Here is a 144,179-nt window from a genome sequence, read left to right on the forward strand (position 1 = left end):
TCCCACAGAACATGAAGTACTGGAAGGGCACTCTTCGACGTCACGCCGTCACCAGATAAGCCTCTGCCCACATGATTACAATATTATACATACTTGTACCAAGTTTGATTTAGATTCCTGAACCCAGATTCAAAATATTAAATAATTCTGGCTGCCAGACCACGTGTCCGATCAGGTTGAAATTTAAAACACATATTACCTATCATTACTAGATCACAACTGTGATGTTTAACATCAATTGATGAAGCGGTTGATGAGAAATAATTTTTTTAAGATTTTCGTTCAATCCAATATGGCCGTCAGACTATGCGACCAATAATTATTCGTGAACACCCTGGTGGCCCCAAGGATTGGGGAACATGTCGGTGAAGTTTCCCCTCGATCTGTCAAGCCATTCTGGAGAAGATGATTTAAAAGTTTTTTGAGTAAATCCAATGTGACTGCCAAACCATGTCATATGACGTAATAGGTGGAGAATTTTTTTTCTCCTCATGGATAGGCAATTATACCTGTAAAGTTTCGCTTTGATCTATTTCGCCTTTTTTAGTGTTAAAAACATAATTTTAAAAATGTTTTTATGAACATTTTTATGTTAAAAACAATATGGCTTCCGAACCACATGACCGATGACATCAATTCCTCCCCCCCCCCCCATACAATTTAGCCCTAGATGACGCTCAGAAATTTTCATACTGATTGGATAAATTGTTCAACGTATGCAATTATGATCAAAAAAACCACACGTTTCCCATGAGGAGTTAGTCCTTCACACGTGCCAAGTTTCAATTTTCTCCCATGGAGCGGTTTTGGAGATACAGAGGACTAGTTTTTCCTTTTTTTTTAAAACATGGCTGCCACACCACGTGACCGAAGACATTATAATTATGATTAAAACATTAAACATGAGTAGTCGCTCCTATAAGAATGAAAACAGGGTGTTTGGGTTAATTAAAACACCCCTTTTGAAGATAATTAATGGCCTTATTTAATTATATCCTTCATCAGGCGATCCCAGGCAACCTCGCTGTCTGGGTTCTTGAGGCATTTCCTGGGTAACCTTGCTTGGGTCTGAAGCCGCCATGTTTTATGGCCTGCTCAACCTTACCTTACCTCACCTTGACTTGGAACAAGCTGCAACGATTTATTAACGATAAAGTATATTTTTCACTTTCCTCACTCACATTGAATGCCTGTTCATCATAGCCACAAATCGTTGTGTACATCGCTTTTGCAAGTACGATAAAGTTTTCAAATTAGGAGCTTGGAGCGATTTCATGCATTATATATGATTTTCCACAATCTACTCTCACGGACTAATTAAAGTATATCATCGAAATATTATTTCGCTTTTTTGGATCGGATATCGTCCGGACTAAATAAGTGTCTAAATCTGTTGTGAAATCTGATCATTTAAAGAAATAACGAGTCTTATAACTAAGCCGATATACCTATTGATGGGTTTTATACCTATTTACCTTAAGCAAGCAAGGCTATGTTCCCTCCTCCATATAGACACAAGAAAATGTGTAACTTCCAAAGCATTAAACTTATCTTTTTAAACAGTTTGGATAATTATATTGATCGAACAAAATATTGAGGAATGTAACAAAATTAACCAGTTTCATTCAGCTGTACGATTTAACGCTTTCACTGGCTGACCTCATACCCTGTATCCCAGAGGGACTGCCTATCCATGGCATCTGCCAGATCTGTGTCTATATTTTCGGAGGTTTTGCGAGGTGCTCTTTAGGGAATCAAAGTAAATCTGGTAAAAAAAAAAAAACCGACATAAAAAAAAGTCAGGCCTCTCCAGGAGGTGTATGTTTAATATACGGCTAATCGTGTTTAATGTGTGGCGAAGCCACTTGGTGAGCGCTCTCCAAGCTGCTTGGTTGTTCGTTTCGGGAAAAGTACCCATGCTCTCAATGAAACATTGATTAGACAGATGTACGTTTTCGCCTGTGTTGGGCCCTGCAGTACTGTGCGGTGTCTCATTTGCTGAAAACGTGCAATTTTATTTTTACAGGACATCGTTTTGTTTTACCTTTTGTGCGATCTCCATTTAATATAATCCACCCTTCACTTTGACATCGATATACATGGATAAAAACAATAAGGTCCATCTGACCAGGTGTTTGCCATGATCTAGCTGTGAAGGCATAGAGCAGCGTTTCTCAACCTTTTTACCCTTGTGGAACCCTTGAAATAGTTTTCATGTCTCAGGGAACCCCTGCATAAAAATTATTATGTACAATTATTAATATCTAGCTCTTTTATATTTTTATCGTAGTTCACGTGGTAAATATAATATTTTTTTTTTTTCGGATACCTGGTTTAAGGAAAAAATGACCCCCTTTTTGTCAAATTTATTGGCAATGAAAAAGAAACATACTGCTCATTTATGAGACCTCACACCGAAGTTTTAATTCACACAAAAAAAAAAAATCTTTTTCAAATCAAAATAAAAAAAACTCACCACATGTAACTTGATCAACAAAACTTAAACAACTAAAGCTGAAGCAATAAAGGTAAACAGAAGAACAGACAGAGAGACACTTCGCACGAGGAAGCACAGAGAAGATAGATGGACACCATGCATGCGTCCCGTAATCGAGTCAGTCACTCAATGATAAACGAATCCACTGCGTACAGGACGTCCACTAACCAGTGAGGGCAGTTTCACACTGGCGCCATATAAACATCGTTAAATACATTCTCTATGGTTGTTATAATTGTAAATAATATAAGAGGTTGAAGCTTCTATTATAATAACCAAGGAGTTTCCAACAATATGCAGTACGTGTATAGTAAAATTACGAATATTAAATCAAACAAAAACTATTCAAAAATACATTAGCCTATTTATTACTGTTTCTCGCAGAACCCCTAGCGACCTCTTGTAGAACCCTAGGGTTCCGCGGAACCCCGGTTGAGAAACACTGGCATAGAGCATAGATCAACATTTTGTGTTCTGTGCCTTGATATGTTTTTCAGTTTAATTTCGCTAATTTCCCACTTGAATTCCTTTCAAAGAACTCAGTTTCAAGGTAAATCTGTGTCCGTATATAACTGTATTACCAGAATGGAACTTGGTGTCTGTGTGTGTGTGTGTGTGTGTGTGTGTGTGTGTGTGTGTGTGTGTGTGTGTGTGTGTGTGTGTGTGTGTGTGTGTGTGTGTTTGATTGGTATCTCCATATGTGGGTTTCATTTCGGTAACAGGTAACAATTAATGGACCAAGCTGTGAAGTTTTCTGTTTTCAAGGTTTTGTGCCGAGGGCTCTCTTCTGGATTGTTACTGAGCCCAGAACAGCTTCCAACTGGAGTTCATTTGTAGTGATATTCCCAGTACAGGGATGGTTTTTAATATCTCTGTGAGGTTCTTCTTCATCATTCCCGTGAGATTATTCGTCATCACTGGTACAACTTTGGCATTCTTCAGCTTCCAGGATATTTTCACTTCATGATTGAGGTCTTGGTATTTGGTCATTTTCTTGATTTTTGCATCGTAAGTCCAAAATCACTGGTATTAACACCTCAATTTGCAATGCCTTCTCTTTTTTTCACCTTTCATCGAAATTGTGTGTGTGGTTTCGGAGAAGAAAGCAAATACATATTTTGGGGGGCAACCTCCCCCAAAGACCCCCCTCAGACCCTGATCTTTCTAATGTCATGAACAAACTTTGGTACATCATGGGTGATGAAGGTTGTGGTCAAGTTTCATCAAAATTATGTATGTAGTTTCAGAGAAGAAAACAAATGCATATTTTGGGAAGCAACCCATGGTACACCCTCTTAGACCCAGACTTTTTAATGCTGTAAACAATCTTTGGCACATCATGGGTGATGAAGGTTGTCATCAAGTTTCTTCGGAATTGTGTGCGTAGGTTCTGAGAATAAAGCAAATTCCTATTTTGGGGGGCAACTGCCCCCCCTCCCCATAGACTCCCTTAGACCTCGGCTTTTTAATGGCATGAACAAACTTTGGTACATCACGGGTGTTGAAGGTTGTGGTCAATTTTCATCAAAATTGTGTGTGTAGCTTCGGAGAAGAAAGCAATGACATATTTTGGAGGGCAACCCCCTCCCCCCTTAGACCCTAATTTTTTTCATGTCATGAAAAAACTTTGGTTCATCATGGGTGATGAAGGTTCTGGTCAAGTTTCATCGGAATTGTGTGTGACATTTCTGAGCAGAAAGCAAATACCTCTTTAAGTGGGGGGCAGTGCCCCCATAAACTCCCTCCGTAGACACTCTCAGACCCCAATTTTGTTAATGCCATGAACAAACTTTGGTACCTCACGGGTGATGAAGGTTGTGGTAAAGTTTCATCAAAATCATATATGTAGTTTCAGAGAAGTTGTAAGTATTTGTGGACGGACGGACGACCCGCCATCCCACAAGCTCCCCGGAACTATGTTCCAGGTGAGCTAAAAAGGTGCAAAAACGGATCCCCTGAACTACAGACCTATCAGCTTATTTTCAATTACAAGCTGTCATGTGCAGCCTGTGGCTGCAGGTTGCATCATTTTCTGAGGGGCACAACTGTGCTGTAGATGCAGTGCCCTCTATTACCAATACACTGTACTCATTTTGGCAACCTCAGAAGTTTGATGGGCTGAGTCAACCCCACTTGGTGTTAATTCAACGGCTGACAGGGGCTCAAAACTCAAGACTCTAGTATATTAAACCAGCCATCTTAACTATTAAGCTCACACCAGGCTGACTTATTTCCAATCATCACAGAGTTGATATTAAATCCTTCCTTTTCCATAACAAACTCATCTCATGTCACCAATTTGGTTTCAGACCAGGTCACTCCACCTTGGACATGCTGCTTCTACTCACCTAGATGAACTTGTATTACCAGAATGGAACTTGGTGTGTGTGTGTGTGTGTGTGTGTGTGTGTGTGTGTGTGTGTGTGTGTGTGTGTGTGTGTGTGTGTGTGTGTGTGTGTGTGTGTGTGTGTGTGTGTGTGTGTACCCATCTTGTCCAACCCATCCTGCCCCTCATTCCTCCCCACACCCAGTGTTTGTCCAAGTCTGCCTCTTTCTTGGCCTTCAATTCTGGTGTTGGCGTTCCCCCCCCCCTCGCTCCCCACTGTTCCTTTTGTACTGTTGTGTCCTGATCCATTCAGTGTAAAAGTAGTTGCTCTTCCACGAGCCTCGACTATGTATACAATAAATAAATAAAAATACATGGGACGTGTTCCGTTGTCAACTTGAATGATGATGAAGCGTGTGTGAATTTGTTCTCAAAGTGATGTAGAAACCACACTTTGACGAGATTATTTTAATTCCTTATTTCCAAAACAATTCTACAGCTTGGCCTTTAACGTATTTTCACGCAAATAAGCCGTAGATTATACGTAAAGGAATTCCAAAAATTCCAACTGCGGGCTATACCATAAATTATCAAGGAGATACAAAGAGGCATTTCATGAAACTTGACCACAACCTTCATCACCCATGACATACCAAAGTTGGGGTCTGTGGAGGAAGGAAGTTTACGGGGAGGGGGGGGATCATATTTTGTGGATCATTCATGCCGACCAGTGGTTCCCTGGTTATCTTATCCAGCCGCTACCAGGTGAGTGCCATGGGGTATTTCCCCTATGTTTTAGCAAGGGCTGGCAGGATGATCTAGACCTAAAGTTATGCACACTCACCTCTAAGTTGTCTCGCCGGGGTTCGAATCCTGACCCAGCTATAAACTGTTTCACAGGCAGGGTGATTCATCAATGTGCGTGTGTGCCGTCCCCCGATGGACATTAAACTGGGCGTTCCATCTTCTGGCATTAGTTGGTGGATGCTAAATTTCCCAGTTTCCTTTTTGTGAAGACTAGGTGGAGCTATCGCCGGTACCATGAACAAATTATAAATTCCTCAACTAAAGGCCCAGTCACACCTTGACGTTTTAGCCAGCAATGGCAACGTATTAAAATGTATGTAAAACACTGGCTTACGTTGAAGTTTTGATGTTTTTTTTAAAGATTCGGACGTATTCATAACGAGTTGGTCGTATGCATAACATATTAGTAACGGACACAGAACGTTTCGTTGTGTTATAGCTAACTTATACCAACGAATGCTGAGCCTGTTGTCGGCCTTCCCAACCTATGCCCAATGATAGTCTAACTTATGCATAGCGCGCTGCACGCATCGCCGACGATGACGTGACGTAGCTTATTAAAAGGCTGCCGCACAACGATTCAAATCATAACCGCCGCAGAAATGGAAGTGTCAACATCGCAGTCACACCTTGGCGATCTTGCCAGCGTATGCTGACCTCTGAAAAATGCGTCTAAAACGCTGGCGCAAGTCGAATACGGTATGGGTAAGTTTGGTATGTGTGAATAAAATGCTAAAGTACGCTATCATACGTCGTATTAAGTGGAGTACGTCTTGTAATTATAAACATGTTAAACATTTTACGACGTACTTGCTGTATGACACACGTTCCGCATGCGATGGGAATAAGTTGTACGTACGATATGCGAACGTTGACAAAAGTTACTTGTAAGGTGCTCATAAGTCAAAACACTCAAGGTAATGGTTAGCGTCAGTGTTCCAGACTCCCTGTTTTTTTATTTTTTTTTCTTCAGTATGACGGTGATGTCGACACTTCGATTTCTAGTGCGGTTATGATTTAAATCGTTGAGTGGCAGCCTTTTAATTATACTATATTATAACCGCACTAGAAATCGAAGTGTCGACATCACCGTCATACCGAAGAAGAAGAAAAAAAAACCCCAGGGAGTCTGGAACACTGACGCTAACCATTACCTTGACGTGTTTTGACTTATGAGCACCTTACAAGTAACGTGTGTCGACGTGTGTCAACGATCACGTAACATGCCTACAACACGTTACTCATAGTTTAGAAATAAGTTTTGGGTACGCTAAACATTACCTCGACGTGTTTCGACTTATGAGTAACTTACAAGTAACGTGTGTCGACGTGTGTCAACGATCGCGTAACATGGCTACAACTTATGGCCAGCGTTATGCGGAACGTGTGAGTCATACGCTGGCATAAGTCTTAAAATTTCAAGCATGGAAAATTTGAGGACAACCGAAAAGTACAACGTTTAAAGCCAGCGTACAAAGACGTATGGCAGTGTTTTTCAGCGTGCTCTCAATGTTATCAAAACTCCCCATAACGTATTCGACGTGTACCAGCGTTTTACACAAATTTTCCAAAAATCGGCATAAGCTGGCTAAAACGTCAAGGTGTGACTGGGCCTTAACCTAAAGGAGGCGCAGCTTAAGCGGCACATTCATGCCCTCAGCCAATTACCCCACAGCATTGTACTGCTTACAATAATTATTTAACATATAATTAACAGTTATGAGGTATTTCCCAAGAACTGCAGCCTGATACCAATGAGTAGTCCTCGCACGATAACAAAGCGGTGCAGGTAACTGTTTTGGGAGGGAAAAAAAATCAGAATCAAAAGCAAGAGCAATATGGGAACATTTATTTGCACCATTTCACAAGCATTTGAAACATTCCTATCACAACGAACAAAAATCCTGCTTGTGAGCCAAAATGTTTGTATGTATATATATATATATATATATATATATATATATATATATATATATATATATATATATATATATATATATATATATATATATATATATATATATATATATATATATACATAAATGGGAAACAAGGGTGAAATCAAAGCGTTTTTTCTCCATTTTCACAAGGTTTAAGATCCAAAAACACGTCTTCTCCAAAAGCACCAGAAAACGTACTCACCGTCATGACTGGCCGGAGACTACAAAGAAAAGGACTAACATCTGTGCTGCGCCAAGGTTCACCGGTACATGACCATTCCTTCATGGATGGAGAAAATAACCTTTTCACTCCCACTCATACAATCCAACTGGAAGAGAAAAAGCAAGTGAAGTATTTGGAAGAGGAATAATAAAATGCTCTGCATTCCAATCTGGAACCTCTGGTTTCCGGATAAAAAGTAATGTGGAAGTCGAGCGAGGTTTTGGGTTTACCTCAAACTCAGCACTTAAGATGAAGTAACCAAAAGGGCACATATTGACAATTTTCAATGATGTTTTCATGTCATAAAAGTACATCTCTTCCACATATTATTTCACCATCATTGTGGTCCATCTTTCAGCTCGTCTCTCCCTCTCACTTTCTACTTGGCATTTGCCTTACTGCCCCCACCTCAGGCAGTCTCTGCCTCAGCATCAGTCCAGTACAAAGCAAAGCAGCAACACCGAGGCTTAGGCGTACAGTGGCCGCTGGTAATGCGGATAGACGCCCGGATCTCCAACATCTTTCCAGTCGGAACGCCAATGGTAATGTGGCCAGAGGTAGGGCGAGCGTACCCGCCACACTTCCGGCAGCCCAGGCAAAGCCCAGGTAAGGGGAGAAAAGAAGAAAACAGTACAAGAAGTAACTTCCTGTCTTACCAAGTAATATGGCAACTGTCAAACCTCCAGCCTGGGAGAAGGGAAGGAAATGTTGAGGAAAAAAAGTTTTTTGTTTTTTTTTGCTTTAAAGGACCTTTTAGAAACAGCAGTCATTGATACAGGATTGTAATTGGGAAAGCAAATGCAAATAACCTTTTTGTCCGACTCTGCATCCCTAGCGTTGTTGGCATGTAGAGCAGCCTGGGTATGCAAAGCCAGAGGAGCAGCGTAAAGAAGTGGCCACGTGGTCAAATGACCAGTTTGAACAGAAAATGAGAACAGCACAGCAAGTGGTCCAAAAAGTAGCAGGATCAACAGATCACCAAGAGCGACATACTTCAGACCTGGACCTGGTTGATAAGTGAATAAAAGAGAGGGTAAGTGTTAAAGGGCAAAGGCAGATAGTAAAAAAAAAAAAACTAAAATGTAAGGGAAGGTGAAAATTATCACGTGATCACAGGACTGTTCGACATCCTCAGCTACCAAAACTCACCACCAGTGTACAGAAAGGAGCCTGAGAGGCCTCCAAAGTAAAGGAGGGCAAGGTGCTCCAGAGGAAGTGGAGACAGGAAGGCCAGCAAGAGAGCGGTGAGGCATCCAAAGGAGTACAGAACTGCCCCCAATCGGATAATGTCCGCTGGCTGCAACAGCTCATCCACCTAGCCAAACCAGTCTGTTAGAGATCAAGGAATACAAGAAAATCTAGACAGAAGCTGACAGGATGGCTGAGACGTATGCATAATCACCTCCAAGCTGTCTCGCCTGGGTTTTAAACCCGATCCAGCTATAAACTGTCATCCTGGTGTTTCACAGGCAGGGCGATTCATCAATGTGTGTGCCTTCCCTTGGATGGACGTTAAACTGGTGTCCCATCTGCATTAGTCCCGGCATTATTTGGGATCCAGACACAGATGATTAATGATTTCATGGTGTCCTTTGTAAAGAGGAGGCGAACTCTCGCCGGCACAACAAACAAATTCCAAATTCCTACCCAAACTACTTCGTTGAGTGTTAGGCTTTGGTCAGCTGGTTTATCAAAAAAAAAAAAAAAAAACTCCCCCAGGCCAATCCCACAAGGAAATGGGAATAATTGTGGCCATTACAGAAGAAGACAAGAAAATCCACACAGAGAGAAATTTGCCCTGTCTTGCATGTATAGCTCCTAAGCATGTGAAGTCATTCAGTCATGTGACTGCTGTCTTAACAGTTTTATACTCGTGACAAAGTGTCTTGAGAGTAGACTTCAGATTTCTACGTTTCAATTGGCATTATTCTTCAGGATAAAGAGTCCCTATGCCCGAGGGTTGCACTGAAAGATTTGAGAGATTCCAGGATACAGTAAATAATACAAAAACGAAATGCACCGACACGAAGAGTGAAAAGGAAAATATGGAATTCTTCATTGCATGATCGGGTGTGTCGTTGGCATGTTGGAGTTGGTAGTAGTAGGTACATTTAAACGTATTTATTTAACCCTGGTAATGGGTTCATTTGGGGTAGAAGAGATCATGAGTATTGAGGGGAATGACTGGAGCTAGTGGTGAACAGCTGTCTTAAAGCTCTGGGGTGGGACTGAACAGACTGGGGAAGCACAATGAAGCACAAGTGTTTGAAGAGCAAAAGCAATGACATGTCAGGGTTGGGAGCATTTATAGAATGAATCAGGGGAACTCAACCTCAACAATGGTGAACCAGGTTAGGTGCACATGCAATGTGCATAAAAACAGGACCTCAAACATCAGGTTGAGCTGCCGCTAAAGGGAACACCAGAATGTCACCGCTTCTCTTCAGCAATCCCATACTTACACCACCGACTACCGCTAATAGCGATGGCAACTTGAGAAAGGGGGAAATGGCAAGCGTGCCGATTGGTTAGCCTACATTTAGTCGAGCAAGCTTACAACTTTCACACTTTCCCAGATCAAAACTAGAAGGGCACTCTGTAGAGCGCGTACCTCCACCGTGTAATGCCTGATCCACGAGAACATATCGGGCCCAACAAGTTTTTGAAATATCATGCTATGTAATCGTTCTTGAGCACCATCTCTCAATGGTGAAGAATCAAAAATTAAATACTTCTCGTATCCAGATTCGGACCTTCACCAAAAATCGAAACAATTCGTCATGGTCACACACCCAACCTGTCCACAACTTTTTGAGATATCATGCTATATATCAGTTTCGCCCCATCTTTCAATGGTAAAGAATCACTTAAAAAAATTCAAGTAGTCGGATCCGGATCGTCACCAAAATCTAATCAGTTCGTTCTAGTCACATACCCAACATGTCCACAAAATTTGATTTGGCTCCGTACACAACTTTTTGAGATATCCTGCACACATAGACAGACAAACAGACAGAGAGGGGTGAAAACATAACTTCCTTCACCTTTAGTGGTGGAGGGAACAAATGGTTCCTGAACCACGTCCTGTACATTCATCTCACCAGTGTCCGGTCGTCGCTCTTTTTGTTGTCGTAGCCGCGGATGTAGTCATAGTAGGTGTTTACTACATTCCCAGCTCCATGCACGGCCAGCACGGTGAGCAGCGTTGCTCCACAGATAGCCAGGTCCAGCTGCAGTTTTCCATCCTGTATCACATATTAACAGTTTGATTATTAAAAACAATAAAGCAATCACTCAATCCCTTCACCAATTCTCCATGGATGCCCATATCAATCAATCTGGAAGGGCACTCGGTAGAGCGCATACCTCTGCCATGTAATGCCCGATCCAAGAGAACATATCGGGCCCAATAACTTTGTAAAATATCATGCTATATAATCGTTTCTGAGACCTATCTCTCAATGATGAAGAATCACTTAAAAAAAATTAAACAATTCTCATTTCCAGATCCAGATCTTTACCAAAATTGAATCAATTTGTCATGGTCACACACCCAACCTGTCCACCAAGTTTCATCCAAATCCATCCACAACTTTTTTTTAGATATCCTGCACACAGATATTTTAGATATCAGTGGTGGAGGTAATAAAGAAACAACATTGGCAAGATTGCATAAAACAAAATACCGGTAGTTGTAAAATTTTAAAAGTTGATTCAAAACGAGTGTAAAAATGTATGTTGCTGTACACCTGCATCCATTACGATCTCTTCAGGTGCTCATATGTGTGGGGATATCAATTTATATGAGAGGAACCAAGCTTCGAACGAGTATTTGTCGATTTGCCAACCCTCGGATGGACCGAGGATTTGCCAACCTTGGATGTCAGTTTGTCAGTTAGGTGTCTCGTCCACTTGACTTAACTGGTGAATGCTAAAGATCCCATGGTGGCTTCCATGAAGAGGTGAGTTATCATCGGCACCCTGAGCATACAGTATTACAAATTCCTTCTTTGAAAGACATGGGCCAAAAACCTTCTCTGGACGACCCCACAGAACAAGCAGTATAGTTTTGCAGTTTACTTGTAAAAGGCACACAGCAACTAGACCAAAAAAAAATTTAACAAAATCCCAAAGCGATGTAGGTTTGTGAGCTACATTTCAGGGAATACAATATGCAGAGTTCGGTGGAAAAAAGGGTGTTTGTCAGTATTGATTAATGTGTGCCTCAACATCTAATATGTATTAAAGCCAGTTCATTTTGGACTACTAGAAACACCTGGGATGTGTGGGGGTGGTGCTGAGGGAATGGGGATGGTGGCGGGGTGGGGGTGGAGGGAGGAAGTTGGTAGGACACCATCAGGAAGTTGGTAGGACACCATCAGGAAGTTGGTAGGACACCATCAGGAAGTTGGTAGGACACCATCAGGAAGTTGGTAGGACACCATCAGGAAGTGGTAGGACACCATCAGGAAGTTGGAAGGACACCATCAGGAAGTTGGAAGGACACCATCAGGAAGTTGGAAGGACAAAATCAGGAAGTTGGTAGGACAAAATCAGGAAGTTGGTATGACAAAATCAGGAAGTTGGTTGGACACCATCAGGAAGTTGGTAGGACACCATCAGGAAGTTGGAAGGACAAAATCAGGAAGTTGGAAGGACACCATCAGGAAGTTGGAAGGACACCATCAGGAAGTTGGTAGGACACCATCAGGAAGTTGGAAGGACAAAATCAGGAAGTTGGTAGGACAAAATCAGGAAGTTGGTATGACAAAATCAGGAAGTTGGTTGGACACCATCAGGAAGTTGGTAGGACACCATCAGGAAGTTGGAAGGACACCATCAGGAAGTTGGAAGGACACCATCAGGAAGTTGGAAGGACACCATCAGGAAGTTGGAAGGACACCATCAGGAAGTTGGTAGGACAAAATCAGGAAGTTGGAAGGACAAAATCAGGAAGTTGGTAGGACAAAATCAGGAAGTTGGTATGACAAAATCAGGAAGTTGGTTGGACTTCCTATGTTGGGATGGTACGAATACAAATACTAAAAAAAAAAAAATTCCAAGATACAAACTCGTAAAACCAGTTGTCTGTGGAGGATTTCACATCAAAGAACACTTACTAAAGTTTTAGCTTATCTGGAATTTAAATTCCAGATAAGGTATGGTCATCGTGCACTGTCCGTCCATCTCCTATTTTGCCCTCTCCGGCCAAACCGCTGGGCCGATCCGGCTGAAATTTGGTACCAACGTTCCACTCCTGACTGGTAACAGGGGTTGCAAAGCTCGTTCCGGTAACGTCACTTTAAATAGGTCAAAATGGCGGTCTTAGTAAGTTCCTTCAAAAATCTTCTTCTCCAGACCCACCAGTCAGAATGCTACCAAATTTGGGTTGCAACATTAGGATAGGGCCCTGAGGTTAAATTGCGGAGGTCATGCCGATCACATGACCGGAAGTGTGTCAAAATGGCAGTCACACAAATTCTTTCCAAAATCTTCCTCTCGAGACCCACCAGTCAGAATGCTACCAAATTTCCGTTACAACATTAAGTCAGGGCCCAGAGAAGCTACAGGTCCAGCAGTCCTATTTTAGATAGTATCGCTGAGCTACAAAACTGACTGACAGTCCCAAAATAGCCTCTTTGTAATGCTCATTCATATTCTTATTCTTTTCAGACAGCCTAACTCAAAATTGGTTTAAGCTTAGTACTTGGTTTAAACATGAATCGACTGCATTTTATAGTGGGAAGGTCAAGGACAACACTAAATTTTCATGGCTTGAAAGGATTCCACAAAGTAAGCAGAACTGTTATCCTACACATGGTATAAATGCTGTTACGGGTTTTCCGGCCAGGTCACGAATGGTCTCTCGGACCCGCTGCCAGACCTTTGATCTTGAAGCCGATGAGCCACAGATAACTCCGCGGCACGACGGGTTACTGAGTGACCATGAACGCCATCTGACACGATGAGCTTAGGTAGGGTCTGAGCGTCCAATTCCAGCGTTACCATTCTGGAAAACTAATGCTTTGTGGAGGAAATTGTGAATGCGTATCAATACCCATGCTCTGAACAAGTCCAGGGAAAATCATTGATGGCTCTTTGTGCGTTCTAAATGAATGGTTAGAATTTGGGAAAGCAAGAGAAAGATTGTGTGAATCAGTGTGTAATAGCCGGTCCATCCAAAGAATAGAGCTCCGCAGCTTGTTAGCGTCCCTTCCGTGGCTCGCTTGTTTGCTTTACAGCAGATGCTCGCGTTCACCCGGCTTGCTCTTCGATGACGACTTCTCTGGCTCTTGAGATCCGCTGGACCCAACACAGCCGCGAGCTCTGGAATGCCCTGACTAACAAAGCTCTTGCCAGAGGTGTGGTCTGGGGAAGGGCAGCCCTCGTGCAGCCTCCTGGTTGGCGAGGTGATGTTGCCAGGCAACTCCCATTGGCTGCGCTCCTGGCTCTGTGTCGGAGTTGACGGTAAACCTGCACATCTGTGGTGCTTTGTTCAGACACTTTCTCTCGTTGAAGAGGTTCGCACCCCTTTGTCCACACCACTTTATTCCGATGGCCATTAGACTTGTAATGAAATGTGATCGTTATGCAATTTTGGTTTTGTAAAGCATGTTGTTTGTGCATATGGATGCACTGTGAAGAGGTACGGGGAAGGAGATAGATAAGGAGGGATATATTGTTGTGGGGCCGGGTCTCGGTGGCGACCGCTTGGTGGAGCAGTAGAGTCGGCTCCACCGAACACACCGGAATTTAGGTCCTGACCCTCGGATAAGTCCGAAGGTATGGGTCCCTTGCAGGACCATGAATCGCCAATAATTTGACCGCGTGGAGTAGGGTTTATTGCCAATTTCACATGTGTGTGAGAGTGAGTGAGTGAGTGAGTGAGTGATGGTGTGTGTGTGTGTGTGTGTGTGTGTGTGTGTGTGTGTGTGTGTGTGTGTGTGTGTGTGTGTGTGAGTGAGGGAGTGATGGTGTGTGTGAGTAACGGTGTGTGTGTGTGAGTAAGTGATGGTGTGTGTTTTAACTGTTGAATATTTCACTGATTAAATACAGGCATGAAACAATCAACATACACCATTATCATTGTAAACGGATGCAAGGATTGTCAGGGAACAAACCTTAAGGCCCTGTCACACCTTGACGATTTAGCGAGCGAATGAAAATTTTTTTCTAAAACGCTGGCACACGTCGAATACGTATGGGTAAGTTTTGTATACGTTAAGAGCACGCTGGCATACGTCATAGTACGCCGAGCTGTTAGACAAATTTTCAATGCTTGAAATTTTTCGACGTATTCCAGCGTATGACTCACACGTTCTGCATACGCTGGCCATAAGTTGTAGGCACGTTACGCGATCGTTGACACACGTTACTTGTAAGATAGGTCAAAATGGCGGTCTTAGTAAGTTCCTTCAAAAATCTTCTTCTCCAGACCCACCAGTCAGAATGCTACCAAATTTGGGTTGCAACATTAGGATAGGGCCCTGAGGTTAAATTGCGGAGGTCATGCCGATCACATGACCGGAAGTGTGTCAAAATGGCAGTCACACAAATTCTTTCCAAAATCTTCCTCTCGAGACCCACCAGTCAGAATGCTACCAAATTTCCGTTACAACATTAAGTCAGGGCCCAGAGAAGCTACAGGTCCAGCAGTCCTATTTTAGATAGTATCGCTGAGCTACAAAACTGACTGACAGTCCCAAAATAGCCTCTTTGTAATGCTCATTCATATTCTTATTCTTTTCAGACAGCCTAACTCAAAATTGGTTTAAGCTTAGTACTTGGTTTAAACATGAATCGACTGCATTTTATAGTGGGAAGGTCAAGGACAACACTAAATTTTCATGGCTTGAAAGGATAAGTCGAAGCACGTCGAGGTAATGGTTAGCGTCAGTGTTTCAGACTCCCTGTTTTTTGTTTTTTTTTTTCTTCGGTATGACGGTGATGTTGACACTTCGATTTCTAGTGCGGTTATAATATAATATAATTAATAGGTTGCCGCTCAACATCACAGTCATGACGAAGAAAAAAAAAACACAACCAGGGAGCATGGAACACTGACGCTAACCATTACCTCGACGTGTTTCGACTTATGAGAAACTTACAAGTAACGTGTGTTGACGTGTGTCAACGATTGCGTAACGTACCTCCAACTTATGGCCAGCGTATGCGGAACGTGTGTCATACGCCGAGTACGTCGAGAAATTTTAACATGCTGAAAATTTGTCGACGTACTACGACGTATGCCAGTGTGCTCTTAACGTATACAAAACTTACCCATAACGTATTCGACGTGTGCCAGCGTATTTGGCAAATTTTTCATACGTCGGCATACGCTGGCTAAAACGTCAAGGTGTGACAGCGGCTTCACACTTCGATGTCCTGTGTGGTTATGAGTTGAATCGTCGAGCCGCAGCCTATTAATAGCCTACGCCACGTGATCGTCGGCGATACGCTGCCGCGCTATGCATAAGTTAGACTATCGTTGGGCATAGGTTGTGAACGCAGACAACACGCTAAGCATTCGTTGATACAAGTTATCTATATGTTATCGAAACGTTCTGTGTACGTTACTAATAAGTTATGCATACGTCCAACTTGTTATGAATACGTCTAAAAATGAAAAAAAAAAACATCAATAGTTCAGCGTACGCCAGCGTTTTACATACATTTTGATACCTTGCCATACGCTGGCTAAAACGTCAAGGTGTGACAGGGCCTTTATCTCAAGAGAAATGTAGGAATGGTTCGACATGCTCGTTTGTTACCATCCGCACCTTCTTTACACACCATCCCTACCTTCTTTACACACCATCCCGACCTTGTTTACACACCATCCCTACCTTGTTTACACACCATCCCTACCTTGTTTACACACCATCCCTACTTTGTTTACACACCATCCCTACCTTGTTTACACACCATCCCTACCTTGTTTACACACCATCCCTACCTTGTTTACACACCATCCCTACCTTGTTTACACACCATCCCTACCTTGTTCACACACCATCCCTACCTTGTTCACACACCATCCCTACCTTGTTTACACACCATCCCTACCTTGTTTACACACCATCCCTACCTTGTTCACACACCATCCCTACCTTGTTCACACACCATCCCTACCTTGTTTACACACCATCCCTACCTTGTTTACACACCATCCCTACCTTGTTCACACACCATCCCTACCTTGTTCACACACCCTCCCTACCTTGTTTACACACCCTCCCTACCTTGTTTACACACCCTCCCTACCTTGTTCACACACCATCACTACCTTGTTCACACACCATCCCTACCTTGTTTACACACCATCCCTACCTTGTTTACACACCATCCCTACCTTGTTCACACACCATCCCTACCTTGTTCACACACCATCCCTACCTTGTTTACACACCATCCCTACCTTGTTTACACACCATCCCTATCTTGTTCACACACCCTCCCTACCTTGTTCACACACCCTCCCTACCTTGTTTACACACCCTCCCTACCTTGTTCACACACCCTCCCTACCTTGTTCACACACCATCCCTACCTTGTTTACACACCATCCCTACCTTTTTCACACACCATCCCTACCTTGTTCACACACCATCCCTACCTTGTTTACACACCATCCCTACCTTGTTCACACACCATCCCTACCTTGTTCACACACCCTCCCTACCTTGTTCACACACCATCCCTACCTTGTTCACACACCCTCCCTACCTTGTTCACACACCATCCCTACCTTGTTTACACACCATCCCTACCTTGTTTACACACCATCCCTACCTTGTTCACACACCATCCCTACCTTGTTCACACACCATCCCTACCTTGTTCACACACCATCCCTACCTTGTTCACACACCATCCCTACCTTGTTCACACACCCTCCCTACCTTGTTCACACACCATCCCTACCTTGTTCACACACCATCCCTACCTTGTTCACACACCATCCCTACCTTGTTTACACACCATCCCTACCTTGTTCACACACCATCCCTACCTTGTTCACACACCATCCCTACCTTGTTTACACACCATCCCTACCTTGTTCACACACCATCCCTACCTTGTTCACACACCATCCCTACCTTGTTCACACACCATCCCTACCTTGTTCACACACCATCCCTACCTTGTTCACACACCATCCCTACCTTGTTCACACACCCTCCCTACCTTGTTCACACACCATCCCTACCTTGTTCACACACCCTCCCTACCTTGTTCACACACCATCCCGACATCCTTTCACATGAGAAATGTTTGTTTTATTACATGTACATCTATGGTTTGACCAGATACCTGGACGGCGAGGGTCGATCCCAAAGCCACGGGTCCGATGGACGCCGAAAAGCTCCAAGGTCGCAACGCCAGGGCGTAGCGGCGCAAACGGCTTGGAAGCGGCGACAACCCGAATCCCGGACTCGAACCAACCAAAGGTCGACGTGATGCCAAGTCCGAGGCACGAGTACATTCCGGCCCATCATGGACGCGTTCCGGGACGTCGGGCCCGACGTCCGGCTCCAGAGAGCCACGAGAGAATGACGTCCCTTGCCGGTTTTGTGATCCATTGTGTCCGGATGGTCCTTCTGCCACGAGCAGAGAGACGTCATTCATCGAGCCGCTCTGTTGGGTTGAAGACATGCTCGTTACCTCAGGCCGGGCCGTCCCTCACACAGATGTACTCTCCTTTAATACCCGCACGACGAACAGCACCATCTCCACCTCGTGGTTTCACCGCACGAAACAGAAACCGCGGCAACTCGCAAAAACACACGGAATCTCCGATTTCCCTTCGCTCGGATCGTTGGTCGGATGTGACGTTTGATTCATCTCGTACTGTAATTGATGATTGAAAACAAATTCCGCCATTCTAACTGCTGCAATTTCTTCGAAATCATCTCGAAATGTTTGTTTAACGCCGGAGGACAAAAAAAAAAGACCATAAAAGAAGAAAGACGTGTACGATATACACTTTCAACGAAACCACCGCAGCTACACCGCCGTAAGAATAATTTCACAATTGATTCAACATAAAGCCAAACGAAACGACAATTAACGCAAGACCAAAAGAAAAGGAAACATATACTGAAAACAAAACATTACAGAAAATAAAGGAATACATCACAGGATTTTTTTTTCTTTTTCCTCAGTATTATGAAGCCCTGAACCGACGCACCCTGTTCGTTTCGCGCCTAATTTTTTTTTTTTTTAAATCGTGGATTAGAATTTTTGTGGTTGCGGAAATGACGTCATAGCGCGGGGAATTCGCCGCGTCCAGTCAGGGAAAAGAAGCGGGTTATCCCTCAGGAATGTTGTAACACTGCAATGAGACGGACAAACGAAGAAATTGTGACCTCTTCCAGCCTTGATAGATAACATGCCTGCTCGAGAGTTTGTGGTAAGTCTTGATTTCATCGAGTATAAAGGAAGCATTCGTTAATTGGACATTTGCGACATTTATACACCCTTCACAGGTTAATGCATATCGGCAATGACGAAGTATTTAATTTATTTCTCGAAATTGTATAATATTTTGACGACGACGACACACACACACACACACACACACACACACACACACACACACACACACACACACACACACACACACACACACACACACACCGTCACACACACACACACACACCGTCACACACACACCGTCACACACACACCGTCACACACACACCGTCACACACACACCGTCACACACACACCGTCACACACACACCGTCACACACACACACACCGTCACACACACACACACACCGTCACACACACATACACACACACACACCGTCACACACACACACACCGTCACACACACACCGTCACACACACCGTCACACACACCGTCACACACACACACCGTCACACACACCGTCACACACACCGTCACACACACACACACACACACCGTCACACACACCGTCACACACACACCGTCACACACACACCGTCACACACACACCGTCACACACACACCGTCACACACACACCGTCACACACACACCGTCACACACACACCGTCACTCACACACCGTCACTCACACACACACACACACACACACCGACACTCACACCGACACTCACACACACACTCACACACACACACACACACACCGTCACTCACACACCATCACATACACACACACCGTCACTCACACACCGTCACTCACACACACACACACACACACACACACCGTCACTCACACACCGTCACTCACACACACACACCCACACACACACACCGTCACTCACACACACACACACCATCACACACACACCATCACTCACACACACACACACACCATCACTCACACACACACGCCATCACTCACACACACACACACACACACACACACACACACTCACACCGTCACTCACACACACACACCGTCACACACACACACACACACACACACACACACACACACACACACACACACACACCGTAATGTACTGAAATGGAAGATGCTTAGCAGGCAGACACGATGCGGAGGAACAGTCGAGCCGGGCTGTAGTGCACAAGCACAAGCACGAGCGCGAGCGCACTCTGCCCGTGGCTCTCCTTTATTGCGTAATAGCACACTCACGAGCCGGACGGCTCCAGCATTACTACGACGCCTCAGGCGGCGCGCACACCTTATATCCCTTGCAGATACGATGACCACCACGACCACTCCCTCCATCATCACGCCCATCATGCATCATCATCACGCCCCTCCCCGTAGGCCCGCAGACTACACCACACTCCTCCCTGCTAAAAGTATGATTATTAAATGATCACCAGCATCATAAGCATAAACATAAACCTCGACATAAACAAGGCACCAAAAATGAAAACAGCGAAGTACAACAGCACACCACATCATATAATGTGTCGATGCGAGCGAGTGGAGCAGCAAAGGCCAGGTTCCAAAGACGGAGGTGCACAAAGCACCCACTAAACTCTGACCGCGTTACCGATATGAAGCAGCAAAATGAGAAGCACAGCAGCACTACACAGCAAAAACGCCCCCAGGCGGCCCATGCTGACATGGGCCTCGCCGAGGTCGTGGCGACCTTTCGAGCCAACCTCCCCCGGCACCATCAAACGCCTCCGGCCCACTCCCCCCAGGCAGACCCGACGTAGATAAACATTCCGAGGTCGGAAGCCCGCTGTCTGGAAGCCGTGGCGCCAGCCTTGATCGACCTTGGCCGGGGGCGCTGAACAGCGCCGCTGGCTGTACGCATTTAATGCTCCAAAACAACCCACGCACTACAATCAGTTGAGACGCCAACGCCCGTCCAAACGGCCTTGAGCGAACACAGAGAGCTGCGCTCTCAAGCAGAGGTGGGGGTAACGCCGACCAGGGCACCAGTCTTGGTTCCGAGTCGACCTCTGAGACCCACACGGCAGCTAGACGGGAGCAACTCCATTTAAACCACACTGCAATCATAGGCTCGTTATATATCACTACGAACATCACTCGAAGCATCGCAAACTCACTTTTCCGTACAGCGCGGTTTTTTGACAAACCCCCAGCACATGACAAAGCAACTACCTGCGGCCTGGGGCAACTGGAGGCCAATAAACCTTCTTTATTCGCCCCCACATCACATTGATCATAATACCAACTCCATTGACTGATCTCCGCCAAATCCACTTTCACACGAGAACTGCTGGCATTTATCTCAACAACGTTAAACTGCATCACTAGAGCAAGGAAAAACACATATGCCATGAACAACAACCCACAACCCACATCACGAGTCCGTTTCTTGGTTGTCGACTCGATGTTGTGACTCGCGACTCCCTTTAACGCCACAGGCTCACCGCCACCTGTTGAAGCTGCCTGAACAACACCGACGCGCATTGCCTCACGAACACTGCCGAAGCGCGGGAATTCATCGCGAGCGAAGCGCGGGAACTCATCGCGAGAGCTGATACGGCTCTCGCCGCTCCCGAACCGCACATCACTGCCACCGGCAGCAACGAACGGTCGCTCCCGCTGCATCGACGCGGCCTCCGCCGCCAGAGCCTCGCCCTCGGTACTCGACGAAGGCCTCGAAGAGAGCACTGGCACATCTGGAGGTACGAACCGGAGATCCAGTCCGAGGTGCGCCAGCCAGTCCCGACCCAAAAGGGGGGGCCCCTCCCCTCGTACAACGAACACCGAGAGCCGGGCGCGTCGATCTCGGTAGCGCACTGAGACGTCGGCCCTCGCAAGCGGTGCAATCGCTTCACCGGTGTACGTGTATAACGACAAGGCCGTCTTGACCAGTCGAATACCGCGAAGACCACGAGCCGCCTGCTCATCCATGACCGACACTGCAGCCCCGGTATCCACGCAAAAACACAGTCGGTTGGCCATTCACTTCGACCTCAACCGTGAAAGGCGTCGTCATCTCCGAACCAACGGAAAACAGACTCAACCGTGGTTGCATCTCCTGCTCCGGCTCGCCGGCATCGACATGCCCCGGTTGCAGGCCGATCTCCAGGTCACTGGGGTCCTCCCGCACCTCGTCATCCAAGACCCCAACGGAGGCCCCCGCCATCCGACACACACGCTTCAAATGTCCCACCTTGTGACAATGCAAACACGGTGTTCTTATACGGGCACATTTGTCGCAGGTGCGGACCCCCACACCCCCAGCAGCCGCGGAAAGCCCCTTCGCTCCAGGTGCGACCGTGCTGCAGTGCCCCTTCGCTCCCGGTGCGACCGTGCTGCGGTGCCCCTTCGCTCCCGGTGTGACCGTGCTGCGGTGCCCCTTCGCTCCCGGTGCGACCGTGCTGCGGTGCGCGCCCTCGTCCCTGCGGCACTTGAGCCATCGCGCGGACTCCGGGCTGCGCGACCTGCAGCACTGGTGCGGTCACCGCGTGGACCTCGGGATCAGCCGCCATGCCCCAGCTGGAGCTACTCATTACGTCCTGGCCAGCAATGGCGCGGACATCCGTGAGTGTCTGCTCGACAGACGAAGCAGTCGCGACCGCCGAGTCGAATGTGATGTCGGTCAACCGCAGGACGGCTGCTACCATCTTTGCGTTTCGCAGACCAGAAATAAAACGATCTCTGAGCCGTGCCGGACGCTCCTCTGTCGTGAATTTGCACGGCACAGCCGAATGCTTTACTCGTGCTACGAAGTCCGCAACGCGCTCCTCGCCACCCTTAGCGAGATGATCGAACTGGAACTGCGCGAGATGTAACGACTTCTCTGGCGCCAAGTGGGTCTTCATTTTCGCCACGATGTCCTGAAAGGATAGGACGTCATCACTGGGCCTATTTGGAGCCACCAAATCACTCAGCAGCCGGTAGTGCTCCGTCGATAGCGAGGCGAGCAAGATCGCCTTGCGTTTCTCTTCATCCTCTACATCATTCGCCCGAAAGTAGCAACCTAACTGTTCAGAAAACAACTCGAACTCATCTCCCCCGAACACGGGTACGCGTCCGTGTGCCGTGCCCCGACCTTCTGCCATGCTCGTGCTGGTGAGACCCTTGGCTCCGTAGCTTGGAACCGCCCGGGTTACTTGCCGCCCTGCACACGCCGATCCGAAGATCCTCGTTCGCCAACGATGCTTAGCAGGCAGACACGATGCGGAGGAACAGTCGAGCCGGGCTGTGGTGCACAAGCACGAGCGCGAGCGCACTCTGCCCGTGGCTCTCCTTTATTGCGTAATAGCACACTCACGAGCCGGACGACTCCAGCATTACTACGACGCCTCAGGCGGCGCGCACACCTTATATCCCTTGCAGATACGATGACCACCACGACCACTCCCCCCATCATCATGCCCATCATGCATCATCATCACGCCCCTCCCCGTAGGCCCGCAGACTACACCACAACACACACACACACACACCGTCACACACACACACACACCGTCACACACACCGTCACTCACACACACACACCGTCACACACACCGTCACTCACACACACACACACCGTCACTCACACACATCGTCACACACACTCACACCGTCACTCACACACTCATACACCGTCACTCACACACACATACACCGTCACTCACATACACATACACCGTCACTCACACACACATACACCGTCACTCACACACACATACACCGTCACTCACACACATCGTCACACACACACACCGTCACTCACACACACATACACCGTCACTCACACACACATACACCGTCACTCACACACACATACACCGTCACTCACACACACATACACCGTCGCTCACATACACGTTCACCGCCACGCACACACACATGCTCCGTCACTCGCACACACATACGCCGTCACTCACACACACATACACCGTCACTCACACACATCGGCACACACACACACCGTCACTCACATACACATACACAGTCACTCACACACACACACACCGTCACTCACATACACATACACCGTCACTCACACACACATACACCGTCACTCGCACACACACACACACCGTCACTCACACACACACACACCGTCACTCACACACATCGTCACACACACACACCGTCACTCACACACACATACACCGTCACTCACACACACATACACCGTCACTCACACACACATACACCGTCACTCACACACACATACACCGTCACTCACACACACATACACCGTCACTCACACACACATACACCGTCACTCACACACACATACACCGTCACTCACACACACATATACCGTCACTCACACTCACATACTCCGTCTCTCACACACACATACACCTTCACTCACACACACATACAACGTCACTCACACACACATACACCGTCACTCACACACACACACACCGTCACTCACACACACACACCGTCACTCACACACACACACTGTCACTCACACACACACCGTCACTCACACACACACACACACCCACACACACACCCCGTCCCTCACACACACACACACCGCCACACACACACACACACACACACCGTCACACACACCGTCACACACACCCTCCCTCACACACACACACACACACCGTCACCCACCCACACACACACACACACACACACACCGTCACTCACACACACACACACCGTCACTCACACACACCGTCACTCACACACACACCGTCACTCACACACACACCGTCACTCACACACACACCGTCACTCACACACACACCGTCACTCACACACACACACCGTCACACACACACACACACACCGTCACTCACACACACACACCGTCACTCACACACACACACAGTCACTCACACACACCTCGTCACACACACCTCGTCACACACACCCCGTCACACACACCCCGTCACACACACCCCGTCACACCCTGGTCCGTGAATTATAGTAAGGATTTGGCCTCCTCTAGAGCGTATAGCATATAGGATAGGGGGAGGCTTATTACCTGTTGTAGGGTTTGTTTTGACACTTAGTGCCCCAATCTTTAATGGTATCACAGAGTTTCTGAGACCACTAGGAGTACTAAACCACCATTTCGGTTTTCTTTTCTTCCTTTTTTTCTGCCGATGTTCAAGCTGTATCTCAGAACTGGCTTGGACTTTTGGAATAAAATTTTGCATCAATAATTGTGTTTAAAAAGTATGCGGGGTGACATTTTTTTGACCTTGACAATTTAACATTTTTTTATCATAACTCAACTGAGGTTTGTCCGATCAGAACGAAATTGCCCTCACTAGATAGCCGAGAGCAAAGCGCATTTACACTTAAGTTACAACATACCCCTCAGGGTTAAAGGTCAAGGTCAAATGGTGCTCTGAAAAAACAAACAAACATGTTTTTTGCAATCGCTCAATTTATGCGAATCTAGAATCTCAAAGTCCGCTTCACCTTCCAATATGTTCTTGCATTATAATAGTGTACCTATATTTAAGTTGTGCACTGGATATTTGCTTGGAGTCCTTGACCTACGTTTTTTGGAATTCGTCTTCTTAGTCTTCTTACAAGTCAACGGGGTTGCTGGCGGAACGTTTGAGGCTATATTAAAGGTTTTTCCTCAGTTATTGACCTTTGGCCTTTGACCTATTGACTTGTATTGACCTCAAAAATAATTGGCAGTTGAATTCAGTGAACTGATTTATAAATCCTCTTCAAATTTAAAGTCAATCGGATGAAAATTGAGGATTTTAGAAATACGATAAAGTTGTTGACCTTTGGCCTATGTTGACCTTTCGACATCAAAATCAATAGGTTTCTTGCTTATGACCAACTCTACCAGGTGGTACAATTTCGTGAAGATCGACTTAAAATTGTGACCTGCAGGTGATTGACAAAGAAACAGACAAACATACAGACAGAATAACACACGTGACCAACCAATATACTTGAAAAATTTTCGATTTTGCAAGTAACAAACAGAAAAATAAGCAGTCATAAACTGGTACTTACGAAATCGTCAACTTGACCTCTGACCTTGTCTAATAAAAGCTGTCTCGAGAAAAGGTAGCGATGCAAACTAGAAGTTTCTACGATGATTCTGTACCAAACCATCAAAAATCGAATGTTTGACCTCACTGTAACCTAGACCTTTGACCGATTTTGACCAAAATCTAATCAGCGCTAGCCATCACCCTCCTGAATCACGTGGTGTAATTTGACATTGGTAGCTTCTTCCGTTCTCGAGTTATCGTGCCTACAAACAAACAAACAAGCAGTCATAGACTGGTACTTACGAAATCGTCAACTTGACCTCTGACCTTGTCTAATAAAAGCTGTCTCTCGAGAAGGTAGCGACGCAAACCAGAAGTTTCTACGATAATTCTGTATCAAACCATCAAAAATCGTAATGTCGACCAAAGCAAAAATCTCCATTTCTCCACGCAATTATACCTTAACGTAACTCAACGACGCGTCTGCTCGAGCGCACTGCATCAAGGGATGGCCCGTGACGCGTCGAGTGAAATATTTTTTATACAATCTTAAAACGTCTCCAAAACATCCGATTTTTACCAGAATTTCTACAACTGAGTTTTAAGCGTCCTAAGCGATCGCAAAAACCGAAGACAAAATTAAAATCGAAGTTAAAATGAACTCGTAATGTCGAGCAAAACAAAAATACTCAATTTCTCCACGTGAATTTACAGAATTATGGTTGACCTCACTGTGACCTTGACCTTTGACCGATTTTGACCAAAATCTAATCAGCACTAGCCATCACCCTCCTGAATCACGTGGTGTAATTTGACATTGGTAGCTTCTTCCGTTCTCGAGTTATCTGTACCAAACCATCAAAAATCAAATATTTGACCTAACTGTGACCTTGACCTTTGACCGATTTCGACCAAAATCTAATCAGCACTTGCCATCACCCTCCTGAATCACGTGGTCTAATTTGACATTGGTAGCTTCTTCCGTTCTTGAGTTATCATGCCTACAAACAAACAAACATACAAACAAACAAACAAACAGAAACGGATGTCATCAATATACTTACAAAATCTTTAGATTTCGTAAGTAACAAGCAGTCATAGACTGGTACTTACAAAATCGTCAACTTGACCTCTGACCTTGTCTAATAAAAGCTGTCTCTAGGGAAGATAGCGACGCAAACCAGATGTTTCTACGATGATTCTGTACCAAACCATCAAAAATCGAATATTTGACCTCGCTGTGACCTTGACCTTTGACTGATTTTGACCAAAATCTAATCAGCGCTAGCCATCACCCTCCTGAATCACGGGGTGTAATTTGACATTGGTAGCTTCTTCCGTTCTCGAGTTATCGTGCCGACAAACAAACACACAAACAGAGGACGGAAGTGATCAATATACTTACGAAATCTTTAGATTTCGTAAGTAACAAACACACAAACAGATGATGGAAGTCATCAATATACTTACAAAATCTAAAGATTTCGTAAGTAACAAGCCAGTAGGCGACATGGCTGCTCGCTCTCGATGGAAAGCTGGCCGACGCGACTTGCCGATATTCATGTTCCTGCTATCAATCAATTTAGCACAATAAATATGATTATCACAGCCCTCTCAGTTTGCGCCCAGAAATCCGCCTTGTGAAATTTCAGGCATGTTTCCAAAGAGACTCTAACAAATGGCAGCCCTGGTAATTCCATTTCTCTCTTCGCTAAATATTTTATTTTTTTATATGATGCTGTAAGACATTCTCCTTGGGCACAAAAATAACAGGTCCCTCGGAGGTCCAGTTTCGGAGGAATTGATTTTTTTTGTACAGTCCACAATAAGTGTATGATGTACGATAAAGTATTTTAGCTGTTGCTAAGCAACGGTGGTGTGCATAGCAACCATTCATTTTTGTGTACATGCTCGCCACATTGTACAAATTTCACCCAAGTTTCATCAAAATCAAACTCTTTCTCTTCGAGATATTCGCAATTAACCGTTTCTGAAATGTTCGACATGTACTCGCCCAAAACCTATCTCCTCCTACAAATATTTTTTGTTAGGGCTGCAAATTGGCATGAAGGGGGCTAGATAGATTGCGCACACAACTCTAAGCTTCGATTTTTCGATTTTGATTTTGATTTTTTTCGATTTTTTGACCACTTTAAAGGGCCGTTGCTATGTCATTGCTAGGGCCCGGGGTCCCATATTCGAAAGCACACGATTCCCAGAAATATTGGTCCTACCTACCAAATTTCATTGGAATCGGTTGAGTGGTTTAGCCCCTATGCTTGACCAAAGCTTCGTGGACAGACAGACGTATGGAAATGTCCAGAATAAGGGTGCTCTTAGAGCAGCCAACAGAATACTTATAATATATTTGCAGCATCCTTTCCCTAAATATTATGTTTGTGGGGTCGACGGAGGAATTTTATCGGAAAGATAACATCGTATAGAGTTGCTTGGACTGTCGACCAGAAGGAGACATCTCAATGTAATTAAGTAGGGTAGCTGTGAGCTTAAGTGTTGCTTGTCACCAAACAGGGATGGTGCGGTACTAATTATATAGGGATTAAGGATAATTCCCCTCTGTGCCCCCTCTGTAATTAAGTAGGGAACCTGTAATCACCCCTCTGTGACTTTTCTCAATGTTTTTGTATTGCCAACCAGCAATGATAGAATTACGTTTTTGTAACGGTAACGGCCATTGTAGCCAAGCTGCATGACCATGTGGGGAGAAGGTCAGGACAGGTTTGGGAGCATGTGCCAGAGCAGCGCGTCGCTGCATCCACATTCTGCCGCTACTCCAGGGGCCTCCATATGGCCATCCCCCAGACATATGCCTGGCCCATCCCCATCTCCTTGAGATGCTGATCAACCTGCTGCAACAACGAGGCACATGGTCGGCCCGTTGGCCTCCTCCACTCATGAGGCTCCCTCGCTGAGAGAATCTGGTGACCAGGACCAGCATCAGAAAAACGAGCCACATGTCCATAGCTGACGCTCACAAACTATGCAGGTAACAAATCTCATTTGAGTCTCTCAGCAATCGCTCATTGGACACAAACTCCGATCAGCGATAGCCAAGTATTTTCCGAAGAGACCTGATACCAAAGGAATTAATTCTCCATCTCAGATGGCTGGTCAGAGTCGAAGTCTCACATCTGTAGAGCAAGAATGGAAGCACCAAGGATCAGAAGATTTGGACTTTTGTCCACCTGCACAGTATCGACAGCGCCACACCCCATGATTCAGCGAATCCATGCCTCCCCAGGCCTGACCCAGATGTCTGTTGACCTCTGGCTCACAGTCAGCAGAGACATGAATATCACTGTCAAGGTAAGTGAATCTCTCTGTGACTTCAACATCCTCACCACAAACAGGTACAGACAAGATAGCAGCATCCACGATGTCATTGAAAGCTTGTATATTCGTTTTGACCCAAGAAACCCGTAATCCCAGTGGCTCGGACTCCTCATTCAGCACCTTCAGGGCTCCCAAAAGGATATCTAGAGTCTCCGCAAAGATGACTGCATCATCTGCGAAATCAAGGTCAGAGATCTTGACATTCCCAAACGATGCACCGCAGCTTGATTTCTCCGACATCCTCCCCATAATCCAGTCCATACATTCGCTGAAAGGTGTGGGCGCCAGTACACACCCCTGACGAACTCCAGTACAACTGGAAATAAGTCATAGATGGTATTACCACATCTCACAGCACTCTCAGTTCCAGAGTATAGTTTAGACATCAGATCGATCAGTTTTGGTGGCACCCCACGAAGACCAAGAATCCTCAAGAGGGCATCCCAATTCACTGAATCAAACGCTTTGCCGAGATCAACAAAGGCTGCGAGCAGCCCCTGCCGAAACTCTCATCTGCATTTGGTGAGGACCCAAAGAGCAAGGATACAGTCAATCATTGACCTCTCTGGTGTAAATTCTGACTGCTTTGGACGCTGGTGTTCAAGCAGGTTGTGGCGAACCCTATCAATAATTACCCGAGCAAAGACCTTGCCCGGCACTGAAAGCAGTGTCACCCCTCAGTCCTCGATAGTTGTTCCAGTCTTGGCGATCACCCTTCCCTTTCCAGAGAGGGACAACAAGTTGGGATGATTTCCTCTTCCAGTCAGTTGGGATGATGCCTGTGTTCCAGGCAGAGCACAGAACTGCATGCAACAACACGAGTACAGCATTTCCACTAGCCTTGAGACCTTCAGCATGGATGCCACTGATCCCAGGAGCTTTTCCCCATTTCTGTGTTTCCACAAACGACAGTGGATCACAGTTGATTGGAGAATAAGCAAAAGGGTTAATAACACCACCGACATCCAACTCGACAGCTGGTGGATCAGCCTGGGACAGCCTCTCAAAGTAACCGCCCCATCGGGCCTTCACTTCGGACTCCTCTGTCAAGAGCCCACCACCCTCCGCTCTAACTGCAGGACACCAAGGGATGGGCTTGGAGGAACGCAATGTGCGAATTCACTTGAAAGCAGGATGAGAATCACTTGACCACAGGTGTTGCTCTACCCCCTCACAGATTCCTCGAACATAGGCCTCCTTGTCCACCCTGAGCATACGTGCAGTTTTACACCTCAGCTCCCTGAACAGCTCAGCTCTGCCATTCAGCCTGGCCCTGCGACTCTGGTCAATGGTATCCAGTGTCCCTTGTGAGACAAAATTCTTTTTCGCCATACGGTGAGTTCCAAGACATCCACCGGCAACATCAAGGATGGTGGTCTCGAAGGCACACAACAACTCTTCAGGATTTCCCAAAGCACCCAGATCCCCCAAATCTCCACTCAGCCTGTTCGCAACCTCCTCAGCTACCCTCTCATCCTTGAGCTTGTCAACATCCAGCCGAGGCTGGGATGGTACCATTCTCCCGGATTTAAGCTGAAACATAAGAGTTACTGCAATAAGCCTGTGGTCGGTATTGAGGAACTGAGCACTCCTCACTTCCTCAAGGAAGGGTGGGTAGGTCAGAGACCACGACACTGCAATTCTGGATCGTACTCCAGTGATCATCAACAAGCATATGGTCAATCTCCTTTGCCACACAACCAGCGTTGGAATACCAAGTACAGCGATGATCCTGTGTGTGCTGAAACCATGAACCAGCCACCCTAAGTCCATGACTTCTTGCAAAGTCAAAGAACTTAGTGCTATTCTGGTTCACAGTTCCAGACCCATGGGGACCAACACATGTCTCATAACCATCCCTGTCAATGCTAGTCAATGCATTGAAATCCCCCAAGACTTGAAGAGTATCTCTTCTGGGGCACTGATGAACCACAGATTCTAGGTGTCATGGAATGCATCCTTCACTGAGAGATCACTCTCTTCAGTCGGAGCGTATTCAGAGACCAGGGAAATGACACCTAAAGAGTGACGAATCCTTAGTCTCATAATACGCTCGTTGACCGGTGTTACCTCAATTATCATTGGTGTCAGCTTATTGGACACAGCTACAACAACAAAGGTGACCATCAGAGCGACTAGACCAATAGTAGGTGTAACCACCTGCCATGATCTCGCCACTATCCGGTCTCCGAACCTCAGAGAGTGCTGCAATACCGATGTTCAAACACTTGAGTTCAGATGATAACAGAGACAGGTGATCATCCTCTCTTAGAGATAGGATATTCCAAGCACCCACCCAAAGGCACCGCCTCAGGTTAACCAAAGGAGTCCACTGTCTGGTGGACGATGAGCCTCAGTGATGTTTTTGTATTGCCAACCAGCAATGATAGAATTGCATTTTCGTAATGGCAATAGCCATTGCAGCCGAGCTGCATGACCAGGTCGGGAGAAGCCCCGCCTCCAAGGGTGAGGTGGGCGAAGTCTCCCTGATGATTTATGGGGTGACGTGACATGGGAGAAGAGGAAGGGTGGGTAGGAGGGAGCAGATCGGAGAGGACATGGGGGAAGAAGCTCATAGCGAGAAAGGAATGGACGAGTGCGGAGCGAGGGTTGAACGAGTAGTCGAGGGAGGAACGTGGCTACACACAGGATCTCGCTTTGCTCTCCTCTCGGCACGACGAAGGTTGCGTGATTCTCGTACTTGTGCTGTGTGAATTTGCGGCGTGCTGGACAAGGCGCTAGCCATTGACTGATTGGCTGAGCCGTGAAGAGTGTGTGTTTCTGAGTAGGGAAGAAGAGTGTGCCTCGTGGCCTGATCACGGAGACTCAGAAATCGTCTCGTCGTGTGGGCCATCGTTGTGAACAGACCGGGTGCGGGAGAAGAACGGTCGGCATATTCGCTCTTGAGAATAAGCTACACCGCTGTCCGTGAGCCCTGACCTCGAATGCTGACTCTGACTTGCATCCTGTATGTCTTCCCACACAGAGAGCGACTGAGCACCATTTTGAGTGCATTTTCCTACGCATTGACGAAGCAGTTTGATGACCTTCAAGCTTGAGAAGCCCATCCCTGGGCACACAGCTCAGTGCCGGGATAAAGGAGGGCTTTTTCTTTTACTACTCTGTTCCCTTGTCTGTATTTAAGTATGCGTGGAGGTGCCTCAATTAGATTTAGATTTAGTTGATTTCACGTTTTTCTTTCATTCTTATAATATGAATTAATGTCATTCTACATATTTGATTACTGTTATTAAATTATTCTTTGTTGTATTTCATTTGCTTGTGTCTGTGTATCTGTTGTGGGTCGACTTCAAACCGTGTGCCTCTGTCCTTTACTGCCATTTCTTTCCCGCGCGCGCATTAATCTCTGAGTGTCCCGGCTGTCAGCCTCCAAGGGAGAACTGTTTGGCCATCCGTCCAGGTGGGGGTTAAACCTCCCCTGGACACTACAATATTTTGACCTTGTGACTGGCAGAATGCAATCTACCATTGTTGATCAACGTATTTGTAGCTGCAGCTTCAGATGAATCTCCTTATCGTACGAGTTTGTGACTGATTTTATTTGGCATGACTGTGTATTACAGGTGTTGTACACCCACCAAATACGTAGACGAAAGACTCGTGTGTGGCAGGATGGTTTTCTACGCCTCAGCAGTGTTGGAACGAAGGTAAGACGTGCTTTTATGCTGGTTTGGTGTGAGAATTTCCTTGATGGCTTTTACTGTATCAGGTTATTGGCTTTTTCTCCAAAACTCCCTCTCTCCATGGCTATTCTCTCTTCCGTTTTGACATTTTCTTCCCCTGCCCAGAGCTTCTGTTGCTGTCTCTGTCATTAACTCCATTGCTTACTGTCCCATGTCCACAATGACCTATACTCGCGCAGTGGATACATCTGGCTGCATATCCCTCTCTGCAACCTCCTAATGTTTTGTCTGTGTGATGTACCATCCATTCTGTGTCGTGTACCATCCACCCATTGTTGATGACTTCATATCTGTCTCAAATTCAGCAAATGTGGAGCAACTCATAACCATCCATCCTAACTCTCTGTTCCTCATGGTCTATCGTGACTTCAACTGCCATCAGGCTCGCTGATGGAGTGTCAGGTCTGCACCAAACAGTTATGGCTTTGCAGCAAAGGACTTTTACAAATTTGTTCTTTGCAGCAAACTTACCAAACCCAGATTTTTACGACTGGTTTATCCTCCCTGCTGGACCGAGTAATGGCTAACTTTCCATCCAATCTCTCTCGTTCCTCTTCTGCTGCTATTGGCTCTTCTGATCACTTTTTTGTCAAGACCCATATCTCTCTGGCTATTGTAAGGGAGCAACCTCAATGACGCAGAAGATGGCCGCTCGCACAAGCCAACCGGCAGGCATTAAAATGTGCCCTCTCACAAAAGGATTGCACCATCATCTCCACAACACCTGATATTGATTCCGTGTGGCAACATATTTTCACAAAAGTGTACTTTCTCTCATGCACCAGTTTATCTATCATATCTGTGACTATCCTATCAATCCTCTCAACCCTGATACACTTGTGGTGATGCAGTTACCATCAAGTAACTGGCTTTCTCACCATGAAAGGCTTGAGGTCACTCTTTAGGGCATGCAACAGGTGTGTGTCCATCCTGAGGCATGCCAGGAAATACCATCTTACAAACCTTTTGGCTAAACTCCCCAACTAATCTCCTTCCCCCAAGTTATGGTGATGCCTTGTCAAGTCCTTCACTGGTGAATTTGCTCCCCCTCCACCCCTCCCTCACCACAAAAGCCATCAAAGCACACTCTGCTTGAGATAAGGCAGAATATAATGTCTATGGCTTACCCAGTCATTCCCACAGTCCACTGGACTCTCACCCATGAAGGTACAGAATGATCTATCCTTGCCCACTTGCCCAAATGGACGGGGCCCACATGGCATCAGTACCCTTGTTCTCAAATCGTGCTCTGCTATTATTGCTCCCCCTCTATCTGCTTCAAAGAGTTGTTCCTGTTTTTCCTGTTTTCAAACAAAGTTTTCAAAGTGTTTGCTGTTTTCAAACTGTCTGATCTTTAAATATCAGTTTTGATTCTTTCACGGGCACTCAACCCTGGACGTGCTGCTACTCTCAGCAATCTAAATCAAGAGGTCAGGGTTGCTTGAATGGTGTATAATTTGCGTGTTCATTTTGTACTCTTAATGCCACTACCTTCATAAAATCAGTGCATCATGCTCTTTAGTGGGGCAGATAACAGCAATTTTTGAGAGGAATCGTGCAAATGATGATACAAGCATCAAATTTGGCACATTTGTTCTCCAGGGGATTCTAATCAAATCTGCCCGATTGGCCATTTGAAAATCCAAATTTTGAAAACTTTGCAAACAAAAAAAAACTTCAAAAAAGTCAAGATCACGAATCAATGTTGGATGCTGGCTGAGATTGGTGAATGTTTCAGAAACATCATCAAAGACGTTCCAAGTCTGCCATGCAGTTTTCTTCCCTTTATCGCGGAAGGCAGACACGACGTCCCATCCATTGAACACATGGAAGTATGGGATCCCTGTAGCTTTCTCAGGCCCTATTGCAGAAACTACCTCATGGACTGGAATCCATCACGCCTTGGCTCCTTGGCCAAAGGCAATCCACATTGTTCTCAAGACCGAGTTCCTGCAAGGATGGCAGTACAGATATTGCTATGACTAGTACGTCCGTGTCATTAGCCTTAATGATAATGGACTTGCTACCATCCGTCGTTGCATCCCTGGCGTGTACAAATATTCGAGTGTCAGCTTCTTCATGACAACATGGAGACACAGCATCCAGTGACTTCTTTGTGTTGCTAATGGCATCTTCTCCTTTTGTGACAATGACTGTGCTTGTCATCTGTGCTTCACACATCTTTTCCGCAAGGAAGTGAAACAGCTCAGTCTTGTTGCTGTCATCTCGAAGAAAGCTTCTCCAGTTACTTTGGGTCTTACTGGTTCCTGTCACTCTTCTTCTGATTCCTTGCCCCCTTTTCGACCTTGCCTTGGACTTCAGACTTGACTTCTTGTACACATCAAATACTACGTCCACCCTCTCGTACCTGGCACCATAGGATTCCACCTTTGGGATGATGTCTTCTTTAGCATAGTCATCAAATATCTTTGAAGTGCATGGAGGTAGGGCATTGATAAGTGCTGAGCCATCAATGATGACTGCATCTCCCCTTGGTTCTCTGTCTGGGATGTTCACTTGTGCTTCAAGAATTTCAGCCAGTTGTGACTTCAAATTTTTTGAAGTTTTTTTTTTTTCAAAATTTGGATTTTCAAATGGCCAATCGGGCAGATTTGATCAGAAAGCCCTGCAGAACAGAAATGCCAAATTTGATGCTTGTATCATAATTTGCACGATTTTTCTATCTACTACACTGCTTGTGTTTCTCACATAATGACATGAGCATCTCTTAACCACGTACCCTCATCTGTGATCCATATTCTCCTATTGAATAACGAAGGAAGACGGTATGGATATTTCTGAGATCGACAATGTGGTATAAATTGGGAAGAGATAATGATATCGTATTCCTTTTTGTGGACCAGGCTGTCCTCCTTGATTCCAGAAGCTGTCAACTTGATACACTCCATGTCAAACCCTCTCAGGTATCTTATTTGAATTTTTTTTGATTGTTCTGATGTATGCTTGCTGCTTATGGCTTCGAATTTGATCAGTGGGCTTGCTCTGTTTGTATGATTTCTAGCCTACATTCCCGCTCCAGCCACATTTTCTCATATTCACCTTGCACGTGCGAAACGAAAAGCGGGGTTAAGCAATTGGTTCACTTTGTCTGTCAGTCTGCTGTTATCTGTCCACCGACATCAGTCTATGACCGAGGAAATACTTAATTATCAATTGAATTATATATTTTGAACACTGTAGTTTCGCAGTACTTTGGCTTTGAATTTTGCAAATTGTACAGAATCTCATCCCAACCACACATCTGCACAGAGGTGTAAAATAATTATTTTACTTTGTCTGCCTGTCTGACACAAACAAAATTGAAAATCATTCCAAAGAGGAAACTTGCTGTATTTAGGGACGTCATAAAGGACGCAAACGCCGAGCACAAATAACTAATAACCATTCCTTTCACACCATGAGACACATCTGCCTGCCAAGGCAGTTTCATTTGACTAAGGGGTACAAATCCTGGACGGGTCACCACTCCGACGCATGATACTCGAACGGCATATTACCCCAGTAAGCTGGTACTCATTTTGCTGTCCTCCGAAGGAGGACAGACTGAGTTAACTCACCTGGTGTTATTTCAACAGCACGGCAGGGGCTCAAACTCAGAACCCTAAGATCTTAATCCAGCCTCCTTAACCATTAAGCAAACACCTGGCTCTGAAGAAGTAATGTAATAAATAATGTGGTGTAAAAGATGCTCCATCAACGGCAGTAAACTTAAGAAATTTTGTTGTTGTTCTCTGGAGCCTTTAAAATCTTTATTTTATTTTGATCGATATGAAAAAGCAGGAGTGGCCATCCGCCGTCCCCAAACTACTCTCTCAGTTTTGGGGCTAGCCCCGTCAAACCTTCTGAGGAATGTTGTGGTATCTCAGCGGATGTCCTAAGGTGGATGGGAAGTATCATAAATACCTCAATAGAATTATGATTTTAATTTTCGATCTGCCCTTTCTCGCTGGTAGATTCGTCTGCATTGGGTATCACGTGAGAACGGTGTCGATATCAATTTATCTCACGAGTGTTTGTATTTTGTTGTATTAATGGTATATTATTAATTTGTGATTGGAATGATGCTGTTTGGAATGAAAATATAGAGAGATTGAATTTGAGTTTGAAGGAGAATCAAGAAATAATGCGATCAGGTTTCCACTGGTGACATTCGTGGATTCGGCATTTGCAGATTCGCCATTGTGACATCATAGAAATATTACCCACCTTACCTCTGGAGTCAGCTGCAATAAATCTTTTCCCAAGTCCTTCACTAACCGGTTGTCAAGTCCCCTCCCGTGCATTGCACGGGTACCTCGCTCGTTTAATTACACACTTGAATACTCGAGAGCACAAGTAGCCTTCTTGGCACTTTCAATACATCTTTGTTGAGCAGAACATGGAAATATATATTATGCCATCTCATACCTTGAGGGCAGACTAACTGTGAGATTCATCATTCAGATAAACATGGTGGTACTTAGCACTGTTTGTTTAGTGCAAAACACAAAGTAACAGTTTAAAAGACTCTTCCCAATATTTTTTCTCAAGACTGCGTGTGGTAAAGGGTTCTATGAAATCCCCAGTTGTAAACAAGGCCTTCAATATAATTGGAATCTCCTGTGATAAAGCTCAGTCGATGGACTTATCACTTCCCCATCACAGACAGATCCCTCTGCTCTAACAACTGCTCTCTGCAGACAGGTCTGCCATCTGTGTTCTACCACCTCCTTACTGGATTTTTTTTCCCTCTGCTCTTTCCATGCTTTGTCCCTCCCCCAACCCCCCCAGGTTTCTGCAGGGTACACATGGTCCACCATCAACCCCCTTCTGGTGAAACTCCCAAAATCCAGGATCACTGGTCACCTCCACTCATTTGTTCCTCTTTTTCCCCACCTGTGCAGCCAACTTATACATTCTCTTCAATCTCATTCTTTCCTCCAGGTCTTCAAGAGAGCTGTTCACCATCTCAGATCATCCCCAATCTAAAGCCATGATCTTTTCTACCCTCATTAACCCCTCCCCACCCACATCCTTTCCTGCTCCCCATTCCTCCCCACACCCATTATTTGTCCAAGTCCTCCTCTATCTTGTCCTTCAACTCCACTGTTTGTGCCCCCCCCCTCTCTCTCTCGACTGCTCCTTTTATCCTGTTACGTCGTGATCCATTCAGTGTACTAGTTCTTTCACGAGCCTCGACTACGTATCCAAAAAAGAAGATTGATTTTGCCTGGTAAATCAATGGGTATCGAATAATAACGGAGACAATAAATGCACAATGCGTGTGCCGTGAGGTGCTGGTATTCTGCCACCGTCAAATCCTGAAAAGCAAGTCTGGGTAAGTTAGGCAGTGTACTCCATAGGTGAGGGAAGAGGGAAATGAATGGGGTAGAAACAGTTGGGATATTTAAAGTATCAAATGGGTCATGAGAGCTTTCATCCGCATCCACATCATGAAGGGTTGTTCCATGATTGTGTTTGTGAAGGTATTCTGTGCTATTGGCAATAGGGAATTTACAAGAAAGAAATTATTACAACATTGCTGTTATCACTTTGGTTTGCAGGAAAACCTAGTGGTATCATTTGTTAAAGTCAAATGAAAAGGATAACTTTATTTTAACGATGTTTTTTAAAATTTGGTTTACCTGGGAGATGTGCTAGCATCTACTGCCAATCTCAAGTTGTCCTCAGGGAATTTAAGAGACATCGAGTCTGGACCAGACCCACATGTTCACCAAAACAGGTGGTGCAGGTAGGTTTCCTGATCCCTGAAAGTCATTAGAGAGTCAGCTGGGTTTGATCTACAAGTCTTCATTCTCTTTCAATTTTCTTAGTTTATATATACAAGCCTAGAATCTAAATCCTTTACATTCCTGCTTTCAGCTGGACTTGCATCCTCAGCATTTGAGATTTCAGTCCAATGTCCATGACACCTCCATAACCTCAGATGTGAAATTGCTTTCTTTGTAGTATACCTTCCAGGTGAAGACAGCGAGCTGTTTGGTAGTGACAGATGAAAGCAGAAAAGAAGTGTCTGAGCCTTGAGGAGAGAATTGTCAGCTTCTACTTGGCAAGGACAAACTGCTATAGGAGCATGAGCATAAGAGTTTATGTAAATTAATTCTCTAACCTTCGGTACAATATTTGTAATTTTGTTTTGATTCACGGCGGCAGAATGTTGACCACATACACAACCACAGGCATACTGCTAGAAGCTTTGACTCTTGATCTGCTTCAAGAAGATAACCAGCTCACTGGTTACTTTAAACCAGCCAATGGTCAAGTGTCGGTTAAATTTGTTTAGCATCTGACTTGCATCCGATGTGCGTTATGTTCATGAGTAAAAAGGCTCTTGACCACCGTTGTTTAATAAATTTAATGATGTAATTTTCTATGGTTTGTGCCATAGAAAATTACATCATTAAATTTTGTTGTTCTATGAAGAATTCATCAATTCGTTGTTTTATGAAGAGCACAAAGGAATCCATATTTATACGCAACATTTTGAAAATTATGTATTCCGCCCCAGAATACTCGTCACACATGCACAGAAATCCCTAGGAACAAAATCCATCGGAGCAGTCTGGCTATGATTCATGTGTGCCAGATAAGGATTGTAGAACGCCTCACCAAGCTTTTAAATCCATCCATCCATTGGGACCACACTCTGTGTAGAGCATTGGTGCTGCCTAAGCAGTCTCCTTAGCTATTGGACACAATCCTCGATGGGTCGCCACGTATTAATTTAACCCCTTCAGTCAACTTCAGTATGAATTCAGTCAACCCCACCACATATTAATTCAACAGCCAAGCAGGATTTCAACTCAGGATCCTCGGATCCCAAGCCCACCACCCTCACCATGAAGCCAACACCAGGCATAAGTTACGTGATGGTAATATAGTTTATATACATACACACGCGTAAAGTACACAAAAACGACAAACACAAAGTTTTACCTTTAAACAGAGTTCTTTGAAAGAGGAATTCAAGTGGGAAATTAGCAAAATTCAATTCAAAAATTTATCAAGGGACAGAACACAAAATATCGATCTATGCTTTATGCCTTCACAGCCAGATCACGGCAAACACGTGGTCGGATGGACCTTATTGTTTTTATATATATGTGCGTATATATATATATATATATATATATATATATATATATATATATATATATATATATATATATATATATATATATATATATATCGATGTCAAAGTGACGGGTGGGTTATATTAGGAGATCGCACAAAAAGATAAAACAAAATGATGTCCTGTAAAAAATAAGATTCCACATTTTCAGTGGATGAGACACCTCCCGAGGCACCAACTGCAAGGCACCGCAGGCCCAACAGAAGCGGAGACATACATCTGTTTAATCGATGTTCCATTGAGAGCACGGGTACTTTTACCGAAACGAACAACCAAGCAGCTTGGAGAGCGCCCACCAAGTGGCTTAAGCACACAAGCAAGCACTCCAACGAAACGGTTGACAAATGGCTCGTTTGGCACGCCATTAGCATCACATTAAACATACACCTCCCGGAGACACCTGAAATGTCAAGCCACAAATGCTGACGTCTCCGGATGTTTATAAGCGTTGCAATGTGCACAGCGATTTGTACCTATGATGAACAGGCATTCAATGATATGAGTGAGGAAAGTGAAAAAATAAACTTTATCATTAAAAATCGGTGCGGCCTGTTCAAAGTCAAGGCAGTTGAGCAGGCCAGAAAACATGGCAGCTTCAGACCCCAGCGAGGTTACCCAGGAAACGCCTTAAGACCCATAGAGCAAGGTGGCCGAGGATCGCCTGATGAAGGATATAATTAAATAAAGCCGTTAATTATCTTCAAAAGGGGTGTTTTAATTAACCCAAACACCCAATTTTCAGTCTTGTACTTCATTGTAGTTTTCTGAGTGTGCATGCAAAGTTACAGGCTGCTAGGTTTTATAGTTTTGATGTTATGGAGGAGACACACGCTCTGACACACGCCCTGACACACACACTGACATGCACACACACGCGTTGCCTTTTATTTGTATAGATAAGTCATCTTGAAAGTCACGTATTATCGAGTTATTTAGTATCCTTCATACATCACCTAAAGCTCACAAAGAAGTTTTTACATATCGTGGGTTGATGAACGATCTGAAAAAAATTGATCTCTCCAGAAAAGGTATAATTATATAAATAATTTTACTGCATTTAATAATTTTGATAAACATTTTGCTTTCCTGAAATCTTTCTCAAGGGATTATAGTTTTTAAATTATTACGATGATAATACTTGACCAACTATTTCTTACTTTCTTTCCCAGCTAACAATTGGCTCAGAGCTTGAGAGCGATCGCTTTCTCGTAACCTTGGAGGAAGAGCGATTATCAGAGCCTCCACTCTCACCTTGCACATCTAGTGAAATTGCCAACAGAGTAACCAATCAGTGCAACCAGAAACAAGTGCCTACTTCTCAGGTATGAATTGTTTCCTGGTTCTTTAATCTCATCTGTTTTTATCACTAGTTATACACTTCAAATTTTCTTTGGGTTTCTTTTCATACTCTGGTAGATAGCTATACGAAGGAGAACAGTGAAAAGTACATTGTATCTGGATGTATTGAGGTGCTACTGGTGTAGCTTTGTGATGTATCATGATATTTACTTTGTCTTTTGTCCTCAGATATTTCAACCTCCAAGGCAAGTCTACTCCAAGCAACCACCACATGTTTCTCCTTCATCCCCTGTTGGTTTCCTTCCCCGGCTAGATGCAAAATTGGAGCAGAACAATCGACCGGAGGGGCCTGTGAAGTACTCTGCTGGTGCTCCATGTGATCTTCGACGTAATCGAGCTGAGATTTTGGCTCTGCTTGAACCTCGATACTCAGAGTTACAAAATAACATGGCAGTCTCTTCAGGATCCAGTCTGGATCTTCACTTACCATTTGTCACTGACTGTGAAGATTCTGCTTTGAGACACAATTCCTCAAAACAAGATACAGGGTCCTTAAGCTATGGAATCCAAGGAAAAGTAGAAAGAAACTCTGGAAAAGAAGTAAAGCTCAATAGAAATGGTTTTGACAACGGTGTAGAGTTTGGAAGCTTAAGTTTGAACAGTGATTTTGACCTATCCAGCAATCTTGACCTTACATTTGGTGATCCCAATTCACAGGCAGCCACTGGTGGATCCTATCAATTTGATTCTTTGTTTAAGAATGCAAAGAGTTTAGGTGCAGAAAATGGATTTGATGAGATACAAGTCAGTGGAAAATCCCAGAACTTGAGAGAGAATGTCGAAGCTGAAATTCAGAATGAATCAGAAATGATGGACGGACGACAGAATGTACTGCAGGATAAACAAAATAGAGACGGAAATAACGTAAAAACGGACAGTTTGGAGGAATCAGCAGATGACCTTCGGCTTGGTGGAAGCATGAATGTGTGGAAAATGGTTCATCAGAACAAGCTTAAGAACGTGGACAATGGTGACAATGACAAATGTGAGAAAAAGGAAGAGAAAGAAGCATTGCTTCAACCGAATAAAGTGACAAATGAGAATGAGATTGATGGCTGCTCAAACCTCGGGCAGGTTGCGGATGGTAAATTTGATGAGGATTATGACATGGATCAAAAATGGGATGACTTGGATAACCTTGAGCTATTGGGCTTGGATGTGGTTGAGGAAAAGGTTGAAAAGATTTTCTGTGAAGAGATCGACGATATGAAAAACGATTCATTTGAAGAACTGAGAGAGGATATTGAGAATGGCGAAACGAGGCCGATAGCATCCCATGAGGATGTATTTGCTGATGACGTTGGCGGAATCCATTCGGAATTTCATGCCCGAGAAGGAGGTAAGGTGTGCAGTAAATGTTCACAGATATATATTGGAAGAGCAGCCAGATTCAATGGCAATGATTGACACCTTTGGGTGTCATAAGTGAAAAACTCTTCATGTTTTCTGTAGGACCGCAGGAAATGTAATATTGTCTCGAGAATAAAAAAAGACTGAATCAATTGAAGATATTTAATAAGAGAAGTATGAATGAATGTTTTGCACATCTAAGAGGTGTGCTCGGACATTTTGAGAAGGAATTTAAAATTTTCACAATGTGACACTTTGTAGATACAAAGAAACTAGATGTCCATCTGCACTTGGATAATATAATCCTTGATATTTGAGCAAACAACGATAGACTTAGAAAGATATTGTTACAGCTGTCGGTCCGCACCGGTACAAATCCAGCGGGTCATGTCAAAGTGACTGCAACGTGTGGCCGCTTCGAATACTTACTCGCCGAATCACGTGTCTAAAAACCATGCAAATTGCAAGCCCCAAAGTGGTTCAGTGTCATGCCGATAGGTGTCACATGACTGTATCTTAATCCAGGCCGAGCAACCAAAACCACGTGATGCATGCGGTCTGATAAGCTGTGTGGACCACAACCAATGAATCCCTTAAAGGGCCTATAAAGCTACCAAATGAAGCAGCCACCACAGCCAGAATTCACCCCTGAAAGCAGGTATATTTAATAAAGAAACAACGATCGCATGGGGCAATGAATGTACAAGACGCAATCCAATCATTAACGAGAAGGGCACTCTGTAGAGCGCACACCTCCGCCACATAATGCCTGATCCACGAGAACATATCGGGCCCATTACATTTTTGAAATATCATTCCATACTTTATATAATCGTTTTTGGCCCTATCAATGGTGAAGAATCACTTTAAAAATTAAATAATTTTATATCCAGATCTGGATTCTGATCTTCAACTAAATCGAATAAACTTGTCGTGGTCACGCTCCCAACCTGTCCACCATGTTTCATCCTAATCCGTCCTCAACTTTTTGAGATATGCTATATATCGATTTTGGCCCTATCTCTCAATGGTGAAGAATCACTGAAAAAACTCTCGGATGCATATCCGGATGCAGATCTGGATTCAGATCTTCACCAGGATTGAATCAATTCTTCCATGTCACACACACCCAACGTGTCCACCAAGTTTTGTCTGAATCCGTCCACAACTTTTTGAGATATCCTGCACACAGACAGAGAAACAGACAGAAAGGGATGAAAGCATAACCTCCTTCACCATCGGTGGTGGAGGTAACAAGAAAGAGCGATCACAGATTGCAGACCCTCGCAGGTACTTGTTTTGAATGGAAAGGTGTGAAGGTCTAAAGCAGCGTTTCTCAACCTTTTTACCGTTGTGGAACCCTTGAAATAGTTTTCGTGTCTCAGGGAACCCCTGCATAAAAATTATTATATCTAGCTCTTTTATATTTTTATCGTAGTTCACGTGGTAAATATAATATTTTTTTTTGGATACCTAGTTTAAGGAAACAATGACCCCCTTTTTGTCAAATTTATTGGCAATGAAAACAAAAACATACTGCTCGTTTATGAGACCTCACACCGAGGTTTTAATTCACAAAAAAAAAAAATCTTTTAAATTAAAAAAAAAAAAAACACACCTCATGTAACTTGATCAACAAAACTTAAACAAATAAAGCTGAAGCAATTATGGTAAACAGAAGAACTAACCTTGAGAGAGAGAGAGACCGCGCTAGGAAGCACAGAGAAGATAGATGGACATCGTGCATGCGTCCCGTACTTGAGTCAGTCACTCAATGATACACGGATCCGCCGCGTACAGGACTTCCACTAACCAGTGAGGGCGGTTTCACACTGGCGCCATATAGACATCGTTAAATACATTCCCTATGGTTGTTATAATTGTAAATAATGTAAGAGGTTGAAGCCTCTATTATAATTACCAAGGAGTTTCCAACAATATGCCTTACGTTTATAGCAAAATTACGAATATTAAATCAAACAAAAACTACTCAAAAATACATTAGCCTATTTATTACTGTTTCTCGCGGAACCCCTAGCGACCTCTTGCGGAACCCTAGGGTTCCGGGGAACCCCGGTTGAGAAACACTGGTCTAAAGGGTAGAAAGGAGCCTAAGCATCTTCGGGGTTGTAAAGAGTGTAACGAGATCTACAGGATCTTAGGGTTTTAAAAGTGTCTTCGGGGTCTAAATGATCTTATGAGTCTGGAGGGTCTTGGGTATTCTGGATCTTAAAGGGTTTTTAGGGTCTGAAGGGTGTTATGGGTTATAAAGGGTCTGCAGGGTCTTCCAGGTCTCAAGGTTCGAAAGGCTCTAAATATTTTAGGGGTCTTTATGTGTATTAGAGTCTTCGTGGTCTTAATGGTCTTGGGTTGTAAAGGGTTTTTGGGGTCTTAAAGTTCGAATGTAATTCATACACAAAACTCACGTTCTGTGCGGGTAAACAAACAAACGGATCCAAATGCAATACCCTCTCCTCTGGCGAAGGTAATAACAATACCTTAACCCACTACCGATCATACGCACACACGATGCCAACAAATGAGCGGGATTTCTTAATTATCTCTCACCTTAACTGGCTCCACATTCGTACCATGTAAGAGACAGAGTTGGGAACAAACAGGACAGAAAAATCGATCTTCAAACAGCAAAATTCCTCATACAAGTCTTGCTTGAACCCCAAATGACGTCTGGGCTGCTGGTGAGGAGAACAGGGAGACGTGACTCCAGCTGGGTGGGTAGGGCTTGGTTTGGCAGGGCATGGCTTGCACTCTGCGAGCTTTGTGGTGACGCAGCCTGTGGCTGTGTGTTACCCATATTCTCCGCCCCGATCTTTCTCTGGCACGCCTTTTTATAAGATCTCCCGCGCATGTCACTCTTGACTTGACAGGCCCTCCATTGTCACTCACTATTGGCTGCCGCTTGGGCCAGTGGGCAGAGTGACCTCTCTCCCTGAACCATCATGGCCCCGTTACGATAATGAAATTCTTTTTGCCACCCAAACTTGCAGCTAGGGCCTCTCCAAGCAAAAATCGATGACACATAAATGACATAACAGAGGTGTAAACATTAAAATGGAGGTCAAATGGGTTTATAATTTTTGACACATTAGGCTAGGTTGGTGGTCTCCAACTATTACATAAGCAACACATATCTAATATCACATTTAATTACTTTTATGCTCTATTAAACATCTTTAACCCACTCGGAGTCATTTCCGCAACAATATGAAACGTCTGATCTTCGACTTACAGCTTAACATTGTAATATCTATTTTTTGTTCTACAGAACGTATTTCACAGCACACTGCTCCAAGGAGGGATTTGGGTATGATGATGCACGCAAATACTGATCTGATGGTCTCTGAGAAACGCATTGCTCTACAGTGCACGCATGATGCTGCGGTAAGAAGTTTATAATGGGTGAGTGAGCCATTCTGATGCGGTTTGTGAAATTTGAACATGCCAAACTTTAACACTGCTCTTGTGTTTGTACAGTGCAAGCTGTCTAACTGTATCAAATAACTTTTCCTGTCGTACACAGACAAGTGAAGCAGATAAGGAATTTCTTAATTTGGTTGTGTGTGTGTGTGTGTGTGTGTGTGTGTGTGTGTGTGTGTGTGTGTGTGTGTGTGTGTGTGTGTGTGTGTGTGTGTGTGTGTGTGTGTGTGTGTGTGTGTGTGTGTGTGTGTGTGTCAGGATAGTCTGGATTTATGCACACTCACCTCTGAGCTGTCTAACCTGGGTTTGAATCCTGGCCCAGCTATAAACTCTCACCCTGCTCAGGCAAAAATGCTACAGTTTCTAAAGGGTAGAAAGGAGCCTAAGCGTCTTCGGGGTTGTAAAGAGTGTAAAGAGAACTATAGTGTATGAGAGAAGTACTCTCATATACTATAGTTGGTAACAGGTCCTACTGCAGTAGTTTGCAGAGAATTACGACAGGAAAAGAATGCTATTTTTTCCTGGGTGGTGTTTCGCAGGCAGTGTGAGGCATCGATGTGTTTGCCACCTCAAAGATGAATGTTTAAATGGGCTTCCCATCTGCCAGCATTAGTTGCTGGACGTTAATAATCCCATTGTGTTTTTCCTGAAGAGTCTGCAAGTTATAACCATCACTCTTAACAAATTTCAAATCCTTGCCTCCTTCAGTTGAATATGACACTTATCCATCCAGTTTGTCAAAGACTTGAGCCAAAGATTTTCCCCAGCCAACCCCACAAGAAATTGGGACTAATTGAGGCTGCTAAGGAAGTAGTTTGAGTAGTTGTTCTTATTTTCCGCTCGAAATGTTATTTATTTTTAACTGCAAAATTTCATCTCTACAGGCTGCAGACTTTGAAGATTTGACAACTCTCCAGACACCAAGAAGAGAGGCAGATTTCTGTGATATTCCCACACTTCCTACTGTCACCTCTACCCAGCTGAGCCAACATGGGACTTCGAACCCGGACTTTCATCCTCTACAATCTGACCCGTGCTCCACTCCTGTTCAAGTTGTGATGACTACAGTTCCACCTCCAGCTCCATTTGAAGTCAGGGAAGGTGATAGGAGTCTTCCCATGGTACCTATAGTCTCGAGACCAGTTTGTAAATCAAGTCGCTGGTCTAAGTACCAGAAACCTTGTGACGATCTTACATTTGAAATGGGACAATTTGACCGAGACATGAGGGAACCGAGACTTGTCAAGGAACAGAATTTAGAAGCGGAAAACCAGAATGAACAAGACTTTAATTCAGAACCAGAAAGTGTTTTCTCAAAGTGCTATGTGGATGATCGTCATGAACAATGGACTTTACAAGGGAATACAAAACCAGTGGCACTCAAGCAAAAGACCTTAGAGATGGGGAGATTTTTACTCGATGACAAACACTTGGGTTTAATCAGTGGTAACAACAAAACGCCTGAAGGAACGATTACGAAGACGAGTATGAGCAAAGAAATGATTACCGGGTCTAAACTTGATCCTGGTCTGATGAGAAAGGTGAAGCAGACCCCACCTATGACCTTTCGGAAATCACGAATCATTGATATGGGCGAGGAGAACGAGTACAGCACACTCACAGGAGTGACCACTGCATCGCCATCGCCGCAAGAAAATTTTGAAGTTCCATGGCTCATAGAGATGGAGGTTGAGGAGGCTAAAAAAAATTTGAAAAGAAGAGAAACAAGAAGACCCGGTGGCCTAAGGCGACGACTCGGTCTCGCACCATTGGTCGGATGCCAGAAGCCGCAGAGTGTTGGGGGTGGAGATTTGCAGCGAGGTCGGCATGGTTTGCGGGGATGTGGGGGTGATTCCCGAGGAGGAAGAGGAAAAGGAAGAAGCGAAGGCAGTCAGACCTTGAGGAGTGAACTGTGTTTTCCAAGCTCTGGGGTTGCGCTTACTGTATCTCGAGGTTCAGCATTGCGGGAATATTCCATCCCCCTCTCCTTTTTTTCAGTCTCTTCATATCGAAATGCACTTTCCCTCGCTATTACTGGTAGGTGAATAAGTGACTTCCAGCTTCACTATTACTGATGGTTCTTTCCCCTTCCGACTATATATTATACTTAGGGTCAACTGCACAGCTGAATACTAGACTGCTCTGATCGGGAAGTTGATTACATGGCCCCCACTAACTCACCATCGCTCTCACAATTTTACTACTTGATTGGATTTGTCGATTACCAGGATATACTGTAAAGGCAAAGCCAGAGTTGAATAAATTTGACTCTGTGGTGTAATAGTTAGAGCGCTCGCTCCAAGTCTAGAAAGTCGGTGGCTCAAACCCCGGCCGAGTCAAACCAAAGACTTTAAAAAAATGGTAAATGTACTTCCTTGTTTGACATTCAGCATTTTGAATGATAAGAGCACAGACAATCCCCATAGGTTGGCATCCTTTGGGAGAAGGAAATTCCTCCATAGGAAATGCCCTGCTGAGTACGGTGAGAGAGGTGGTGCCATTGTTGCGACGTCGCTGGTACCCAGAGTACCCCAGGCAGTGATGGCACTCCCCCCCCCCCAAGTTCAGTGGTTGTGGTTGTCTCGTCTAACAGTCGTGTGTGTGTGTGTGTGTGTGTGTGTGTGTGTGTGTGTGTGTGTGTGTGTGTGTGTGTGTGTGTGTGTGTGTGTGTGTGTGTGTGTGTGTGTGTGTGTGTGGCAGGCAGCTCCATAAGCCTTAGATAATGTAGAAAATGTTTTATTTCTCACACTCACTGTTTTTGATCCTACGTGAGTAACTCGGTCACGTATGAGCTCACAGAGACTTTTAACTTGCATGACCGAAGTGCATCGAGCCATGCTGGAGTAATGCTTCACATAACATACGTAAAGGTATTCATTCCTCTGATTTCCTGTTTGATTGCCATTTTACCCAAAAGGGGGATTTAGGGATTTTGAGTTGAAAACACAATGAAGTAGCATTCTTTCATATTGTTTCTGTCGAAATACATGATGTGGAACCTCATTCAGCTTCTCATTACTTTGAGGATGACTTTCTATCCATCACCTGTTTCCAGTTATCGAGTGGTAATTTTTTGTTTTCTGGTGATTTCTCTACCCAGAGCATCTCAACCTGCTTTTATTGGATGCTGCGCATTGTTATCATCGTAATCTACACTCTCAACTTGGTTCAACTCCAACTCCAAGCCATTGTGCTTCGTCATCTGTTCTCCAATCTGGCAATGTCGTTTTGTACAAGAACTGCTACCTTTTCAACAGGTGAGTTCTTGTTATCACTGCCTGTATGTATTGGGTTTCAATGATCTTTTTGCCCTTGTTGTTTACAAATAAGTTATTTTTGAGTTGATGAACATGGGAACCATTGTATCTCATTCCATTTAGTATCTCATTGTTACCTCTGCCACCAAAGGTGGACGGTGGTTGTGTTTTCATCCCTGTTTGTCTGTCTGTGAGCACGATATCTCAAAAAGTTTGGGATGGATTCAGACGAAATTTGGTGGACATTTTGGGTGTGTGACAGGGACGAACTGATTAGATTTTGGTGAACATTCGGCCGGATCCTAGAATTTTAAAGTGATTCTTCACCTTTCAGTGATGCTGCTAAAAACGATATACAGCACGATCTCTCAAAAAGGTGTGGACGGATTTGGATGAAACCTGGTGGATGAGTATGGTAGGTGACAAGAACAAGCTGATTAGGTTTTGGTTGAGGTCCATATGCAGATCCAGCCAATCAGTAGGATACAAAACGAAAATTGTTCAGCCTGGCTCGACCGAGTGCTGTTCTAGTTTTACAAGCGTTTGTGACCTTATAAATACGAAATGTGAGATGTCTTCTCCCTTTTTTTGTTTGGCAACCTGGACAAAGGCCTTATCCCCTGCTTGGCTGGCACTTTCCTTGTTTTCCTTCCTTAACAGATCGACTTTTATTCAAATTTTCAGAGCTTAGTAATGAAACTACAGCTTAGTTATTAGGATTCGATGTTGCAAACTAGCTGTATTTTCTATTTAACACCCTAAGTATGAAGAAGGAACGATTGTATTTTTCCACAGGCGCAGAGAAAGACGTGGTTGCAAAGAGGAACCAATAAAAACGCTGCTGTTTTTGCATCTCAGTGCTCGACGACCACACTCTGCTTACAACAAGGGTCAGTTTACGTGCGTTGAGCTGCATCTTCGTCGAGCCCTTACGTGGCATCACTTTGATTACTTGGGATAAATTTGATCATAACCTGACAAATGCACCTTTTCCCCACCCTGAAATGTCCATCCTTACTTCCTCCCCTGGGATGCACTTCCTTTACCCCCACCTCAAAATCCTACTCTTCTTAACCTCTGCTAAATCGAACACCTTCGTTCCCTAACCTCGAACGCCCAACCTCAAAAATACCATCGATCCACTTTCTTCTTTGTCCTTTATTCATCACTTATTATCTGGACTGTCTGCGTGTCTTAGATGACCTTTGGGTCGTCTCACGTGATGGCCTATTTGCTGCCAAGACTACATTCATCGCTTGCAGCTCCTTCTATGGGCCATCTGCCGACGGAGAGCTTGAGCTGACTCCTCTCCATGGTTACTCTCCTTCTGAATGGACAGAAAATGGTACATCCATTAGGAATTATGTTTTTTTTTTTTAATGACACAAGACCTCCCTAAGAATGTTCACCGTTAAGTGTGATGGGACATATCTTGGTGCCTGAAAAGTTTAGTCTCTCAAATAATTCTCCAGTAACTCTTCATAGGACCTTACTCTAAGTTAGAGTCTCTAACCAGTAACCACACATGCTTCACCCAATAATATGAATGGTGATTGTCCTTTAGTGGGGAGGTTGGTGATAGCAGTCTTCGGGTCCATAAAGGAAGGTAAATAGCTGCAGGTACTTTATTATGTGAGGAGGAGCTGTCCATATTATTATAGAACCCAATGTTCTTTATGATTGATGAAGGAGAGCAAGTTAATATATTATGAGCTCCCTTACAAGGAACTTTAATGCAGGAAGAGACCATTAGGTCCATCAAGCCTGTGCAATGGTTGCCGACCCATGGATGTTTGTCCAGACTCTATTTTTTTTAAATGTTGAGTGTCAAGCAAGGAAGTAGCACATACCCATTTTTAAAGTCTTTGGTGTGACTCAGTCTGGAGTCAAACCGCAGGCCTCTCAGACACACAGCGGACGCTCTAACCATTACACCACTCCGGCTGGTAGATTGCTTTTTGTTGAATATGGCCTCAGCTGTTTTTGTCAAATCTTTGATTTTAATTGAGTTAGTTTCCTGTAGTCAGTGTATGCGCCTGTGGATACTTGAGTTTAGTGTGACTGATATTGGTCTGAGCATCCAGGAAGAACACGGTTACACTCAGACATTGTTTGAGTAAATCTTCTTCTTCTGCATTCGTATGCAGCACAAGACTGCGGGGTAGCATAATTGTCTGAGGGTGGGGCTGTGCTGCTGATGCAGTACTCCCTGTAGGTTATGGCAGGAATTTGTAATTTATTCAGGGTGCCAGTAATAGCTCACCTACTCTTCGCGAAGGACACCGTGGGATCTTTAACATCGACCAGCAAATGCAGGAGATGGGACGCCTGTTTAACTTCCATCCGAGGAGCGGCACACACATTGATGAATCACCCTGCCTGTGAAACACCGGGATGACAGTTTATAGCTGGCTCAGGATTCAAACCCAGGCTAAACAGCTTAGAGGTGAGAGGATGGCCTAGGTGCACGCACAGTCAGCCCTTTTGAGTAAGTGTAGTGATATAATAATGGCGTACACACTGAGAGTGTCTTGTATTTTACATACAGTTGACCCATTTTGTGGCGTTTGTTTATAGTTAAACTGTGCACACAGTTTTTTTTTGTTTTTTTTTAATGACATTATTGTCTGAGTATGCAGTTACGGTGTTTGCCCTTTGGGTTTGCAACATCAGCAATGAGCTTTCCTGCCTCCGAAACATCTCAGCAAACCTGGCTCATGGTTCCCCACCAATCCTGCACGCACTCCTGAATCCGTGGGATATTTGCATCACTCATTGAACAGTGGCATCATGATTTACACTGCACTCATGTCACACTCGGTGTAATTCTGAACATAGTGGGATTTTTTTACTCATCTACTGCACTCACTTTGCACTCTTTGTTTGTTTTGGGAGGACTATTGCATCTCTTTTTCTTTTTTTTTTAAAATACGTTTGATAATGTTCACCCTTTCACGATCATGGGCCGGGCAGGATTACCTAGATCAGTTTTGTAAACTCTCCTCTGAGATGTATAGCCTCGATTTGAATCTTGACCCAACTATAAACTGTAACCCTGGTGTTTCGCATGCAGGGCGATTCATGAATTTGTGTGCCATCCGTTGTTTGGACGTTTACATGGGAGTCCCATCTGCTAGCATTAGTTGGTGGCCTTTAAAGATCCCATGATGTCCTGCGTGAAGTGTAGATGAGCTATTGCCGGTACCCTGAACAAATTACAAGAATGTTGGTTTGACTGACTGCTGGGAAGGCAATGGCAAACCACCCAGCACAGCCAAACCACCCAGAAAAACTCTTGCCCAGGAACTGCTTTGGCAGCACCGACACTCTGCAAAAAGTATGGTATATTGATGATAATAACAATTCTAAAGTATATATATATATATATATATATATATATATATATATATATATATATATATATATATATATATATATATATATATATCATAGACTCCTATAGAGAAGGACTGGAACCTCCCATGCTCGGGGTTTGTAACTTGAGTCTGAAGGATTAACTTGAGTCCGGGGCTAAAATGACTTCTAGAAGGGCTAGAGACATGATCTCGGGATCCATAAAGGGGTTTTTGAGGACGGCGAGTTCAATAGTGTCATTTTCAACACCACCTGAGGTCATCTTCAAGGTAAAAAGGTGATATTTCAAGGTCAAATTACTGAATTTTGGTATTTCTGCCCGTTTTTGTGTCTAACTCATAAACGGTGAGAGATGGCTGATTGTAATATGATGCAAGTGTGTAGATCTGTCAAACTTTGATATTTATTGTCATATATCGTATTACATAAACATTATATGCATGTCACAACACTATGCCTATTACAACTATGTCTATGTCTATCACTAGTTGGAGAGCTTTTCTTGTCTCCTGAGGCATCCCAAAGCTTTTTCTTTGTCACTTACATTGAGGACATGAGCTTTCAATAGAATGTTCGCAAAAGTAGTACATGCAGCATTACTACTAGCTAAAGGTGCATCTCCAGAGGATAACAGCTCAGCAAATTGAAATCGGCAGCGCATTTTAGTCTTGTCATACAAATTATAGGCATTATGTACAAAAAAGACGGTTGACATAGTCGGCACACTCAATCCACCTCTATTCAAATTATCTAGAAACTCAGATGACACCTCTTTACCATCTTCACCATCAATGATCTCCTCCATACTAGTGTTATCGCCATATTTATGAACAAGGTGTCCAGCCAAATAAACTACTTTATGCTTAAGGGCATCGTCAGACCCCAAGAGATCCTGAGTGTCTTGAGGAGTAATCTCGTCAATGAGTTCACTTCGCTCATCTGGATTTATCGAAGTTGTACAGTTCTTGTCGCAATCAATCACACGAGAACTAGATTCGGGCATAATGTCATGCTTAATGAGTGTTTGCAAATTTACAATTTTAGCTGCAGCCATAATATCAACTACGTCAATGTAGAAGTTTCCACTGCTTCTTTGCCTGGCTTGGCCGAAAAACTTTTCCAAGGCTTCATCTGCAAATATAGCAGGAAGAACGTAGTCAAAGTCTTTCTCTGCCAGAAGCAATTTGGCAGCATCCACATTATTACGTGTGGACACAGTGAAGGCTTCAGCAGTTTGCTGAGTTAGCTTCAGCTTACGACCACCACCTCCTTGCCATGCGCAGGAAGATATAATTCGGCAGGCCTGCTCCAGCCTAGTGAAACTTGTACAGTCTGCTGTCCAAGGCTGGATTCGTCGCGCAGATGGATAGCTGAGAAACGGTCTTTCACGTTCATCATCTTGAACCACTCACTCATTATCTGGGTGAGGATGATTGTGTCTTCGCTGATGCCCAGTGAATCCTTGAAGGTGTTTAAAGCAGCGACAGTCTTGTCATTGAACACTTAGCATACCAATGGTACGCTCTGGCGTTGAAGGGGCTTGGGGAAAACAGCGGTGTGCGTCAGCTTGGTTAAGCGAATAGGAGTAGCACGGTCGATCTCATAAACCTGAATATCACTCCAGTAAGCTTTGTACTCATTGCCATCTGCGACAAATGAGAGTGTCTTGCCATCAACAGTAATCCAGTTGTTGCGAACATTTTTGAAGATGTGCACGTAGTCGTACACTATGAACATAGATTGCTCTTGAATTGACAGTACTTGGCAACTTCCTGGTCCTCCAAGTTTTGAATAAACACTGCGGTTGGTATTGCAATTGTCACATATCAAAGAAATCACAGTACCACCAGCACCAACTAAAGCTGATGCAGCTTCGATAAGGAGTTCCTTCAGCTGATCGGCAGTTAGTTTTTTGCAGGGCAAAATGCGTAGAATATAGCGTGGACCACCGAAATGGCAGGCAACTTCAACAACCATAGCATGTGAAGCAAGCATTTCGTGTTCACCACCTGCTGCTGCATTTTGAGCATATCCTACAACATGCCCTTCAGAAAATCGCAATGTCTCGACCAGCTTTACCTCGTCAAACATTAAATTGACCAAACGCTGCTGTGGTTTAAGCTGGTCGAACAAGGTTTTGAGGTTGGAGTCCTGCTGACAACTAGCAAGCATCTGTGTTACCTTTTTTGTTGATGGTAGAATGATTAAGCCGGATCGACGAATCATTTTGTATGCACTGGGTGATATGTTGTGAAGCTGCATTGCAAAAATCATAGTATCAGTATCAAATCGGCGACGATCAAGAGGTTTGAACATAAGATGCAGCTGCGACAGAAGGAAGGTGAAATGAGGAAGCTCATGTGCCTCAGTCATCCAACAGAGCTGACTTATTACAAGCTGAAGAATTTCCTTGCTTGTGCATTCATAGATGTTTACCTGGTCAGTTATGGATCTAATCTGTAACCATTTTGAGAGCAGGCTGTTCTTCTGCAAAGGAAAAAGTCGTTTGGGCACCTCAATGCCATCTTTCTCAACTCAATTCAAGAATAGAAATCCAAAAGGTGAGTGAACTTCTTGGAAATGAAAGAACTGCTTGACAGTTTGTCCAGTAGCATCAGTTCTTGATAGGTAAACGTTTTCCTGGTCTTTTATAACGTTAAAGCCAGGAAAATAGGAGCTGATTTTAGCACAGAAGTGGTCGAAATCTCGTATATTGTCTGCAGCCTCATCAGCTGGCTGCATCTTCTTAGCTCTTGATTCTGACGTAGAAGATGATGTTGGGCGTGGGGCTGAGGTCACCTGCTTCAAAGCTGATTTCGGTACTCCAGGAAATATTGATGGGGGTTCTTTGGGTCGTTTGCCACCCCTAACTGACACCCAATCACAATTGAAATGTCTCACAAATATATATATATATATATATATGTATATATATATATATATATATATATATATATATATATATATATATATATATATATATATATATATATATATATATATATCTCCTTTAAGCACCTCAAGCTTTCTTTCTCATTTGGCGTTGCCAATATCCATCTCTCCCTCTCCTCAGGATCTTTTTGGAAGGATATGACCTTTACATAAGGCGTCCCATCATAGTTTCCTCTAAAACCAAAGCAACTGCAACGACGTGGCATATTGTCACCAAAGCAGGAAATAACACAAAGATCCTGTGAGATCACCAGCTGGACAGTTTCTGAAAGAGAAACAAACAAAACATACATTAGTTAACGATGATAGAAATCAGCAAGTAGGTGCACAATGTCATGTTTTGTCAGAGACTTTACAAAAGTTTTTCTCTGAGTTAGACACAAAAATGGGCAAAAAATACCAAAACTCAGTAATTTGACCTTGAAATATGACCTTTTGACCTTGAATATGACCTCAGGTGGTGCTGAAAATGACACTATTGAACTCGCCGTCCTCAAAAACCCCTATATGGCTCCCGAGATCGTGTCTCTAGCCCTTTTAGAAGTCATTTTAGCCCCGGACTCAAGTTAATCCTTCAGACTCAAGTTACAAACCCCGATATCGTAAGGTTCCAGTCCATCTCGAAAGGAGTATATGATATATATATATATATATATATATATATATATATATATATATATATATATATATATATATATATATATATATATATATATATATACACACACACACACACACACACACACACACACACACACACACACACACACACACACACACACACACACACACACACACACACACACATTTCACTAAAATGGACATTATCAAAGCTTTTCGACTTGCACTCCTCAGGATAAAACTGCAAGCAGATAAAGAAGTAGCACCAAACTCATTTATAAAGTTGCAATGTAATGTCCTCAACATTGATTGGTTGAGAGAAAGAAAGGACAGGATGACCTGATTGGTAGAACCACAGAGCATCATGAACAATGAGTAGGCGGAAATGAACCATCATGAACAATGAATTGGCGGAGATGAATGGCCAAGGACCAGCAGAAATGTAATGCTCATTAGCTGAGGGCAAGTGGCCGGGGGGGGGGGGGGGATGGAGTGGTTTTCATGATGACTCAACAATGATTGTGGTACAGTTCTCACAGTCAAGACATCATAGTTGTCAGGTCCAGCCAGATTAGACCTGTGACTTGCTTACAGGTACCATGTAAACCTGTACTAACCTGTGTCATGGTCGGGTTGTCGGCGAGTGAACTGTCTCCCCCACCAGGTTTTCTGTTGAGAAAGATATATAGATATGGACACCCAGCAGGATAAAAAGCAAAACCTGGTTAAGGGTGGAGGAGCTCCTTGTGAGCCAACTGCCATCCATTTCTAGTGCCCAACTGTGTGCGGATGTCGTCCTGCAGTTGAGTTTTTTTTTTAGGAGGTTGGTGGCAGGATTTGCACTCCAGCCACTGTAAAATATTTCATTCCGCAAAACCCACAAATGTAAGGAAATCTAAAAATCGACTCTGTGGGAGTACATACTGTGCTGCTGCCCTCCGCAGGGCAACTCACCGGATGACGGGATTGGGGCAAAGCCTTCGGGACCCCCATTCCTGATGATTGGAGGAAAACCATGGAGTCAACCTCCAGGGTCAGATTGCCGTGGTGTGTGGCGGAGTGGTGCTGAGGTGTCGTCCCCCAGACGGCGGTCTACTTGGGATAACCTGAGGTGGTCCCTTCGGGTGGGTGCCTGGAATGTCTTATCCCTAAGAGAGGATGATCACCTGTCTCTGCTACCATCTGAACTCGTGTTTGAACATAGGTATTGCAGCACTCTCTGTGGATCGGAGACCGGAGAGTGGCGAGATCATGGCAGGTGGTTACACCTACTATTGGTCTGGTCACTCTGATGGTTACCATCCCCAAGGAAATGCTGTCGCTGTGTCCAATAAGCTGACTCCAATGGTAATTGAGGTAACACCGGTCAACGAGCATATTATGATACGAAGGATTCGTTACTTCTTGGGTGTCGTTGCCCTGGTCTCTATATATGCTCTGACTGAGGCGAGTCATCTCACCGTGAAGGACACATTCTATGCCGCGATCGAGTCTGTGGTTGATCAGTGCCTCAGGCGAGATACTCTACGAGTCTTGGGGGATTTTAATGCATCAACTGGAACTGATAGGGATGGTTATGAGACATGTGTTGGTCCTCATGGGTCTGGAATGTGAACCAGGATAGCACGAAGTTCCTTGACTTTGCAAGAAGTCATGGACTTCGGGTGACTGGTTCATGGTTTCAATGCCTACAGGCTCATCGCTGGACTTGGTATTCTAACGCTGGTGTTGTGATAAAGGAGACTGACCATGTGCTCATTGATGGTTGCTGTAGGATGATCCAGAACTGCAGGGTCTACTGGAGTGCTCAGTTCCTCAATACCAACCACAGGCTTGTTGTAGCAACTCTGAAGTTGCAGCTTAAATCTGGGAGAATGGTACCATCCCAGCCTAGGCTGGATGTTGACAAGCTCAAGGATGAAAGGGTAGCTGAGGAGTTTGCGAATAGGCTGAGTGAGGATTTGGGGGGTCTGGGTGCTTTGGGGAATCCTGAAGAGTTGTGGAGTGCCTTCCAGACCACCGTCCTTGATGTTGCCGGTGGATGTCTTGGAACTCACCATTAGGTGAAGAATAATTTTGTCTCTCAAGGGACACTGGATACCATTCAGCAGAGTCACTGGGCCAGGCTTAATGGCAGAGCTGAGCTGTTCAGGGAGCTGAGGCATTAAAACTGTACGTGCACTAAGAGGGCAAGAAGGCCGATGTGTGAAGAATCTGTGAGGGGGTAGAGCATCACCTGTAGTCGAGTGATTCTCGTCCTGCTTACAGTGAAATTCGCACATTGCGTTCCTCCAAGCCCGTTTCTCGGTGTACTGCAGCGAGAGCGGAGGGTGGTGGGTCTTGACAGAGGAGTCCGAAGTGAAGGCCTGCTGGGCCGGTTACTTTGAGCGGTTGTACCAGGCTGATCCACCAGCTGTCGAGTTTGGTGTCAGGGGTGATATTCTCCCTGCTGCTGACCCTCCAATCAACTGTGGTCCACCTTAGTTTATGGAAACACAGGGTGCGATAAACCGGTTGAAATGGGGTAAAGATCCGAGGATCTGTGGCATCTACGCTGAACTTCTCAAGGCTGGTGAAAATGCTGTACTTGTGTCGTTGCATGCAGTTCTGTGCTCTGCCTGGAACACAGGCATCTTCCCAACTGACTGGAAGATGAGTGTTGTTGTCCCTCTCGAGAAAGCGAAGGGTGAGCGCCAGGACTGCAACAACTGCCGAGGGGTGATGTTGCTCTCAGTGCTGGGCAAGGTTTTTTCTCGGATAATTATTGATGGGGTTCACCACCATCTGCTTGAGCACCAGCGCCCAGAGCAAGTCAGGCTTTGCACCAAAGAGGTTAACGATTGACCGTATTCTTGCTCTTCGGGTCCTCACCGAACACAGACGCGAGTTTCGGCAGGGGATGCTTGCAGCCTATGTTGATCTCTGCAAAGCATTTGATTCAGTGAATCGGGATGCCCTCTGGAGGATTCTTGGTCTTCGTGGGGTGCCAACAAAACTGATCAATCTGATGTCTGAACCATACTCTGATACTGAGAGTGCTGCAAGATGTGGTGACATCATCTCCGACTTATTTCCAGCTGTTACTGGAGTTCGACAGGGGTATGTACTAGCCCCCTCACTTCTCAACGCTTGTATGAACTGGATTCTGGGGAGGATGTCGGAGAGATCAAGATGTGGTGAATCGTTTGGGAATGTCAAGATCTCTGATCTGGGTGGTCGTATGGCAGCTATCATTTCTCGAAGCGTGACTGTGTCACTGATGCAGTGCCCCTCTACCAGTGGAACTGGTACTGGAACTGGTACTCATTTTGCCGACCTCGGAAGGATGACAGGCTGAGTCAACCCACTGGTGTATTAATTTAGCTGCCGACAGGGCTTGAACTCAGGACCCTAGGATCCCAAGCCGCCAACCTAACCACTGAGCCAACACCAGGCCTATCTCTGATCTTGATTTCGCAGGTGATGCAGTCATTTTTGGGGGCCCTCGCTGTGCTGAATGAGGACTCAGGGCCGCTGGGATTACGGGTTTCATGGGTCAAAACTCAGATCCAGGCTTTCAATGACATCTTGGATGCTGTGATCTTGTCTGTACTTGTTTGTGGTGGGGATGTTTAGGTCCCGGAGAGATTCACTTACCTTGGCATTGATATTCATGTCTGTTGGTTGTGTGCCAGATGTCAATAGACCTCTGGGTCAGGCCTGTGGAGTCATGGATTCACTGGAACATGGGGTGTGGCGCTTCTGGAACTGTGCAGCAGGACGAAAGTCCGAGTCTTCATGTCTTTAGCGCTTCCATTCTTGCTCTGCGGATGTGAGACTTGGACTCTGACCAGGGATCTGAGCCGCAGACTTAATTCCTTTGCTACCAGGTCTCTTCAGAGAATCCTGGGCCATTGCTGGTCAGACTTTGTCTCCAATGAGCGGTTGCTGAGAAAGACTCAAATGAGATTTGTTACCTGCATAGTCCATGAGTGTCAGCTGTGGCTGTATGTACATGTAGCTCTTTTTCCTGATGCTGATCCTGCTCACCAGATTCTCTCAACGAGAGAGCCACATGAGTGGTGGAGTCCAATGGGCCGACCACGTACCTCATTGTTGCAGCAGGTTAATTCGCATCTCAAGGAGATGGCGTCTGTCTGGGGGATGGCCAGACCAAGGCCCCTGAAGTATTGGCGGAAATTGGACGCAGCGACGCGCTAACAGCCTGGCGCATGTTCCCATACCTGACCATCATTGGATGCCACCTTTCCAACAAGTCAGTTCGTCAAATTTCTGTCCTGCTAAAGCTGCCCCGGTCAACTGTATGTGCTGTTATTGTGAAGTGTGAATGTGTAGGAGCAGCAACAGCTCAGCACGAAGTGGCCGGCCACACAAGTTCACAGAATGGGACCGCCGAGTGCTGAAGCGCGTAGCACAGAAAAATCGTCTGTCGTCGGTTGCAACAATCACTATCGAGTTCCAAACGGACTCTCGAAGCAACGTCAGCACAAGCACTGTTCATCAAGAGCTTCATAAAATGGGTTTCCATTGCCGAGCAGCCCCACACAAGCCTAAGATCACCATGCGCAATGCCAAGCGTCGGCTGGTGTGGTGTAAAGCTCACCGCCATTTGTCTCTGGAGCAGTGGAAACGTGTTCTCTTGAGTGATGAATTACGCTTCACCATCTTGCAATCCGACGGACGAACCTGGGTTTGGCGCGTGCCAGAAGAACGCTACCTGCCAGAATGCATCGTGCCAACTGTAAAGTTTGGTGGAGGAGGAATAATGGTCTGGGCTTGTTTTTCATGGTTTGGGCTTGGCCCCTTAGTTCCAGTGAAGGGAAATCTTATCGCTACAGCATACAATGACATTCTAGACGATTCTGTGCTTCAAACTTTATGGCAACAGTTTGGGGAAGGACCTTTCCTGTTTCAGTATGGCAATGCCCTAATGCGCAAAACGAAGTCCATATAGAAATGGTTTGTTGTGATCAGTGTGGAAGAACTTTACTGGCCTGCACAGAGTCCTGACCTCAACCCCATCAATGCGAGCTCGACCTCATCACCCAACATCAGTGCCCGACCTCACAAAGGCTCTTTTAGCTGAATGGAAGCAAATCCCCGCAGCAATGTTCCAACATCTCGTGGAAAGCTTTCCCAGAAGAGTGGAGGCTGTTATAACAGAAAAGCGTGGAGGGGGGGGGGGGCACCAACTCCATATTAATGCCCATGATTTTGGAATGAGATGTTGGATAAGGAGATGTCCCCATACTTTTGGTCATGTCATGTATGTAGAAAAAACTTTTTCAAATGAACTTTTTTATTCATAACTGCAGAGATCCAACTAACACTGGTATCATTGAAGGAGGTTACATGTCAGGAATACCTGCAAAAAACATGTACAAATCAAAATTCACTGGTTGGAAAGCCCCTTTGTTCAGTACTTGGTAGAGACACCCTTTGCAGCAATGACTGCTGTGAGTCTGTTTGTGGAGGTCTCTACCAGCTTGCACAGTGAGGTGGTGAAATATTTGTCCATTCTTCTCTTTAAAATTGCTCGAGTTCTGCCAAGTTTGATGGGGATCGTCGATGGACTGCAATCTTCAAGTCTCCCCATAAATGTTCAATTGGGTTCAAGTCAGGACTTTGACTGGGGTACTCATGAACATTTATTATCTTGCCAAAACGAAGTTTTTGCAAAATATGTTAGTCAGCTTGTATGTTTTTTTTGTTTTGTTTTTTTGTTTGTTTGTCTGTAATCACGGATAAAAAATTCTGCAGAGCACAGTTATCATTGGAAATTTTTGTAACTTCGCATATCAGAGGCCTATAGAGGTCCCTTTCAGTGCACAAAATTTTGAAGGTTAAGGTCAAAGGTCAAGGTCACTTTGTCGCAAATCAGGGGAGTCGACGAAACCCTTATTTTTTGAGTAATTTTGATCAGATCGTCTTAAAACTTCATGGGAATATAGTTCATGGTCTGGTGCTCAGCTGATTAATTTTTGGTGGCGATTGGCCTTGACCTTCATGTTTTTTTGTTTTTTTTGGTCTGTAATCACGTATAAATCACTCTGCAGAGCACAGTTATCATTGGAAATTTTTGTAACTTCGCATATCAGAGGCCTATAGAGGTCCCTTTCAGTGCATAAATTTTTGAAGGTCAAGGTCACTTTGTCGCAAATCAGGGGAGTCGACGAAACCCTTATTTTTTGAGTAATTTTGATCGGATCGTCTTCAAACTTCATGGGAATATAGTTCATGGTCTGGTGCTCAGCTGATTAATTTTTGGTGGCGATTGGCCTTGACCTTCATGGTTAACGCCTAAGGTCAAACATATTTGACCCCAAGGTCAAATTTTCAAGTTTTAGGAACCATATCGTGTAGTACCTCAAATTGAACACCTCGATGAGTGCTTTCTAGATATGTCAAGCTTGAGACATTATGACGTCATTTGGTGACGTTATGAGGCAAAAGCATATTTTTCATGGTTACTCTGTAGAACGATTCTCATCAGAATCTCTCGTAGGCAGATATTCCTCAAGGAGTCGCTCCTGGTGGATAGCAGCTCTGTTCACCTCAGTGTGACCTTAAAAAAGTCACACGTGGTCACCTTTTGGCAAGATACTGGTCACCCTGCGGGTGACATTGGTTTATTTTCTTCTTCTTCAGCCACTCCAGTGTGGCTTTAGCTTTGTGCTTCAGAACATTGCCCTGCCGAAATGTGAATCTTCTACCCAGTTTCTGATTCATTGGTGACGCAAGCAGGTTTTCATCAAGGATTCTCCTGTACTTTGCACCATCCATTGTCCGTTCTATTCTGACAAGCTTGCCTGTCCCTGCTGATGTAAACCAGCCTCATAACATGATGCTGCCTCCACCTTGCTTGACAGTCGGGATGTGGTGATAACTGGGTGATGTGCAGTGTTCGGTTTGTGCCAGACGAAACGCTTTGAATCTTGACGAAAACGTTCAATTTTTGTCTTGTCTGACCACAAAACTTTTCTCCACATGCCTGCGGTATCATTAAGATGCTTTTTCGCAAACTCCATACGTGCTCTTAGATGCGTCTTTTTTGGTAATGGCTTCTTTCTTGCCATCTGTCCATGGAGGCCAGCTTTGTGAAGGGAATGGGATATTGTTGATTGATGAACACTGACAACCTTCTCGGACATAGAGCCTTGCATGTCTTTCAAAGTCATTGTTGGATTTATAGTGACACCCTGAACCAGTTTCCTGCTTGCCCAGCTGCTGAGTTTGAATGGGCGACCTGATCTGGGCATAGTCTGGGTGGTATGAGGCGTCTTCTACTTCTTAATGATGAATTCCACCATGCTCAAATGGATAATGAGTGACTTTGAAATCTTCTTAAAACCCTCTCCTGAGCGGTGCTTCTCTACCAGTTTATATCTGACTTCTTTGGAAAGCTCCTTGGTGTTAATGTTTGCCTTGTTGGTTGACCAACTGCGTTGCACCTTTAAAAAACTCCTGAGATAAGTGGCGGAGCTTCATTTAAACAGGTTGCTTCAACACCTATTTTGCAAACTTTCAAACAAATAATTTGCTCCTGAAGTGATTTAGGGTTATGGAAAGGGTTTGAATATTTATGCAACTAATAATCATCTGATTTTCTCTGTTAATCTAACTTATTCACATTTTATCTACTTTTTTATTTATTTAGCTTTATCACTTTGAAGTAGTTTGTGAAGACTACATTAAGTTTGATTTGAAAGCATCATAAAATAAACTCAGGTGGCATCAAAATATGAAAACTTTGGAGAGGGGTGCATACTTTTGCAGGCCACTGTACGAGTACATATATATTACTCGCAAATACAACCCGTCACTTCGCTGACAGGAGGGTGAAGGGGAGGGAAGTGAAGGAAGAGAGAGGGAGAGAGAGGGGGAGGGGAGGGAGAGAGGGTTGACAGAGGATGGGGGGAAGGGAGGGGCGGAGAGAGGAGGGCTGAGAAGCGAGGAGTGGGAAAAGAAGGGGAGAAGAGTGAGAAAAGGGGGTGGAGGTGGGGAACGCCTCACAAAACGTTGCTATATACTGCTGAAGGGAGGGGTGCGAGAGAGAGACAGAGACAGAGACAGCAAGAGAGCAACAGAGGTGGAGGAGGAGAGTGCTGCATTTCGGAGGAGGGGACATACACAGACAGACAGAGAGATAGAGTGGGGGGGGGGGGAGGAAAAAAAAAGAGAGAGGTGAGGGGTAGAGGTGGCATTAGCAAAATGTGTGCTATGTTATGCTTAATGACCGAACACAAAAAAAAAATACCTCATGTCAGAACAGCTGAACACATAAAAACACAAGAGTTTGTAATGTTAACCACTGGCACATCTGCAAAAACTTTGATATACCAGTTCCAGAAAATTTGTGGGAACATTAACCAAAAGCATGGACTGAAAACATTGAAGTACCGCTCACGTGCAACCTAATGATCCCATCGAGCGTGAACATTGAAAACAAAGTGTTGCGACCAGATATCACACTGAGATACAAAAAATAGAGAAGAAGACATTGCTAAGTGAGATGTTAATTCCAGTGATTTTGGACTAAACAATGCAGAAATTAAGAAAATGACCAAATACCAAGACCTCAAGAATGAAATGAAAAGATCCTGGAAGCTGAAGAATGCAAAAGTTGTACAAGTGATAGTTGGAGCTATGGGAATGATGACAAATAACTTCACAGAGATATTAAAAACCATCCCTGGGAATATTATTACAAACAAACTACAGTTGGAAGCTGTCCGGGTCTCAGTGACGATCCTGGAGACAAAATTTTGAGAACAAAAAACTTTACAGCTTGGTCCATGAATCGTGACCCCCAAAATGAAGGTGGATACTTTGAGCCTGCCCTGAGAGGACTCCATTCCACATTCTAAAACCCGCATATGTAAATACCAATCAACGACGCACGCACGCACACACACACACACACACACACACACACACACACACACACACACACACACACACACACACACACACACACACACACACACACACACACACACACTGCCTTTTATTAGTGTAGATATATACATGTTTGCTGCCGACTTTCTTGACAATTATAATCTGAATAATTGAACAATTTTCTGTGTTGTAGGCCATCCCGAGCTACAGCAGTGGTGCATGCAGTCCGGCCTGGTTTCAGACCTCCACGCCAGTGTTCTGGCCAAAGTGCAACGCTGGATGCAAAACATTTAGCATCTGAGCTGGAGCAGATAGAGAGACGCCTAGGCCTTAATGCCGAACAGACTGCTGCTCTCAGGCAGGTGTCCGCTATGGTGTCAGGACATTCAGCTCAATCGGTGACTCTTATCCAAGGTGCGTGAGGCCAAAGCTGACTGGTGACTCTTGAGAAACAATATCAGTCACAGTGCCACTTAATAAACATCACGGCAATACCACTGGGCGCTCACCTGGTAGCGGCTGGATAAAATAACCAATGAACCACTGGTAGGCATAGATGACCCACAAAATATGTAAGGGAGAAGAAAGTAAATACCTCTGCATTTTTATTTTAATGCCATGAATAAACTTGGGTACATCACCGGTGATAAAGGTTGTGGTCAAGTTTCATCAAAATTTTGTGTGTGGTTCCTGAGAAGAAAGCAAATACCTATTTGGGGGGGGGGGGGGGCAACCACCCCGTAAACTCCCTCCGTAGATGCCCTCAAACCACTATCCTTTTTTATGATTTTTAATGCTATGAACAAACTTTGGTACGTCATGGGTGATGAAGGTTGTCAAGTTTCATCAGAATTGCATGTTTCTGTGAAGAAAGCAAATACCTATTTTTGGGGCATCCCCTGTAGACCCCCTTAAGGCCCAATTTTTTTCTTTTTTTAATGCCTTGAACAAACCTTGGTACATACACGGTGATGAACCTTGTGGTAAAGTTTCATCGAAATCTTATGTGTAGTTTCAGAGAAGTTGAAAGTATTTGTGGACAGACAGACGGACGACGCGTCATCCCAGAAGCTCCCCGGAACTACGTTCCAGATGAGCTAAAAACTGAATGACACCGGATCATAATGGCCTCAAATTAGATTCTGTATTTCTTACCTTCGGCAAATTATAGTGTTGTTAAACTTTATAGAACCAGTTCACAATAGTACCATAATGGTAGCTTTTAACATTGCAAATCCTCTTCCTCCCTTATCCAGGAGTATTTGGAGCTGGAAAGAGTTTTCTCCTCGCTGTAATTGTGTGCTTCCTTTCTCGAGTCTTCAAAGCAGCCGGACCAAGACCTGGCAACTCCCCTTGGAGGGTCTTAGTTTCAGCTGCCACCAACATGGCAGTGGATGGAGTTTTGTTGGGGTGAGTCAGGTTATCATTTATCTCAAGTGAGTAAATGTTATGATCCTGCTATTTATGAGATTCGGAGATAAAGAATGTGCAGGGTAAATTCATAGCGAAAGCTTCACTCAATTATAGGCCTGAGACAGAAGTGAAATCTTCAGCGTGAATAAGAGATGGTGAGTTCACTTTGAATTGACAATCGATGTGTAAGCCTTACTTTTATTGTTCAAAACTCTCTGCATTTCAGGTTGCTTCAACAAGGTTTCACTGAGTTTGTTCGTGTTGGGAGCATCAAGAAGATCGTTAAAGCGATATTACCTTACAGGTAGGGTGGTTTAATGGTTATATTTTATGACGATCAACTTCGTACATTTTGTTTCTGCATTTTTTAAAAGGCAATCCAGTAGTTTACTAGAACAGCACTCGGTAGAGCACATACCTTCACCAGGCTGAGCAGTTTACATTTTATTGGCATCTAATTATATTTTGGTTAAGATCGGATCTGCATCCTGACCTTAACCAAAATCTAATCGGCTTGTTCTTGTCACCTACCCAACTCATCCACTTAGTTTTGTCATAACTCGTCCACAACTTTTTGAAATATTGTGATTATATATAGTTTTTGCCTCTATCTCTCAGTGGTAAAGAATGACTTACAAAATAAAAAAAATTCTTGTATGCGGATCCAGATTCGGATCTTCACCAAAATCGAATCAGTTTGGCCTCGTCACACACCCAACCCTGTCCACTAAGTTTCATCCGAATTTGTTCGTAACTTTTTGAGATATCCCGTTCACAGACAAACAAACTGACAAACAGGGGTGAAAACATAACCGCTGTCAACCCTCGGTGGCGGAGGAAAAAATAGCTTTAAATTCAGCTTTGATTAATGTCTCGAAGAATTATGATTGTCATACAGGTTTAAAGTCATAATGTCCAAAAATTAAGCCACAAGGCACCATCTCGTATAGCTGCCCAGCAGGCAATGCTCAACTCAGACTATTTTATAATCTGTGGTCAAAACATGGGACTTGGGCCTTGCCTGTTGGACAGCCAGACTCGTTTTGCATAACTTAATTTTTGAATGTGGATCTTCCTGACTTCAACCAGTTTTTCTTAAAGTTAAAGGAATAATCTCAGGTTTTGTTGAGCAGTCGATGTCTGCAATCTATTTATATAAACTGCAGTTATTATCAGTTTGTCCAACACAATTTTGTGTGATTTAATCCTGCTGCAAAACAGGCAAGCTTGATGGAATGATTATTATTATCATCACTTGTGTAGCCTGCATGCAGGACAGGGCAGTGAGCCAGGGGAGTTGGTAACAATGTTGAGAGAGGCTGTGTCCCCAGCAGAGAGAGCCCTCTTGCGCCGAGCCCTCGAAGTGCAGCGTCTGGGACGTAACAAAAAGCTGCTGTCACAGGTAAGTGGTTTATCTTGTGTCCCCAACCCCTCGCTCTCTGTACCCACCCTACCCAGTCACACCCAACTGCTCCTGGACTCCGTGTTTTTTGCAACTGAGAAAGTGGAAAGGTTTCTGGGAACCCTCGACTCTGATTCTGCCACTGGACCGGATGACATCTGCTCACGTGTCCTAAAAATCTGCTCTGCTACTCTTCCATATCCTCTCTCTACCCTTTTTACACTATCGTTTGCCTTAGGTCATCTTCCATCTGCCTGGAAGTTAGCAGACATCACTGCACTACACAAACATAGTGAAAAAATGGATTCTCTTAACTAAAGGCCTATTGTTGATGTCAAAGGTCATGGAACGATCACTGCAGTTGATGTCAAATCCTTCCTTTTCTTCAACGGCCTGATCTCAGATAATCAGTTCGGTTTCAGACCCGGTCATACTACCTTGAACATGCTGCTACTACTCTCCCCACAATGGATGGAGGCTCTCGATGTCAGACAGGAGATCGAGGTTATCTCTCTGGACATAGCTCGAGCTTTTGATGCAGTCTGGCAAACTTACTCTCCAAACTCTCTGCCTATGCCATCCAAGGCCAATTCTACACATGGCTTGCTGACTTCTACTCCTATAGCCAATGTGTGGCATTCAATGGGATCCTTTCATCTTCTCTCCCTGTTAAGGCTGGAGTGCCCCAATGCAGTGTTCTATGTCCAGTCCGATTCCTGATCTTCATTGATGATCTCTTTGACTGGAAAATCCCCTTCATTTATTTGCTAATGACTCCACCCTCTGCCGTGACATCCCTTATCCATCTGACAGACAGGCAGCAACCTCTTCCCTCTCCTCACACCTTGACAACATCGTCCTCCATCGTGCAAAGTCCTTCCTTGACACACCTGAACTCTTATCCATCGACAAGGCCTTCATCCGCAGCTTTATGGAATACTGCTCTCCTCAATGGGCTGGTTCACCTGCCTTACACCTTGCTCAGCTTGATGCCAAGGAAACGAAGTCTTTCAAGATTATTGGAATCTTCCATAACAAAGCTGAGTCTTTCAGCCTATCAATTTGCCATCACAAACAGGTCTCTTTTGGCTTCTACTACCTCATTTCTAATATTGTACAATCTGCTCTTTCCATGCTTTGCTTTGTCCCCCCCCCCCCCAGGTTTCTGCAGGGCACACATAGTTCACCATTAACCCCCTTCTGGTGAAACTCCCAGAAATCCAGGATCACTGCTCACCTCCACTCATTCGTTTATCTTTCTTTCCTGACTGTGGAACCAACTTCCATATCCTTTTCATTCTCATCCTTCCCTTCAGGTCTTCAAGACCGCTGTTCACCACCATCTTTGATCATCCTCCATTCAAAACCATGATGTATTTAACCTCATCAACCTCCCCCCAACCCCCAAGCCCACTTCCTTCGAAATTTCCAGTTTTTCCTTCCTGAGAGTTTGCTTCTGTTTCCATCTTGTCCACTCCATGCGTCTTTCCCTTCCATTCATTCTTACCCGCATCCCTTGTTTTTCCATCAGCTTCATCTATTTTGTCCATTGGCATCCTGACCTAATGTTGCATCCTGATCTGTTTTGTGTTCTAGCTATTCTACAAGCTTGGACATTGTATACCAAAAAAATAAAAATAAAACCCTGCACGTTTTATTTAATCTGTTGCCAGATATCCATGGCTAAATTCCAAATTCTTGGCCTAACCAGCAGAGGGCATTACAGAATTGGCACAGCCACATCCTCAGCCAATGATGTTACACTGCAGCCTTGTGCTACATACAAAAAGAAGAAGATACAGTATCTATGTTTTTTACGATGCAGTCATATGGAAGTTGGCTCATGTAGAATATTTTTGATGTCCTATCAACGTAAGTAAAAATTGTGAAATAAAGGACTATCTACTTATTATGTACACACCCAAGGTTGGGAATGAGAATCGGAGATATAGAGTTGGAAAATTAGAAAAGGAAGAGGAGTAGCCAATAAAATGGTAAGATTTCATGGCAATTTATGGGTACGTGTACAGGTATCTGTTGTTGGGGTTACCTGTGCTGCCAGCCCGTTTTCCTGCCTTGATCACATGTCATTTCCTGTGGTCGTGCTTGACGAAGCAAGTCAGATGACGGAGCCCACGTCTTTGTTACCTCTGGCCAGGTATGACCAACTTTTAACCAATGACCAGGTGATTAAGGCCTTTGTCAAAAGCCTAGATTCTAGCCATGACCTGAAATCTCCAACGCACACTCTTTTATCTGCTGTGTACTCAAGGTTTGGCTGTGAAAAGCTGATCCTGGTAGGAGACCCTAAGCAGCTTGCCCCTACCATTTCCGGGTCCGAATCGCACCATGGAAATGGACTTGAGCAGACACTTTTTAACCGTCTCAGGCTGTTGGTGAGTACAGATGAACAGGATATAATTCGGGCCAGAAGCACGCTGTGTGGTTATTTACACTCGGCTTGTGAGTGCATCCATCCAAGCTTTCATGTGGACATTAGGGTCTTGTCTTGGCATTTCTGGCTTGGCTGAGCAAGATGGAATTTGGAGATTATGGAGTTGTTGTTGTGATGTCACAGTTTGCTTCTACTGTTCTAAAATAATTGTATTATTTAAACAATGAGATGAAAATATACAAAAATGGAACGTAGTTGATCAAACAACAAAACTTATCATTATCATTAATTTGCAATACTTGGTGATGGTCCAGGGTCATGAGCCTGTGTTTCTGAGCACTCAATATCGCTGTCATCCTGCCATCGGGCAACTGTCTGGATCCCTGTTCTACGATGGACACTTACGGAATGGAGTTACTGCCACCGAGAGATCCCCTGCTGTTCACTGGCTCCCAACACTTGCATTGTACAATGTGTCTGGGCAAGAGCAGGTGAGCCTTTTTGTGAAAATTAAGTATTGTGAAATGAAACCTGATTCTAAGAAATGATGATTATGATTGTCACTTCCTGCATCAGACACTTGAGTTTTCCTTCAGGTAGCTGGAGGTTGGAACTTGATTAATGATGCTGATGTTTCATTTGCAGTTGACACGTGACGGAAGTTGGCAAAATGATGCTGAAACTAAACTTGTGGTGAAATTGGTGGAAGCACTCGTTGATGATGGTGTGCCCGGCAGCCATATTGGAGTTATTACACCTTATCGAGCCCAGGTCCAGCAGGTATCTGTGGAAGGCTTTTGATTACCTTAGTTCTGTCCTGGCTTCTCTCGCCCACTAATCTCCCTGTCCTCCCCCAACCTGTCCTGGTGGCACACGTTCATCCTGAATCCCACACCTGGTTTCTCTCCTCAATTCCAAGTTGAATTCTGATTCTGATTCTGATATACCATATTCTGTTACAGAGCATTGGTGCTGCCAAAGCAGTTTCTTGGCAAGGGTTAAAATGGATGGTTTGCCATTGCCTTCCCAACAGTACTTTAGGCAGGAATTTGTAATGTGTTCACACTGTTCATGGTGCCAGTAATAGCTAGCCAACTCATTGCGAAGTACACCCTGAGATCTTTAACATCTACCAACTAATGACAGTAGATGGGACGCCCAGTTTAACGTCCATCCGAGGGATATCACACATTAATGAATCGCCCTGCCTGTGATTCACCGGGATGGCAGTTTATAGCTGGACCGATGTTGAAACGCAGGCTGGACAGCTTAGAGGCGCATGTGCATACCTCGAGGCCGTCCTGTCAGCCCTGTGATCCTCAATGGAGGAAACAAACTTTGGAGGGGACAACAGAGACTATGATTCATTAAATAATGTTGTTCACATTCCTCCTATCCCCAGTGCAAGCATCTCCCTGATAGGATTGTTTATTAAGGGTATACAATGTTTGTATCATCCCCAAAAAGAATGCAAATCAGTGGTGGAAATGTGAATGATTCTCATAATGAAAACAAACCTGACAGGGAGACGAGGAGAATGTATTTACTTTGTTGTTTTTAAACAGTAATCCAATATCTTTTAAATTGAAAAGTCATTTTAGATTTCAAGCATTTTTAGGATAACACTAAACATGAAAGCATTCTAAAGTTTTAAAACTCACATATGGATGAGCAATACAATTATTTATGCAAATCTGGAGCAAATGGATATCAAGGATCCATCCATCCATCGGGACCATACTCTTTGCAGAGCGTTGGTGCTGCCTAAGCAGTCTCCTTGGCTATTGGACACAATCCTGGATGGGTCGATATCAAGGATGCATTCGGGGAATGGATTAACTATGGGGTTCTACCAGTTTATGAGGGAAACGTGCTTGTCACTGTAAATTGGATCTAAACCCTAATTTATGGAACCAGTTTACACATGATCGTTTCTGTTGATTCTCCTTGGCAGATCTCAAACCATTTGGTCTCTGTTTTGGCCTACTGTCCAGACATGGCTCGTTCTGTACTCGTATCAACAGTGGACGCATTCCAAGGTGGGGAGCGGGACGCTGTGATTGTATCATGTGTACGCACGTGCGTACAAGGTGCCAGGGACGAGACACGTAGGGTCACTGTGGCCCTAACTCGGGCAAAGCGGCACCTGGCTATCATCGCCTGCATCGCCGGTCTAAAGCCCAGTCCATTGTGGGGCAAAGTAATCCAGTACTGCCAAGGTAAGGGTTTTTGTGTATCGCACTGGAGGATCGCATGAGTGCAGAAAGATCTCTTTTGGCCTATAAAGCTTTTGTCAAATCCGGCAGCTGTCCAGGACCAACATGACATTCACATGATCACGTGCACTCGTGCACCAACACATACATATACCAATGATTATGGCAGTCGCAAATTGAGGAGATCTTAGCACCGGCAATGTTCTTTCACATTGTCTTTCATGCAGACATCAGCTGTGTTCACGATGCGAGTGACATTTTCTCCACTCTCGATCGAATCATTGAATCGAGAGGGAGCTGGAAACCAGGCGAGGAACTTAGACCCGAGGAGAACTGGGAGAAACCCAAAGAGAGTCTGGAGAAACCTGAGGAGAGCTTGGAGAAACTTGAAAAGAGCTTGGAGAAACTTGAGGAGAGCTTGGAGAAACCCGAATGTATTCCACGGAAAGCAAGGGGGAAGGAACACCTTGCACAGGAACCAGAGAGACAGCACAAATGGAGAAAGAGAAAAAAGGATAAGGGTGTGTTCCAGGTAAGTTGAAAGTTATTTCTTAGTACTGCAGGGCGTTCTTCAAAGACAGGTTTAAACCCGCAGTCCGAAAACCATGGCCTGGTGTTAGAAAACCTCTTCACTTGCATTCCAACATCCCTCAATCTTTTTCTGAGATTGTTTTTAGAAGTACATTTATTGGTTTTGGAATGTCTGACAAGATGGCACAGAGGTCATGCACAGATCTGTGAGGGTTGAGTATGAATTTGGTCCTTGATCTGACTATAAACTGTTGAACCAGTCCTTTGCAGGCAGGGTGTTGCATGAATGATGGTGCTGTCCTTTGGTGGGACCTTGACCTGGGGGACCATCTGCTTGCATTGATTGGATTGCTGACAGATGTTTAAGATCTTACAGTGTCTTTTGATGAGGAGTTGGTTTTTCACGAACCGGCTGGCCAGGTGTGATGTTTGACCGAAGGTAATTTGGGCAGTCCTTTGTTCCTGGTGCTGGGGGTAACTCGCTTACTCTTCTTTATGATATGTACTGTGGTATCCTTAACATCCACCACATAATGCTAGCAGATGGGACACCCGGCTCAATGTCTGTCCGAGGGACGGAGTACTTTGTGATTTAGCACCCTGCCTGCGAAGCACCAATCCGAGTATGTCGTCTGGTCAGGAATCAAACACGCACCAGACACCTAAAAGTTAAAGTGCTCTACCTCTACACCAGCTAGTCAGCCGGGACGTGGCGTAAGATGATCATTATTTATTTGATTGGGAAAAATGCATTGATTGGTTAGTTTAGAGAATCAAACTAAAATACGCAATTTGGCGTTTGTCTGTCTGACCACGATACATTCGGTTGTTACTTATCCAATCTCAAACAAACTTGACAGAAGGACTAAGGGTCACAAGATGGAGGTTGTAGCGATTTCATTTGCCCCCTCCCCAAGGGGGTTTTCTGCCTTGGATGAAATCCGTGTTGAGGTGGATAGATATAGCTTATCGTGACATTTTGCCAAGTTCGTTTCCAATTACGAAAGTAATAACAACACTAATGATAACATCATAATATTAATGTTATGACAAAAATATTAATGCTAATAATATCCCCCCCTCCCCAATGGGTTTTTTCCTCCTTGGACAAGCACTGTGTTGATGTGTATAAATAGTACTGCTGTTTATCATTAAACTAAAAGGGAAGAAACCTCACGTTCTTGAGGCATTATATGCTTGTCACATCCCTCACAGACTAATGAATCTGAGGCTAGACCTGCGATAATCTATATACCCCAGAGAGAATAAGAACTTGATCATTCCCTCACTCTCTCAGGGAGTGGCTGGAGTAACATCAAAAGTGCACTCTTTTCTTTTTGAAAACATTGCTTGTCAACTTCCGGCTGAGGTGTTAGGTTTTTTTTTGGTGGGGGGGGGGGGGCACGCAGCTTATTTTGTTGCATCATCACGCCTTCATGTATGGAATAATGTGATATATTTTGTTTTCAAAACAAAATGCTCGAGTGCAGGTTGAAAAGCGATTTAAAGGATCAAAGTCAAAGGCAGTTCTTGCCTCTCGTCCCTGTTTCCTTCCCTCCGACGCAGAGAGCATTGAGCAACAGGGAACCATTACGTGCTGACGGAATATACAACTTGATGATGCTTCCATCAGCAAAAGGACTTTGTTAATATTGTAAATGTTGGTTTTGATATTTCCCATTAATTGTATGTGCGATAAAATAAAGAGACGTTTTGATCTTACTGATGTTTTTTATCCCGCTCCCCGGAGGGAGCGGGATATTGTAATCGTCCGGTTTGTTTGTTTGTTTGTTTGTCTGTCTGTCTGTTAGCAACTTTACGGCAAAACGGCTTTAGCAAACACTATCAAATTTAATCCACAGGTGGGCAATGAACCTTGGACGACCCCATTAACTTTTGGGTTCAATTGGATCAAAGGTCAAGGTCAAGGTCACGAAAAGATCAAAATCGTTTTTCGCTCATAACTTCGTCAAAAATATCTGATTTACTTCAAACTAAGCTTATAGTGAACCTTATTCTATTTGTCACTTATAATCCAACCCATTCCTATAGTGAAAAATGCATATTTGTGAAGATTGGTAGGGTCCGATGTTTTGGGAGCCATGGTCATCGGTCTTAATTACAAATTTCCATTATAAATCAAAAAAGGTTAGGAATATGCGTCTTTACTATGGAAGACATATATCAAGTCCTTTATTGGCTTTCATTTGACACCATGAGCTTTGACCTTACGAGGCCTTGAAAGGTCAAAATCATTTTACGGTCATAATTTCGTCAAAAATGGTTTAATTGACTTCAAACTAAGACTAAAATATTCCTTATTCCATTCCTTATAATCAACATTCAGGTAAAGGATGTATCAAATTTAAATTTGATCCCCAAAATAACTTTATGCCTTAAATGGGCGGGATTTGTTGTGCCTGGCACCACTTTTTTTATATACAGTACATGGTCGAGGCTTGTGGAAGAGCTCGAGCAGAATGGAAGGGAACAAAATGGAAAGGGAGAAACACCAACAACAGAGTAGAAGTTAGAGTGAGATCAAGGGGAAGGGGAGAAGTACATGTGGCAGTGAACAAGCTGCACACAAGCTGAATGAAAGAGCAAGAAGAGGAAGGGGAAAGTGGGGATGAAACTGAAAAGGAACAAACCAACTGACAACAAACAAAAAAGTGAGGGAGAGGGGGGGGGGGGGGAAATCACAATAACCTGGGAAAATTGAGTGCTTGGGAATGGGGTCATTATGGGTAGAAGAGGTCATGAGTGTGGTTGGGTAATGAACTGAGGTAATGATGAACACCGACAGTGCCTTCAGAAAGTATTCGCACCCCTCGACTTTTTCACATATTGTTCCCTGAATTAAAAATGGATTGCATTAGAAAAAAAAATTGGTCACCGATCTACACAAAATACCCCATAATGACAAAGTGAAAACGTCTTATTAGAAATTTTGACAAATTAATTTTTTTTTAATTGGAGCAATACCCCTGGGTACTCACCTGGTAGAATGATGATACTGAGGAGGAAGTCAACGTGGAATGAAATCAGCAAAATGTACTAATGAACCAATGTTATAGCAAATACCTATTTTGGGGGACAACCTGACCACCCCCATAAAATCGACCCCGATATATATTCATTTTTTTTGAATAGCGTGAACAAACTTTGGTAGATCACAGGTGATGAAGGTTGTGGTCAAGTTTCATCAAGATTGTATCTGTAGTTTTGGAGAAGAAAGCAAATACATATTTTGGGGGTAACATCCCACCCCCCCATACATCCCCTTAGACCCCGATTTTTTTAATGTTGTGAAAAAAACATTACGTCACCGGTGATGAAGGTTGTAGTCAAGTTTCATCGGAATTGCATGTATTGTTTCTGAGAAGAAAGCAAACACCTATTTTGGGATGCAACCCCCGTAAACTCCCTCGGGCCCATTTTTTTTTTAATGCCATGAACAAACTTTGGTGCATGCACGGTGATGAAGGTTGTGGTAAAGTTTCATCAAAATCTTATGTGCAGTTTCACAGAAGTTGCAAGTATTTGTGGACAGACGGACGGATGAAACGCCATCCCATAAGCTCCCCGGAACGATGTTCCAGGTGAGCTAATGAAAAGCTGAAAGGTCTTGTGTCAATAAGTATTCAACCCCTTTGCTATGACACTCCAAATTGAGCTCAGGTGCATCCAATTTCCTTTGGTCATCCTTGAGATGTCTCGACAACTTGATTGGAGTCCACCTGTGGCCAATCCAATTGATTGGACATGATTTAGAAAGAAACACACCTTTCCATATGAGGTTCCACAGTTGACAGTACATGTCAGAGCAGAAACTCCCCCATAAAGTCCAAGGAACTGTGTGTAGAACTCTGAGATAGAATTGTGAGGAGGCCTAGATGTGGGGAATGGTATAAATCTATTTCTAGTGTGTTGAAAGTTCCCAAGAGCACAGTGAGCTCCATAATTAGGAAATGGAAAGAATATGGAACGACCCAGGCTCAACTGGAACTGGCCGTCCAACCAAACTGAGCAACCGTACAAGAAGGACCTTGGTCATGGAGGTGACCAATACCCCAATGACCATTCTGACAGAACTTCAGAGTTCCTTGGTTGAGATGGGAGAGTGGACAGACGAAAGGCACTTCTGAGAAAAAGGGACATGACAGCACGCCTGGGGTTTGCGAAAATGTGCTTGAAAGACTGAGAGAATGAGGCAAAAGATTCTGTGGTCTGATGAGATGACAATGAAATTCTTTGACCTGAATGCAAAACGCTTCGTCTGGCGAAAACCGAGCACAGCTAATCACCCATCTAACACAATCCCTACCATGAAGCATGGTGGTGCCAGCATTATGCTATGGGGATGCTTTTCAGTGGCAGGGATGAGGACACTTGTAAGGATACAGGGAACAATGAATGGAGTCAAATACTGGCAAATCCTTGAGGAAAACCTGCTTCAGAGTGCAAAATACCTGAGGCTGCAGTGAAGATTTATGTTTCAACAGGACAATGACCCCAAGCATACAGCCAAAGCAACACTGGAATGGCTTCAGAACAAGAAAGAACATGAAAGTCCTTGAGTGGTCCAGCCAAAGTCCAGACTTTAATCCCATTGAGAATCTGTGGAAAGACTTGAAGATTGCTGTTCACCGACACTCCCCTTCCAACTTGGCAGAGCTTGAGAAAATCTGTAAGGAAGAATGGGAGAAGATCCACAAATTCAGATGTGCAAAGCTGATACAGACATACACAAGACTCGAAGCTGTTATCGCTGCCAAAGGTGCTTCTACAAAGTATCGACTCCTGGTGGAATACTTATTGACGCAAGAAATTTCATATTTTCAATTTTAATGAATTTGTAAAAAATTCCTAAAACATGCTTTCACTTTGTCATTATGGAGTATTTTGTTGAGATTGATGACAAAAAATATAAATTCAATCTATTCTAAATTCAGGCGAACACAACAAAATATGAAAAAGTCAACGGGTGTAAATATTTTCTGAATTCACTGTATTATTATTTTTTTCTTGTTTTGTTTTTAGCTCACCTGGAACGTAGTTCTGGGGAGCTTGTGGGAGGGCATGTCGTCTGTCCGTCCATCCGAAAGTCCGTCCACAAATACTTTCAACTTCCTCTCTGAAACTACACATACGATTTCAATGAAACCTTACCACAACTTTCATCATCGTGAATGCACTAAAGTTTATTCATGGCATTAAAAAAAAATCGGCCCCTTAGAGGGTTTACGGGGGTTACCCCCAAAATAGGTATTTGCTTTCTTCTCAGAAACTACACATGCAATTCTGATAAAACTTGAACACCAACCTTCATCATCCATGGCATACCAACGTTCGTTCATGGCAATAAAAATAATTTGGGTCTGAGGGGGGTCTACAGATAGAATTTATGGGGGGTTTCCCCCAAAGAGATATTTGCTTTCTTCTCAGAAGCGACACAAGTCTGATGAAATTTGACGACAACCCTCATCACCCATCATCTACCAAAGTTTGTTCATCACATAAGAAAAATCGGCCTTTCAGGGGATATAAGGTGGGTTGCCCTCAAAATATGTATTTGCTCTCTTCTCCAAAACTACACACACAATTTCGATGAATCTTGACCCGTCACCCGTCATGTACCAAAGTTTGTTCATGCCATTAAAAATTTCTGATCGAAGAGGGTGTATGGGGAGGTTGCCACATCCCCCCCCCCCCACATATGTATTTGCTTTTTTCTCAGAAACTACACACAATTTTGATGAAACTTGAGCACAACTTTTATCACCTGTGGTGTAACAAAGTTTGTTCACAGCATTAAAAAAAATTGATCCTTAGGCATTTACTTTTTTCTCCATTACATATTGTCATAGTTGTGGGGGTAGATGGAGGAATTTTATAGAGTTGCTTGGTCTATGGACGTGTAGGAGACATCTCAATGTAAATTAAGTAGGGAAACTGAGCTTAAGTGTTACTTGTCACCACATGGGGGGTGGTGCTGTGTTAATTAGACAGGGATTAAGACCAGTTTCCCCCAGTATGTAATTGCCCCCGTGACCTTTTCCTACGTTTTTGCATTTACAAGCCAGCAATGAAAGAATCACGTTTTTTATAACATACCGCATGTCCAGGCAGGCAAGAAGACCCGCCTTCCCGGCTATGTACCATTAAGTCACACCCCCGAGGCTTATGATTGGTGAGTATGACATGAGAGGAGGGATGGGGGTGGGGGTCATGATAAAAAGAGCAGACAGGAGTAGTGAGAGGACACGGTTGGTGAGAAACGTGGCTGGGACAGAGGATCTTGCTTTGCTATTCTCTTGGCACGACAAAATGGCTGCATGATTCCCGTGTCGTGCTGTAAATTTGCCCACATGCTGGGCAAGCTAATCATTGACTGTTCGGCTGAACCGTGAAGTGTGTACGTTTCTGAGGAGGGAAGCAGAGCGTGCCTTTTGGCCTTATCACGGGGCCTCAGAGATCGTCTCATCGTGTGGTCAAGGAAGGTGGACGATTTTTGTGAGCAGACCTCATGTAAGAGAGGAACATTCGGCATATTCGTTCATGAGAAGAAGCCGCATGGTGGTTGTTGAGCCCTGGTGTTGAATACTGCCTCACTAATTACCTCATGTACGTTTCTCACCCAGAGAGCGGTTCGGTGCCATTTTGGGTTCATTTTCCCACGCAGGACGAAGCGGCTCGATCACAAAGTTCAATAGAGACCATCTCTGGGTAGATTTAAGTGCCAGAATAAAGTGAGGATTTTCTTTTATTTTGTTTTCCCCTTGTCTGTATTAAGATCCGTGTGTAGAGTCACCTCGACTTTAGACCTGAATTTATCTCATTGCATTTTGAACTATTACCCTTGTAAATATTTGATCTATTTTCAATAAATCTTCATCTTTATTTTAAGTTACTGATGTTGTGGGTTCGAGTACAAACCCTTTGTGCGTTGCTTCCATGTACTCCTTCCGTGCCGCCCTTCCCCTCCTGCGCGCGCCATATTCTCCGAGGATTCTCCGCGCCATATTCATCCCCTCCAAGGAAAACCGATCGGCGATCCGGCCTGGTCAGTGTTAAACACCGACCTGATCGGTCGGTGTTAAGTCCACGACAATTGGGTCAGGGGAATTAACCTAACCACCATGGCCACGACAATATTTTGTGGGTCATCCATGTCTTTCAGTGGCTCCCTGGTTATCTTATCCACCTGCTACCAGATGAGCACTCAGGGGTATTGCCCCTGTTTGTATATATTGTTGAGGCTCATGTAAGAGCTAACACACATGATATACAACAAGGTAGGAGACAAGAGGGGCAGGAGAGAGAATCACAAAACAGTGGGAAACAGAGGCGATAGATCTGTCGAAGGGAGAGGATTGGGGTGGGGTACACTGGGTAAACAAGGTGGACGCCACAGGCACTTTCAGGAAGGAAAGCAGGGAATTTGAAGGAGGTGTGTTTGGGGTGGATTAACGGGGGTAGAAAAGATCATGGTTTTGGATGGGGGAAGATATGAGATGGTGGTGAACAGCTGATTTGAAGACCTGGAGGGATGAGTGGGATTGAAGAGAGTGTGGGAGTTTGTTCCAGAGGTGGGGGAAAAAGAGGAATTGAAGAGTGAAGGTGAATAGTGATTATTGAATTTGGCAGTTTCACCAGAAGGGGGTTGCTGGGAGCCCTTGAATGCCCTGTGGAAATATAGGGGAGAGAGCATTGGGGGTGGGGGGGGCAAGGCCGGAGAGGACACGGTCATGTCAGGTATGGGAGCATGCACCGGAGCAGCGCGTCGCTGCATCCACTTTCCGCCGGTACTCCATGAGCCTCCGTCTGGTCATTTCCCAGGCAGGTGCCTGGCCCATCCCCATCTCCTTAAGATGCCGATCAACCTGCTGCAACCACTTGGAATGTGGATAGCCTATTGGGCTCCTCCACTCACGAGGCTCCCTTGCTGAGAGAATCTGGTGAGCAGGATCAGCATCAGGAAAATGACCCACGTGTCCGAATAGCCGCAGCTGATGCTCACGGACTATGTAGGTAACAAATCTCATTTGAGTCTCTCTCATCAAACCATCGTTGGATGCAAAGTCCGACCAGCGATAACCAAGGATTCTCTGAATAGACATAGTACCAAAGGAATTAAGTCTGTCTCAGATCCCTGGTCAGAGTCTAAGTCTCAGATCTGAAGAACAAGACTGGAAAGCATCAAGGACCTTGTAGCTACAGATACACAATGTCAGTACAATTTTAAAACATTTATTGAACAAACAAACAGATTATATGTGCCAGCACAGGAGATCCTGGACAGACAAATTCACTCCAGATCTCTCAACATAACCGGAGAATCTTCGTCTTTATATAGTTTCCAGTAAGACACAGGTTTTTTTTTTTCTGACGCTGATGCCAGTTCGCCCGGTCTTGACAATTTCCAGGTGAACCTTATCTTCAGTTTTCTTTGACAGCTCCTGCTTAAATGGTTGGAACACATATTCAAACCCAGACATATTAATCGCACAGAATGCTAGAATGACGTCAAACGCCAACCCTAATGGCTATTAAAACAAGTTTCCATCTTATGTAGGTTAAAAGTCAGTCTGCTTCTCCCAAAACTGGGAATATATATTATCTTGAAGCGACCAGAGCTTCGTGAATACATCTGGACACCTTCTCAAATCCACATTCCAACTTGTTTGTGTCTGTTTTAAAAAAATTTTTAGATCGCTTTTAAAATGACAGGCAATTCTTCTTATATTCAACTTACTGGCAAAGTTCAACCTGTTTACACATTCAATATACAGGTGATCTTTCCATACAGAGGAGAAATATAATTATGTTAATTCTAAATGGATACATACTTAAAACATCATATCATATTTGAGTACATTTTACTTCAAGTTTAACATTTTCATTTTAAAATAAGTTTTAATCATCAATTTATTTATTTTATCACCCCGAACCCATCATGATAAAATGTTTCTACATTCCAGTGGTTTTTTTTTTTTTTTTAACAACACAACATTTATGAATTTTTAAAACAGGCTTCATGGGCAATCTTTGAATGAACATCTCATTCCAAAGACATGAGCAATCTATGTACAAATCATCTTTCGCAACTCTCCCAGTCAATAAAGTTCCATAACTTGCTATTTCCCTTTTGAGGTAAACAGCGATGCAAGGATAGAGGTGCTGGTCCAGCCTGGCCAGACAAATGTTGCACACCTCATGCTGCCCTGGGTATCAGTCTTGATCTTCTTCCATATATGGCTTTGATACCTGGGCATACCTCTTGCTGATCATGTCCACTGCCTTCATCTTCAGATAAGACAAAACCATTAAAGACTGGAACGGGGAGTTCCTCAGAGTGCGGAGTAGGTCGAATTGCTGAGGGAATACAGGGATAGGAGATCTTTTGCCAGTTTTTCTTGCCGACACCCTTTGTGTTGACCAGGCAAAAATAGCAGTCAGTGATGTGGTCCTTGGGTTCTCGCCAAACCATGGGAACTCCAAAAGGCAGACCCTTTCGTTTTCCTTTTGTCCAGTCACGAAGCATTTCCTCACAATTATGACATACAATATGAGGAGCCCATTTCTTGTCTTGGTCGCCAAAGGGAACATCAAAATAGGCTTTATAGGCACGCCTTACAAACGATGTTATATTGCGCTTTTGACGAAGTCGTGTGTAGCAGCCACATACATAACAGAATGCATCAGGGTTATTTACACATTTTTGTCTTATTGAAGAAGCCATGATCAGATCTGAAACAAAGAAAAACATAAAGTTAAAGAATATATATCAATAAAGTTAAATAAATATCAATAAAGATAAAGAAAATTGATGTCAAATAAATCGTGAGCAAATCGTTAGCAGCAAAACGAATACGGTCTATTTATTTAGCAGTTTAGGCATCGTATATTTCCACTAAAGTCCGAAATCGCACCCCTAGTTCTCAAGTTATCCCTCGTGAAACTTGTGTGATCATTGTCTTGGTAATGATCTTCTTCATGCAAATCGCAAGCAAATTCGCCATACATTTTACAATAATCATTTTAATACAGACAATAAAACAACTACAAATTCTTCATACCTTCCTGTTACAATCTTGTCAGCCATATGGCATTCACTTTCTGATGCATAGTCCAGGTAGATTTAATCTATTTCACAAAACCCTTCAGAAGGACTTGTATACTGGATTGATTTATTTTATTTTATTTTTAGAGTCTTGCCCCCCAACTTGACAATCAGAACAATTCCAGAATCCTCACAACCAAATGTTGTTTACCTTTAGTTCCATCAATTACTTTTACTTTTGGTGTTACAGTTGAATTGAACTCTGACCCTCAACATTAACTCAGATTAGCATACAATCTTTTTATTTATTTATTTTTTTTACATAAAATTTTTTATTTTTAAACATTTGTTGGTCAGTTTGATATAGATCAATAACCCATCAGTAAATCATTTTAATTTGGTTTTACCAGCCTCTTACCTCTACATCACATCTTTTATCTCTGCATCATATCTCCCATGATCTAATTTACCGAAATTAGCACCTTACAAGGATTTACAAGGAAATCTAACACAGGTGGAGGCCATTCAGCCCACCATACTAGCTTATCAACACAAGATCCAAGGAAGAAAATACAAAAAAAGTTTTTAAATTAATGAGATAAGAATTTTTCCCTTTTTCCCTCAGGAGAGGGGGCATGGATTTGGTTTAAACACACATCAACCACACAACCCCCCTTGACAAGACCCTCTCGAACAGCACTCCATACACATGCACACAATCACCCATCAATGCTCAAATAACCTAAAAGTCTTATCAACATCCCTATACCCCTCTATCTCCATAACTTCCAGGTACCTGTCCAATTCTAATTTAAACTTATCTACTTTTTTGCTGCCACTGCCTTTCCAGGGAGACCATTCCATGCATTAACTACTCTCTGAGTAAAAGTCCCCTTCCTCTCTCTCAGGCTATGGCCTGAATTCCCCTCATATACTTAAAGAAAGCCTTGCTATTATGTTTAATATTTTTAGCCATGTCCTTCTCATACTCTTTCAGCTTACCGAGTTATTTCCTCCTGCCTGGCTGTTCTTGGTCAGTCTCGGATAGACGTTGTCTACAATATGGTCAAATCTTACTATACATCTCATTCTGACTGTACATCAAAACTTTGCAAGTCATGGACACAAATGTTCATCGTTCTCTCGTGATGTCTCCATTGCAGATTCTCACTTTCTTTCACTTCAATGAGCACAATGTCTTCCTCCTGACCGAGATCATAGCAATCTTTGATTGTTGCTTCAAGCAAAATGTTCTCGATCTGTAAATGAGATACTCTCACAATATTTGTTCGTACAACACAAAATGTACATATTGATTTGTGTTCAACAGGGGGGTTGAATCAGCCTGCTATCCTTCTGAAGTCGGCGAAATGAGTACCAGTGTGTACTGGTAGAGGGGCACTGCATCAGCGACACAGTCGCGCTTCCAAGAACTGATAGCTACCCTGGCAGCTAAGCTGCCATACGCAAGAAAAAGCAGAATGCATGCTTGTTCTGTAGTTCGTAACTCCCTGGTATGCACTCCTAAGTCCTCGTGCATGTGCAATAATCTATGTACTGAATTACTAAAATTCTCATTATGTATGTATGTATGTATGTATGTATGTTCCCGAAATACAGTCAAAACGGAACACGATAGCACAAAATTTTAGGGCCACCTTACTCACCATTCTCCTGCAGTGTGCAGTATCAAGTTTCGTTCAAATCGGGCAACGAAAAAGTTATAAAAAATTCAATTCCCCATTCAGTCAAGTACTCTTCGCTTTCGATCGTATCATGGTAATCGAGTACAGAGCTCAGATAGACGACCAGATTTCCTAATGTGTTTGTTGAAGTTTCTTCGTCCGTGTCCATCTTCACACATTGGTAAGTCACTAACTGGATCTTATGTTCAACTCGATTTGCTATGTTAACGCAAATTATATAAATCCTCCCATTTCGTACGAAGAGAGAGAGCTTTGATAAAATGCTTCTTGAATGTCACATATCTCCTTTTAAAAAAAAAAATCGTGATTATCATAACACACCATATATACACACTCTCGGTTGTTATAAAGTTTGTTTTTAAGTTCAATTCAAATCACCATTGGGTGTTAAAAGGAACACCACGTGCTTTTCGTTCACTGCCCGACCTCCGAGCCTGCTCCCTTTGTGGACTGGTCATTTCTCGCGTCTATTTGATCTTAGCTTATATTTTCGAAGGTTTGGTGATGTGCTCAAGACGTTTCCAAAAGAATTCCGATGAAAAACGGATGTTTTGAAATGTTTGTTGAGACATTCCATCGATCATGAGCTGGCGGATCACGTGACACGTGGCATCGAGCGGGCAGTCGTTACATTCACCTTATCTCACGAGTTTGAGATTATCTACCAAAGCATCTACCTCCGTAGTCATAACAGTTTGAGTTAACCTTACCTACCAAAAGTGATTTTAACATCTCTTAACCGCAACATCCTCCCAGACAACATTCACAACAGGTCGGTGGACGAATTTCCTTCGTGTGCACACAAAGTGTGCAATTCTTATAAATCTTGAGAAAATCGTTCCCGATTCATTTAATTTACGATTTTCGGTCATCGAACGACACATTTGCATAACGAGTTCATTATTGTGCATCGACACGACAGTACACCACAATGCAGTGCAGTATACTGTATATGATGTCATATTTTCTGACTTTTATTGTTATTTTTTTAAAATTATTTTTGGCGCATTTTCATACCTTTCGCATGACGTCATAATCCTGACAGCATCAATAATTCCACAATCCATCCCAATTCTGTAAACTTCCCAATCACATACATATTATGTGGACATTAAAAGTTATTTATTTAATTGGACTTTTAAACCAATATCACAGCATCATCAATCTCAGCTGACTATGGTGACCACATAATGTTTGACTCGTGGCTATTAAATCACCCTGTTAGTTTATAAAACGACATCATTTACATGACATTTCTCTGCAGTTTAAAGAAAAATCCTCTTGTTCTTTATGCTGAAACATTAAAGTCTAAAGAATAGACTTTAAACTCACTCATGACCTCTTGTACATGGTTCGAATCCTGAATCGAAGGTCAATTCTGTCTTCAAGCTGTTACTGAGATTTAAAAATTAAATGGCATTGTATGTTCCATTTGATTTCATTTCATAACCCAGGAATGCCTTTTACTCTGTTAACCAGCCTTATTATTCTTGCATTATTATTGATTTTTTACTTTTGACGGCTGAAAAATTATCATCCCATGTCAGTCTTGCGTGCACACAAGAGCAAACATGGTCAAATAATATCTCCAGCTTCAACACTTTATATCTTTGAACCATATTTTATTTATTCATTTTATATTTTATTGTCGCATTTTAAATTCATTTCAATTCCACTACCATCAGGGCATTTCCCTGTCTCACTTCTCATTTGCAATACAATACAACTTATACGGATACAGATACAGACAGGATACAACTAATCATACAAGAACTCTTAGACAAACGATACCTAAGTTTTCCTCAGTTTGAACCTCAATCCCAAGCTGGAAGCACAATTCCAACCAATAACACATTATTTCTCAATTTCCAACCTCCGTTGGACAATGCTCTATTCTCAACTATCTGTGAGACACCCTCTCTACTTAAAACACCTTATCCAAGCCTGGCCTTTGAAAGTGTCAAAGTCGACTTCAAATTAAACAGGCATCCACCGAACAGTGCCGGTGCTGCCAAAATGGACCATTCCGCCTTATCAGGACTTTCGGGACTCCAACAATACCTTCTGATACAACGTTTGTATCTTTCAACATAAAACTCAATATATAATCAACTCAAATTCTTGTTTGAAGCATGTCAACCTTTACAAATAGAGAACGAGGTTCACAACAAGCCGGCAGCACACCCTCACCCACAAAGATCACTATCTCTCACCTCTTCTGATCTGTGTGCTCGTGCCTACCACCAGCTCACTCTGAAACAAGCTCTTCCAGGTTTTAATGCTCCTGCATGGCCTGCCAATTGTAGATACTAATACACAACATCAGTACAATTTAAAAACATTTATTGAACAAACAAACAGATTATATGTGCCAGCACAGGAGATCCTGGACAGACAAATTTACTCCCGATCTCTCAACATAACTGGAGAATCTTCGTCTTTATATAGTTTCCAGTAAGACACAGGTTTTTTATTTATAATTTTCTGATGCTGACACCAGTTCGCCCGGTCTTGACAATTTCCAGGTGAGCCTTATCTTCAGTTTTCTTTGACAGCTCCTGCTTAAATGGTTGGAACACATTCAAACCCAGACATATTCATCACACAGAATGCTAGAATGATGTCAAACGCCAACCCTAATGGCCATTAAAACAAGTTTCCATCTTATGTAGGTTAAAAGTCAGTCTGCTTCTCCCAAAACTGGGAATATATATTATCTTGAAGCGACCAGAGCTTCGTGAATACATCTGGACACCTTCTCAAATCCACATTCCAACTTGTTTGTGTCTGTTTTAAAAATTTCTTTAGATCGCTTTTAAAATGACAGGCAATTCTTCTTATATTCAACTTACTGGCAAAGTTCAACCTGTTTACACATTTAATATACAGGTGATCTTTCCATACAGAGGAGAAATATAATTATGTTAATTCTAAATGGATACATACTTAAAACATCATATCATATTTGAGTACATTTTACTTCAGGTTTAACATTTTCATTTTAAAAATAAGTTTTAATCATCATCAATTTGTTTATTTTATTACCCCCAAACCCATCATCATAAAATGTTTCCACAACCTGAAGACTTGGACTTTCGTCCTCCTGCACAGTATCGACAGTGCCACCCCCCATGATCCAGTGAATCCATGACTCCCTAGACCGGACCCAGACGTCTATTGACCTCTGGCTCACAGCCAGCAGAGACATGAATATCATTGCCAAGGTAAGTGAATCTTTCCATCACCTCAACATCCTCACTTCAAACAGGTACAGACAAAATAGCAGCATCCAAGATGTCATTGAAAGCCTGGATCTTAGTTTTTGACCGAGGAAACCCATAATCCCAGGGGCTCTGACTCCACATTCACCACATCGAAAGCCCCAAAAAGGATATCTTGAGTCTCCTCAAAGATGACGACATCATCTGCGAAATCAAGGTCAGAGATCTTGACATTCCCAAACGATGCACCGCAGCTTGATCTCTCTGACATCCTCCCAATAATCCAGTCCATAAAAGTGCTGAAAAGTGTGGGGGCCAATTCATACCCCTGATGAACTTCAGTAACGGCTGGAATAAGTTGGAAATTGTGTCACTACATCTCGCAGCACTCTGAGTACCAGAGTATCACTCAGACATCAGATTGATCAGTTTTGGTGACACCCCACGAAGACCAAGGAACCTCCTCCAAAGGACATCCCGATTCACTGAATCGAATACTTTGCAGAGATCAACAACATCGGCAGTCAAAATGATTGAACATTATGAAGGATTTAACTTCATTCAATGAAATTATTTCTTGTACTCATCATACAGTATGATTATATGTGTAAATATGGCAAAACATTAGAGTCTCCCACTTTCCTTGCATCGACCCATCAGAATCCACCTTCCCTACCTGAGCCCCCTCAGGGCCCACCATCATCTCCGAAACTGAGTGCGCATTGGAACTTTGTTTGTAATGACACCTCGCCATATTGGGACTTCTACCTTTCTGATGAGGGCAAACGCGGTAATGAAACAACACGGAATGTCAAACGTGCACAGGTAAACCTAACACACACACACACACACACACACACACACACACACACACACACACACACACACACACACACACACACGTGCACCGGTGTCAAATGTACCATTGTGGTAATACTGTTTATGTACATACCCACATGTGAAAATGTACACACACATCAAGTAAATAAAAACGACAAACACAAAGATTTACCTAGAAACACCGTTCTTTGAAAGAGGATTTAAAGTGGGTTATTAGCGAAATTCAATTAAAAAATGTGTCAAGCCTCAGAACACAAAATGTCAATCTATAGGGGCTTACTCTATGCCTTCACAGCTACAACAGACATGGTGAACACCTGGTCGGATGGACCTTATTGTTTTTTTAATCTGCATCGACGTCGAACTGAGGGGTGGATTACAAATGGAGATCGCACAAAGCAATCCTTACACATTTTAAGTGGATAACACACCTCCCGAGTCACGCACCGCACGACACCACGGGACACAACAAAGGTGGAAACGTTCATCTAATCGATGTGAGATTGAAAGCACGTGTACTTTTTCCCGAAACGAACAACCAAGCAGCTTGGAGAACGCTCGCCAAGTGGCTTAAGCATTTGGGCAAGCACTCCAATGAAACGGTCGATAAGAAAGGGCTCCCTTGGCACGCAATTAGCAATCACCGAACCGTCATATTCAACATACACCTCCCGGAGATGCCCGAAATGTCACATATGTCCGAATTGGACAAACAATCACTTTCCTCGGAGTCGGAACTGCTTGTAAGCTCGATTCTGGAGCTTAAATTTTGTAATTCGTTTTATTTTAAGAGAAACTCGTGGCGATCGCATGTGCGGAAATGAAATAAAACAACGAATGCTGACGTCTCCCTGCCTTTATAAGCATTGCAATGTACCCAGCGATCCGTAGCTATGATGAACAGCTTGTTCCAAGTTGCGGCCTCTTCCAAGTCAAGGTGAAGTTGAGCAGGACAAAAAACATGGCGACTTCAGACCCCAGTGAGGTTACCCAGGAAACGCCTTCAGACCTCAGGCAGTGAGGTGGTCGAGGATTGCCTGATGAAGGATATAATTAAATAAGGCCGTTAATTATCTTCAAAAGGGATGTTCTAATTAACCCAAACACCCAATTTTCACTCCTGCACTTCCTTGGAGTTTTCTTAGTATGCATGTAAAGTTTCAGGATGCCCGGTTTTATAGTTTTGGAGTTATGGAGTAGACACACAAACTGACACACACATTGCCTTTTATTTGTGTGTATATGTATATATATATATATATATATATATATATATATATATATATATATATATATATATATATATATATATATATATATATGTATATATATATATATATATATATATATATATATATATATATATTCAATAATATTAATTAAAGAATTCACCTCACTAAAATAATTCATTCATTATTATTATATCAAATGTAATGCAATAGGAACTTGTTTACACAAAAACCAACCAAACTTAAATAAAAGGTGATGATGGAGTCTAAAGACATTCTCACAAGACCTGATCAAACAATCAGCCAAATATCCTCTGTTTCACATGATGGAAAAAAACCTTCTCAGCACATTCCACAAAATCATCCTTTGCTGAACAAATTCTTGCAAATCTAAGTAGCTGAGATGTAAAGACATTGTAACCCATTTTAATTGGGACCTACCTGGAAAGGTGGACAAGACTACAGGAAAACTGAAATCATCAACTTTATGATATACACTTGTACTAACACCATTCTGTCCAACTCTAACCAACACATCCAGATATGCAGCAACTGTGCAATCATTACCACTCTGTTTACAATCAGGCTATCTGGATAAATCTTGTGAAGCTGCATATCAAAAAAATTATAGTTAACCACACAAATATCATCTATATAACGACATGTATGAGATTATATTTCAGCAAATCCTAATTTTTTTCTCCTTCATCAGTTTCTGCAACAATGAAAATTCACAGAAAATAAGAAAAATATTCACGAGTCAGGGGCTGCAATTCCCACCCATGGGAATACCCTGAACCTGTTCAAACATTATCCCACAAAAAGACACAAAAGTATAAAATAAATTAACAACATCCTTAAACTTCTGCTCATCAAAACAATGAAAACTTGAGTATTTCTTTTTGGAAAAGAACGCTCCATCAAACCTGACACATAAAAACTTATTAATAGAGTTAAAAACTTTGTCAATCACTTTGAAGAGTGAATCCCTCACTGGTACTAAATCCATATTTGTATATAAAGTTTAAAAATCAAAAACTTCAAATGACTTGATATTTAAGCATCTAATTCCATCTAAGAACTCTAAAGACGAATTAATGTTCCAGAAAGTGTTAATACCAGAATTCTTCTCAATTACTAAACAATATTTCCTGAACTGTTCTCTAACAACTTGTAATCCTGAGTTAACTATATCTGATAACTGTTTGGTGGAACACTGCCTGGCACCCGCTATAAACCTCTACTTGTATGGGTTCTTATAAAGCTTAGGGATTCAGAAAAGCTGAGGAATACAAAGATTTACCTCTTTACATATAATACTGAAATTATTAATTAAAACTTCCTGATGCTCAGAGATAATATCTTGGAATGACTAATGACAAGGAACATACTGCATGTGCTATTTCCTATACTCGTGAAAGTAACCGTATCAATGCCTCTCTCTCTCTTCATAAAACCTCCACACAAAACTTTTTACAAACCACAACAAAATTATTAGCAGCCTTATCCGCTGGAGCTATTAGGTAGCTATCATGGAGATCCCAAATATCTTTTCGAACACTCAGCTTGTTCAATACTGGTTTAGACCGACCCAGTGAAAGCAAGCCCCGACTACTAAAAAAAATAATCCTATTATCCAGGACTTCCACAACTCTGTTAAACCATACATTAAAACTGTTTACAGATGACTTAAACTTGGTGCACGTTTTGTTAACAAAATTAGAGACAGAATCCACAATTGAAGACCTAATGCAGCTCCAAGGTTGAGTGACTGGTTCCCTATATTTCGCTCCCATTTTCATAAGATCTCTAATTTCACTTTTACTAATTATATTCAAATCCCCAGAAACTACGTGTCCACAAGGACCATATAAAAAAGGGGAAGACGAACATGCACAGTCAGTTTCCAAAATGTCCTTTACTCTATCGACACTGAGAGTTTAAAGAAATTTACCATAATTAAATAAGGATTCTCCTTCAGTCTTGGTGGAAGTGAAATAAACCTTCAATGGGGTTCGCTCCCTAACTTTATCTGGAAATAAACTCTCTATAGTAGTATCCATAAAAATAGAATGAAGCCAAAGCCTATCTACCTGCTTCCTGGCCAAATGAGAGTAACCTTGCCAACTGATGCCATAGGTCACAAAAACATAAAGCTACCAAAGAAGAATATGATAGAATTCCACTGAGATGCTTGTGCCTGCTTCTTGTGAACAAGCAAGCCAATTCGAGGGTTGTGTTGGAGAGCACATAACACATATCATCTTCAACTTCCAAGTGCTTCCTTCAGCTTGATTTGCAGAAAATGCACACCTGCACAGGTATGGAGCTGAAAGGGAGGAGCGTTTCCAGGGCAGGTTTTCCAACTTTAGAATATGAGTCACTGACTTGGGGCCCAGACAACTTCAGCAATTGGGATCTTTGTCCTTGTGCTCAGTATGGATTCACTCAATGAATATACTCAGTTTTGGTGGCCTCAGTGAAGTATTCCCCAGAACTTTGTGGCACAATACACATTGTGCCTTCTGAACTCCGTCATCAACTGAAGAAGTAAACCAGAGGTGTGTTCAGTTACCAAGCAACTAGCTATCACCAGCCGTTCCTTATCAACAGTTTTGAATGGAGTGCTTGCTTGAGTGCTTAAGCCACTTGACGAATGCTCTACAAGAAACTTCCTCACTGAACTCACCCCTTTTGTTCTTGACAGCCATGGGTGAAAGCCGAAAGGTGAACCAAGGTGAACCTTGAATTTAATAGGGAAAAAAGGAATACAGTCCCACCTTAAAAGATACAAAAACATAAAGTTCTAGTACATATCACAAGTTACCCACTCATGTTGTCAAGTTCAACAAGTAATCGGCCATCCAAGGAAGCTGTTCCTTCTGACAAGTCTGTCAACAGGTAACTGAGGTCTGAGTTTCAGAGTGTGTTACTCCAGTACAGGTAATGGACCCATGCATTATGAGCCAAATGCATCAGGAAACAAAGTGCAAATTCACCAATTGACAAAGATTGGCAACTGGTAGCCTCGAGGTGGTATATTCGATGCTCTGGGGTTGGACTCAAAAAGCTCTATTGACGGTATTCTTTCTGAGTCTCTGAACGATGTCGTTAGCGGCACAATTAACCAGGCCATATCTGAGCGCAACATAAGTTCAGTTAACACCCGTGAAAGTAAACGACATGTTGGAGGAAAACCTGTGCAAAGCAAAAATGGATCCGTCAATGGCGGTGTTAAACAACCTCTAACAATCGATGGTTCTACTGTGGGCAAGATTGTGTCTCAAGCTGTGTCAGCATTGCAACCTGTGCTTGTGTCATAACTGCAGCTATTACTGCATCCAGGAAACAGGTGATGGCTGATATGATGAGGATGTTGGTGAAAGACAGAAAAAGAGTCTGACAAACGCTTGGTGGGACTCGACAGAGCAGTCAGCTTCAAATATTCGAATTGGATCATCATGAGCAGGACTTGAGGAAAGACAACATCTGGGTGTTTCATATCACTGAAGTTCCAGATGAAGATACAAACAAGTTAATTGTCAACCTTGCTGCTGATATTGGTGTTGAAATGACAACACTTGACATTCGTAGCTTCCATAGGATCCCACCCGGGGGTCGAAATCAGAATGATAATTCTGATAGGCCTGATCCTATCATTGCTAGAGTTGTCCGCAGAGATATGAAAAAAAAGGTACCCACATGAAAAGGAGAACCGAAAGCAAGTATACATGAACGATGACCTCACCCGACTGAGAATCGAGTTGGTCTGTGAGCTGAGAAGATATCGTGACCTGAAACAAGTGTTGACAGTGGAAGGACAGATTTACTGTCTGCACTCCGATGGTGGATAGGAGATATAAAGAGTTATCGATTCACTGGACGACCTTGTCAGCATCAGATGGCCAGAGAGGAAAGTCCGTGGCCTAGACTTTTACCTGGATGTATAGGCCAGGCCCGATCCCTTTAAAATACCGAATGCCGGTTGTGTTCCTCGTGACAATATTAACGTTTATAGCTCTTGTGGCCATGTTAAAAAATATAACTGATCCCGATCACTTGTGTTTCCGATCTCTTTACACCCATCAAGTTTGCTGGTCTCAATGTGTGTGGCGTAGCTCGTAAAGCTAAGCATGGCATGTATCATCATCATCATCATCATCATCATCATCATCATCATCATCATCATCATCATCGTCGTCGTTTTATGGCCGTTTCCATGCTTGCATATGTAAGCCGTGGTTCACCTAATGGCTGCTTTCCAGGCTGCATGATCCCTTGCTGGCCCTCTTGTTAGGCCTTTAACTCTAAGATCATCTCGAAGCAACACATGCCATGTTTTCCTCGGACGGCCTTTACCTCTCCTTCCATTCACATTCATATTTTATACACCTCTTCACACAACTACCCACCCACATCCTTTCCACATATCCAAACCATCTCAACCTACCCCTACGCATAACCTCACTAATACTTTCTATACCTAACCTTTCCGCTCTCACCGGAGTCACTTGTTTACTTGTGCAAACAGCACATTTGAAGTCAGGTGCCACCTGCAGTCTACCCCTTATGCCATTACACCTCTTGTGCACCCAGCAGTTTCAAGATTTACACAATATTGAATTGCTACCAACACCTTTTCTCCAGACAGCACAGTGCCACTTCCCCCTTTTTTCCACACTTCCTTCTCCTGCTCCACAAATCAGTGCTTTCGTTTTCCCTGTATTCGCTTTCAGTCCTCTGGCCTCCATACCCTCCTTGCAAACTGCATATTTACCCATTACCTCTTCCACACCGTCGGCATACAGGAGTTCCCAAGGTGAGCCTCCTCTAAATTCCTGAGATATAGCCTCAATAACCATAATAAACAGAATTGGACTCAAGACTGAACCCTGATGAACACCCACTTTCACTTCAAAATCCTCACTCTGCACTCCATTTACCCTCACAGAGGTTTTTGGGCCATCATACATTACAACGACTCCCGTAACTAACCAATCCTCCACATGTAACTTTCTCATGGACCATTGCACCACTTCCTGAGGCACCCTATCAAACGCTTTCTCCAAATCCACAAATATAAAATGCAGTTGTTTATTCTTCCCCTGATATTTTTTTTCCTGTAATCGCACAACAATAAAAATTGCCTCCATCGTGCCCCTTCCTGGCATGAAACCAAATTGCTTTTCATGTATATTAACACTGTCTCATCAATTTGTCTATAACTCGCTCTCTCTACCACTTTCATTCCATGGTGCAACAACTTCAGACCCCCCTATAGTTGCTCTGAACTAAGGCATCACTCTTCCCTTTATAAATATTCACCTTTACACTCTTCAACCAGTCCTCTGGGACAGTTGTTTCCCTTATAATTGCATTTATCAATTTCGTGATTAAATTCACCCCAAAATCACCAGATGCCTTCAGCATCTCTGCGACGATACCGGTGCTGCTCGCCGCTTTACCATTCCTCATTTCATCGATGGGTTGCTTCACCCATTCATTCTTTATCTCAGGTGGCGGGCTCTGCACCGGCTCTACTGCCTCCAGAATATCCCTGCTCCAAGAGAACTCATTTCGCAGGTGCTCATAGTAATTCCTCCAAGCATTTCTAATCTCCACATGGTCAACCAGTACATTTCCCATATCATCCTTCACACATTGTTATCCTTCGAGATCCTTATTTTGACTGATCATTTGCTTTGCGATCCTAAATATCTCCCTCCACTATCTGCATTATTTGTCACATCTGAAAGTGAATCCTGTACTAATTTTTTTGGCCTTGTCCGTACGTTTAGCCACAAGGTATTCCTCCTTATCCTCTCCCTTTTTCTAAATCCTAAACAATTTTCTTTTCTCTTGAATCACCACATCCACCTCATTATTCCACCACCGTGTAGCCTCATGTCTTTTCAGTAGCTCGCAGCATCCCATCTTTTAAAGAGTTCCAACAACTCTCTCCATCCTCTCCTACCATCGGCTTTCCAAGATTCATTTCCAGAAGTTCCCTGTGGAAATGTTCCTTTACATTTTGATCTCTTAGTTTCCATACTCTTCTCCTTGGGACGTATGCTTTCCTCTTTTTCCCTGCTCCAACTTAACTTTACATCACACACTAACAGCCGATGTTGTTTTCACATCCTTAACCAACTTCCTATCTAATCTCCTAACTAGAAAGTAGTCCATCTGGCTCTTTATACCTCCTGACTCATAAGTGATCAGTCTGCTCAGCCTCTTCTGAAACATTGTATTGCAGACGACCATATCTAAAGCATCTCCAAACTCGAGTATTCTTACAACTTCAGTATTTCTAACTCCGAAAATATTTTTCTCCAAAATGTTTCTTAAATATTTTTATTTTTACCCATCCCCTGATCTGTGCCTTTCCCCAACTTTATCCCGGAGGTGTTTTGAAAGCTCCTTGGTGCTCATGGTTGAGTCTTTGCTGTGAAATGCACTACCCAGCAGAGGAAACCTCCAGGAAGATCTGATTTTATTCTGAAAAAATCAGAATCACTGCAATTTAACACAGGTGGAGGCAAATTAACTTTGTGTGTGATTTTGATGGTGATTGGCTACACCTGAGATTATATTTTACAATTGCTATTATAAGGGAGTGCTTGCGATATTGTGACAACATATTGTGACAACAATATCGCAAGCGACCAAGGTGGACACTTATCCAACCAAGATATTATAGTTTTGTATTTGCATTTAATTTTCTGAAATTTGTAGAATTCGTTTTTCACTTGGAAGTTGTGGGTTACAATGTGTAAGTAAATGTGGGAAAAGTGTGATTTGATGCAATTTTTAATTCCAGACGATAAGGCAACACAAAGTGAAAATTTTGAAAGGGGGTGTAGACCTTTTGGCACTGTACATCAAATACACAAACTCGTAATCCGTACAAGCCACGTCGGACTAGAAATATTGGTGGGAACAAGCCATGATTTGACCAACATCATCATGCAAAAAGATTTCAATATCTCAAAACAAAAAAATTAACTCCAAATTTTTTTTTTTTAAACATCGAAAAGCCGAGCGGCCAGTTTTCCAGCCCACTATAGAAACCTCCATGCACCTGAGTGGCCGGGTTACCAGCCGCTATTCAAATCTCCATATACCCAAACCGCCGGTTTACCAGCCGCTATTGGAACCTCCATGTACCTGAGTGGCCGGATTTTTCTCCAGGGAGCTCAGTGTGGGGGAGCCAAATGTCCAAGGAGCTTAGGGTTCAAGGGATAACTCTTTTGAGCTGTTTCGGCAAGCTATTTACTGCAGCAATAAATGTTCGACTATCAACCTACGATATGGTATCTTGATGAGCAGGCAATGAGGGAGCTGAGGCGTAAAACTGTACGTGCGCTAAGGGTGGACAAGGAGGCTATGTGTGAGGAATCTGTGAGGGGGTAGAGCATCACCTGTGGTCAATTGATTCTCGTCCTGCTTACAGGGGAATTCACGCATTGCGTTCCTCTAAGCCCGTCTTTCGGTGTACTGCATTTAGAGCAGAGGGCGGTAGGCTCTTGGCAGAGGAGTCCGAAGTGAAGGCCCACGGGGCCGGTTACTTTGAACGGCTGTACCAGGCTGATCTACCAGCTGTTGAGTTGAATGTCAGGGGTGTCACTATCCCCATCGCTGACCCTCCAATCAACTGTGATCCACCTTTGTTTGTGGAAACACAGGCTGCAGTGAATCGGGTGAATTTGGGTAAAGGTCATGGGATCTGTGGCATCCATGCTGAACTTCTCAAGGCTGGTGAAAAGTGCTGTACTCATGTCGTTGCATGCAGTTTTGTGCTCTGCCTGGAACACAGGCATCATCCCAACTGACTGGAAGAGGAGTGTTGTTGTCCCTCTCTGGAAAGGGAAGGGTGATCGCTAAGACAGTAACAACTACCGAGGGGTGACGCTGCTCTCAGTGCCGGGCAAAGTCTTTGTTCAGACAATTCTTGATAGGGTTCCCCACCATCTGCTTGAGCACCAGCGTCCAGAGCAGTCAGGCTTCACACAAAAGAGGTCAACGATTGACCGTATCCTTGCTCGTTGAGTCCTCACCGAATGCAGACAAGAGTTTCGGCAGGGGCTGCTTGCAGCCTATGTTGATCTCTGTAAAGCGTTCAATTCAGTGAATCGGGATGCTCTCTTGAGGATTATTGGTCTTCATGGGGTACCACCAAAACTGATCAATCTGATGTCTGAACCATACTCTGGTACTGAGAGTGCTGTGAGATGTGGTGATACCATCTACTACTTACTTCCAGTTGTTATTGGAGTTCATCAGAGGTGTGTACTGCCCTCCACATTTTTCTGCACTTGTATGGACTGGATTCTGGGGAGGATGTCAGAGATAAGGTGTGGTGCATCGTTTGGGAATGTCAAGATCTCTGACCTTTATTTCGCAGATGATGTAGTCATCTTTGCAGAGACTCTGGATATCCTTTTGGGGGCCGTTGAGGTGCTGAATGAGGAGTCGGAGCCGCTGGAATTTCGAGTTTCTGTGATCAAAACTAAGATCCAGACTTTCAATGACATCTTGGATGCTGCTGTCTTGTCTGTACCTGTTTGTAGCGAGGATGTTGAGGTCACGGAGAGATTCACTTACCTTGGCACTGATATTCATGTCTCTGCTGGCTGTGAGCCAGAGGTCAATAGATGTCTGGGTCAGGCCTGGGGAATCATGAATTCACTGGATTATGGGGTGTCGTGCTGTCGGTACCTGTGCAGGAGGATGATTTCTGAGTCTTCATGTCGTTGGTGCTTCCAGTCTTGCTCTACGGATGTGATACTTGGACTCTGACCAGGGATTTGAGATGGATACTTAACTGTTTTAGTACCACGTCGCTTCGGAGAATCCTTGGCGATTGCTTTGTGTCCAATGAGCGGTTGCCGAGAGAGATTCAAATGAGATTTGTTACCTGTGTAGTCCGTGAGCATCAGCTGCAGCTGTATAGACATGTGGCTCATTTTCTTCATGCTGATTCTGCTCACGAGATTCTCTCAGCGAGGGAGCCTCATGAATGGAGGAGGCCAATGGGCCAACCACGTGCATTGTGGTTGCAGCAGGTTGATCAGCATCTCAAGGAGATAGGGATGGGCCAGGCATCGACCGCCTGGGAGATGGCCAGACAGAGGCGGAAAGTGGACGCAGCGACGCGCTACTCCGCTGCATGCTCCCGTACCTGACCTGTCCTGAATTGGAAGTGGCAAGCAGAACAAATTTTCTGTTGTTATGTTTGGATTTGCTAAGTGTCTTCATGAAAGTGAACTATTTGAGGCTAAATGGATATTGACTGTGAAAAGCGTTGTTGATCACTGTGGTTACTCCAATACATGGTTTGATTTGTTTAACTTTGATAAATCATGGTTTAAGTCCAGCATCAAACTCAAAATTCTTCACCTGAGTGTGTATATTTGGCATGATAGACAACAGTGACCCCCTGTGCTAAAGTTACAGTTTATTTTAGAACAAGTTTTACTTGAAACCTTATTTACTGCAATTCTCTCCAGTCCTGAGTTAATGAGTGTAAATTCTTTTCGTGGCAACCGTAATCTTCCTCTTTCTCATGGTCGTTCAACAGTTCAACAGTCGAAAGATACCTTTCAACAGTTATTTTTATATACATGGTCTTGGTTCATGCAAGAGCTCAGACACAGAACAAATCAGGAAACAACATAACAAAGGGAACAGCAGGACAAAGGGGAAACACCAACAACAGGGAGGAGGTTCAAAGTAGACGGAGACGGACAGACAAGGGATGCAGGTAATGATGAGGGGTATTGGAGAACGCAAAGGGTGGACAAGATGGATACAGAGGCAAAATTTTGGGACGGGTGAGGAGTGGTTTAATGGGTGTAGACACTTCACATTAATGACAGATCATAAACCTCCGGTAACTCTGCTTATCGAGCACAAACCGGTGTCACAGTTGGCGTCAGCAAGGATCACGAGGTTGTCTTTACTGTTGGCAGCTGATGACTACACCATACATTTAATCAAGGGCAAGGAAATTGTTTACACAGATTGTCTTTCGAGAAAACCTTTCCAGGGTCATCCTACACACCCTGATCCATTGGTATCTGGGTTGATGACATGATTTTTGTGTGGGAGCGGATTTGCAATGTGCATGCGCGAGAAGAGCGGGCCTGGTGGAGAATAAACTCGTTTACTTCACGTAGTCGTGGTGATTCCTGTGTTTATGGACATAACAGGTGAGGGTGGTGTGCTTAGGATGCTGGGATCCTGAGTTCAAATCCCGCTTGGCTGTTGAATTGATACCAGGTGGGGTTGACTCAGCCTGTCATCCTTCTGAGGTCGGCAAGATGAGTATCACCTTGTTGGGATTATTGAGCCATTTGAGTGTCCTGTTTTGGAGTGGCGACCCGTCCAGGATTGTGCCCAAGAGCCCAGGAGACTGCTTCGGCACCACCGGTGCTCTGTGCAGAGTATGGTCCCAATGGATTGGATTCCAGAGAGTCAGGAAGATCATTGATGAAGATTAGGAATAATATGGGCTGACAACACTGCCTTGGGGTACTCCAGCCTTCACAGGGAGAGAGAAGAAAGGGTTCTGTTGAAAGCTACAGGTTGATTATGAGAGGGGAGGAAGTCAGTAATCCAAGAGTGGAGTTGGCCGGGGATTCCTTAGGCAGAGAGTTTGGAGAGCAAGGCAGGATGCCGGACTGTATCAAATGCTTGAGATATGCCCAAAGAGATGGCTCTGGTCTCATGTCTGATATTGATGGCCTCCATCCATTGGTGGGAGAGTTGAAGAAGCATGTCCAAGGTGGAGTGAGCAGTTCTGAGTTTGAATTGATGATCTGAGATGAGGCTTTTGGAGAAAAGGAATGATTTTCTGTCTACTGCGATGGTGGATTGCATGACCTTGCTGATGATTGGGAGTAAGCTAATTGGTCTGTCGTCAAGGGGATCCGTTTTTGCACCTTTTTCAATATAATGCTGTGATGTTGGCCGATTTCCAAGCAGAGGGTAGATGACCTATGATAAATGACAGGGTCAAAAGGGCAGGGAGAGGAAGCGCGAGAGTAGGTTTTTAGGACACGTGAGCCGATGCCATCTGGTGCATTCAGAGTCAGAGCCAGTCGTGGGTTGCCAGAAACTTTTCCACTTTCTCAGGTGCAATTAAGGACACAAAATTCAGGAGGAGTTGGGTACGACTAGGAAGAGAGGGAGAGAGAGGGATGAGAGAGAGAGAGGGATGAGAGAGAGAGAGAGAGAGAGAGGGATGAGAGAGGGATGAGAGAGAGAGATGGATGAGAGAGGGATGAGAGAGAGGGGGATGAGAGAGAGAAGGATGAGAGAGGGGGAGAGAGAGAGAGAGAGAGAGAGAGAGAGAGAGAGAGAGAGAGAGAGAGAGAGAGAGAGAGAGAGAGAGAGAGAGATGAGAGATGAGAGATGAGAGATGAGAGATGAGAGATGAGAGATGAGAGATGAGAGAGAGAGAGCGATGAGAGAGAGAGAGATGGATGAGAGAGAGAGAGGGATGAGAGAGAGAAGGATGAGAGAGGGGGAGAGAGCGGGATGAGAGAGGGATGAGAGAGAGGGATGAGAGAGAGAGAGAGGGAGAGAGAGGCATGAGAGGAGGGAGAGAGAGAGGGATGAGAGAGAGAGAGAGAGGGGGATGAGAGAGAGAGAGGGGGAGAGAGAGAGAGAGATGAGAGAGAGAGGGATGAGAGAGAGAGATGAGAGAGAGGGATGAGAGAGATGGATTGAGGGATGAGAGAGGGAGAGAGAGAGAGAGATGACAGAGAGAGAGAGGGACGAGAGAGATGGATTGAGGGATGAGAGAGATGGATTGAGGGATGAGAGAGAGAGTTGAGAGAGAGGGATGAGAGAGAGAGAGATGAGGGAGATAGAGAGGGAGAGGGAGAGAGAGGGAGAGAGAGGGAGAGAGAGGGAGAGAGAGAGGGATGAGAGAGATGGATTGAGGGATGAGAGAGGGAGAGAGATGAGAGAGATGAGAGACAGAGAGGGATGAGAGAGATGGATTGAGGGATGAGAGAGAGAGGGATGAGAGAGATGGATTGAGGGATGAGAGAGAGAGTTGAGAGAGAGAGGGATGAGAGAGATAGAGAGATAGAGAGAGAGATGGTGAGAGAGATGGTGAGAGAGAGAGAGAGATGGTGAGAGAGAGATGGTGAGAGAGAGAGGGTGAGAGAGAGATGGTGAGAGAGAGATGGTGAGAGAGAGATGGTGAGAGAGAGAGAGATGGTGAGAGAGAGAGATGGTGAGAGAGAGATGGTGAGAGAGAGAGAGAGATGGTGAGAGAGAGATGGTGAGAGAGAGAGATGGTGAGAGAGAGATGGTGAGAGAGAGAGAGAGATGGTGAGAGAGAGATGGTGAGAGAGATGGTGAGAGAGAGAGAGATGGTGAGAGAGAGAGATGGTGAGAGAGAGAGAGATGGTGAGAGAGAGAGAGAGATGGTGAGAGAGAGAGAGAGATGGTGAGAGAGAGAGAGAGAGATGGTGAGAGAGAGAGAGAGATGGTGAGAGAGAGAGAGATGGTGAGAGAGATATATATATATATATAGATGTGTGAGTATAGGAACACAGTATTTTGAAGCAAACACAGAATTGAGGCTTTCGGCCTTCTCGGTTGTGTCCATTATTTGAGGTTCATGGTTCCGGTGACAAATTTCACTTATTCTTGTCCGTCCAGCTTTCATTGAAGCTCGTATTAAGAAGTGTTATGTATTTGAAACGTCATTTTGGGGGGATTTCTCGGTGCATGAAATGAATGAGTTATGAAATGTGGGTAATATTGGTTAGCTTACTCACGTGACCAAGTTTACTGGTACTATTATCCAGGTTCTCATAAACTTGATGATTTATTTGGCGTCACAGAGGAATTTTGAAAGCTGAGTCGTGATTTAAAACACATGATGATGTCAGGTCATCTGTATCCAGACGTCACTCGTCTTGTCGACGCTTGTATTCTTGTTTTCTTTCCTCTCATACCTTTAAAGGGGTCCAAGAGTTCATAAAATTAAATTTAATCCACCAATGTGGGGGAATTCTATCAATAGATGCATGCTTAGAGGAATATATATATATATATATATATATATATATATATATATATATATATATATATATATATATTTTACTGTCCTGTACATTTCTAGAAGTTATTGTATTCATTTGAATTTACGAATTCCTGCTCTAACTTACAGGAGGCACTGCATCAGCGGCACAGGCGCGTTCCAAGTAAATGATGGCAAAATGCAATCACGTTCTGCATGAAGAAGAAGAAGAGGAAACTGAAAGAGTAATTGGTGACGTGTTTACGGTTTCACGCCACGTCGTTGTACGTCTGACGTAACATTTACGGCGTTACGTCACGTCGTAGTAGTTGCTCCTGAAGGGGCCGCTGCCGGATGCGGCGGCCCAACCCTCAATTTTGGCCCACACGTCGAGAATAAGTGAAGCGGGAGAGACAGAGAGAGCTGTACTTGCGATATGATGTTGTGGTTGTGGTTCGCCGCTGCGCTGTACGCGTTATTGTCGGCGCTCGTTCTTCGATTCCCCATGTTGCTTCACGGACCGCCCGCAGCTCGTCCCCGAGCTAGGCCCAGGCTGATCGCTCACCGTGGTGGTACGTTTGAGGCTCCTGAGGGGATCGTGATAATAATAATAATAATAATAATAATAATAACCCCGGCAAGGTCACAGGCATGTTGAGAGAAACCACTCGAGCAGTATTTGCGAGATTAGACCGTTTGGTGACGTTGTTGTGGTAAGTTGTGACCAGTCATGAAGCGATCCCTTCACCAAAAGGTTGGTGTGAAGAGGCTCGAGGGCGCCACAACACTTCTTCAATGGATAATTTAGGGTGGTGGTGGTGGTGGTGCTCAGGTAAGTAGCACCTGTTGGACTCATACCTTTTGAACCGAAGTCGAGTGTGGGTTGGAATCCCGATTTGACGATAAAACCGTCTGATTGGTGTTGTATCGTTTGAGCACGCCGAACTTCGGAGGCACGTTAAACCGGCTGTCCCGTCTGCTAGCACGAGTCGGTGGACGGTAAAGATCGCACGATTTGTTCTGACTGTTAGGCGAGTTATCGCCGGCATCCTGGACGAATGATCAATTCTGTTGAACGTCAGGCCTGGCCAGGCGGTTTGTGAAAGACTTGAGCCAAAAGCTTTCCTCGGCCGACCCCCTCAAGGTGTGCTTCACACGGGCCCTTAACGCAGTGGATGTGATCTGCTCGTGGAGTGGCGCACCATGGAGTATGCTTGTCCAGACGGGGGACACTCAAGCTTGTTCAGGTTGGCAGAGGTTTGGTGACCGACGACATGTTGGAGTGGGAGACAGAGTCGTCCATTATGGAACAAACTACTTAACCGTTACTACATCCTCAGCCGTTGTCTCTTCGGGTAAAATTTGATCGAAATTGTCTTATCGGTCTAACAATGGCGAACAGACCACACCAACCAGAGCACACACTGTAATTCGTGTGAGGGAAGCAGAAACCACCCATTCCTAATTGTTAGGTTGTAAGAATAGAAAAATACATAATTGGTGTTAATTAAAATGTCTCATTTGTAGCATGGTAATGCCTGCTGGGCTGTTTGCTCCTGGTTTTTTTTTATTCCCTTTGGAATCAAATTTAATCTAAACTGTCAGTTTGGGAGTGTGCCGGCAGGGAGTGGTGCATTATGGAGTATGCAGCCTGGTTGGTTTGAACATGTTTATTATATTTCCTCTGCTAATTGCTGTTCATCCGGCAGGAGCTGGAGAAAACTTGGAAAACACCATGACAGCTTTCGAGCAGTAAGTAGAGAAGTTATTGTGCTTTCACTCCTCCGTTTCTCTCATTCACTCACTCTCCACCAACCACTCCAGAAATCTCTCTGTCTATCTGTCTCTCTCACTCTCTCACTCTCTCACTCTCTCACTCTCTCACTCTCTCACTCTCTCACTCTCTCACTCTCTCACTCTCTCACTCTCTCACTCTCTCACTCTCTCACTCTCTCACTCTCTCACTCTCTCACTCTCTCACTCTCTCACTCTCTCCCACACTCTCCCACACTCTCTCTCCCACAGTCACACTACTTTTATGAAGGGAATGTAGATCAGAGGTCATAGCGATTGTACACAAAGCTGCGAATGGGAAAGAAAGGAAACGCAGTCTGTTTTGGATGGGGGATGTTCAACACCATCATGATCTGATGTGTTGTTCAACTGCTGTCTTGAAGACCTGGTGGGAAGTATGAGATTGAAGAGAATGTGGAATTTGGTTCCACGGGCAGGGAAAAAAAAAGAAGAGTAGCAAATGACTAGAGGTGAACAGTGATCCTGGATTTTTGGAGTTTTACCAGAAGGGGATTAATGGTGGACCGTGTGAGCCTTGGGGGATTGGGCAGTGGGAGGGCACAGAAAAAGCAGAGGGTGCAAGACCAGAAAGGACGCAGACAGAGACAGAGACACACCTCGACCTCTGACATGCTTGTGATATAACAGGATAGGTCCAGAGACTCAATTTCATTATGGGAGGTTCCAATGATCAATTATTATCTTTAATAGTGATATAAGGTTGATATTGGAAGGATAGCTCTGGTATGTATACTTTACTCTAAGTTGTTTATCCAAAGTTTGACTCTCAACACAGCTATAGACTGCCATCGTGATGTAGTGCGAGGCATCATTGTGTGTGCCGTCCTTCGGATGCATTTTTAACCGGTGGTTCCATTTTCCATCACTGGTTAGTTGTAGACATTGAATATCCTTCGGTGTCTTTCGCGAAGAATCCAAATAGCTACTCAAACTGATTGCTGGGAAGGCGATAGGAAACCACTGGGTGTTGGGAAATCACCCAGCGTAACACTTGCAAGAACTACTTTGGCAGCCCCGACGTGTCAAGACTTTAGATACATTGTCGTTGAGGAATGAAGGCCCATGCAGGAGGTTGTGCATGTATCAAAGACATCAATGTACTTTGTGTATGCAGTTTATGGGATTTGAACTTTGGGATCTCAGCGTTGTGAGCTGTCTATTCAGTTGGAATAACGAAGTGCTTACGTGTCTAATCTTTCCCAATTTCTTCTTTAACAAAAAAACCATTTCTCTCTCCAAAAATGGAACTGTTGTGAAATGTGAGTTGCGCTTTTAAACAGTTGGGTGTAACTGGTTGTTTGAATTTTGAGGAGTGTCTGCCTTTGCCTTTGGTGGACTTGAGACCTTGTAAATCGTAAATCGCTCTTGATTACATTCCCAGTGTGTTTAACAGAATTAGCATGGAGTTGTTTATCGCAGAGAGGTAAATTGAAAAGTGTTCGATCTTGTTTTTAATCATGTTCGGTACCACGCGATTGATATTGCCATGTGTGGATTTATTTGCTGAGCCAGGTAACGAACATTTTAACAGTTTAAAGGTGGTTAGAACCTGCTCAATCTTTTTTTTAAATTTTTTTTTTTCTAACTCGCTAATTGTCACCACCTTGGTGATGATTCTTCGCTCAGAACATTGAGTAACGTGGAAAGATCTTCTCCCCTCATCAGGCCCAAACAAAAAAAATGTTGGTTTTCTGGGAACATGCTGCTCAATGAATGGGGTTGGTAGGTAGGTTTTTATTTTTTTTAACATGTTTAAATGGAAGCAGGACAGTATTTCAGATTCTTCGTCTTTCCAACCAATATGTGCATGTTGATTGGTGAAAAGATTAGAATCATGAACTTTAACATGTCCATCGTAAGATACAAAATTAGGGGTAAAACAGTATTGTGTACACAAGTCAGAGGAATAAATGACACCAACTTAGTTTCTCTGCTCGGTTTCCTTCAAACAGTGAAGCTAATCTCAGCAGTGATAAAGACTGCATATCATTAACATTGATCATCAGGACATACTGTTGTTGTGCTGGGTATAGGTGGTGAGCACGACCGCTTGGGGGAGTAGTAGAGTCGGCTCCACCGAACACCCGGAATTTATAGATCGTCACCCTGGATAACTCTGGAGCCGACGGGTCACTTAAAGGACTGTGGTCGCCAATACTTCGACGGCGTGGGGTAGGGTTAATTGCCTAATTTCAATATACCTAAATACCCACGCAGTCTAACCACCGGGGAACCACACCCTCGGCCGACTCTGTCCGATCCGAGTCGCAGGTAATGACTCGGATCCGGGTAACCGAGCGGAGTTACCAGAGCCGCGCCGGACTAAATGAACAATTTAACCTCGCTATCTCTCAATACACAGCGTGCCAAGCCAATGAAAGAAACACAGAAACGAGCTGGTACATTCAACAAAAGGGATATTTATTTATAACAATAATCGGGGAGGGAAACACAAAGCAGAGTTATCACGAATAAAGAAAGGTAATGTACAATGAGCAAAAGAAAGCACTTACACAATTCTACTTGAAGACGGGCCCACACACAGACACACACCCAAAGAAATGGACCCCGTCGGGTCTTTATTGAAGGTTTCCAGCTCGAGGAAAGGTGAGCTGGAGACCAGAGCGAGCTTGGACCTTCCCGCCTCGTGCGGGCCTTGACGATCCGGCTCGGCGGGACTTGAACCCGCAACTCGATGCCGCAGCAAGCACCGGGTACGGAGGGCGGCGTCGGGCTCCAGCACACTCCTCCGGCACGCGACGAGACAGCGAGCGCCAGCAGAGGAGACAGGCAAGCGATTCTCGTCCTGACAGACTCGCAGGCAGGCGATCCTCTCGGGATAGGCTCAAGGGGGGAAAAAAAAGACAAGACCTCCTCGTGCACACCCGCTCTTCTCTTCACCCCCCCCCCCCCCCCCGACGCAACTCGCCTCTGGATTGGCCGGTGAGTTGTCAGCAACTCGTGGCGGCCTCCCTATTGGCTGGGGTGCGCGTGTGGTGCTTGCTCTCCGCTCATTGGCTGGAGGAAACGCTCTCTGCCCCTCCTCGAATCAGAGCTTCGACCCGAGTCGACGAAGGCTCCGCCCACGTCAGCCAAAAACAGGTGCGTAATAGCGACCAGTCAAGTGCGGGAAGGTGGCGTTGTTGTAGTAGCTGTAGTTGTTGGTGGTGTAAAAATCCAAACTATAAAATAACACGTAGCGCACCTACACTTAATTCCCATTAGACATAGTGGAAAGGGAGCTATCTATCCACGTTTACTTAACGAAATAGCTGAGCTACGGGGACCTGAATGTTGAGTGTTCATGGCTGTGAGATTCCTAACAATATGAAGGAACTGAAGAATAGTAATCTCCCATTTATCATCTCTGAAAATCTTGTATATTCAGATATTAGACCCTTTCCTCCTTCTTCTCTTCTTCTTCCTCTTCTTTCGGCTGCTCCCTTTAGGCCAAACAAAAAAGGAGTTTGTTTCCGGTTTCCGACCGACCCATTGCTTTTATATGCGACCCTACGATTTTTGTTGACAATTTGGACTCGGGCGCCGTCATTTTGAATCCCGCGTGTTACGTCAGTGAGAGTTTCAAAAAGGCAGCACCCGAGTCAAACGCGCACGAGGACTGCTTTGTGGATCGGTCTTTTCACGGTTAGTTTCACCAATTGTGGTGATGATGGTGACAGTGGTGATGGTGACTGTGGTGGGTGGTGGCAGTGGTGTGGTGGTGGTAGTGGTGGTGCAATAGACTTGCAAAAATGCACTAGACTTGCTGTTAAACTTTTTACTATACACACACACACACACACACACACACACACACACACACACACACACACACACACACACACACACACACACACACACACACACACGGGATAGCAGTACAACATAGCTGGTAGCAGACGACAGACCGTACACGGGGAATGACAAAAATACGCATTGTGCAAAATGCAAGTGGTACTATGGAACGCCAATACTTCCCAAACATTGTCGGCATGTCCGCTAAGTGCCAAAGCAATTTCATAGGGATCGTGTGACGGTGAGCCGAGTTTTTATTGTGCAAGCTTGGTATTATAATAGAGATATTACACATATATATATATATATATATATAGCCTGGTGTTAGCGCAGTGGTTAGGGCAGCGGCTTGGGATCCAAAAGGTCCTGAGTTCAAGCCCCGTTGGGCTACTGAATTAATACACCAGGGGGTTGACTCAGCCTGTCATCCTTGCAAGGTCGGCGAAATGAGTACCAGTATACTGGGCCGGTGTATACCCCGGTTAAAATAGGTGTACCATATCCCTGTGTCGTAAGAGGCGACCAGGGTTGCGTCAGGAAGGGCATCCGGCGTAAAACATGTGCCAAATCACTATGCGGATCGTACGGATGATCCGCTGTGGCGACCCCAAACGGGAGCAGCCGAAAGAAGAAGAAGATATGTTTATCCTCATGTTTATCCTAACCATGATAAACAAGATATGTTTATCCTAACCCTCATGGGTCTGGAATGTGAACCAGGATAGCACGAAGTTCCTTGACTTTGCACGAAGTCATGGACTTAAGGTGGCCGATTCATGGTTTCAGCGCCCACAAGCTCATCGCTGGACTTGGTATTCCAACGCTGGTGGTGTGGCAAAGGAGATTGACCATGTGCTCGTTGATGGTCAGAGCATCATTATGATTCAGAACTGCAGGGTCTACCAGAGTGCCCAGTAACTCAATATTGACCACCGGCTTGTTGTAGCAACTTTTAAGTTGCACGTTAAATCTGGGAAAATGGTACCATCCCAGCCTCGACTGGATGTTGGCCAGCTCAAGGATGAGAGGGCAGCTGAGGAGTTTGCGAACAAGTTGAGTGGAGATTTGGGGGGTCTGGGTACTTTGGGAGACCCTGAAGAGTTGTGGAGTGCCTTCAAGACCACGGTCGTTGATGTTGCTGGTGGATGTCTTGGAACTCACCGTAGGGCAAGGAAGAATTTTTTTTCAAGGGACACTGGATACCATTGACCAGAGTCACAGGGTCAGGCTGAATGGCAGAGCTGAGCTGTTCAGGGAGCTGAGGCGTAAAACTGTACGTGCTCTAACGGTGGACAAGGAGGCCTATGTGCGAGGAATCTGTGAGGGGGTAGAGCATCACCTGTGGTCAAGCGATTCTCGTTCATTCTCGCATTGCGTTCATCCAAGCCCATCCCTCGGAGCACCGCAGTTAGAGCAGAGGGTGGTAGGCTCTTGACAGAGGAATCTGAAGTGAAGGCCTGCTGGGCCGGTTACTTTGATCAGTTGTACCAGGCTGATACCAGGGGTGTTACAATCACTGTTGCTGACCCTCCAATCAACTGTGGTCCACCTTTGTTTGTGGAAACACAGGCTCTGCTGCTTTGAGTCTGAGGTCCATAGACGTCTGGGTTGGGCCTGGGGAGTCATGGATTCACCCACTGGATCATGGGTTGTGGTGTTGCCGGTACCTGTGCGGGAGGACGAAAGTCTGAGTCTTCAAGTCCTTGGTGCTTCCAGTCTTGCTCTATGGATGTGAGACTTGGACTCTGACCAGGGATCTGAGACGGGGACTTGATTCCTTTGGTACCAGGTCTCTTCGGAGAATCCTTGGCTATTGCTGGTCAGACTTTGTGTCCAACGAGCAGTTGCTGAGAGAGACTCAAATGAGATTTGTTACCTGCATAGTCCGTGAGCATCAGCTGCGGCTGTATGGACATGTGGCTCGTTTTTCTGACGCTGATCCTGCTCACCAGATTCTCTGTGAGGAGTCTCGTGAGTGGAGGCCAATGGGCCGACCACGTGCCTCGTGGTTGCAGCAGTTTGATCAGCATCTCAAGGAGATGGGGATGGGCCAGGCATCTGCCTGGGGGATGGCCAGACGGAGGTCCCTGGAGTACCGGCGAAAAGTGGACGCAGCGACGCGCTGCTCTGGTGCATGCTCCCATACCTGACCTGACCTGACATCCCGGGTCACATGGTTTGGCAGTCATATTGGATTTACCTGAAAACTTTCAACAATCTTCTTCTCCAGAATGGCTGGACAGATTGAGGGGAAACTTCACATGTTACCCAATCCTTGGGGATACTCGGATATTCACGAATATTGATAGGTCACAGTCTGGCAGCTTAATTGGATTGAGCGGAAATCTTAAAAAAAATTATTTCTCTTGTACCGCTTCATTGAATGACGTGAAACTTCACAATTATGATCTCGTAGTGATGGGGAATATTTGTTTTAAATTTCAACCTGATCGGACACATTGTCCAGCAGCCAGAATTAATTAACGATTTGAATGTGTTCTTTTTATTGATCGATTTATTTATTTTTGAATCGGGCTTGCTTGGCTGTGCCTGGATGGGTTTAAGGGTAGAGGAGGAGAGAGGAGGTTGGGACCATACTCTGTGCAGAGTGTTTGTGCTGCTTAAGCAGTCTCCTTGGCTTTTGGGCACAATCCTGGACGGGTCGTCATTTTGACACAGGATACCAGCATGCTGGCACTCGTTTTTTGCCGACCTCGGAAGGATGACAGGTTGAGTTAACCCCACCTGGTATTTATTCAAACAGCTGAGTGGGATTTGAACTCAGGACCCTCGGATCCAAAGCCTGCCACCCTAACCATTAAGCCAACACCAGGTATAGTATAGGAGCAGCAGCTGAAACCCGAATCCTATCCAGGTTTCTCCTCATGACTCCATCTTTTCTTTTTCCTTGTTTGGGTTACTTCTGATGACTCCTTTGCAGGACTGTACCTATTTGGTCTTCCATTTGATTTGAATTTAATTTCTTTTAATCTCATTCTGAATTCATTTTAATAATAACAAATGCCATGGGTCAGGTTCAAGTTTCCAAACAAAGTTGGGTTGCATCAAAGTCGGACGCTCTTGCATCCTTGTACCATCACTGCCAGTGGTTATAAAGTGCCAGTCCTAATTACGTCTCATTAATTACGTAACACACCAGTGCACAAACACCACACCAAACAAGTTCTGGTGACGGTCTGCAATCTCTCATTGCTCTTCTTGTTTCTTTTGTTATTCAAAGCGGCCTTGGAAAAATGCCATGATTACCTAAATTAACATTGATATACACCTGAACATGGATTTCACCCAAGGTGGAAACCCTTCTTTGAGAAGGGTGGGGGGCGGGGGTGAGGGTTGAGGAATGAAGTCGCTACAACCTCCATCGTGTGATCCTTAGTCTTCCTGCCAAGTTGGTTGAGATTGGATAAGTAATGACTGAATGTATCCCAGTCAGACAGACAGACAGCGGGCACCAAATTGTGTTTTAGTATGACGTATCGATTTTTTTTTTTTTGGATTTGAACCCCACTTCATGCCCTCCGGGGTAGGAACTTAGGTTCACAAGTGTCAAAACGGACAAAGTTTGAACTCAAAATTTGATATTGGGTCATTCCTGGTGGAACATTGCCAACTTTCAATTTTGCTTTAGGTGGGAAGCGTGGGGACTTGTGATTGCATGCCATCGGCTTCACCCTAGTTTTACTTGGCTGCATTCCCAATCCACATTGTACGATGTTACATGACCAACTGGAATAGCACTCGGGCTGTATGATGTTACATAACAGAGCATACCTCCACCACACAATGCTTGATTCACGAGAATATACCGGCCCAATACATTTTTGAAATATCATTCGACATATATCGTTTTTGGCTCTATCTCTCAATGGTGAAGAATCACTTAAAAATTATGGGATCCGGATTCGGATCTTCACCAAAATTGAATCACTTATTTCTTGTCACACACCCAACATGTCCACCAAGTTAAGTCTGAATCCGTCCACAACTTTTTGCGATATCCTGCATGCATACAAACAGACAAACAAACAGACAGAAAGGGGTGAAAACATCACCACCTTCAGTGGCGGAGGTAACAAGTTTTAATGGTATATTTAGTCTTTCAAAAAAACTTTCAATTAGTTAATTGCATTGACGTGAAAAAATATGATCAACTTTGTGAGATCTGATTAAATGCGGTCAATGCAGCATTGGTTTTACAATTAGATAATTCTGGATTAACTGATGATGTAAAAAAAGATGAAGAACATGACACCAATATCTTGAAATTAAAGGAAGAACCTTGCTTGTCTTTTTGTGGGTTTTGTTCTTTTCTTTTATATATTTGTACTTTGTCTAACTTTGTCTTTGAACAGTGCTTTGAACCTGGGTGCAGACATGCTGGAGTTGGACGTACGTCGGACAAACGATGGACAGGTGGTTGTCTGCCACGACAGTTCGCTGCTGCGGACGTGTGGGAAAGATGCAGATATCAGAAAGCTCAACTACAATGTACGTGTGTGGACATGTACACAGACAATGGGATAAACCTTGAAAGAAAATAGAAGAAACTGTTTACCTTTTACAAGTTATTTGATATTGTTACGTTTGAGGGGCGGGGGGTATGCATTCAAAGGGTAATTAGGATGTTTAATTAGGTATGCCATGCTGTTCGAGTTTACCAGGATCTCGATGTAATAAGTAGCAATTCAGTGGTGATAAGTTGTCTAGTAAATGTCCATTTCTTCAAGGGGGAAACGATAATTGTCACGTAATTAGATAGGGACACGGGATAGGGTAAGTGTGTCTGTGTAAACCCCTTTTAGTATTTCCTGGAGGCTTGCCGTGACGTCACAGGACAGTGCTGCGGATGGCTCTGCCCCGTGATCACGATTGGCGGAAGGCGACGACGCAGGGCCAATAAAAACGGCTCGATTGGAAGTGACGAGGACTCAAGGATAAAAAGGCTCTGTTCGGGGAAAAGGGGAGAGGAGAAGATCGGGACAGAAAAAAACTGTTTTGGTGGAGGCTGTTGTGCTGGGAGCGTGCTGTGTTGTTGCGCTGATTCGATCCTGGTTGTCATCGTGTCTCGAGGCCCTGCTGTGCTTCGTGCCTCAGCTCGGTTGGCTCTGGGGTTCTGCTGGCTCTGAGTACGGGATCGAACGGCGGGCGGACCTGCCTCCCTCTCCTGCTCGCAACTTGGCGCCAGAACTGGCTCCCTGGCGGCTGTGAGCGGACTTGCGCCGACACAAGGAGGTCGACAGCACCACGGTGTCTCCTGCCCATGACGAGCGCAACGCCAGCTCGTCCAGCGCCAATACAGGGACTGTTGCGTCCACACCACAGGCCAGCCTGACCACCAGGACCAGCTACGTGTGTGTGTGTGTGTGTGTGTGTGTGTGTGTGTGTGTGTGTGTGTGTGTGTGTGTGTGTGTGTGTGTGTGTGTGTGTGTGTGTGTGTGTGTGTGTGTGTGTGTGTGTGTGTGTGTGTGTGTGTGTGTGTGTGTGTGTGTGTACGTGGCGCCTTAGAGGGTTTGAGATTGGTATATCCATTGGAATTGTTTGTGTTTTCCCCACGCCCAAACCCACACCACCATCCCGTCAAATCACCCCGGAACCCTCTTCTTGCCGAGTCTTGTTATTTCTGGTTAGAGAAATAAACGTTATCAACTCAGTGAAAAGCGACTCGTGCCACCTTCCTCGTCCCGTTTGCGGTAGAGCGATTAGAACCGCCATCTTTGGGTTATAAATAAATAAACCGCCTCCATCGTTTCGGCTCATTCTACGTTGGCGGGACTGTTCAAGTCCCGTGAACGTCACAATATATTGGTGAGATGGAATTCCCAGAAGCCAGAATAAATTGCAAGACAGATGTATTCTTCTTCCATATGCAGCCACAAGGTTGCGTGGTAGCATCGTTGGCTGAGGGTGTGGCTGTCACTGATTTAGTGCCCCCCCCTGTAGGTTATAGCAGGAATTTGGAATTTGTTCATGGTGCCGGTGATAGCAGGCCTACTCTTTGTGAAGGACACCGTGGGATCTTTAACGTCCATCCGAGGAATGAAAACAGGATGATAGTTTAGAGCTGGGCCGGGATTCAAACCCAGGCTAGATAGTTCCGAGGCAAATATGCATACCTCTAGGCCGAGGGCATTGACCATCCTGCCAAGCCACTGTCTTCTTGCAATTTCTCCTTGACACTTTTACATGCAAAAATGCTTCCGTTTTGTCTTTTCTTTTCTTTTTCTTTTCTTTTTCATATTTTCTCCTCTGCTTTTCATTGTTCCCAATGAAGTGAAATATGAAACTGCTGTTTAGGTGTTTCTGTTGTCCCTTTATTTTAGCCTGGCTATTTCATTATCAGAAACACATGTACTCTTCCTGTGCATTTAATGCTTTGCTTTACTTATTATCTGTCATGTTTTGTTTCTCCCATTCACTTCCCTTAGGAACTTCCAAGATACAGATCAAGAATTCCTGTTTCCTTCCAGCCAGGTACCAGGGAAATGGGAGGGTAGGGTAGGATGAGTCGGAAAGGGCAGAGAAATGGAGAGCAGGAGGGAGGGAGGAGCAGAGATTTGTGGAAAGAGAGGAATAGTAGATGGAGGTAGGGAGAGTTGAAGTTTGAGGAATGTATATAGAATTACACCTTTTTGATGTTGAAGTGCTATTCAATCAATAGCACATGTTGTGCATTATTACAGCGCGTGCGCTGTATACAATTGCACTGAGTTTGAAATATCCCCGGTGTCCCCCCCCCCCCCCCCACGTGCCTCAAGTGAGCCAATGACGGCCGTCCGGTAGATGGCAGTGCGTAACCTAGACGGAAATGGCGACAATTGATGGAAATACCGGAGTATTTCAATGGAAATTTGTGAAACTAATGTGTTATATATATGTGAAAACCATTGAATTTATTGCTTGACGGAAAAAAAACCAAGAAACGCTCCCCTCTCATGTACGAACGAACGGAAGACGTCATTTCCACCCACCATGGCATTTCGCGCCGAATGCTGAAAGCGAAGTTCTTCTTATTTTACATCATTCTTTTGCGGCCCCCTGCCACGCTGTATCAAACGATTTCATTCCTTCTGTCATATATATATATATATATATATATATATATATATATATATATATATATATATATATATATATATATATATATATATATATATATATATATATATATATATATATATATATATATATATATATATATGTGCTTATCACAATAATAACAAGATTTTTACATTTCAAATATTAAGTACGCTTTTTAATTGTTTTTCAACTGAAAAAGCATAAATTGCATATTTTAACATGAGTATACTCATTTGCTTCATCACACACGCTGTATTGAAGGATTTCACTTGTTATGCATTATTTTAGTCTTCCATAACCTTTGGGCCAACCCAGACAAGACACAAGTGATCACTTTCCATCTTCAGAACGGAAAAGATATACGAGGCCAACACATCGAATGGTGTGGTCATGAGCTCAACCCTAGTTTAAACCCATTCTACTTTGGAGTCACTCTGGACTGCACACTTTGCGATATGAATCGTATCAACAAGAACAATGTACAGTGCCTTCAGGAATTATTCACACCCTTTGACTTTTTCACCTTTTGTTGTGTTCCAGCCTGAATTTAAAATGGATTAAATTTAATTTTTTTTGTCACCGATCTAAACAAAATACCCCATAATGACAAAGTGAAAACAAGCTTTTAGAAATTTTTACAAGTTAATGAATAATGAAAAGCTGAAATGTCTTGCATCAATATGTATTCAACCCCTTTGCTGTGACACTTCAAAATGAGCTCAGGTGCATCCAATTTCCTTTGATCATCCTTGAGATGTCTTTACAACTTGATTGGAGTCCACCTGTGGCCAATTCAATTGATTGGACATGATTTAGAAAGAAACACACCTTTCTATTTCAGGTCCCACAGTTGACTGTGCATGTCAGAGCAGAAACTCGACCATGAAGTCCCAGGAACTGTCCGAAGAACTCCGAGATAGAATTGTGAGGAGGTATAGATCTGGGGAATTGTGAAAAAACAATTTCTAGAGGGTTGAAAGTTCCCAAGAGCACAGTTAGCTACATTATTGGGAAATGGAAAGAATATGACCCGAGTCAGACTTCCTAGAGCTGGCTGTCCGACCAAATTGAGCAACTGGGAAAGATAGACCTTGGTCAGAGAGGTGACCAAGAACCCAAAGACCACTCTGACAGAACTTCAGATTTTCCTTGGCTGAGATGGGAGAATCTGCCGGAAGGACAATAATCTCTGCAGCACTTCACAAATCTCGGATTTATGGGAGAGTGGCCAGACGGAAGCCACTCCTGAGAAAAAGCACGTGAATATCTGAAAACATGAGGCAAAATATTTTGTGGTCTGATGAGACGAAAATTGAACTCTTTGGTCTGAAAGCAAAGTGCTACATTTGGTGGAAACTGAGCACAGCTCATCACTCATCTAACAGCATCCCTCCCGTGAAGCATGGTGGTGGCAGCATCATGCCATGGCGATTATTTTCAGCAGCAGGGATTTGGAGACTTGTAAGGATAGAGGGAACAATGAATGGAGCCAATTATGGGCAAATCCTTGAGGAGAACCTGCTTCAGAGTGCAAAAGACAGACCAGTGAAGATTTATGTTCCAACGGGACAATGATCCCAAGCATAAAGCCAAAGCAACACTGGAATGGCTTCAGAACAAGAATGTGAAAGTCCTTGAGTGGCCCAGTCAAAGCCCAGACTTGAATCCCATTGAGAATCTGGAAAGACTTTAAGATTGCTGTTCACCAACACTCCCCATCCAACTTGGCAGAGCTTCAGCAAATCCACAAGGTAGAATGGGAGAAAATCCCCAACTCCAGATGTGCAAAGCTGACAGACACACCTAAGAAGACTTGAAGCTGTTATCACTGCTTCAGGTGCTTCTACAATGTATTGACTCAGGCGATTGAATACTTATTGATGCAAGACATTTCAGCTTTTCATTTTTAATTAATTTGTAAAAAATTCTGAAAACATGTTTTCACTTTGTCATGATGGTGTATCTTGTGTCGTTTGGTGACAAAGTTTTAAAATTAAATCCATTTCAAATTCAGGCTGCAACAACAAAATGTGAAAATGTCAAGTGGTGTGAATACTTTCTGAAGGCACTGTCAGTGCCAGAAGTAACATCCTACAAAAACCTGGCCAACTCAAGATGTGGTGCAGATCTAAACACCATCAGGACAGGACAGGACCATCCATCATTGTGCTTCTGTTGTGGAGTACAGCCCACATGGGAACGGTCTACACATGTCAACAAACTTTACCTGGCTCTCAACATAGCTTGCCATTGCATCGACTGCCTTAAACCAACCAAGGTGAATGATCAGTTTCTACTCGATGGAATAGCACCTCCAGACGTACAAAGGGCAATTGTAAGCAGAGCTGAAGAAACCTGGCAAGTCTCAGATCATGACCCAATGTTCCACCACCAACTTGTACAAAACAGATTGAAGTGAAGGTGCAGCTTCTTGTATTCCTCCGATGGCTATCCCCTTGGTTCACCAGAGGAAGAGCAGAATTCTGACTGTAAATCGTAGTTGAATTAGATGGCAAACTTCCCCTTGCTGCAGACGACTAGTGCCATATGTGGCACTGTCACAACCGCTTGAGACCTGGTGTTGGCTACTACTGAGTGCTGATGGATTAGCAGGGCTTAATTGACAGTGCTGGGAGCACAATGAGCAATTATGACTATACCAACAACAATAAAATCGAGGCATGCGTAGAATCATGGCAGAGAAACGTGTTCAGTTGTTATTGGTGGTGTAAGGGTGAGGAAAATAGACGAGCATCCATCAAGTATGTTGAAATGTAGCTAAAAACAGGAATTATAAACATTTTGATTCCAAGTATCTCAGTATTGGAGCTCATATCAAGAGTATTACCCTGTTGCTATTGTTATTTTTTAACCAAGTTAAAACCTCGCTGGTCCGCTAATGAACTTCAAAGAGTATGCAATCCACTTGCCTTGTGTGATCTGATCTATGGGTGGTGCCATTCCACACTTGGTGGTTCACTCTTAAATGGCTTCAAGGATGACTTGAGATGGACACTGAAATAGTGCCTATAAATCGGTGCCTCTGAAATCTGTTCTCGAATTCAATGACGGCTAATGTTTGTGTTTTAAGCAAAGCTCTAATAACCAAATGGCTGTGTAGTTGTTTTTGACGTAATCTATTTATTGTAAATTGTTAATAATCTAATATAGAAAAGCTCTTTCTAACCACTGACTGACTCATTCACTCATTGACTGATATTAAAGATCGGTACCTTCCGGGTGATGGAGAAATCGCAGAACAGTCGGAAAGCATCCGTATAAAAACTATAAATGTATAAACGGGAAAAATATAAATAAATGGGAAAAAATAAAAGAAATGAAAATAAATAAATGAAAAATCAAATGTCGGTGTGTGACCCGAGACAATGGGGAAGCACGGTTCATATGCTTCCACAATGTAAGTTATTTGAGCTTACACAATGTGCAAGCATACCCTGCTAGTAATTACTCTATATACAAGTTATTTGAGCCTGGATGTTGATACCGTGTCAAAATGTTTTAATAGTTTTAATGGCATTTAATTATTATCCCGCCCCCGGAGGGAGGGAGCGGGATATTGTAATCGTCCGGTTTGTTTGTCTGTTTGTTGGATTCGCTATATATGCTAGATATCCCTTATTGTGTGTGTGTGTGTGTGTGTGTGTGTGTGTGTGTGTGTGTGTGTGTGTGTGTGTGTGTGTGTGTGTGTGTGTGTGTGTGTGTGTGTGTGTGTGTGTGTGTGTGTGTGTGTGTGTGTGTGTGTGTGTGTCTGCAACGCGAGGCTCCACAGCACGAACCAGCAAACCGATTTTGACGAAACTTTTCCAACAGGTGGAATATATACTGGGAATGTGCGCATTTGAATTTCGTTGCCGAGCAACCACCCATTGCTGTGCAGTGGCCGAAAAACCGCGTGCAGTATTTTCAATACTTGTCCTTCAGTTTTGAATGTAGAGAAACGAGACTTCGGAATTAAACACTGAGATATTTACAAAATTATACTCGAGCCGATTTTTGATTGAGGTTTTATTTTTCAAATGGTAGTCCTTCAAAAATCGGGTGTCTATTTACCGTCATTTAAGGTGTGTATACAGTGTTTGTAAGGAACTACACCGTCGTTCCACCTTCGATCTCTCCTCGATCCAAACGTTATTGACCAAAGTGAAAAGGATCCAAAATAAATGGAATCACCAGCATTTCTGTCTTTGTGGATTTCTAATAATATGTTTATTTATTAACCGAAAACGATTCCACGATCCACACACCACCTTCAATTATTTATTTATTTACCGAAAACAATTCCATGATCCACACACCACCTTCAATTATTTATTTATTTACCGAAAACTATTCCATGACCCACACACCACCTCCAATTATTTATTTATTTACTGAAAACAATTCCACGATCCACACATCACCTTCAATTATTTATTTATTTCCCGAAAACGATTCCACGACCAACACACCACCTCCAATTATTTATTATTTAAAGTGGGAGTGGCGTAGGAAAGTGGGCGTGGCTTATGAAAAATATTGTGTGGCTCAGGAGGTGTGGTCAAACAAGAGCATTGAGAGAAATTTATCAGGTTTTGTGTGTGTGCGTGTGCATGTGCGTGTGCGCGCGCGCAACGTGAGGCTCCACAGCACAAACCAGCAAACCGATTATTTTTCAAATGGTAGTCCTTCAAAAATAGGGTGTCTATTTACCGTCATTTTTTATGAGGAGTGCCAGTTGGCAAAATATGCAATAGGAAAAATCTTGCCAGGCAGAGGAACAATTGTATGTAAATCAATACGTCTTGGCAATGAATCTTCGTTGGTGGATCGGTCAGAATGAAAAGCATCGTATCCAGCGCTTCGATCCTAGCGAATCCCTCGTCGCCTCCCGGCTTGTTTGTTTGTCTATCTGTCTGGTAGCAACTTTACGGCAAAACGGCTTTAGCAAACACTATCAAATTTAATCCACAGGTGGTCAATGAACCTTGGACAACCCCATTAACTTTTGGGTCCAATTGGATCAAAGGTCAAGGTCACGAAAAGATCAAAATCGTTTTTCGCTCATAACTTCGTCAAAAATGATCTGATTTACTTCAAACTAAGCTTATAGTGAACCTTATTCTATTTGTCACTTATAATCCTACCCATTCCTATAGTGAAAAATGCATATTTGTGAAGATCGGTAGGGTCCGAAGTTTTGGGGATCATGGTCATCGGTCAAACTTACAAATTTTCCATTAAAACTAAAACATGGTTATGAAAATACAACTTTAGGGGAAAACGGCTGGCTCAAACACTGTCAAATTGTATCCACAGGTGTGTAATGAACCTCGGACGTCCCAATTAACTTTTGGGTCCAATTAGGTCAAAGGTCAAGGTCAGGTCACGAAAAGGTCAAAATCGTTTTTCGCTCATAATTTCGTCAAAAATGGTTTCATTGACTTCAAACTAAGACTAAAATATTCCTTATTCTATTCCTTATAATGAACATTCAGGTTAAGGATGTATCAAATTTAAATTTGATCCCCAAAATAACTTTATGCCTGAAATGGGCGGGATTTGTTGTGCCTGGCACCACTTGTTGATTATTGTAAATTGCCAAAAAAAAATTCTTTACTTTATTTAAATATCCGTTTTTCACCAGTTGAGCTTCTAACAAGTTTTTAGCTCACCTGTTCGAAGAACAGAGAGCTATAGCGATACCCCCGGCGTGAGCGTGAAAATGTTAAAGTTTTTGGTGCAAGTTATTTCCTTTCTAATGTTTTTATCTACCACACTTTTTTACTGATTACAATATACAAATACATATATTGCTTTAAAATTATTTGGATGACACTTCACTGCAATGCTTTATAAAAAAAATATTATTGGACTAGTCTTTTAAAAACAATAAATGTATAAACAGGCGAGCATTGGCTGGCTTTGACACCAGCTCTCTGGTTATTTATTTATTTATTTATTTATTACTTGATTATCCTGTTTTACACATTTTTTTTAAGAGAGAATGATAATCCTGCAGGAATCCAAACAGAGTTTTGATAGAAGGCTAAACAACCTTTATTATCATTAAGGATGTGCCAATATGGTGACGTTATAAAAAGGTGTTGGCCCAACATGCATTACGAAACAAGCTTGTATGTTTTCATATGTACTGAATGTTGGGCAGAGAACATTCTGAAGGCTCCTTGGAAAAAGGGAAAAATCTATATCGGTTTGTATTTTAAGGCATTTAAAGAATGGAACATCATCCACACTGGTATTTATTAAATGTTGTTGATTGACTGAAGTTCCTTTGTGCTGTGGAGATAATTTTAAAAGTATGGATTTGACGTTTTGCGTGGGAAGCATTTGTTTTTGTTTTCACCCTTGTCCGTCTGTCTGTGTCTGTTTTTGAGCATGATATCTCAAAAAAGTTGTGGACGGGGTCAGACAAAAATTGGTGGACAGGTTGGGTGTGTGACGAGGACGAATTGATGCGATTTTGGTGAGGATTCAGATCTGATAATTTTAAAAAGTGATTCTTCACCATTGGGAGATGGGGTCAAAAATTATATATCGTATGATATTTCACAACGTTGTGGACGGATTATGACAAAACTTGGTGGATGAATTTGGTAAGTGACAAGAACAAGCCAATTAGATTTTGGTTCAAGTCTGGATCCAGAAACGGCCTATCAGTGGGATACAAAACGTAAACTGTTCAGCCTAGCGGAGGTGTGCGCTCGACTGTGTGCCATTGTATTTCTTCCTTTTTAAATTACGAAGCGCGAGTCAAGAACATTTTTTTTTTTTAAAGTTTGTTTTACTTGGATCATTTGTGATTTATTCGCCTGTCCTCCACACAGCGGGTTATTTTTGTCACACACCAAACTCATCCACCAAGTTTTGTCCGAATCCATCCATTACTTTTTGAAATATCGTTTTTGGCCCTATCTCTCAAATGGCAAAGAATCACTAAAAAAAAATTTCTAGTTTCTGGATCCAGATCTTCAAAATCGCATCAGTTCATCCTTGGCACACACCCAGTCACACATCCTATTCTGTCAACAACTTTTTGAGATATCCTGCTGACAAAGAAACAAACGGGTGAATATAAAACCTCCGTCCACCTTCGGTGGCAGAGGTAAGAAGAACTGGTTGATTTTTCACCATCTTCTCTGTTCCCCACAGCAACCTTGGTGCTGAATATGGATCAAACCGGTTGATGAAGTCCGTATCTGTTTCATTGTATAATTTTTCTTAGTGGCTGTATGCGAATTGTTCCCACCATTTAATAGGGACTTGAAACAAACCTCTTTATGTGTTCATTCAAAAAAAAAAATACCTGACGGATTTTAACGATGAGCTCTATGGTGTTTATGCAGGATGTGAATGCATGGGAGAAGATCGGAGAATCCCGCTGCTTCGTGAAGTCTTCGCTGCTTTTCCTGACGTCTCCATCAATATCGATATCAAGGATAATGACGATGAGCTTATCTCTCAGGTGAAATCTTTTTGTCTGCATTTTATCTTGATTTAGCATTTATTTATATTCACAATGATGTTGTGAAAGTTTACTATCACTGGTATTGTTTAAGAATTCTGTATCTGATGTACCATAATCTGTTACAGAACATCGGTGCTGCCAATGTAGTTTCGTAGCCAGGGTTATGCTGGAGAGTTTGCCATTGTCTTCTCGGTAGTAGTTAGAGCCGGAATTTGTAATTCGTTCAGTGTGCTGTGGATAACTCGCCTACTCTTCACGAAGGTCACTGTGGGATCTTTAATGTCCACCACTTAATGCCGGCAGACGGGACGCCAGTTTTTATCTCCATTTGAGGGACAGCACACACATTGAATCATCCTGCCTGTGAAATACCAGGATGATAGTTTGTATCTGAGTCGAGATTCGAACCCAGGCTCGACAACTTGGAGGTTACTGTGCGTAATTCTAGCCGTCCTACCAGCCCTGTTTAAGAATATACAGTAAACCCTTAAATATCGTTCGTACAAAATGCTGCGATAGTTAAAAACAGTTTCATATGGTAATAAGAGGATTAGGTTCCGGGACTTTGAGAAAATATAGAGGAAGGCCGGTGACAGCCAAAAATAAACACATCATAATTGAAATAAACATAGAATAAAAATAAATTTGCTTTGCGATGAAGTTTCTTGCTCCGATGAAGCAGATTAAACGCTGCCCTTTTCATCTGTAATTTGTCTAAAGCCCCCACCACCTCTCTATCTCTCTCTGATGTATCATATTCTTCACAGAGTGCCAGTGCTGCTGATGCAGCTTCCTTAGCAAGGGTTAAACTGGGTGGTTTTGCCATTGCTTTCCCAGCGCTAGTTAGAGCACGAATTTGGAATTTGTTCAGAGTGCCGGCGATAGCTGGCACACTCTTCGCAAAGGACACCGTGGGGTCTTAAACGTCCACGAACTAATGCCGGCAGATGGAACACCCAGTTTAATGTCCATCTGAAGGACGGCACACACATTGATGAATCACCTTGCTTGTGAAACATTGGGATAACGGTTTATGGCTGGGAAGGGATTCAAATGCAGGCTAGTTGACTTAGAGGCGATTGTGCATAATTCCAGCCCATTCTGCCAGCCCCAAAGCCCCCACCATTCCTTCCCTATTACCGTGATCTCGTAAATCTTTTACCTTTGTAATCTGTCGATGTTTTCTTTTATAAACCGTTTGGCAGCTCTGAAACCAGCAAATAAATAAAATAAACACATTCTCTCCTTGACCAAGCTTCTCCAAAGCCACCACTTTCTGAGTTAGACATCACTTTCCTTGACTTTTTGCACTTGCTTCACCACTCGTAACAGTTTTTCTCTTGGGGCTCATGGTTAAAATAACAAAGGGCAATAATAACCGAAAACAAAGGAATCAATTACGATTACATGGAAGATTACACTAAACAGTATTGCATTTGCCGTGTCTCAGTTACCACCTGCAACGCAGCAGTGCTGCTGAATTATAATTAAATATGTAAAATCTAAACTGTTAACAATAATCACTTCTTTTCTCCATCATTTTAAGCTTTAGCATCACGATTAATGATGCACGAGAAACAACAAAATGCTTGTGGTGGGAGATAACTTTGACAACTCCGCTCAAAAACCACGATTGGTCGAAATGAAACCCCACAATGACGAAATCGGAACATAAGAGGTTGGTTGCCCGCAATTGGTCAACACCCGTGATATTCAAACCCATGATATTTAAGGGTGTACTGCACTTTAATGTTGTTAAACGTTTGTGTGAGAGAATCGCATCAATGGAGAAGTCTGGAGGATGTAAGAAGGGCAGCTTGTGTATTCAGGATTTTGTGCACACAAGCAATATTTCCTTTTTTGTTTTTCGATAAGGTGTCAAGGCTTGCGGAAGAGCTAATATGCTGAACAGATCGCGATGCAACAGAACAAAATGAACAATAAAGAGCGGGACGGGGACGGGGTGTGTGGGACACCAAGAGCAGAGTTGAAGGACAAGATAGAGGGAGACTTGGATAAACAATGGGGGTGGAGAGGAATGGGGGCAGGAAAGAAAGGATGCATGGAATGGACAAGATTGCTACAGAAGGAAACTCTCAGGAAGGAATAACTGGAAATTTGGAAAGTTTTATTTTAAATAATAAAATCTGGTTTTATTCAAAGGAATAAGATCCTGTATGCCAAGTGCAGTGAGATTGTGCTCTGGCCATGTTTGCGAGCTACAAGTGATCCCATTGGCTATGTATGATAATAACATACATCTCAAGTATAAATGCTAAAAATTAAAGACCACTTGAACATGAGAGGTGTGCATTTCCTTGCAACGGCAAGTACCAACTCTAACCACCCTTGCCACTACATGTACAACCACCCATAGACCCGAGACACATTAAAACGACACCACAAAGACACTACAGTGACATCCTCCAAAACATCCCCCCCAATGAACAACTGAAACTACAAAAAAAACATCCACACCCACATCACCGTAAATGCAACCAACAAATTAGGCCCAGACAATATCTTGGGCAGTAAACCCATGACACAGACCAACTACTCTCCAGATCCGATCATGTTCACCTTGCACACCTCTGCTGCAGACACCACCCACAGCTCTTCCACTCCAAATACAGACTCTATGACACCACTGATGATGCCTGCAACCTCTTCCAGGCTGCCTCACACACAACAAAACACATAATGAAAGACTGCGCAGTCTTGGCTCCACTTAGACAAGAGCACAACATAATAGGTGTGAGGGATCTCTGGGTCGCTCCTAGGAGATTGATCAGCTGTTTCCCGGCTGCGGGCCTTTTTGAGCAGAACTGACCAGGGCAGCACAACAACAGCATAAATCTCAGAGCACAGCATCCTTCAGAATGGGATGTAAAGCCAGCTGTTTCTGTTTTGCTTGCAGATGTTAACATTTTTGTTGTCGCTTTTTAAAAGAGAAGGCCATAATCTGCCTGTTTCCTGACCAAACTATCGCGTTAAGGTCTAACACCACTCACAGTAGGTTGGAAGTCCAGGGTGTAGATATGGCAAAGGCATGATGAGCCAATGGGCCTCCTCCTGGTTCTGTTTCATTGTGGGTTTTTTTTTTGGGGGGGGGGGGGTTGGTGAAACACGAAAAGACTTAACCCATCCTTTAAATGGAGATGGATGTACACGGTGGGAAGGAACCTTTATATCGCCGATTGACACACAGATGAGTAATATTGTGCCCCTGTTCGAGTGATCTAAAATCTTTATCTTATTTCCTTCATTCTTCCACCACCCTGCCACAGACTTTTCTATCATTTCTGCTCTAAAGTTGCAGCTTGACGTGGCAGTTTGAATTCTGGCATGTTTATCTATTTATTATTTATTGAATCATCAAATGGAGGATTTACAACCATACAGCCTGCTTTTCTCACTTGTGCAGCCTTGCACAAAATGCTTTCCTTGAGAGCTGCTGCTATAAGCAAAGCCAGAAATGTTTAAACAAAACGTTTATGAACAATTGATTTTGAAGGACTGAGGAGACAGAAAAACTGCACAAGACGTGAGTATATTCTGTAAGCATGCGACTTTGTAATATAGTTTCTGTAATTGGAGAGACTGAGGCATGACTGAATTCTTAAGAATATAGTTTTTTAGAGGTCAGTCAATTATTTTGAAAGATTATCGGTTTGGGCTGTCCATTTATTTTATAAACGACCTAAACACTACGAAGTAGTGTTCCGGGTGTGTCAACCCCCCCCCCCCACCGCCCCAAACCTTCCGTTTCATTCACCACTAGCAAATAAAACCCGTCGCTTCACTGATGGGGACAATATTGTGGTAGTGTGGTATTGTGTATCAATCTTGGGTTGGATTGTGGTTGTGTGTGTCAAGGTGGTATTGAGGTGTTGTCCACCAGACAGCGGTCTCCTTGGGTTAACCTGATGCCGTCCCTTTGGGGGGTTGCCTGGAATGTCCTATCCCTAAGAGAGGATGATCACATGTCTCTGTTATCATTTGAGCTCAAGTGTTTGAACATCGGTATTGCAGCACTCTGAGGTTCGGAGACCAGATAGTGGTGAGATCATGGCAGATGGTTACACCTACTATTGGTCTGGTCACTCTGATGGTTACCATGCCCAAGGAATTGCTGTAGCTGTGTCCAATAAGCTGGCTCCAATGATAATTGAGGTAACACAAGTCAAAGAGCATCTTAGGAGACTTGGGATTCGTCACTCCTTGGGTGTCGTTTCCCTGGTCTCTGTATATTGAACAACTGAGGCGAGTGATCTCACTGTGAAGGATGCATTCTATGCCACGCTTCAGTCTGTGGTTGATCAGTGCCCCAGGCGCGATACTTTCATGTCTTGGGGGGTTTCAATGCATCGACTGGAACTGATAGGGATAGTTATGAGGCATGTGTTGGTCCCCATGGGTCTGCAACTGTGAACGAGAATAGCACTAAGTTCTTTGAGTTTGTAAGAAATCATGGACTTAGGGTGGCTGGCTGGTTCATGGTTTCAGTGCCCACAGGCTCATAGCTGGACTTGGTATTCCAACGCTGGTGGTGTGGCAAACGAAATTTACCATGTGCTCGTTGATGGTTGCTGGAGGATGATCCCGAACTGCAGGATCTACCGGAGTGTTCAGTTCCTCAATACCGACCAGTGGCTTGTTGTAGCAACTCTGAAGTTGCAGCTCAAATCCAGGAGAATGGTACCATCCCAGTCTCGGCTGAATGTTGACAAGCTGAAGGATGAGAGGGCAGCTGATGAGTTTGCGAACAGGATGAGTGGGGATTTGGGATATGGGTGCTTTGGGGAATTCCGACGAGTTGTGGAGTACTTTCAAGACCACCATCCTTGATGTTGCCGGTGGATGTCATGAAATTCATCGAAGGGCAAAGAAGAATTTTGTGTCTCAAGAGACATTGGATACCATTGACCAGAGTCGCAGGGCCAGGCTTAATGGCGAAGCAGAGCTGCTCAGGGAGTGGAGGCATCAAACTGTACGTGTGCCGAGGGTGAACAAGGAGGCCTATGTGCAAGGAATCTGTGAGGGGTGGAGAGCATCACCTGTGGTCAAGTGATTCTTGTGCTGCTTACAGGGGAATCGTGCATTGCATTCCTCCAAGCCCGTCCCTCATTGTACTGCAGTTGGAGTGGAGGATGGTGGGCTCTTGACAGAGAACACGGAAGTGAAGGCCTGCTGGGCCGGTTACTTTGAGCGGCTGTACCAGGCTGATCTACCAGCTGTTGAGTTGGATGTCAGGGGTATTACTCTCCCTGTTGCTGACCCTCCAATCATCTGTGATCCACCCTCGTTTGTGGAAACACGGGCTGCGTTGAACCAGTTGAAATGGGGCAAAGCTCCTAGGATTTGTGGCATCCATGCTGAACTTCTCAAGGCTGGTGGAAATGCTGTACTCATGTCGTTGCATGCACTTCTGTGCCCTGCCTGGAACACAGGCATCATCCCAACTCACTGGAAGAGGAGTGTTGTTGCCCCTCTCAAGAAAGGGAAGGGTGATCGCCAGGACTGCAACAACGACTGAGGGGTGACGCTGCTCTCATTGCCGGGCAAGGTCTTTGCTCGGATAATTATTGATAGGGTTCGCCACTATCTGCTTGAGCACCAGCATCCAGAGCAGTCAGGATTTACACCAAAGAGGTCAACGATTGACCGTATCCTTGCTCTTCGGGTCCTCACCGAGTGCAGACGAGAGTTTTGGCAGGGGCTGCTTGCAGCCCATGTTTATCTCTGCAAAGCATTCGATTCAGTGAATGGGGATGCCCTCCGAATGATTCTTTGTCTTTGAGGGGTGCCACCAAAACTGATCAATCTGATGTCTGAACTTTACTCTGGTACTGAGAGTGCTGTGAGATGTGGTGATACCATCTCAACTTATCTCCAGTTGTTACCCGAGTTCATCAGGGGTGTGTACTGGCCCCCACACTTTTCAGCGCTTGTATGGACTGGATTCTGGGGGAGGATGTTAGAGAGATCAAGCTGTGGTGCCTCGTTTGGGAATGTCAAGATCTCTGACCTTGATTTCACAGATGATGCAGTCATCTTTGTGGAGACTCTCGATATCCTTTTTGGGGCCCTCTTGGTGCTGAATGAGGAGTCAGAGCTGCTGGGATTACGGGTTTCCTGGGTCTAAACTCAGATCCAGTTCTTAATTGACATCTTGGATGCTGCTATTTTGTCTGTACCTATTTGTGGTGAGGATGTTGAGGTCACTGAGAGATTCACTAACCTTGGCAGTGATATTCATGTCTGCTGGCTGAGATCTAGAGGTCAATAGATATCTGGGTCAGGCCTGTGGAGTCATGGATTCATTGGGTCATGGAGTGTGGTGCTGCCGGTACCTGTGCAGGACAAAAGTCCAAGTCTTCAAGTCCATGGTGCTTCCGTTCTTGCTCTACAGCTGTAAGACTTGGACTCTGACCAGGGATCTGAGAGAGAAACTTAATTCCTTTGGTACCAGATCATTTCAGAGAGTCCTTGCTAATTGCTGGTTGGACTTTGTGCGCAACGAGCAGTTGCTGAGAGAGACTCAAACGAGATTTGTTATATGCATAGTATGTGAGCATCAGCTGCGGCTGTATAGACAAGTGGCTCATTTTGCTGACGCTGATCCTGCTCACCAGATTCTCTCAGCGAGGGAGCCTCGTGAGTGGAGGAGGCCAATGGGCCAACTACGTACCTCATGGTTGCAGCAGGTTGATCAGCATCTCCAGGAGATGGAGATGGGGATGGGCCAGGCATCAGCCTGAGGGATGGCCAGACAGAGTCCCCTGAAGTACCGGCAGAAAGTGGATGCAGCGATGCGCTGCTCCGGCGCATGCTCCCACACTCGACCCGACCTGACCTGTACTTGGCAAGAACCAAAGCTGTCTGTATGGCTTTAGTTGGAGGAGACCACCCAAAATATAATATTCCTTGGAGATACAAAAATTTCAAAAGTTTTTTGAATGAAGGTGAAGTTGAAAAGTCGGGCACCATAATGTATTTTCCCACTTTGAAAAAGGTTGTTGGGGGGCGGGGGGGGGGGAGACGAGGGTGTCGAGAACCTCTCGCCTCTCATCGCCCTCCATCCCTATTCCTGGATCCACCAATGCTTTGTCCAACTTGTTTTTTTTTATGTAATGTAAAGCACGATTAATTAAATGACTCTCTTTGCAAACAGTTATGCTAAACTTCTTAGGGATATGGTCCAGAGGTCTTGTGCTCAAATGCAGCAGAAGGTATCGGTATCAGGATTTATATTCTAAGCTTCAAAAAACTAGGCTTGTCCATGTTCGTGGATTGTTTATAAAAGCTCACCTGGTTCATTAATGAACTTCAAGAAGTTGGTAATATGTTTGGTCTGATAGACTGGCATCATCTTTACGAGCAGATCTACCTGGTGGATTTGATTTTGCATATAATACCAGACCGCACAATGTGGTTGAGCCTTAATATTTTTGGGGCAACTTTGGATGTCCACTAAAATACAAACTATGACAATGTAGGGCCATCTAAATCCTCCACTGCCACTCAACCTTTTTTGTGTTTCCTTATATTTTTATGATGAAACCATCTTGCCTTCCTTTCGCCACTTGATATTGGAGCATCATTTCTCTGCCGATACAGCAAAGCTGAATAATCTGCATGTGCTCCTGCAGGTGTCCGAGCTTGTTCGTGAATTCCGTCGTGAGCCCCTCACTGTCTGGGGGAATGCACGGCATCAGATAGTACGGAAATGTCGTCTGGAGGTGAGGAGTGGGACTTGAACAGAGGGAATTACTTATTAATTACCTCCATTACCGAAGATGGGTGGAGGTTGTTTTCACCCTGTTTGTTGTCTGTCCATCTCTGTCTGTTTGTGAACAGGATATCTCAAAAAGTTGTGGATAGATTCGGATGAATTTTGTGGACAGATTGGGCATTTGACAAGGAAGAATTGATTCAATTTTGGTGAAGATCCAAATCTGAATCCACAAATTCCTTGAAGTGATTCTTCACCATTGTGTGATAGGGCTATAAACTATATTTATTTATTTATTTATATATCTAATATATGAAGCTGAGTTTGTGTCTGTGGGTGGATGTGTGGGTTTGTGGGTGGGTCATAAGCCCCGCCCATTCTACAGGCACGCCTTCCCGCTCCTTTCCCTTCAGCCGTCCATAAATCGCCGCCATCTTTTTTGCTTCACATAGCTCAGATTGTTTATAGGCTTCTGATGTACATATGAAGACTGAATAATGCATCTTCTATCATTAAATAAAGATACCGTTTTGAGGAACCATATGTACATTTTGAATACAACTCAAATGATGTAATGTATGTTTTGTCCGCAGAGATTGCGGCAGCGGTCTAATACGCACCGCCCAATGAAGGTACGCTAATTCTAAAATGAAGAGGAAAGAAAATAGTGATATTTCATGGAAAAAACTACAGCATTTTTTTTGTTTGGACTGTCGCATCGAGATGTCGGTTAACGCTGATACTTCAGATTTGACCTACGCCGAGTGCGGAAAAGTCCGAGAGTTGATATAGAACCGTCTTCGATAAAGCACAGTTATACTACCGGGGTGGGGAGGGGGCAGAATGTTAAATCGGGATCGTTCAACCCGAATCGCCACTTTCAGTTCTGGATGGACCGCATCTTAGCCCGAGAGCTGGAGGAGTAGGAGGAGATAAAGATGACCCTGTTAATACTTATGGAGAAAAACTCCTGGAGCAACTCCGGAAAATCATTCGGCGTGACGAGAAAAAACCATCACCTACTCACAGTTGATGACATCCAAGCAATGCTGAAAGAAATCGGGCAAACGGATCTGAATAAAAACTCCCCTCAAATTATGCGACGTCTCATGGGTATTGCCCCCCCACCCCCCCACAGCCTCCTGAATTGATCTGCCAATGGGCAAAAACATCTTTTCACGGAAGCCATCAGAATTTGAGACCGGGTTCAACCCACCGGGCGGATGAACCGCCATTATTACCCTTACGACATATTCAAGATCCTTGATGCAATTCTTCCCGAAGATACTGGTCCGTCAGCAGTAGAAGCGAAGGAGCTCCGGTGGGTCCTCTACTACATACACATGCAGGGATGGGCAACCCTCGAAAAATGCGACAGGGCGTGGGGAAAAAATTGTTTCGAGCTTCCTGAGATGGAGTGGACTGCCACTAGCTGGGCAAAGGTCCAGCGGCACCGGTCACTCTGGTTGTCGTGGCCGTTGAAGGCGGCGACTGGATCATACTCCGTCACAAAGTTTGTTTTCTGTAATTCTTGGGCATAAAACGAACCCAAGTTTTCTTCGTCATACAGATCATATAATTTATAAGTCCATGGTTCTGTGTCGAGCATATCAACGATTTTAAATAACTCATTAGTCCATCTCTTAGGATACCCCTTTTCAAAATGTGATTTCCATCAGTGTATTCGTACGGTATCGCCAACTCTAAACTTTGGTTTCTTCAAATTAATTTCTTGTTCATATTCTCATTTTGCGAACGTTTCTGAGGGTTTCAATTTTGTTGAAATCTTCCTTCTTTTAAACATCAACAACATATTATATGACTAGCATAACCCGCGCTCTGCGCGACATGTTGGGGTGGGTGTGTTTGAGAAAGGAACTGATGCAGAGTATCAGTAGTAATTTTACTTTAATGCAGTAAGTGGAATACGATTTCACTGTTTCAGAACCATTTTATTTACTTTTTTTTGTACCATGCACCTCATATGGTCTTTGAGATAATGTAAGCCGAATATCACGTTACTCGAGCGCAGAACAAAGTCGAAGATAGCGCGACACGAAACCACAAACTCGGAAATAATATATAAGATGGAAACTCATTTCTTATGGCCGTGGTGAGTAAACTTTTTCTACAATCTCTCCTTCAAAGTGCGATTAAAACGCTCAGACAACAGCCTTTCCTTCATTAAAGGTACCTTATAATGTAATACCATGGGCCTTCAGAAAATCCATAAATATTGTTACGGTTCTCGGAACCGTATGCATACAACATACAGTTGTCCCGAGTCAGTTATTTAATTAATATATGTGTCGTTAGGTCCCAACCTTTTGTCTAGTGAGAAGACAAGGGAGTGTGTTGCGATGGGCTATAGTTAGGATTAATAAATCATTTTTTCCTTTTTATATTTTTAAATCATTTTCCCCTCCATTCCACTTCCCTACTCTTCCTCATTTATTTTCTGAGGTGAATTTCCTCGCACCCTCATCTCGCTTACCATAGCGTACCACCGACTACCCACTGTATCCGGAGTCTCGTTTTCTGAGGCAGAATCCCGAAGTTCGCTATGAAAGCCGCATCGGCTTCCACCTTTCCAAACCCAGACACGCGCGGCGTGGGTGGGCCAGACCGGCGTTTGGCCAAAACCCCGCCCAGAAGGGCGGACCATATGAAGGCCCGGTCCAATCGGGATGCTCGGATTGGATGATGACGTCGGTTTCGCCATGGCTCCTTCCTGAGCTCCGTGATCTATAAAGTACGGAGCATTCCTCAGAGTCAAGTGGGAAGTTGGTTGTCGAAGTTGGGGTCGTTGGAGAGGTTGAAGAGAATTGCGAATTGTTTGGTCGTTGAAGAGAATTGCAGGTTGAAGAGAATTGTTGTGAAAGTGTTCCTGCTGCCTGGCTCTGCCTACGTCTCGCCTCGACGGCCTGCCTACTGTACTGGTCCTCGCCCACACGACCTCGACCAGGCCTCTAATCTGGTCCTGCCTACTACTCATCTCTCGCCTCTTTGAACTCCGCCAGATACGATTACCACACGTGCGGCTGTGGACCGAACTGCACAGCTTTTGTCGGGTGCCGCACCACGGAGCATCCCTCCCCACGGAACGCTCAGGTACCAAAAACTGTGACCTCAACTCCCTCCCTCCCTAGCTGCAAAAGTCCCTTTTCTTTTCATTGGGTTTATTTTGTCTGAGTGTGTGTCTGAGTGTGTTGGTGCCTGTCCGTTAGATAAGCCTGTATAAGATCTTCATTGTTGTAATTGTTGCTTTTATTAATCTCGCGTCAAGTCTGCACTGTGTCCGCTTTTGTAAGTTGCTTGTAAAATTGCCGCACCACACCTCTCTCATCTTTCTCCTGCATTTCATTAGATTTCCACACCTCTCATAGCGGTTTTCCCAATGCCCTTACATTCTGGTCTATGCACCTCCAGCAGCTCCTTGTAGGAGTACCCATGTAGGCACCTCTCACAGAAATGCTTTCGCTCACTATGCTTGCTCTGATCGTGAAGTAGGCGGTTGAGGTCTTTAACCCAGGTATAGCGTGACTTACCCCCCTCCTCAAATAGCAGCAGGTTGATTCTGAATACGTCTTCATGTTGCTTGCTAAGCCTGTGGACAATCACCCCCCTTGTCCCAGCCAAATACATTAAGAGCAGGTTATTCTGCCTTTCTATCTGCTTGATCTGTGATAGCGGCGTGGGAGCATCAACCCCCGTGAAGTCGAGGCCATCCTCAGTGGGGTATTTAGTGGGTCTGTATGCATGTCCCCCATAGGCCACTGGGAACAGGGCAGACCAGAGGGCCCACCTGAGGCAATGGTCATCCTTGTTCTTCACATTGATCACTGCTTCCTTGTTTCTGAGAGCTGCTGGCAGTTGTATGTAAGAGGCACCCCTCAGAGGCTGATAGCGAGCGATTTCCAGCGACAGAAGTTCCACTTTGTCAACCTCCCAGCCAGAACCGTGACTCGTCCACTTTTCAAGGGTCTCCAGGATGCATGGGAAAGCCTTGTCAAGTGCACCGTCGATCTAATGGGCCGATAAGGTGGCCTCCTGCTTGTGCCGGAACACTGCAGACATACACACCCACTCGTCCCCTCCTTGTCAACCTTTCCCTTCTGGAACAGAACTTTTGAAGCAAGCTGGAATTTAACCCCCTTCAAGGCGAGGATCTCTTCCACCAGTTTCTGGTGAATCTGGGAGTGCACACGTTCTAGGAAGGATTTAGGGTCAGCCTCTAGTTGGTGAAACTTTGGAACATCCATCCGTCACCCTTGCAGAAAATGTCCAATGGCCCAGGGGGTCTTTTTGAATGTGAGGTCACCTTTTTTTTGTTCCTCGTATTTGAACAGCTCGAGAATGTCTTTTTGGTTGCTGTCTACTGTCTGGGTTTTCTGGGGAGGTATCGGATCACACTTTCCCAGAATGGCCTTCCGCTTCTCTCCTTTCTCTTTCGTGGCAGAGCAGAAGGTTGGTATTTCATTGAAAGCAGTGGTTTAAGCAGGTGCTTTTTCACTGCTTCCGGAATGGGCTCATCCAAAATGTTTTGTTCAACATCCTGGAGAGGCTCCGGTATCTGCTTTTCTGCAAGCGATTGTTCGATGCGTTTGAATGAGAGGCCATCTGCCTTGAACAGGCCAAGAAGTTCCTTCTGGTATTTCCTGACTGATCTGATTTTTTTTGAGGAGGGTTGGGATCGAACTCCTCAAGTATGGCCTTCTACTTTCTCTCTTTCCTCTTTTGAGGTGGGGCAGAAGGTTGGTATTTCTTTGAAAGCAGTGGTTTAAGCAGATGCTTTTTCACTGCTTCCGGAATGGGCCCATCCAAAATTCTCTGTACAGCAACTTGAAGAGGCTCCTGGATCTGCATTTCTGCAAGCACTAGTTCGATGTACTCGTCCATGGTAACCATGTTTCATGGGAAATATTGTTACGAATTTGGAAGCTTACTGCACACAACAGCCAGAGTCCTTAGAGCTCAGTTATATCGGTAAGTGTGTGTTTCTAGTTAGGGTCCCGTCCCTAGTGAAATGGGAATTAAATGTACGTGCGCTGCGGAGTTATTTTTATAGTTAGGTTATTTAAATCTCCAGATCCCCTCCACTTGCGGGCACAGAGTCTTTCAGCACTTGCGCCCTCGCCTCGCGGCCTTAGCATACGAGGTGAGGCCCTCACGTGCTTGATTCGACTTCCTCGAATTAGTCTGCATTCCAACGCCACGAGGCAGAATTGTTGTTTCTCGAGCAAGAGGGGTACAGACACGCGTAGAGGGGGTGGGGTTTTCCCGGCTCGGCCATAACCCAGCCCAGAAAGGGCAACCCATGGAGGTCCCTGTCCAATCAGGGCGATCAGCGCATCAGCTCCACCAAGGCCCCGCCCCGCTCAGAGCTGTCGATAAAGGACGACGCGACCCTCTGTGTGTGTGTGTGTGTGTGTGTGTGTGTGTGTGTGTGTGTGTGTGTGTGTGTGTGTGTGTGTGTGTGTGTGTGTGTGTGTGTGTGTGTGTGTGTGTGTGTGTGTGTGTGTGTGTGTGTGTGTGTGTGTGTGTGTGTGTGTGTGGAGAGTTCTTGTGCTCGTTCGAGTTCGGAGAGTTCAGAGAGTTCTTGCGCGTCCTTGGGAATTCTTGAGAGTTCTTTGAAGTTTTTTTGAGGGAGCAGTTCTTGGAAGGCAGTTTGCATGTGCTGTCGTCATTGCTGGAGCTCTCAAGCCTGGAGTCTCCGCTGGCCTTCTACAAGGAGCGACCCTGGATCCGCTATCCACCATCGAAGCTCCCACGGACCACGGGTCCCACACGTGCAGTTGCGGGCTAAGCCGCACAAACTCGGTCAGGTACCCCGACAGACCACTGACCCCCAGCTCGACTATCCCCTTGGCTGCGAGGGTCGAATAAAGATCAATTGGGTCCTTTTTATTTTGAGTGTGTGTCTGTATGTAGCGCCGTCCTATAAGTAAAACTGTTTAAGTGTGTATGCTCATTGTACATTGCATTGGAATATAGTCGGATAACTCTGCTCTTCTGTGTGTCCCCTCCCTGCCTATTGTAAATAAATATCCATTTTTTTTAATGTAGCAGCTCGTTTCTGTGCTTCTTTCATTGGCTTAAGGCCCTGTCACACCTTGACGATTTAGCCAGCGTATGCCTGACGTATGCAAAATTTGGCTAAAATGCTGGCACACGTCGAATACGTTATGGGTAAGTTTGTATACGTTATGGGTAAGTTTGTATACGTTAAGAGCACGCTTGCATACGTCGTAGTACGCTGGCTTTTTTCGTAGTACGCTGGCATACGTCGTAGTACGCCGAGGTGTTAGACAAATTTTCCATGCTTGAAATTTTTCGACGTATGACTCGCACGTTCCGCATACGCTTGGCCATAAGTTGTAGGCACGTTACGCGATCGTTGACACACGTCGACACACGTTACTTGTACATTACTCATAAGTCGAAACACGTCGAGGTAATGTTTAGCGTACCCGAAACTTATTTCCAACCTATGAGTAACGTGTTGTAGGCATGCTACGCGATCGTTGACACACGTCGACACACGTTACTCATAAGTCGAAACACGTTGACGTAATGGTTAGAGTCAGTGTTCCAGACTCCCTGTTTTTTTTTTTTTTTCTTCGGAATGACGGTGATGTTGACACTTCGATTTCTCGTGCGGTTATGATATAATATAATTAATAGGCTGCCGCTCAACGATTTAAATCATAACCGCACTAGAAATCGAATTGTCAACATTACCGTCATACTGAAGAAAAAAAAAAACAAGGAGTCTGGAACACTGATGCTAACCATTACGTCGACGTGTTTCGACTTATGAGTAATGTACAAGTAACGTGTGTCGACATCTGTCAACGATTGCATAACGTGACTACAACTTATGCAAGCGTATGCGGAACGTGTCATACGCCGAGTACATAGAGAAATTTTCAACATGCTGAAAATTTCTCGACGTACTCGTCGTATGACGACGTATGCCAGCGTGCTCTTAACGTATACAAAACTAACCCATAACGTATTCGACGTGTGCCAGCTTGGTTCGGCAAATTTTTAATACGTCGGCATATGCTGGCTAAAAGGTCAAGGTGTGACAGCGGCTTCACATTTCGATGTCTAGTGCGGTTATGATTTGAATCGTCGAGCCGCAGCCTATGAATAGCCTACGCCACGTGATCGTCGGCGATACGCTGCCGCGTGCTATGCATAAGTTAGACTATCGTTGGGCATAGGTTGTGAACGCCGACAACACGCTCAGCATTCGTTGGTATAAGTTATCTATATGTGATTGAAACGTTCTGTGTATGTTACTAACACGTTATGCATACGTCCAACACGTTATTATACGCCCAAAACTTAAAAAAACATCAATAGTTCAGCGTACGCCAGCGTTTTACATACATTTTGATATCTTGCCATACGCTGGCTAAAACGTCAAGATGTGACAGCCCCTTTAGCATGGTGCGTGTTTGGAAATTGGGAAACGGTAAATTATGCATTTGGACCGACGGGTCTTAGTAACCATCCGCTCAGGTTACGCACGGTTCAAGCACGATAACGGCTCGTTCCGCTCGCGGCCTGCCCAGGGTGTCAATTCCCCAGGATCTTTGCCGCGTGGATACTTTGGTATATTGAAGTTGGCAATCAACCTTATTCCACGTGGCCGAATTATTGGCGATTCACGGTCCTGTAAGGGACCCGTGCCTTTCGGAGTTCTCAGAGGAGCACGATCTAAATTCCGGGTGTTCGGTGGAGCCGACTCTACTGCTCCACCAAGCGGTTGTGCTTGCCGCCGACGCCCGGCCCACAACAATATAAAGGAAAATGACAATATCTAAATGGGAAATCAAAACGTAAACTGGTTGATTATCCTATTACGTAATAAAACGTAATCCTATTACAGTCGTTTCACATCGAGTTTGGGTCATTTGAACTGTGTTTGTGTGGAGCATTACTTTTTTGTGCTCTTTAGAATCCAGCCATACCAACACTCTTCTCTGCACGCCGAGTGCTCTGTCTCGTCGCCTATTACTACTCTGGGCTATTGCCCTTCCTGCCAATACCAGAGGCTTGCCTGGAGATACCAGTGCCATCAATGCTGCCAAGGTACTGAATATCTTTCCATCCACCTTTTAAACTTTGTGCTGTTAATATAAACTTTAAAATCACAATTACGATTGGATAGGTTCCTTTAGGTCATGGTCCATGGTCATACCCTGTGCAGGTTTTGGTTTTTGTTTTTGTCCCTTTATTTAGCCTGTACTTTTAACTGTTAAATGTATACAAGTACCATCTCAGATCATCTCCAATCCAAAACCATGATCTTTTCTCCCTGTGCTAACCCCTTACCCCACCCCAAGCCCTTCTTCCAATTTCACAGTTTTTCCCTCCTGAGTTTCCTTCTATGTCCATCCATCTTGTCCTTTCCTGTCCCCCATTCCTCTCCACACCCATTGTTTGTCAGTCTCTTCTATCTTGGCCTTCAACTCTGCTGTTGATGCCCCCCCTCCCCCCCTTTGACTGTTACTTTTGTGCTGTTGTGGCCTGATATGCTCACTGACTTGTTCTTCAACAAGCCTCGATTATGTACACAAAAAAGTGAAAGTTTGTAAAGTTTGCATTACATGACTACTGAATAACCAATAATTAATATGGGAAGTGAATGGCGCATTTCAGTGAGGATGTGTTCATGATCAGGAAAATGCATCCATTCACATATACCATATTGTTTTGGTGTATTTATGTTTTATCAACAATTGAGTGGTTAAGACAAATGGCAAGCGCTCTTCAAGCTTCGATGGTGATGTGGCGGCTCTGTTTTCTGTGGGGACATTTCCGGAGAAAGGAAGGCAAAATAAATTGGATGATTACAATGAGTAAACGAGAAGGGCACTTGGTACCTCTGCCACGTAATGCCTGATCCACGAGAACATATCAGGCCCAATTCATTTTTGAAATATCATGCAATGTACAGTATTATGTCGTTTTGGCCCCATCTCTCAATTGTGAAGAATCACTTTAGGAGTTAAATAATTCTCCTTTCCAGATCCGGATTCGGATTTTCACCAAAATCTAATCGGTTTGTCCTTGTCACATACCAAACCTGTTCACAAAGTTTCTTCCAAATCCATCCACAACTTTTTGAAATATCAGTTTAGCATCATCTCTCAATGGTGAAGAATCACTTAAAAAGTTATCAGATCCAGATTCGGATCTTCACCAAAATTGAACCAATATTTCCTTCTCACACACCCAACATGTCTACCAAGTTTCATCTGAATCTGTCCTCAACTTTTTGAGATATCGTGCTATATATTGTTTTTGCCCCTGTTGGCCAATGGTGAATAGTCACTTTAAAACTCCAGTTTCTGGATCCAGATCTTCACCAAAATTGAACCAATTTTTCCGTGTCACACACCGAACCTGTTCACAAAATTTGATCCGGATCCGTCCACAACTTTTTGAGATATCATGAACACAAACAAACAGACAGAAAGGGGTGAAAACATAACCTCCTTCACCTTCAGTGACGGAGATTTAAAAAAAAATGTTTACAGTTGTTACAAAGCAATGAATCACCACATCACGGCAGAATAGCCAAGAGGTACGCACGCTCGCTCTAAGCTGTCGAGCATGGGTTTGAATCTCGACCCAGCTATAAACTGTCATCCCGGTGTTTCACAGGCAGAGTGATTCATCAATGTGTGTGCCGTCTCTCAGATGGATGTAAAACGAGACGTCATATCTGCCGGAATCCCGCTCTCCTCTCCCCCTCCACTATCCTCTTCCCTTCTCTCTCCCTGCTCCCTCACCCTTCTCCCTGCTCCCACACCTTGCTCCTCCACCCCTCTCCCTGCTCCCCCACCCCTCTCCCTGCTCCCCCACCCCTCTCCCTGCTCCCCCACCCCTCTCCATGCTCCCCCACCCCTCTCCATGCTCCCCCACCCCTCTCCCTGCTCCCCCACCCCTCTCCCTGCTCCCCCACCCCTCTCCCTGCTCCCCCACCCCTCTCCCTGCTCCCCCACCCCTCTCCCTGCTCCCCCACCCCTCTCCCTGCTCCCCCACCCCTCTCCCTGCTCCCCCACCCCTCTCCCTGCTCCCCCACCCCTCTCCCTGCTCCCCCACCCCTCTCCCTGCTCCCACACCCCTCTCCCTGATACCCCACCCCTCTCCTGTCCTAACCTCCCCACCCCTTTCTCGACAAGTCCCACGACCAAACACAAGTCGAGAACCTCTCCCCTCACGCTTACCTCCTCCCAAACCCCTCCCCACTTCCTCCCCCTCTTCACTCCACTATCCTCCTCGCTCCCATCCCCTTCTCAGAGTGTGTAGCGACATTTGGTGAGGGGCCACTCTCCAAACCCCCCGCACTGCCTCGCTCTCCCTCCACCCTCCATCAACCCCTCCCCTATATCCCTAACCCCCCTCAATCCTTTCCCTTCTCTCTCTCTCTCTCTCTCTCTCTCTCTCTCTCTCTCTCTCTCTCTCTCTCTCTCTCTCTCTCTCTCTCTCTCTATTCTCTCTTATTCTTCCTCCTCCCTCCTCTCTCCCTCCCTCCCCTCCTTACGCCCCCTTAATATTCCCGTCAGTGAAGTTACGGGTTGTATTTCCTAGTCAACGATAATTGTACGCGTGGAAACGTAGTGGAGGTCTGGTTTTAGTTGAGCCTCAGCTTAAGGAGCCATCTGTGGAAACGTTTTTCCTGACAATTATATGAGATGATCAGAAGACAATACCGTACCTCAAGCTTGGAATGATCATTGGGCACATAGTCAAATAGTTGCTCATTCACAAATAAATCATTTTCAACTTGTGACCCTTGACCCTTTTTTATTTAAGTTAAATGGCAATTCTGTCCTTGGGTTTATTCTGTTGGATATGATGACCTAAAGTGATATGACAAAGACCTGAATTCATGATATTCCTTTACATCAGCAATAAACAGATGTCACAAAAGCATTTGGTGGATGGCTCCGATGAGTACATTTTTCAGCTTGAACTTGAGTATGCCTTTATTTAAGTTCTCTTTTGCTCCTTGTTTTGTAAAGTTTTGTAAATGTATTTTCTTACCTGCCACCTTTTCTTTTTTTTTGGTCCATATTTTAGGCTCATGGAACCAGGAAAGCTTCCTCGTCTCAATCGCTTCCTGTGCTGGCTAGCTGACTGGTAACTATGATTTATTCACCAAATCTATCATTGATTTTGTTTCATTTCCAATCAACATACTTTTGAAGAAAGAGCAGGACACCTGACTCTCTTTATATCGAAGGGAATAACCCTTCACTTCGAATACTGGCAAATCATTACCACACATGCGCGAAGCGAAAAGCGGGGTTAAGCAGTTGGTTCACACTCTGTCTGCAGATGTAGGTCTATGATCGAGGAACTACTTGATTTCAATTGAATGTTATATTTTGAACGTTGGATAGTGCCAATCGGAACATGAACCTGCATTTTAGCAGTAATTTAGCTCTGAATTTGGCAAATTGTATGGAATCCCACCCTGAATGCGCATGCACACAGATTTAGAGAATTTTTTTTGATTCTGTCTGCCTGTCTGGCAGTGAAACAAAATTGAAAATCACTGGGGAACACAAATCGCCTTTTGGCACTTTCAAAAACCCTCCATCCAGCAGGACTTGGACAAAATATTTATGCCATCTCTTGCCCTGAGGGCAGAGTAACTGTGAGATTCATCATTCGGACAAATATGATGGCGCCTATTGCTGTTTGTTCAGTGCAAAACGCAAAGCAAGAGTTTAAAAGATCCTTCCCATATCCATTTTCTCAAGACTGAGTGGAGTAAGGGCTTTTATGAACTATCTAGTTCTTTCAGTAAATATTTTACTCATTTTCTCATTCTTTCTTCCCATTAGGTTGCTGCTTAGCCGTAAGCTCTTCAGGCATCTTGAGAAACGTGGAGTGCAGGTATGTGCAATATTTAGCCTCAACTTTCATGAATATCTTTGTTATATTTATATATCAGTCGAGGATGAAAATAAAGATATACAGTGCCTTCCGAAAGTATTCACACCCCTTGACATTTTCACATTTTGTTATGTTACAGCCTGAATTTAGAATGGATTACAATTTAATTTTTGTTGAATGGATCATGATGGATAAAGCATATAGTAAATGATTCACACATAATACCCCATAAGGTCAAAGTGGAATTTGTTTTTTTTATATAAATTTTTAGAAATTAATTAGGAATGAAAAGCTGAAATGTCTTGCGTCAATAAGTTTTCAACCCTTTGCGATGACACTCCAAATTGCGCTCAGGTGCATCCAATTTCCTTTGATCATTCTTGAGATGTCTCTTCAACTTGATTGGAGTCCACCTGTGGCCAATGCAATTGATTGCACATGATTTAGAAAGAAACATATGTGGCGACTTCAATTGTCATCATGCCAGTTGGCTAGGTGTGGGTACCTCTCTCACCTATCATGGCACTTCTGCAAAAGCTTTCTGCAACTCAATGGGACTGGCTCAATCGGTCAACTTCCCAACCCGGATCCCAACCAATGTGTGTGCGGGTCAAGCCCTGTGCGCTGCGTTTTAATCTTTCACAATCTTTTAAAAAAATCTTTC

The 144,179-nt window shown here is 44.0% G+C and overlaps 3 protein-coding genes across 7 annotated transcripts in view; 2 read left to right on the forward strand and 1 right to left on the reverse strand.

Moving 5' to 3' along the window:
- Positions 1–7,464: 7,464 nt before the first annotated feature.
- UBIAD1 (UbiA prenyltransferase domain containing 1) lies at positions 7,465–18,674 on the reverse strand. The gene is made up of 5 exons (XM_085875299.1): positions 18,108–18,674; positions 10,895–11,038; positions 8,943–9,108; positions 8,603–8,799; positions 7,465–8,480 (listed from the first exon to the last, which is right to left on the reverse strand). Exons 1-5 carry the CDS (start codon positions 18,447–18,449, stop codon positions 8,166–8,168), a joined length of 1,164 nt encoding a protein of 387 aa, XP_085731425.1. The 5' UTR covers positions 18,450–18,674; the 3' UTR covers positions 7,465–8,165.
- Positions 18,675–19,038: 364 nt separating this feature from the next.
- ZGRF1 (zinc finger GRF-type containing 1) lies at positions 19,039–80,470 on the forward strand. Of its 4 annotated transcripts, none has more exons than XM_085875314.1 (22): positions 19,043–19,206; positions 33,078–33,161; positions 36,062–36,121; positions 41,520–41,672; positions 41,878–43,048; positions 46,346–46,461; positions 47,382–48,534; positions 49,598–49,754; positions 50,550–50,644; positions 50,953–51,099; positions 52,394–52,508; positions 65,794–66,014; positions 66,857–67,010; positions 67,240–67,317; positions 68,277–68,415; positions 70,446–70,573; positions 70,688–70,811; positions 71,125–71,301; positions 71,456–71,590; positions 72,765–73,029; positions 73,254–73,558; positions 75,048–80,470. In XM_085875314.1, the coding sequence occupies exons 1-22, from the start codon at positions 19,186–19,188 to the stop codon at positions 75,156–75,158; spliced, it is 5,109 nt and encodes a 1,702-aa protein (XP_085731440.1). In that variant the 5' UTR covers positions 19,043–19,185; the 3' UTR covers positions 75,159–80,470. The 4 variants fall into 4 exon arrangements, with proteins under 4 accessions (XP_085731468.1, XP_085731440.1, XP_085731449.1 ...); XM_085875323.1 differs by having other exon boundaries at positions 79,686–80,470; XM_085875332.1 differs by having other exon boundaries at positions 79,690–80,470.
- A 23,486-nt stretch (positions 80,471–103,956) lies between these two features.
- Positions 103,957–144,179, forward strand: part of LOC147034027 (lysophospholipase D GDPD1-like) — a 49,032-nt gene continuing 8,809 nt past the window's right edge. The window contains exons 1-10 of one of the 2 annotated variants that reach the window (XM_085875360.1): positions 103,957–104,233; positions 105,371–105,413; positions 113,645–113,780; positions 115,718–115,763; positions 123,734–123,852; positions 131,508–131,597; positions 132,184–132,222; positions 139,560–139,693; positions 142,694–142,753; positions 143,464–143,515. In XM_085875360.1, coding sequence (XP_085731486.1) covers positions 104,098–104,233; positions 105,371–105,413; positions 113,645–113,780; positions 115,718–115,763; positions 123,734–123,852; positions 131,508–131,597; positions 132,184–132,222; positions 139,560–139,693; positions 142,694–142,753; positions 143,464–143,515 — 855 coding nt within the window. In that variant the 5' untranslated portion in view covers positions 103,957–104,097. The remainder of the gene's footprint in view (positions 104,234–105,370; positions 105,414–113,644; positions 113,781–115,717; positions 115,764–123,733; positions 123,853–131,507; positions 131,598–132,183; positions 132,223–139,559; positions 139,694–142,693; positions 142,754–143,463; positions 143,516–144,179) is intronic. The other variant, XM_085875363.1, reaches the window with a different exon arrangement.

The sequence above is a fragment of the Eptatretus burgeri genome, chromosome 1, assembly GCF_056783735.1.
Source record: "Eptatretus burgeri isolate ZD-2024b chromosome 1, Ebu_testis_v1, whole genome shotgun sequence".
In the NCBI taxonomy this organism is placed as follows: Eukaryota; Metazoa; Chordata; class Myxini; order Myxiniformes; family Myxinidae; genus Eptatretus; species Eptatretus burgeri.

Excerpts from the sequence above, each read along its gene's own strand:
- UBIAD1 (XM_085875299.1), bottom strand. The coding sequence starts at position 18,449 with ATGTCTTCAACCCAACAGAGCGGCTCGATGAATGACGTCTCTCTGCTC. Across the intron at positions 9,109-10,894 it reads AGAGCGACGACCGGACACTG|GTGGATGAGCTGTTGCAGCC; the intron begins GTGAGATGAATG and ends TGGTTTGGCTAG. Across the intron at positions 8,800-8,942 it reads CTCCTTTCTGTACACTGGTG|GTCCAGGTCTGAAGTATGTC; the intron begins GTGAGTTTTGGT and ends CTTATCAACCAG.
- ZGRF1 (XM_085875314.1), top strand. The coding sequence starts at position 19,186 with ATGCCTGCTCGAGAGTTTGTG. Across the intron at positions 43,049-46,345 it reads ATTTCATGCCCGAGAAGGAG|AACGTATTTCACAGCACACT; the intron begins GTAAGGTGTGCA and ends TTTGTTCTACAG. Across the intron at positions 51,100-52,393 it reads TTCTGAATGGACAGAAAATG|TTACGGTGTTTGCCCTTTGG; the intron begins GTACATCCATTA and ends CTGAGTATGCAG.